This window comes from Oncorhynchus tshawytscha, linkage group LG05 (genome assembly GCF_018296145.1).
Source record: "Oncorhynchus tshawytscha isolate Ot180627B linkage group LG05, Otsh_v2.0, whole genome shotgun sequence".
Taxonomy (NCBI): Eukaryota; Metazoa; Chordata; class Actinopteri; order Salmoniformes; family Salmonidae; genus Oncorhynchus; species Oncorhynchus tshawytscha.
The window spans coordinates 15,726,936-15,871,114 of NC_056433.1; the positions used below are offsets into that span (position 1 = coordinate 15,726,936).

A 144,179-nucleotide genomic window follows, 5' to 3' on the forward strand; every position below is an offset into this window, starting at 1 on the left:
TTTAAGTTCCTCGGCATACACATCACAGACAAACTGAATTGGTCCACTCACACAGACAGCATCGTGAAGAAGGCGCAGCAGCGCCTCTTCAACCTCAGGAGGCTGAAGAAATTTGGCTTGTCACCAAAAGCACTCACAAACTTCTACAGATGCACAATCGAGAGCATCCTGGCGGGCTGTATCACCGCCTGGTATGGCAACTGCACCGCCCTCAACCGTAAGCCTCTCCAGAGGGTAGTGAGGTCTGCACAACGCATCACCGGGGGCAAACTACTTGCCCTCCAGGACACCTACACCACCCGATGCTACAGGAAGGCCATAAAGATCATCAAGGACATCAACCACCCGAGCCACTGCCTGTTCACCCTGCTGTCATCCAGAAGGCGAGGTCAGTACAGGTGCATCAAAGCTGGGACCGAGAGACTGAAAAACAGCTTCTATCTCAAGGCCATCAGACTGTTAAACAGCCACCACTAACATTGAGTGGCTACTGCCAACACACTGTCAATGACACTGACTCTACTCCAGCCACTTTAATAATGGGAATTGATGGGAAATGATGTAAATATATCACTAGCCACTTTAAACAATGCTACCTTATATAATGTTACTTACCCTACATTATTCATCTCATATGCATACGTAGATACTGTACTCTATATCATCGACTGCATCCTTATGTAATACATGTATCACTAGCCACTTTAACTATGCCACTTGGTTTACATACTCATCTCATATGTATATACTGTACTCGATATCATCTACTGTATCTTGCCTATGCTGCTCTGTACCATCACTCATTCATATATCCTTATGTACATATTCTTTATCCCCTTACACTGTGTATAAGACAGTAGTTTTTTTTTTGAATTGTTAGTTAGATTACTTGTTCGTTATTACTGCATTGTCGGAACTAGAAGCACAAGCATTTCGCTACACTCGCATTAACATCTGCTAACCATGTGTATGTGACAAATAAAATTTGATTTGATTTGATTTTACATCTGTTACAGTCTATGATAGTGGTCCTAGTCCTGTTAAAGGCTATAGTAGTGGTAATAGAGCTGCTACAGTCTATAGTAGAGGTATTAAACCGGCTACAATCTAAAGTAGTGACACTAGACATGTTACAGTCTATAGTAGTGGTGCCAGACCTGTTACTGTCTATAGTGGTGGCATTAGTCCTGCTACAGCCTAAATTAGTGGTTCTAGACCTGCTACAGTCTACAGTAGTGGTTCTATACATGCTACAGTCTGTAGTAGCGGTACTAGACCTGCTACAGTGTATAGTAGTGGTTCTAGCCCTGCTACAGTCTATGGTGGTGACCCTAGACCTGCTACTGTCTACAGTAGTGGTTCTAGACCTGCTACCATCTGTAGTAGCGTTACTAGACCTGCTCAATCTGTAGTAGCGGTACTAGACCTGTTACAGTCTACAGTAGTGGTACTAGACCTGCTACATTCTATAGTAGTCCACATTTGAGAAAAATATCAAATATATTTTGATTTGCTTAACCCTTTTTTGGTTACTACATGATTCCATATGTGTTATTTCATAGTGCTGATGTCTTCACTATTAAAGATTCTTAAAAGTAGCCACCCTTTGCCTTGATGACAGCTTTGTACACTCTTGGCATTCTCACAACCAGCTTCACCTTCAATGCTTTTCCAACGGTCTTGAAGGAGTTCCCATATATGCTTAGCACATGTTGGCTGCTTATCCTTCACTCTGTGGTCCAACTCATCTCCAACCATCTCAATTTTGTGAAGGCCAGATAATCTGATGCAGCACTCCATCACTCTCCTTCTTGGTCAAATATCTTTACACAGCCTGGAGGTGTGTTGGGTCATTGTCCTGTTGAAAAACAAATGATAGTCCCACTAAGCACAAACCAGATGGGATGGCGTATCGCTGCAGAATGCTGTGGTAGCCATGCTGGTTAAGTGTGCCTTGAGTTCTAAATAAATCACTGACAGTGTCACCAGCAAAGCACCCCCACACCGTCACACCTCCTCTTCCATGCTTCACTGTGGGAACCACACATGCAGAGATTATCCGTTCACTTACTCCGCATCTCACAAAGACACGGCGATTGGAACCAGAAATCTAAAATTTGGACTCAACGACCAAAGCGGTCTAATGTCCATTGCTCGTGTTTTTTGGCCAAAGCAAGTCTCTTCTTCTTATTGGTGTCCTTTAGTAGTAGTGTCTTTGCAGCAATTTGACCATGAAGGTCTGATTCACACTGTCTCCTCTGAACAGCTGATGTTGAGATGAGTCTGTTACTTGAACTCTGTAAAGCATTTGTTTGGGCTGCAATTTCTGAGGCTGGTAACTCTAATGGACGTATCCTCCGCAGCAGAGGTAACTCTGGGTCTTTCTTTCCTGTGGCGGGCCTCATGAGAGCCAGTTTCATCAGAGTGCTTGAGGGTTTTTGTGACTGCACTTGAAGAAACTTTCAAAGTTTTTGACATTTTCCTTTTTTCTTTGACATTTCCATTTCCATTTTCCTTTTTCTTTGCTTATTTGAGATGTTATTGCCATAATGTGGAGTTGGTCTTTTACTAAATAGGGCTATCTTCTGTATACCACCCCTACCTTGTCACAACACAGCTGATTGGCTCAAACACATTAAGAAGGAAAGAAATTGCACAAATTAACTTTAACAAGGCACACCTTTTAATTGAAATGCATTCCAGGTGACTACCTCGTGAAGCTGGTTGAGAGAATGCCAAATGCAAAGAGTGTGCAAAGCTGTCATCAAGGCAAAGGGTAGCTACTTTGAAGAATCTCAAATACAAAATATATTTTGATTTGTTTAACACTTCTTTGGTTACTACATGATTCCTTATATTGTTATTTCATAGTTTTGATGTCTTCACTAGTATTCTACAATGTAGAAAATAGTTTAAAAAATAAAGAAAAACCCTTGAATGAGTAGGTGTGTCCAAACTTTTGACTGGTACTGTATATGTATTACAGTTTTTTACAATCACTTTGGCACTCATTTCAGAACCTTAATGTCATTTTTTGAAACTCTAGATGCAAAACTCACAACCAATGATCAAAATGCACATTTTTGAAAACTCTTTCTAATTGCTTGGATACAATTCACATAAAGCTAAGATAATTTGTTCGTTGAACTAAAATCACCTGTTCAAAATGACACAAGTTAATATCAAAGTATTACCTTTTCAAAATGCAATTTACACATTCAATCTGAGATGACAGTCTATTCAAATCAAATCAAATCAAATCAAATCAAATCAAATTTATTTATATAGCCCTTCGTACATCAGCTGATATCTCAAAGTGCTGTACAGAAACCCAGCCTAAAACCCCAAACAGCAAGCAATGCAGGTGTAGAAGCACGGTGGCTAGGAAAAACTCCCTAGAAAGGCCAAAACCTAGGAAGAAACCTAGAGAGGAACCAGGCTATGTGGGGTGGCCAGTCCTCTTCTGGCTGTGCCGGGTGGAGATTATAACAGAACATGGCCAAGATGTTCAAATGTTCATAAATGACCAGCATGGTCGAATAATAATAAACTGGCAGAACAGTTGGAAACTGGAGCAGCAGCATGGCCAGGTGGACTGGGGACAGCAAGGAGTCATCATGTCAGGTAGTCCTGGGGCATGGTCCTAGGGCTCAGGTCAGTTGAAACTGGAACAGCAGCATGGCCAGGTGGACTGGGGACAGCAAGGAGTCATCATGTCAGGTAGTCCTGGGGCATGGTCCTAGGGCTCAGGTCCTCCGAGAGAGAGAAAGAAAGAGAGAAGGAGAGAATTAGAGAACGCACACTTAGATTCACACAGGACACCGAATAGGACAGGAGAAGTACTCCAGATATAACAAACTGACCCCAGCCCCCCGACACATAAACTACTGCAGCATAAATACTGGAGGCTGAGACAGGAGGGGTCAGGAGACACTGTGGCCCCATCCGAGGACACCCCCGGACAGGGCCAAACAGGAAGGATATAACCCCACCCACTTTGCCAAAGCACAGCCCCCACACCACTAGAGGGATATCTTCAACCACCAACTTACCATCCTGAGACAAGGCTGAGTATAGCCCACAAAGATCTCGATGGATCTCGACAGGATGACCACAACAGTGAATCAACCCACTCAGGTGACGCACCCCCTCCAGGGACGGCATGAGAGAGCCCCAGCAAGCCAGTGACTCAGCCCCTGTAATAGGGTTAGAGGCAGAGAATCCCAGTGGAAAGAGGGGAACCGGCCAGGCAGAGACAGCAAGGGCGGTTCGTTGCGTTCTATTCATTTCATTACAATGATCTAACTATCAATTAATACAACTGCTCAAAATGATAAGTAACTGTTGCATTACTCTTAATGCAGAGTTTTATGGACACTGACAAACAATATTCCATGTTTAGATCATGAAAGTTTCAGTATAACGAGATCCATTGACACCAATTACCATGGAACATGAACCAATGGATGTAATATTTCATCATCATTCTTTATCAGACACTGTTTCTACGGTCCCATGTACCAGTTTTCCAGACCATGTTTTCAGATTTTACATTACTGTACACTCACCGGTCACTTTATTAGGTACACATATCTAGTACTGGGTAGGACTCCCTTTTGCCTCCACAACAGCCTGAATCATTCACGGTGTTGCACGTTAAGAGATGCCCTTCTGCACACCACTGTTTTAAACAGCTGTTATTTGAGCATTTGTGGCCTTTCTGTTAGCTTGAATGAGTCTGGACATTCTCCTCTGACCTCTCTCATTAACAAGGTGTTTTGCCCACAGAACTGCCGCTCACTGAATGTGTTTTGTTTATCGCACCATTCTCTGTAAACTCTAGAGACTGTAGTGCATAAAAATCCCAGGAGGGCAGCTGTTTCTGACATGCTAGAACCACCATGTGTGACACCAACAAACAAGTTGCTTAGATTACGCATCTTGCCCGTTCTAATGTTTGGTCGAACAACAACTTAAGCTCTCTACTCTATATACTCCATATATTGAGTTGTAGGCAGCCACATGAGTCGCTGTTCGAAGGAGCAGGATATTTGCGTTTACACGCAGGTGTACCTAATAAAGTGACCGGCGAGTGCAATTGCTTTTCCAATACTGCCAACTCGTTACTGATGATTGATTTCACATTGTGGTACGAGTATATAGTGAAATGAGTGGTATCCACCTACAACAACATAGTGATAACATGGAGCCGGCAGGTGATCCAAGGAGGAGGAGGAGGAGGAGGAAGGAGGAAGACAAGGAAGACGTGGTACTCAACGGAATAGCAGGGGACAAGCACCCCTTCTGAGAGGTGGTCGTGGGCCTTGTTTGAGAGGTGTGGGAGAACGAGGTAGAGGACAAGGCCACGGACCAAGACAGCGGCAGCAACAGCAAAGAGTGTCCAATGAAATCAGAGCAATATTTGTAGACCATGTCGTAGATCATGGCAAGACCATGACTGAGGCAGCTACAATGATTCAACCAATCCTCTGAAGATCAACCATGCCCTCAATCATCAGAACTTTCCGCAATGAGAACCGGTAAGTCTTCAGCATATACTAAACATTAGGCTACTCTCAACTGTCAAATGACTGTATACTGCATGCCAATGTGTACCACAGAGTAGGTGATGTGACTAAATGTGTTCTTACTGTAATTTTCCCTGCAGAATTGAGATTGGCCAAATAGGAGAGGCAGAGGAAAAATTCTGACAGACCAACAAGAGCGAGCTGTGGTCAATTTGGTTCAGGACAGAAATGATATTCGCCTTACAGACATTCAACAGCACATCTTGGACAATGACGACATGTTGAACAATGTGGAAGCCATAAGTTAGCCGACTATTGCCTGCATGCTGAAAAGGCACCAGGTGTCTTTAAAACAGCTATAACGTGTGCCTTTTGAAATAATTGCAGACAGAGGGAAGTAACTGAGAACTGAGTATGTTCAGGTATGTTCAGTTTCAAGATGCCTGTTGTGAAAATGTTCCCAAAAATTCTACATCATTGTAATCAGTAATTCTCATTACAAAATATCTTTTAGAGGGTGATGGAGCTGGTTGTTGACGAAAACCATCACAAAGTCCTCTTTTTGGATGAGGCCGGCTTCAACTTGGCCAAGACATGGAGGAGAGGTCGGAATTTCATTGGCCAGTGGGCAACCATCCAAGTACCTGGACGTGGGAAAAACATCAGCATGTGTGCGGCTATATCGGAAGATGGTGTGGTGGGACACAGACCTCGTATTGGATCCTATAATTCAGCTCTCCTTGTAACCTAACCTTGATGAGCTAAATCAGGTCTGTAGAGCTGATGGCGTGACCTATGCCATTATGTGGGATAATGTCAGGTTCCACCGTGCTCAAATGTTGAAAGCATGGTTTCAGGCCCGTCCACAATTTACCACCCTGTACTTACTCCCATACTCTACTTTCCTTAACCCAATTGAGGAATTTTTCTCCACATGGAGGTGGAAGGTATATGATAGGCGCCCTCACGAACAAGCCACCCTTCTCCAGGCCATGGATGACGCATGCAATGACATCACGGCAGACCAGTGTCGGGCCTGGATTCGCCATGCCCGAAGATTCATCCCAAGATGGTTGGCTAATGAAAACATCAATTGTGATGTGGATGAGAACCTGTGGCCAAATCCACAAGACAGGGTTGAAGGAAATATAGAAGTACAGTAATCAATCCTTTGTTTAGCTTTTTACAGTAAGCCAGGTGAGGAACACTGCTGTTTACGTTTTCCTGTAGTTTTTTTCTTTTTTGTAGCTAATTATTTTTGCTTTGGTTCAAAGAAATCTATGTTGTGATTTTATTGTATTTGATCAATAAATTTCAGATTTTGTTCAATGATTCCACTGTGTCTGTAGTATTCTCTCTACTAGTCCTTTTACAGTGATGTATTTACGTGTAGTACCATAATGAAACATGCATCACATATTTTGTACTACAATATTTAATTATTGAACGAACAACTACACAGTGACCCTATCGGTATATTGCGTGTGGGTGATCTAAATGAATGTTCCTATGGTATTTCATGATAAATTAGTTATTTGAACAGATAATTCTGCAAGTGCAAGGTTTCTTTAAAGATATGAATGCACAATGCAATGTTTTGAACATTGGACAGCCTGTGTTACAAGTGATGACCGTTTTGAGTTTTGTGTCTAGAGTTTTGAAAAATTACCACAAGGTTCTGAAATTAGTGCCAAAGAGATTGTAAAAAAATGTAGTTCTGGGAAGATCTCCCTCTTATCACGTCATGCACTTTCTCTATAGGCAGCAAGGCAACTTTAGTAGCTGTGTTTCCTATCGTGCACTTTGACTGACTGATCATCGTCCGTCTGTTTTAGGGGTTATTTTTAGGGGTTAACAACCTGTTAGAACTTCATAGAGACAGACATAACAAAAGCCTCAGCGACACTACAGACACTGTTGTTGTTTGGGATACATTAGCGCTCCATCCCCTTGTCACATATTTTCAAAATACTGTATGGCTCGTCTGTGCTCCGGGACTGACCTTGTGACCCCACTTCCTCTGAGGAGAGTTTAAAAGTGAGTAAGACAGAATCACAGTGGTGAAGACATTCTGGCTTTGGTGTGTGTGTGTGTGTGTGTGTGTGTGTGTGTGTGTGTGTGTGTGTGTGTGTGTGTGTGTGTGAAAGTAAGATCTTTAGCATAACATCTGCTAACTTCCTGCTCAACGTGCTTATTGTGAGGTGAATTTTTATTCTCTCATCTTTTTAACCAACTAAACTGTCTTATATTGCGCAACTTCATAACAGCAAATTAATGGAGGGCTTGGAAAGAGAAGTGGAAAACTACTCCTTTATGTTTTCATCCAGCCACCCTCGCCTGCTTCCTAACCTCCTTTTGTAGCATGCTACCTTTTCACACTCACAATGCTATCTCATCTGGTGCTTCCCACTGTACCACCCAAGTGGGATGGCTCAGAAATGAAAACATCCTAATCCTCTCCCTACATCTTAAATGGACCCTCATTCAGATAAGTCCTTCTTTTCCCCAGTCTTCACACAATGTCCATTCAGTTCTGGTGATCTGGGAGAAAACAGTGCATCCCTAGCCATCCGAACACTGTGGCTACACATCTCTGTAGATAGATAGATAGATAGATAGATAGATAGATAGATAGATAGATAGATAGATAGATAGATAGATAGATAGATAGATAGATAGATAGATAGATAGATAGATAGATAGATAGATAGATAGATAGATAGATAGATAGATAGATAGATAGATAGATAGATAGATAGATAGATAGATAGATAGATAGATAGATAGATAGATAGATAGATAGATAGATAGATAGATAGATAGATAGATAGATAGATAGATAGATAGATGGCATCAGGTTTGAAAAAACAACATGCATGGCATCAGGTTTGAAAAAACAACAAAGATCTGTATCCTCACCAGATTGTCTGTTACAAAGCTGTAATGAAGCTCTCCAACTGAAGAGGAATGTTAACAGAGTAGATTCAACCTGTCATTAATGGTCATGTTTGGCTATGGGATTGGTCAGTCTTCAACCCTGACCTCTGTCCAATAGGACCACCAGATCATTGTCCCAGGCTGTTAATCTTTAGGATCGACTGGAGAAGCTGGGCTTTGTGGCATCAAGAGAAACTCACTAAATATTTGTTTTGGGGATTAGGGGTGCAAAGCTTTTAAAATAGTTCTGCTGAGGATGAGGAGAGGGATGGTTGGCTCTTCCGGCCACATGAAGCTCTCAGATTTCCTGACACAGGTAATGTAAAGCCCCTGTTTGCGTCCCAAATGGCACCCTATTTCCTATAAAGTGCACTACTTTTGTCCAGAGCTGTATGGGTATATGGAATAGGGTGCCATTTGGGGCGCAGCCCCTCTCTCCTGAGACCTGTAGGTGCCACGCTGCTTACATGCTGTAAAGTCACATGCCCTGGGAGCCCCTCTATGACACAGAAAGAGGCAGACAAATGTTGTTTTTCAGTATAGTATGTATATTGTTGCAGGCACATTTAAATGATCTACTCACCTTTTTAAATGCCCCTCTCTTTGAATGAAAATGGCTCTATTACAAAACATGTTTTAATGATTTGTGCTTGAATAACCGAGTCACACAACAATACTGTAGTTCATACATTTCTATTTGGCATGGGTCTCCAGATCCTCAAAAAGTTCTACAGTTGCACCATTGAGTGCATCCTGACTGGTTGCATCACCGCCTGGTATAGCAACTGCTTGACATCCGACCATGAGGCACAACAGAGGGTAGTGCATATGGCCCAGTACATCACTGGGGCCAAGCTTCCTGCCATCCAGGACCTATATACTAGGCGTTGTCAGAGGAAGGCCCAACAAATTGTCAAAGACTCCAGTCACCCAAGTCATAGACTGTTCTCTCTGCTACAACACAGCAAGCAGTACCGTAGCGCCAAGTCTAGGTCCAAAAGGCTCCTTAACAGCTTTTACCCCCAAGCCATTAGACTGCTGAACAATTAATAAAGGGCCACCCGGACTATTTGCATTGACACCCCCCCACTCTCTGTTCATTTTCTATGCATATTCACTTTACCCCAACCTACAAGTACAAATTATCTCGACTAACCTGTACCCCCTCACATTGACTTGGTACCGGTACCCCCTGTAAATGGCCTCGTTATTGTTATATCATTGTGTTCATTTTTTTGGTAAATATTTTCTTAACTCTATTTTCTTAAAACTGCATTGTTGGTTAAGGGCTTTATAAGTAAGCATTTCACGGTAAGGAATACACCTGTTGTATTTGGCGCATGTGACAAATCAAATTTCATTTGATTTGATTGCATTTCACTTTGGCTGACGTTGTGGACATGTTTGGGGCCAATCCCTCCATCTCCCCCGCTGTCCGATAACTCAGCCACCTCCAGTGAAGCACTCCTTACAGGCCAAACAAAGCATATCATTCTTATCGGGCATATAGCTACTGGTCACGCTGTCATACGCCATGAAAAGATCTGCCTCCAAAACGGCACCCTATTCCCGATGTAGTGCATTACTTTTGACCTGGTTCCATGTGGACACTATGCACTATGTAGGGAATAGGATGCCATTTGGGAACCAGACAAGATCTGCCTATGATGTTCACTAATCACTGCGGTTATCATTCTCCCTCTCTTTCTCTCTCTCGCTCTCTCTTCTGTGATTGGCCAAGTCCTTATACTCGCAGTCAGAATAGCTCAGTTTCTAGAACTAGCACTTCAAGCATCATCCAGGAGGCTGCTGGATGCGAGGTTAGAACATGTATGTAGATGTCTGTGAAGACATATTGTGCTAGCTACGATACTACTGTACCTGTAAACACCCCTGTTTTACTCTGCTTGGTGATTAGGATTACAGACATATTGCTGACTCCGGCTCCAGTTCTCTTCCAGTATTGGGCTAATTGTTCCCAGTCTTTGGCTCCAGTCAGTGATAATGTCCTCTTGGGAGTGTGTTAAATGATCTACACACTGTTGAGTTGGGATGCATCCCAAATGGCACCCTAAATACAGGAGGCCAGGGTTATTCAACGCTTAGCCTACGAGTTCCGGAGCCTGCTGGTTTTCTGTTCTACCTGATGTGTAATTGCACCCACCTGGTCTAAATCAGTCCCTGATTAGAGGGCGCACAATTAAAACAACACAGTGGAACTGTCTTTGAGATCCAGAGTTGAGTTTGAGGTCAATAGGCTATTCCCTATATATTGCACTGGTCAAAAGTAAGGCACTACAAAGGGAAAGGGTGCCATTTGGGACGCAGGCTTAGAAACATAACGCGTGTGTCAGCGTTGTACCAGGGTTAGACTGGCAATGGCGATCTGATTTAGCCATTGGGGGCAAGCCACTCACACGGCACTATCTCCAACTTCCATCGGCATGGCAACAAAGAGGTGCTGATAGGAGAAAATAAGGATGACGTTGGCAGGCGAATCCTGGGTGGTGGCTCCTGGGTGGTGGCTCCTGGGTGGTGGCTCCTGGCTCAGACTCATTTGGGGAGTTTTGAGGTCAATTATAGGGGCACTGGCAGGGCGTGTGGCAATGTGAAAGACATCCAGATAGTTCTGATGGAATTTGTGATTGTCCTGAAAAACGTGAACTCTTTCCTCTCTCTCTCGTGCGATGGCTATCAGTCAGTAGCCTTGTGTACATTAAAGATGTTATCAGACAGTAGAGGCATTCCAGAAGGTTTTCAAGGCCAGTAACCAAGGCGAGATCAATGGACACCATCTCTGATCTAACGTTGCCCTTTGCTAAGCTGTTGTGTTTGCACACAAAAAGGGATACTTCAGTTGAGCTACCGAACCCTGCTACGTATTTGTGATTTTAACAGTCTGAAAAACAAGTTGGGCTTGGTTTGCAATATGCTTTTGCGAACATACTTTTAACATCAGGATAAACTTTGACCATTTCTCATAATTTAGTGATTTTCTTATTTTATGTCTTGTTGAGAAATCGGATTCAACCACAGTGTTGGTACAAAAGTTGGTACAAAAAATATCTGTATTCATTACTTATTTTTCTTGTAACCTCATGATGTATGAGATTTCGATTAGCTTCTTTTGAAAATATTAATACTGTGATCAAATTAAACTTTGGTTTGGGTTTAGGGTGGGTTTAGAGGGTGTGTGTCCAGGCCTAAACGTTTTGAATCTGTATTTGACCTAAACATGTGTTTTATTACAATTTTTTAAAGCGTCTTAGTATTTTCCTAAAAATATTTAAAAGTTCAAAAATGAGATCATGAACTGTAAGATAAGTATTTAACCTATTTAATTGATGTAGTTTCATTATTTCACAGTTTGTTGTGCATTCACTGTTGTTTCAATAAATTGCTTGCTTCCTTAATATAGTTCACATAGAGTCATTTTCAGAAGTTTGGCTTGTTATGTTCATTAAATAAGGAAAAGCCCTGGCAGCGCAGTGCCAACCCTGGTGCATCTTTTACTGGACGTTGTTGGCATCTGAACAAGAGATCAGAGAACTCTCTGAGTGTGCTGAGAGGAAATGATGTCATACATGGAACCCAGAAGTGGGGCCAGTCATTGGAGGGAGGGAGGGAGGGAGGTGTAGTGTGTATAGTGTAGTGTAGCGTGGTGCTGGACTGGGTTTTCGACTAGACTAAATCTCAGATGTGAAAACGCTGAGAGAATTATTAGAACTCTCTCTCAGAGCCTCACAGAGACATAGTCCCTGCTGTCTCAGAACCGAGACTCCAACTCTTTCTTGCATACATTACTGTATCACAGGACTACAAACAAATTTAAACGAGATTGGAGATCTTGTTGCTACCTTTTGGGGACTTCTATTATTTGTAAATCCCTGAAGGTAGGTGAATATTTCTGAGATTATATAATGGTATTGTAGCCAGGCAATGTGGTATATTTCAAAAACTAAGATGGCGTCATCTGTGGGGAATAAAAGGGTGAGAGTTGTCTTTAGTCTGACAGGTTAATCTGTCATAATTGATAGCTGATGCTCCGTAGTTGCAACACAAAATGGTGTTGCTGTTTCAGAGTAATTAGTTGGAGAGGTGTTTGGTGGTGGGTACGTAACTCTGGGATAGATGCATCTCTTGAGTTGTATTCTAGTTCTGACTGAGAAGCAACCATGCATTCAGACGGAACGACATAACATTTAGTCACGCACCTATCATTCACTACAAGCCAGTTCATCATCCCCCTAGACAAACAAGCACAAAAGTCTATATACAGTACAGCCAAATTGAGCAATTCTGCTGGTGGTGGTAGTGAGGTAGGAGTGACACACAAGCACACACTCACAAATGTACACACACACACAGTCGCACGCGCACGGGCACACACACACACGCACGCACGCACGCACACACACACACACACACACACACACACACACACACACACACACACACACACACACACACACACACACACACACACACACACACACACACACACACACACACACACACACACACACACACACGGTTGAATCGTCCAGATTTCCCATAAACTTTTCTCATTTATTGGCTCATGCTAATGTTAGGATAATCAAGATGGGGATAATTTATGAGAAGACAGGAGGAGTGGGATAACATTGTATCTCAAGCAGCAGCCGAAACGCTGACCCCTGGTTTTGGGATGTCTGTCTGGTAGACTCACCTGCGTTTATTTGCTCTCTCCTCAAATTTCCACAGGAAAGGATGAAAAGAGGGTCAGAGCTGACTTTGAACGTCAGACATCTTCTGGAAAGGACTCAGGATGAGGTGGACAGCAGCACTTCCTCAGCTCTCCTGACACATACCTTTTGTTGAGGGCCCGAGAATGAACCCGGTAACCCGAGACGAGGCACGGTCACTTGAGAAGATGGTGGCTGACCGGCAGTATACTGCTAGCATTCCCCATGAAGAAGATCTTTTAGCATTGGATTGTGTTTGCTTTAAAGGTCTTGACCATCAGATAGATATTGCTTTAGGTTTGCCGCTTTTTAGCGTAAAAGACACCATCGTATATGTAAATATTTTGTGTGCAAATGAAGAATATACACCTTTTTTTGTCAGTATTCTGAAATGAATTCAATTTGAATTTATTTGCATTTATTTAAATTATATTACTTTTGACCTTTTACTAATATCTCAAATCTGAGCTGTGTGTGCAGACTGAGAGCAGCGTGTACATCTCTAGCGGGGGGCAGAAGGTGGCTTGTGGTTTCATGCTCTGCCGCCTGTCTTAGTCCTGGCGCCTTGATTCTTTGCTGCTGAGATGGAGACATTTAGACAGTGTATCTTGGAATGGAGGTGTGCCCTGTACTATAATACCGTTTGACACAGCAGAGATTAATGTGGCCCTGCCTCAGGGCGTGGAGAAAAACTGTTTGTTTGCGAATTCATATGCTTCCTTACGACCCTACATAAAGGTACATCGTAATTGATATGACGACAAGAGAAACATATGCTGTTAGATGTACTTACAGGATACATTATTTTAGTCTGTGTGTACAATACAAACGTGTGTGTGTGTGTGTGTGTGTGTGTGTGTGTGTGTGTGTGTGTGCATGCGTGCGTGCGTGTGTGTGTATTGATGTTGTCCTCAGAATAACCGCCAGTGATGATATGCTCAGTTGTGTGGGCAGTCAGTCAGTCAGTCAATCAAAGTCATAGGCTGTCAAACTGAAAGCTGCTGACTCACCTTACAGCACACAGAGTAGGCAATGGGGATGTTCCAGGGAGGGAGAGAGGGGCATTATCAACATCCTCAATGACTCGAGCCCCTCTCAGCCACTATTGTAAACAATGGAGCAGTGCTTCGTCTCAGGCCCAGTGTTTCTGTCAGACGTGTGCTCAGTAAGGCTCAGACTTGTCCCAGTAATGACATACCTCCATTCAGCAGTAACTGTTTGCTGGAGGATCACCTTACATTGCTCATTACCTGTCTACAGGAGGCTACTGGACTCGCCTCAGCAAAAAAACATCAATGTAGACTTTGAATGGTGAGAAAATGTTGAATATATAGGTACAACATCCAAACCTTTTCTCCTGCATTAGAGGCTGGGAGCTCACAGAGTGCTACATCCACACACACACTTGATGTAATAATGCTATTACAAATGGGGCTAATCATTGAGTAAATATGTGTTGAATTTTTGCAGAATTACTACTAGTCAGACAAACATTATGAGCAGGAAATGATCATGTTAGATAATTCTATTTAATTTCATCTCATCTGTACGACATGTACTTGCCTCAACACTGTAGACGACAGTTTTACTTTTCTAATTTGGCATAGCAGCCGATTGAACACTAAGAAGGAGATTGAGAATAGTCCCTCAGGTTAAGAGACTTGCATACATTCTGAGAGGATAGGCCTACTACACAGTCAGATCATTTGCCTAATGAATGAAAGCACGTGTACATTTACAGGACATATAGCTTGACTCACACCATAACACCTCACAGAAATATCCATAAGGACACACATACCCAGGTCCATACATTGAAATAGTATACGGGTCTGCAAACACCATACATTTTCTCCTCCACCTGTCTCAACAGTCCTATAGGACAGGCATCGTTTTCTACTTTGGGGTGGTGAGGTGGTGTTGATTGCAGAGGAGACACACTGGGCTGTGATGGATGAAGCTACATGCTGCAGCTCCCCTTCCTTTGTGTTGATGTCCATCACCAGGTGTCCATGGTAACCCTACCACACACGTCTCTCTCTACATGCCCCTGCTGCTAACGACTTCCTGTCTGTCATTCTGACTATTGTCCAAACAGTCAACCTGCTCACCCTGAGTACAGCATCCTACAAAACCTTTTGTTAAAGCTAGTTTCTTATCCAGTACATGACATAATCTAACAACTACCTCAATCCAATATCGAAACTTTGAAGCGCATTTCACCAACATGTTCATTTCGATGATAAAAACCACATTTGACAAAATATGGATGTAAGGATAAACAAACTCAAACAACAAAGCTGAAATACCGGCACCTGGATTGTGTTATGTATATTTCTGTTCAGAATGTCCCACATGTTCTCATCCTGGAGAAGTCTGTGGCTTGGCTTTGGACTGGGTTATAGCCACCGCACAGACAAACTGCAGACTAGGGATTGTTAAAAGTAAGCGCTTAGCAAAACTATGTTTTCCACTTCCACTAACTCTATTTTCAAAAGGTTTTCTAGGTTAGTATTTTAAGTCCTATATGCATATATAAAAATTCCTAAATTGCTCTCTGTTTATGCCTCAAAAGCTCAACTAGGCCTCTGTGTTCATCCTGGAAATTTTGTCAACTCTATGACCTTAAACAAGTATTATTTTTAAAGACATAGGTCTATCTAGTTAAATAAAGGCTAAATAAAATTAAAAATCTTACATAACCAGGCGAGAAGTTAATATATCTTTAGTCTTGTACAAGAACGTCCTATAATATTATAATTATAATAACAATAATAATTATAATTCACATGAATGTGTTGGATGACATATTATCATATTAAAACATAAATGTTATACAAATAAATACATGAATGTTCATGTACATATTACTCACAATAATACGTCCTTGTAGTGATAATGAATTTCAGTAGCCTTGTAGTATTTCGAGAAGGGTTTGAGTTGGATTAATTTCAATATGCGACGTTATATCAAGTAGGACTACCACTCACACTCCTAACGTGATATAGAATAGAATAAAGTAGATAGGTTAGGCCTAAGTGATAATAATATAGGATAATCTTTTCGATTTCGATTAAGCATTTAGTCTACACTTTCTAGCTATACACTTTCTAGCTATTTGGCCTATAGCTCCCACCGATTGAATTGGTGAATACACTTTTGATATAAATTCAGTTGAACAGATGCACACTGTAAACTGGAATAAACAAATATTAAAAAACAAATGTGCATATGGAAAACGTTGCTGTGATGGGGCTAGTCTGCATGGTTTCATCGGTTGGTGATAGTTTGCTCACAGTCAACAACTTCTCAAATCCAGGCTCCAATATTTTCTGAAGATTAAAGACAACACAGTATGCTGTCCCAAATTGAGCAACATTTACAAATATCAATTTTAAGCGTCATAAATGCTACTCTCGGCGTAGCATTATTAGCTTTAGATGTTTGCACCTGCAAACGGTGCGTAACCGCAGTTGCGCACGCATGACTTGCATTCCTACCTGATGTTTCGATTGATCAGATGCTTCAGACGTTTGTGTAGTGCCAGTTCTGATACTACTGTGTGTTGATTCTTGGATTATCGGGTGTTTCGTGTTTGTCTTGGAATAGGCTATACAATAGAGGTGCCACTCTATGATTTTTGTCATGGTCTGGTGCCACAAATAAGAAGTGCGTTTAGGTCTTTATTTTAGACTAATTGTTTGGTAACTATATTGCGGTCAGCGTCCGTACCCAGATAGAGTGAGAGATAAATCAAATCTGTCCGGGTGGTAGCATCTGGTCAAAGGTATGCAGAGTGAGACCTCAGGAGAAAAGTTGTTATACTAAACCATTCAAGTTATTATACCAATCACAATTTCATCATTTTAATTTGACCAGTAGCCAACAATAGGCGCAAAGCTGCATGAATTAGGGAAATCCAAATATGTCGAAATAGGCATTTCCCGTTTAGCATGCCTTTATTAAGCACAGTTATAAAAAATATACATAATACAGTTTTTGCGGATGTCATTTACAAAATTACAAATACATGATATTGTTCACATTTTGAACTTTCCTTTTCAGTCCATAATAACAAATGTTTGTTTGAACACACACAGCATGCACGCCTATTAGCCATATCCGTCGTGGAAACAATGTGACCTCAGGGAAGTTACATAATTAGTTTTACGCAATTTCGATTTGGGATGAGTTTTGGATGAGTGAAATGCAAAATATATAATAATGAAGTCCTAACCAACACCACTGCGTTAATGCAGGTGAACAAGACTATAACAACATTCATGTCTACATTCGATGATTTTACAATTGTATTGAACTGCAATGCAATTACACTGAATGACGTTTGAAATGTATGTTCCTCACTTACTGGTGGAATTATTGAAAATTCGCCCATAATTTTATGCATTTTCTGTACATTGCCTATTGAAGAGAGCTTGACGGTCCGTTGGGTTCGTTGGGTCATTAAGCTGAGGTCGGGAGGGAGAGTCCGTGTACGTTCAACGCCTCGTGCTGGTGCTTGATCAAGGGACTGTGCGGTTTTCTGTCTCCTGTGAAAAACAAACAACAGATACAGTATGTTTCTGGAACAAATAAGTCGTAATTCAGAACAGTGAGCACACAAAATCATGTCAATTATAGGTCAGGTCTCAATGCCCTAGCAAGATTAGATACCTAGACTTGTTTCTCATCTGATAGAGATCAAGGTTATTGGACTGTCATACCTAGGTGTATAAAACGGGGATGGAATTATATGAATGTGTCCATTGCACTGGACAAATTTGAGGCCTACCACATGTAGCAATGTTTTATTCTTCACACAAATATTATCTTCACAAAAGTATAAACAGGCATGTAACTGATATCAAAATTATTGCCCTACGATAAACAGCAGGGTATGGATAATGTAGGTTACTCAAATATTTCATTTAGAATTATACTGATTGGTTTAGCATTAATAGGCTTATCTTTTAATAGGCTTTTTGTTCAAATGAAGTCGAATGTGGTTGGAAATGACACCGCTAATTGCATGGCAGTGGTCATTTATATCAAATTACCTCAATTAGATTTTTATCCGTAAAAAAGGTTATGATATTGTGGAAATCATGTAGGCCTATCAATGCAAAACAAAATCTTCCCTACAGGACTACTCGTCGTTGAAAATCAAACGCACGCACAAACCTTGAAAATAGGAATATATAACGTTGCCTAAAAAGTATTCGCAAATTAAATAGACATAATTTGAACATCATAGCTAGCTAATTGTAACATTATTTAATGAATATGTAAACGTTTGGAAAAATGTGGTCTATATCGTTAGGCTAATAGCTATCATATAATTAAACTATTATTAATAGGTTCTTCAAGACCACCTACACCAAAGGCCTACAGTCATCACCTGAGGGTATGAAATGCTATTGCTGTAGGCCTACTCTGTACATTTACACTGGCTTGATACCATAATGACTTGCACAGTAAATAAAGTAACCATCTCTCAAAGAACTCAATGGTTTCCCAACAGTCAGTCGCCCAACACAGCCTGCTCTGTTGTTTGTGCCCGAAGCTTCCGTTGTATGTAGCATTTAGGCCTATGCCCTATATAAAATACAAAATGATCTAAATGCCAACCGTTGTCATCCTCGATCACCTATTTAAACCCATCCTGTTAGGTCGTCGGGTTTCGACCCACGGGGCCTAATCTTTTTTTTGACGAGTTGCATTTAAAAATAGCTGTTTTTTTATTGACAGCTGCATATATCTGTGCCATTGTGCTTAATTAAAATATCCGCTGGAAGATTTGAAACCTAAAAAACCGACTTGCTTAGTTACCTTCTCGCGATGAGTGTTTGAAAGACATTGCCGTGTGGAAGTCTCCACCTTGCATGGTTGCTCCGCTGTTGGGGTGGGCCAGGCTTGCGTTCTGAGACTGCCAGTGGTGTCCTGTTGTCATGTAGTTAGCTGCTGGCCCACCATACACCCCGTATTGGTTTGGGGGAGAGTAGGCACACGCAGGTACATAACTAGATAGGTTTGAAGAAGACTGAAAAAAAACGGAAGAAAAAAAAACGTTTAAGCACAGCGAAGCAAAACGCCCCAAAACGTTTATATGTATGCATATATTTACAGTGGACATCTTGTGGAAACGGATTTCTGATCAAACTATGAATATATTCGTTGTTTGTGTATTTGTTTCATAATTGTACCTGATGATACTTAATGTCTGCCTCTAGGGATGATTTCTCTATTCCGTTGACGCCATGGGCAGAGGAAAAAGTCGCTCTGTTAACGCTCGCCCACTCCTCCATTTTTGATTGGTACCCCTCTGCTCCAGCAATGGCTGTGGAAAATGTTTCAGTGTAGAATATAACATTATTAGGCTAACAAACCAATGTACGTTTTTTTTTCGATATGATGCCAACTCAGTTGAGCATTTGAAATAATGTATTTTGGGATCTAGCTCTTGTGTTAAGAACATTCCTTTTGCAAAAAATACAGGATGGTAGTGAACATTTTATGATAAACAGATGTTTTTTATTAAATTCTTGGGGAAATGATCTGATAAACACACACTTCAACCAATCTTTATTTTAGTAAAATCAGATCAAATGTTTTTGGCCACAACGTTTTGAATGCCATGTTTTTTGTAAATTCTTGAGATTTTAGAACAACATATTATATTACATTACTGCTGATGTAAATCCTATAGGTTTGTAGTTTGGCCTGTTGGACCTGTTGGTCTCATGCGATTATAATGCTATACTTTGAAGAGAAACAACAAGATATCTGACATAAAATAAGACGTTTAGCCTAATTAACGTTCATAATGGACAACGAGGACGTTGTAGAAATATGAATAGGCCAAACCACAAAGTAGGACTCACACTGATAGGCCTATACGTAGGCTATTTCCCCATCGACACAGGTCAAGATGATTTTGCATTTATAGTTTATAGCAGATGCGCCATTTGGCTCCTTTATCAATATTATTTAAACGTTCGTCCATTCCAAAATGATACATTAGGCCTATTCAGCCCATATGAACTTCTCACTATTTACTATCCCTGATGTTGACTATACGTTTGTTGTTTTAAATAGTTTCTCATTCATGTCAAATCATCTGAAATATCTGTGTGATTAACAAGCCACACTGACTGATGCATAAATGTACCAATGTTATTCATTTGAGCGCTCAATGCACAATGCTGCTGCCTATGAGAAAACAACTCAGCTTCAAGAGTAACATACATGCACAATATTTGATTTTGTCACCTACCTGAGGGGTCCATGAAGGCTCGAATGCCCAAAATGTTGCTGACTGTGTGCACCGAAGGCCATCCATGACGGGAGAGGCTGACATGGCCCGCTGTGATCGGTACACCGTGACCGCTGCCAATTTTAGTCCCAGTGGGTGACATTGCACTGGGGTATGAGTATGGGTACATGTGGTTGTAGGATAGCTGAGGATGGGTTGGCTTGCTGTTCTCATATTGGCCCGGCTGAGAAAGATTTCCTATTTTGTTGCGTAAAATGCGGCTTATGGAGCTGACGGAGGGAACGTTATATTTATCACAAACTGCATCTGCAAGAAGCCTGTCCCTGATCTCCCAAGCAAAAATTCCAGGGTCTCCTTGTTTGTAATCCCTTATGCTTTTCACCACGTTGGGTGTTGTGACCCGGGGTTTACTTCCTCCTATGGCACCGGGCAATATCGAACCCGTCTCGTTATATCTCGCTAGTATCTTGCTCACGCAGCCATGAGATACTCGAAGCTGTCTACTGATGTCACAGGGTCGTATTCCAAGTTGAGCTAATTCCACGATTCTGATCCGAATCGAATTTGGAAGAGGTCGCCCGTTGACAAATACCCCGCCAAGCTGGTTTACTTCTCCATATGTTTGATCTGCAAGAAACAAATAAGGAATTGCATTGAGGTGCATAGACTCGACATAGCAACATGACGGAGTTTTAAACAATAGCCTGTTTAGCCTAGCCTAGCATAATGCACACTCAAGTTCCCGAAAAGTAATTCCCTCTCCTTGATTTAATCTATATCACTCAGACTGTTATAGCTCTCAACTACAATGTTCTCTAACCTATTATGCTCTCAAACATCGTCAAGCAGTTCACTCCAAATGTGTCTGAAAAATAAAATAGCCTATGAAAATGGAGACATGGACACTGACACTGGAATGATAGAAGGACGCACGATTTGAGGACAAGCTAGTAGGCTACAAAATAAATCTAAAACCTAATGCATTCACATCTCTATTTATGCAAACATTATCTCCTGACGAGTCAAAGATCCATGCAAAATGAATAATGAGTTTACCCATTGCTTTTGGTTTGAGATGTTTTCCTCTACCAGTTGCCAATGGTCGAAAAGTGCTGTCTTCACCCTTCTGCACATGAGATGAGGAAAATGTTTTTTCTGTGCGTTTTTCCTTCAGTTCTGCTCTTGCATTTCTGGTAAGATGATCTAAAACGGCGAGTTTGGGCAAAGGGACTGAAGTGATCTTTGTCCCATAAGGGGAAATGTGTCCATCCCGAAGGCTCAAGTGTGCGCAGATTAATTTGACGCATCCATTACGTCAATCTTGTTGGCTGTGCTCAAGGCTCTTTCCCCATTTCATTGGTCTCCTCCTCCGTGTGTATTCTAGCCTAGCTACTCCACCGAATCTTTTCCGGTTTTTAGAATTTAGGCTACACTCTTGGAACTCGGAGAAAACATGTGCTTGGAAATTAAAATCCAAACAAAAAGCTGTTCTCCACGACAAGGATAAATATACTCTGTTTAAAGATAGGCCTATTTGATTATTACAATGGATAGAATTAACATGTAATTATGGGCCATTATTTTTAATGCATTTACTGATTGATCATATGCTATGACATTTTTTGTCCGTGATACAAGCTTGCATTATACATTTCATTTGCAAGGGTATTAGCATTTTTATCCATCCGAAAAGTTACCACAATTAATGAAACGTGGACTGGAAGTCATGACCCAATAAAGATTTGTGCTAAACACACATGAAAAATCTGCACTTTAGTTTGAAAAAAGCAATATTTACCTACCCCTTAATTGCAATTAATTGAATCTGCGCACAATGGTCATATGGAAACAACACTCAATTCATACAGTTCTATGCAATTTCTGGTTTAGTACAGACCTATTCGAACATCGATATTTGATAGATCTTTGAGGTGCTTGATTGAGTGAGTGATGATTAGGCCACTATGGTTACTCATGGCTAAGGCTATGTGATACATTGGGCACATGGCAGATGGATTAGCCTATTATGATGTGGCGCATACAGTATGTGAGGCCTACATCTTTCTGTCGTAGGCTACTTAAGACTATTGCTTTTATGCGTCGTGAAGTTGGAACCTTTTATTTTCCAATAAATCGTATGGCTATTGAAACGCAAATTGATTTAAATTGATTGATTATGATTGGTCTTTCAAACACATGTATAGCCTACTCTTCACACCAACAAAATAAGCAAAATGTTTAGAAGTTTTTGAATGCCCAGAGGGTCTGTGACAAACGTCTGTTTTAATTTATTTTTACGGTAAATATATTTTTAAGGATACATTGCTGTTCCTCCGAGCATTCTAATTACAGTGGTTGCATGATAAATATTTGGCATGTACTGTATTTTGGTCTTTGCCACTCTTTTCCTCTGAAGAACTATGTAAATCGTTTATTGGTCCACACGATTTCTTGTTTGCCTATAAACAAATGCAACAGTTTTTTTTCGTTATATGCCTATTTTCAGCAAGAAGGCGTGGGTGTTGTTTTCTTTACGACATGTATATTGTTTTACATATATTCATTAAAATTGATATAACTATTGATCTTCCCTGATATATGTGCATTGGAATATAGGATACAGGTAGGCCTATTTAACATTTAAAAGATAAAAGTGTTTTGTTTTGTGAGATAGTCCTATATGGGCATACTGCGAGGTTATTTTCTATTTAAACGACAAGGCCTGCCCCTGAAAGTAGGCATATACCCATTAAACTGGTATGGTTTCAATTGTCTTTATTTATTTAATTATTTTATTGAGAAAATCTCTGTGCCTCCTTTTTTAAATTGAATGTTTATGGGGATGGTGATCTCATAGTTAAGTCAGACGACTTGATCAAGACAAGGGGCGTGCATGGCAAGACATCACCGCAAATATGTACTGGGCAGTAGCCACACCTGCAAACATAGCCAGGTGCTTATCAACTGATCTTTTGCTAAGAATTTGATAAAGTTTACCAGTAGTATGCATTGCACATAGTTCAAAGAAAGACACTCCTTGTTTTGTCATTTGATTGTAGTTCTCAATAGATCGATATGTTCATCTATGATCTTGGTTTGATGTGATGTGGGTTTGGAGCTGAGGTGTGATGCATTCAGAAAATGTAGGTTCTGTTCATTTTTCAAGCCTTTAATTTTCTCAAGAAAATAAGAAAACAGTTCTACATAAATATAATTCCATTCAATTAGCATGCAGTCTACAAAATTAAAGACAGTCCAATGTTTCTTTTTTGGATACTCTGTAGTTAGAGATGAGATCCATCTCATGTTTTCCCTGTTGCATTAGCCTGTCTGCGGGGTCACTGACTGGGTCCTCCTACAGCCAGGACTTGGCTGTGCAGTTCTCTGCTTCCCCCAGATGAGGCTGTGCTCATCATAGAATTGGACACATTGGACACATTGCCCTGGGATGAGCTACTTCTGTACTCCTTACCACAGTTGCCAAATATCAGAACTCAACATCGAACAGATCATGCAAAATGCTTTTGAGTGATTTTGGACCATTTTCAATGATGTTGACTACTTTAAACATCTTCTCCAGAACCGCTGGACCGATTGGCACCAAATTTGGTATATAGCATCTATGTACCCATGTCTTCAAATATTTTCCTGGCCTCTAGCTCAAACATTATGGCTGCTATGAGCCAATGAGCTTGCATGAATGGTTTTGACTGTCCAGCACCGCCAGCATGCGACTAAACTGAACCATACTTTACAGGTTAGCTAGACTCAAATCCCAGAGGATGTGTGCCAAATTGAATCACTCTGAGTCAAACAGATCAAGAGATATAAACACGTGCCTTTTACAGCACCACCGTGTGCTCCATCTGAATGTGCTTGCATATGTTGAGTCTTAACAGTGTTTGGAATATGTGTACCAAGTTTTGTGACAATACGAATATCTTTGCCTAATTTATATGCATTTGTGTGCAAGACCACACCCATAGGAATGTTGTTTGATATGCTAGTTTGGAAAATGTTGCGTCAATAGATGCTAAATATAACTGTAAACTGGTCCTCCCTGTATACCCGTCGCAAGACCCACTGGTTGATGCTTATTTATAAAACCCTCTTAGGCCTCACTCCCCCCTGTCTGAGATACATACTGCGGCCCTCATCCTCCACATACAACACCCGTTCTGCCAGTCACATTCTGATAAAGGTCCCCAAAGCACACACATCCCTGGGTCGCTCCTCTTTTCAGTTCGCTGCAGCTAGCGACTGGAATGAGCTGCAACAAACACTAAAACTGGACAATTTTATCTCAATGTCTTTATTCAAAGACTCAATCATGGACTCTCTTACTGACAGTTGTGGCTGCTTTGTGTGATGTATTGTTGTCTCTACCTTCTTGACCTTTGTGCTGTTGACTGTGCCCAATAATGCTTGTACCATGTTTTGTGTTGCTACCATGTTGTTGTTATGTTGTGTTGCTATCATGCTGTGTTGTCATGTTGTGTTGCTGTCATGCTGTGTTGTCATGTGTTGCTGCCTAGGTCTGTCTTTATATAGTGTTGTGTTGTCTCTCTTGCTGTGATGTGTGTTTTGTCCTATATTTATATTGTATTTGTTATTTATATTTGAATCCCAGGCCCCCGTCCCCGCAGGAGGCCGTTTGCCTTTTGGTAGGCCTTCATTGTAAATAAGAATTTGTCCTTAACTGACTTGTATAGTTAAATAAAGGTTAAATAAATAAAATAAAATAAAAAAAATAGCAAGTTTCATCTGAATCTGGTGGTTCTGGAGGAGATGTCATTTAAGCAGGGTTGGATTACCAAACGAGTATGCAGGGCACCAAATGTGGTAGTCCGGCCCCACATTTAAGTGATATTTCACCAAATGTGGTAGTCCGGCCCCGCATTTAAGTGATATTTCACCAAATGTAAAATGGTGGAAATCCATCATGGCGGACTTTGCGAGAAGAGAGAGACCTATGCATCACATATCAGGATTCTAGGTCACACTGGGTGAGGGGTGTGAGCTTTCAAAGTTATCATTTTCAATTGTGTGTTATAGCGCCACCATGTGGCATTGGTATACTGTAATAATAATAATGACAAAGAAATACATAGCTTCACCAGCTTTGTTGCTTCAACCCCTAATTACTTTTCACAATGCAAATGGTTAATATTAATAATAATATGCTTTTAATTTGTTACATTTACTGCCAAATTGTCCAAATTTGACTTTCAATATAATTTATGTTTAAAAAAAATCCATCATTCAGCTACTGGTGGTCCCCAAGAGCTTTTGACAGTGATTTGGTGGTCCCCGGAATGAAAAGGTTGGGAACTCCTAGACGCTAGGGGCCAGTTTCCCTGACACATATTAAGCCCAGTCCTGGACTAACAATGAGGAGCATTTTTTATTGAGATTCTTAATTGAGAATGTTTTTTAGTCCAAGACTAGGCATAATCTTTGTCAGGGAAGCTGGTCCTATATGAACATGTTAACTTAACTTAAATGCAGGATATGTGTAAATTATAGCTGCCCAGATATTTCAGCCTTTTTAATCTCACAATTTGTTATGTTCTCTATTCTAGATGCCAGTTATACCCATATGTACAATAAGACGACCTAAGCGTTAAGATTATTCATATTTGAGACAATTCAAGTCATAATCTTCAAAGTTGTCACGAAAGAATAGTTCTTACACTGATACGAATAACATACTGTACATTGTAAAGTGCATAATTACACTGTAATGCAAGAAAAAGGAGGACATTTAACTCTTGTCATTACAGAATTATTTTGTATACTGATGGGTTATCACTTAGCTACACACTCCTTATAAACCAGTGTAGGTGGCAATTTAGACGACCTATTTCCTGTGACTGTAATTATTCTATCAGTATGATGTTCTTAGCTACTCTCTGTGACCTGTCATGTACAGTTCAAAAGCACATGTTTTTGGGGTGGAACTGTGTAACCACAGAAGAGGTCATTTGAGAGTAAAACATTTTAAAATGGTGGACTGACTTTTGCTACATGGCTTTTGGTAACGTTCCCTCACAGAAAAAATTAAAGTTATTCTATTTGGTTCTATTCTATTCTATGCTATTCTATTAGGTTCTATTCTATTCTATGCTATTCTATTAGGTTCTATTCTATTATAATTTATTAAATTCTAATATATTCTCAAGAGGGACAGCATTGCAGTCTCCCAAGTTCTGTAAAGCTGCATAGTGGTCGTTGTGCATTTTGTCCGCACCTACTGTCAGAAACAGCTGGTTAGCTGCTATATAGTATAGCCTTAACCTACAGACTACATGGCAGAGACAGCTGGTTAGTGGTGATATAGTATAGCCTTAACCTACAGAACACAGGGCAGAAACAGCTGGTTAGTGGTGATATAGTATAGCCTTAACCTACAGACTACAGGGCAGAGACAGCTGGTTAGTGGTGATATAGTATAGCCTTAACCTACAGACTACAGGGCAGAGACAGCTGGTTAGTGGTGATATAGTATAGCCTTAACCTACAGACTACAGGGCAGAGACAGCTGGTTAGTGGTGATATAGTATAGCCTTAACCTTAACCTACAGACCACAGGGCAGAGACAGCTGGTTAGTGGTGATATAGTATAGCCTTAACCTACAGACCACAGGGCAGAGACAGCTGGTTAGTGGTGATATAGTATAGCCTTAACCTACAGACCACAGGGCAGAGACAGCTGGTTAGTGGTGATATAGTATAGCCTTAACCTACAGACCACAGGGCAGAGACAGCTGGTTAGTGGTGATATAGTATAGCCTTAACCTACAGACTACAGGGCAGAGACAGCTGGTTAGTGGTGATATAGCATAGCCTTAACCTACAGACTACAGGGCAGAGACAGCTGGTTAGTGGTGATATAGTATAGCCTTAACCTACAGACTACAGGGCAGAGACAGCTGGTTAGTGGTGATATAGTATAGCCTTAACCTACAGACCACAGGGCAGAGACAGCTGGTTAGCTGCTATATAGTATAGCCTTAACCTACAGACCACAGGGCAGAGACAGCTGGTTAGTGGTGATATAGTATAGCCTGACCACAGGGCAGAAACAGCTGGTTAGTGATATATAGTATAGCCTTAACCTACAGACCACAGGGCAGAGACAGCTGGTTAGTGGTGATATAGTATAGCCTTAACCTACAGACTACAGGGCAGAGACAGCTGGTTAGTGGTGATATAGTATAGCCTTAACCTACAGACTACAGGGCAGAGACAGCTGGTTAGTGATGATATAGTATAGCCTTAACCTACAGACCACAGGGCAGAGACAGCTGGTTAGCTGCTATATACTATAGCCTTAACCAACAGACTACAGGCAGAAACAGCTGGTTAGCAGCTTAAAACAAAAATATCAACAACAACTTTCTATCGCTGGATTTGAACTTGCAACCTTTGGAATCCGAGGCAGATGCTTACCGAAATCTACTTGAAGGTAATAGCGCATAATAGTGCCCCTAGTGGCGGGTTCCCACGTCATCTTCCAACGTCCTCAGACAGGGATGGATATGGAATAATGACTTGTATCATGGATGACCTGGCTGTACAGAAAAACATGAACTGTATGGGAACAGCAGAGATAAATCATTTCCGTTTAAAATACCTATTTGTTCAGATCAAATTCACAATCGCCTTCCCAAAACGTATTTGTTCCTTTTCCCCCCTGTACGTGTGCTCTCTTCATTCATGGTGGTGAGAACCTGAGGGGCGCCTCAGAGTCTGAGAGGAGCCTCAGATCAGGTAGATAAGGAAGAGTAAATTGATAACATTGTTGCCATGGATGCAGGATGTTTAGGACATGTTCTCTACAAGAGGTTAAACAGGCTGCTCTCTCTGTCTGGTATGAACCTATCCTGAGGCCAAAGCTGTCAGACTTGCTGTCAGAATGGCGTCATCCAATAATCTATATTTGTTGTTCTACATTATTGCAGGGATATTTCACATACTGAACGTGTGAATTGAACATGTTTTTCACAATCTGAAGGAAATGTACTTGTCTTTCTCTTCAGACCTTTGACTGCTCTGCAGTCATCTTGACAGCAAACCGTTTTCTTATGGAGAGTGTCACTTGCCATTCTCAAAACCCATGGGATGGGGAAGAAAAAGGGATCTGAGGAGAGAGGATGTGATGAACATGTATGCAATTGAGATTCTCCCTTACTGTTGTAGGACTGCCTGCTGTCAGTGTATTATTGATACAAAGGCTCCACCATCTGGAAAAACATGCTAATTACAGTTCTTATCCAAATGCATGACCTAGTCTTTTTCGGACAGTGGATTTAAACATGCTATTGGAGCCTATTTTGCATACCTCTATGCTTCACAGATGTAGAGGGTTGAATTACACAGGTGGTGCAGTGCTAGTATTTCAACTGTGATTTTTGTATTTATTATGCCTCACACATCTCCTGTTGAAACCCCTATGGTTTAACCCACTGCACTCTATACACTTTTCATTTTCTTTCATCATTGAATGAATGATTGACATGTCGACACGCAGACCATGCCACCTGCTAACTTGAATTGAGAAGAGTTTTATGGGGAATACTACTACTGGTGGATGTAGGCCAGTGTCAGTGTGAGCCAGTAGGTGGCCCTCTTCACCTAACATTGACAAGGAAGTATTTCTAAAGGCAACGATAGGATTGGTTTAGGACAGAGGCTTTCACGTTTGAAGTTGTGTTGTACAGTGGAATACCTTTCTTGCAAGCTCTTTTCCAACAATGTAGTAATCAATATCAGAATTAGAAAAATATTATACTATAACATTAAGTAAAGTAGAACAAAAACACACAATGAATGGAAAATAAGAAGAACATGAGAAAGTAACAAGATTTATACAGGGTCAGTTCCAGTACCATATTTACAATGTGCAGGGATATTGGAGTGGTAGGGGTAGATATATATAGGGGTAAGGTGACTAGGCATCAGGGTATATGCTTGTGTGTGTGTGTGTGTGTGTGTGTGTGTGTGTGTGTGTGTGTGTGTGTGTGTGTGCGTGTGCGTGTGCGTGTGTGTGTGTGCGTGTGTGTGTGTGTGTGTGTGTGTGTGTGTGTGTGTGTGTGTGTGTGTGTGTGCGTGTGTGTTTATTTGCCTGTGCTTACCAGGCAGGCAGTTGGTTCCTCCTCCCTCTTGCAGCCAGTAATGGTAACAGTTTGACAGGTCTGCCTAGGAGCTCTGCCCCCTGACACCACTTCACACTGGTTTTCTTCTCTCAATATTCTGTCTGGGTTGATTTGATTATAAAACAGGGATCTGCCAGCATACAGAATAAGGCTGGCAGGGCCCTCATGCTATATGATGATACATAGGTCACGATTACATACATTTACATACATATTGTGATTATATGCCTCACAATTCTTTGTGTAGGCCATTGCAATTCAGTTCCGCAATAGGATGGAACTAATTGTTGTTGTAATGCATTACATTTGGAATACTATGGTACTAAGGTCTTTTAAATATAAAAACCTTTTGCCTGATAAATCTGCTAACAAATCCTCAACGTCAGAATATATCTGATAACATGTCATTTAATTGTTGAATCGATACAGTATTGCATTAGTTATCACAATACTGTTTTCCCCCTGGCATTAAGAAGGATGTTTATTGTTGTGTCCAATGTCCTTGGCTTGTTTTGACCCTAAAGGTTAGAATATAACATCACCTTTAACTAAGAACCTGCTGGGAATGTTTGTTTGCTCCTTTGAGAACACAGAGAAGCTTCTGCTTGGCCATGATATGCTAGCTTGCTACCGATGGCCTGGCTAGCTGTCTAAATCGCCGTGACCCCCAACCAACCTCTCCACTCACTGGACCCTTTTGATCACTCGACTAAGCATGCCTCTCCTTAATGTCAATATGTCTTGTCCATTGCTGTTCTGGTTAGTGTTTATTGGCTTATTTCACTGTAGAGCCTCTAGTCCTGCTCACTATACCTTATCCAACCTATTAGTTCCACCACCCACACATGCAATGACATCTCCTGGTTTCAATGATGTTTCTAGAGACAATATCTCTCTCTTCATCACTCAATACCTAGGTTTACCTCCACTGTATTCACATACTACCATACCTTTGTCTGTACATTATACCTTGATGCTATTTTACCGCCCCCAGAAACCTCCTTTTACTCCATGTTCCAGACGTTCTAGACGACCAATTCTCATAGCTTTTAGCCGTACCCTTATTCTACTCCTCCTATGTTCCTCTGGCGATGTAGAGGTGAATCCAGGCCCTGCAGTGCCTGGCTCCACTCCTATTCCCCAGGCGCTCTCTTTTGACGACTTCTGTAACCGTAATAGCCTTGGTTTCATGCATGTTAACATTAGAAGCCTCCTCCCTAAGTTTGTTCTATTCACTGCTTTAGCACACTCTGCCAACCCGTATGTTCTAGCTGTGTCTGAATACTGGCTTAGGAAGACCACCAAAAATTCAGAAATTTTAATTCCAAACTACAACATTTTCAGACCAGATAGAACTGCCAAAGGGGGCGGTGTTGCAATCTACTGCAAAGATAGCCTGCAGAGTTCTGTCCTACTATCCAGGTCTGTACCCAAACAATTTGAACTTCTACTTTTAAAAATCCACCTCTCTAAAAACAAGTCTCTCACCGTTGCCTCCTGCTATAGACCACCCTCTGCCCCCAGCTGTGCTCTGGACACCATATGTGAACTGATTGCCCCCCATCTATCTTCAGAGTTCGTGCTGCTAGGCGACCTAAACTGGAACATGCTTAACACCCCAGCCATCCTACAATCTAAACTTGATGCCCTCAATCTCACATAAATTATCAATGAACCTACCAGGTACCTCCCCAAAGCCTTAAACACGGGCACCCTCATAGATATCATCCCTCATCAACTTCCCCTCTAAATACACCTCTGCTGTCTTCAACCAAGATCTCAGCGATCACTGCCTCATTGCCTGCATCTGTAATGGGTCAGCGGTCAAACGACCTCCACTCATCACTGTAAAACGCTCCCTCAAACACTTCTGCGAGCAGGCCTTTCTAATCGACCTGGCAGGGGTATCCTGGAAGGATATTGATCTCATCCCGTCAGTAGAGGATGCCTGGATATTTTTTTTAAATGCCTTCCTAACCATCTTAAATAAACATGCCCCATTCAAGAAATTTAGAACCAGGAACAGATATAGCCCTTGGTTCTCCCCAGACCTGACTGCCCTTAACCAACACAAAAACATCCTATGGCGTTCTGCATTAGCATCGAACAGCCCCCGTGATATGCAGCTGTTCAGGGAAGCTAGAAACCATTATACACAGGCAGTTAGAAAAGCCAAGGCTAGCTTTTTCAAGCAGAAATTTGCTTCCTGCAACACTAACTCAAAAAGTTCTGGGACACTGTAAAGTCCATGGAGAATAAGAACACCTCCTCCCAGCTGCCCACTGCACTGAAGATAGGAAACACTGTCACCACTGATAAATCCACCATAATTGAGAATTTCAATAAGCATTTTTCTACGGCTGGCCATGCTTTCCACCTGGCTACTCCTACCCCGGTCAACAGCACTGCACCCCCAACAGCAACTCGCCCAAGCCTTCCCCATTTCTCCTTCTCCCAAATCCATTCAGCTGATGTTCTGAAAGAGCTGCAAAATCTGGACCCCTACAAATCAGCTGGGCTAGACAATCTGGACCCTTTCTTTCTAAAATTATCTGCCGAAATTGTTGCCACCCCTATTACTAGCCTGTTCAACCTCTCTTTCGTGTCGTCTGAGATTCCCAAAGATTGGAAAGCAGCTGCGGTCATCCCCCTCTTCAAAGGGGGACACTCTTGACCCAAACTGCTACAGACCTATATCTATCCTACCGTGCCTTTCTAAGGTCTTCGAAAGCCAAGTCAACAAACAGATTACCGACCATTTCGAATCTCACCATACCTTCTCTGCTATGCAATCTGGTTTCAGAGCTGGTCATGGGTGCACCTCAGCCACGCTCAAGGTCCTAAACGATATCTTAACCGCCATTGATAAGAAACATTACTGTGCAGCCGTATTCATTGATCTGGCCAAGGCTTTCGACTCTGTCAATCACCACATCCTCATCGGCAGACTCGACAGCCTTGGTTTCTCAAATGATTGCCTCGCCTGGTTCACCAACTACTTCTCTGATAGAGTTCAGTGTGTCAAATCGGAGGGTCTGCTGTCCGGACCTCTGGCAGTCTCTATGGGGGTGCCACAGGGTTCAATTCTTGGACCGACTCTCTTCTCTGTATACATCAATGAGGTCGCTCTTGCTGCTAGTGAGTCTCTGATCCACCTCTACGCAGACGACACCATTCTGTATACTTCCGGCCCTTCTTTGGACACTGTGTTAACAACCCTCCAGGCAAGCTTCAATGCCATACAACTCTCCTTCCGTGGCCTCCAATTGCTCTTAAATACAAGTAAAACTAAATGCATGCTCTTCAACCGATCGCTACATGCACCTACCCGCCTGTCCAACATCACTACTCTGGACGGCTCTGACTTAGAATACGTGGACAACTACAAATACTTAGGTGTCTGGTTAGACTGTAAACTCTCCTTCCAGACCCATATCAAACATCTCCAATCCAAAGTTAAATCTAGAATTGGCTTCCTATTTCGCAACAAAGCATCCTTCACTCATGCTGCCAAACATACCCTTGTAAAACTGACCATCCTACCAATCCTCGACTTTGGCGATGTCATTTACAAAATAGCCTCCAATACCCTACTCAACAAATTGGATGCAGTCTATCACAGTGCAATCCATTTTGTCACCAAAGCCCCATATACTACCCACCATTGCGACCTGTACGCTCTCGTTGGCTGGCCCTCGCTTCATACTCGTCGCCAAACCCACTGGCTCCATGTCATCTACAAGACCCTGCTAGGTAAAGTCCCCCCTTATCTCAGCTCGCTGGTCACCATAGCATCTCCCACCTGTAGCACACACAATAATAACAAATAAGGTTTACAATCTGGCAAACATTGACCCCTAACTTGACAAACATCCATTTGGGCTACAAACATTCACCAAAGATCATAAATATGTGTACTTTAATAAACCATTGATCATCCTATATCAATTACAGAAAGGTTGTATTTGTCCTGGAATAAAGTTGTGTAAATTGTAAGGGGAGACCCTTCAGAAAGTGATCTGGTATCTCAGGAAGCAGGCGAGCAGAACGTGCATGGGCTCAGTGAGAGTTGTTTACCCTCTTTAGGACCTATAGGCACTAGTGTGTACCATGCAGATTGTTTTTCCCATGGTGTGTACACTGTGAGTGAGAGAGTAAACATGTAAATATCAGTGAAGTAGTCTTGTAAGCGATAGCCTCTCAGTCAGTCTAAATTAGTTTAAGAAACCTGTTACTGGTCAAACAAATACACAAGCCGTGCCATAGTTATAACACAACAATAATAATAATAACGTGTGTGTGTGTGTGTGTGTGTGTGTGTGTGTGTGTGTGTGTGTGTGTGTGTGTGTGTGTGTGTGTGTGTGTGTGTGTGTGTGTGTGTGTGTGTGTGTGTGTGTGTGTGTGTGTGTGTGTGTGTGTGTGTGAGGTAGCGAGGCTGGGCGGTCAAAGATGAATGAAGAGATAGTCCATTGAAAGCAGTTGAATACCATGACAACTAGGGGCAACCTCGGATTTATTCCAAACAGTTACGGCACATTGTAAGGGGGCGTCAATCATCTATTATCTTGCAACCGAAATAAATGCAAAATCTTAGCCTACACAAAAACTTCCAAAAGGAGCCGGACATTTGTCTACATTTTCCCCATTGTCCGCAGCTTAGCAATCGGTTTGTACGTGTGTTTGCTTAGCCTGACCACCCAGGACTCCCGGAGGATTCGCTGAGAACGAGAATCATTGTCACCCACATCACATAGCCTACTAGATGAGGGCAGCGGAGCATAGAAAAGGGGAGAGACATCAGAATAAAAAGATCTAAAACTTAATCATATGAACACGATATTCTGCTTGTTATATTGACTCAACGGCTTCTCATTCGATTTCCCGTGAATTTAAAATAAATTGCTGCAATAAAATTAGTGTTATTATTATGAAGAAATGTTGACTAACATTCCAAAGGGAAATAGCCTACTTGTATGACATTGTGTAGCTATTGATAGTCTAGCCAATGCATGGATGGATGCATGCTGTAGTTAGCTATTTATGACAGAAACAAATAATTATAGTGATAAGAATAAAGATATAATATGGCAATAATATGGTAATAACGATGATAGTAATAAAGGAGAAAATGACAAACATGAATAATTTCAGCCTACTGCAAGTTCCGTATGTAAGACTCAATAAACGGAATGTATTATTCTCCTCTTAGAACGTATTTATCCAAATGTAGTTAGCCTATTTACAATAAACGCCTTGTAGAGATGTCAAACAACATTCTGAGCCAGGCTATGTTTCATTCATGATAGGCCCTAGGATACTTGACTTAAGCCTGCACCAAAATATTGACCTAAAAGGTCTTCATGAGTTATCCATATTAAACACCCACAGTTCAAACTTCGATACGTAGACTAATAACATACATCTTTAAAGGGTGTTTTTGCTCCTAAATAGATATGTATTTGCTTTGAAGCGATACATTATAATGGTTTGAAGCAATGCAGTATAGTGGTTTGTGTAAATGACATGCACAAACGCCCCTCCCCATCTCGGTAATTATCTGTCCCATAATACCAGTCATCACATTTCCGAAGCACCAATGACAGAGATTTGGATGTCCCCAAACCCTAGCATTTCACACCCACAAATATTCTTCATCCACTTGACTCCAAGGACCTCCTACACGCGTTCTGTCTTTCACTGGCTTATTCCGATTCATTTTCCATTGCAGGTTCAGTGTTTTAACTAACCTTATATAGACCAATACGACTGGCGATGGCTTCCTTTATGCAAGTGCTTCTAGTCGTGCAGCATCCATGAGATTCTCCTCTCCATAAACTCCTGCGCTCCTCCATGACCAACACATTGGAGCACTCTCGACGAGCCAGCGGTGAACAACTAGCATACTGCATGCCAGGATTCATTCTTCGTTTGGCTTGAATTAACCCAAACGACACGGCCTGAATATCATCTTAACCTCATTTTGAAATAGTGTCCTCTTGTTCAGTTTTACTGGTTCAGCATAGCAGCAGGGATAAAAACGAACTCCTGTTTACAGCGCGCACCACAGACTTTCTCACACCATGTCGTTCAACAACACAAAGATGGGCTTCTCTGTAAAGGACCTTCTGGATCTTCCTGACACCAATGGAGGTTCTGGAAAGGAGGAGACCGAGGATGAGAACGAGGAGGAAACTAGTGAAATTATGACGCAAAATCCATCTTTAGAAAACGCTGGAAATGTGCCCTATAAGAGCCTTTTGTGTGATGGTGGTGGTAATTCCTACTCAAAATGGCTTGCCTCCTCCAACAGCATCCAATATTCACGTGAGTAGCTCTTTAAAAAAGTTTAATAATCATCTAGGTATATAATAGATTTGTCCAATTCCTAGTCATATCATCCTTTCAATTAGTTATCAAATAAGTCATTAATGAAAACAAAAACCTTTGCATTAACGTTTTCACTATTTCATATTTTAGTTAGGCATATATCTTATGGGTTTAACTTATTAGTCTACTCTTAAAGTAGTTTATTCATGCATAATCAGAATGTGTAATATTATACGTGCTTAATGCAAGTCTCCTTGTGTAATTATCCACGCGTAATCGTCATAGTTTAGCCCTTGTCACCAATAGGCCATTGTTTAAGATTATATAGGTAATCTCTTCAATATTTTCCATTCTTTGCTCAGATTAACTATGGGCTATGATGGAATATTAACTATATTTTCACTGTATTTATTGTCCATCTTTTATAATAATCAAACCGACGTTTTTCTTTTTAAACAGGTTTGTCAGTTGATTCTCGAAACGAACCCAAATCTCCAGAGCTCTCCGCTGACGAATCCCAAGATATCGACAGAGACACCGCAGTTGACAGCAGCGACTCTGGAAAGAAGAGGAAAAGGAGGGTGCTGTTTTCCAAAGCGCAAACATATGAACTAGAGCGACGATTTCGACAACAGAGATATCTCTCTGCGCCTGAGAGGGAGCACCTTGCCAACGCACTACGACTGACACAGACCCAGGTGAAGATCTGGTTCCAGAATCACCGGTATAAAATGAAGAGAGCACGCGCTGAGAAGTGTATGGAAATGGTTCATCTCGTGTCCCCAAGACGGGTGGCAATTCCGGTTTTGATTCGGGATGGAAAACCGTGTGACACTAGCAAAACTCAGGAACTTGAGGCCTCGTTCAGGGCTGGAATACCTCTCTCGGCGTATAGCGCCTATTCTCTCCATCACATGCATATGCGCTCTCACTACAGCCCCGACGCATTGTCACAACTGCCCAGTCTGCATCACTTGGCGCAAATGTACCAATGGACTTGGTAGAAGATGGATAGGCCTACTTCAAATAACTTTGATTCGAAAAATATAAATACAACTTTTCCTGATTTGGATTGAAATTATTCTCTCTATTTTATTCACATCAAAGTTGATTATGGGGTGGCCCATGAGGTCTGGACGATGTTACGCCTCGTGAGATTCCGTTAGTTTTATAATGTTTGCTAAATGAATGTTATAAATAAATGTTGTCTGTTGTAAAGTGCTCATATTATGAATTAATTTATGTTTTTTGGTGTACTGTTTTATTTAACTTATATATTTATGGTCGTGAATAAACCTTTGTCAGTTTGATGTGGTTATTATTCATTTATTAAACTACATTCAATTACTTTTATACAGGTCCAATAAGGGGAATCGAATAGACACTTAATTTAGGGTAACTTGTTTATTATTTGTTAAAATTGTTATATGCGTATAGATGCAGTTACGCACAAAACTAGATGAATACGAGTTCCCTTTTTTAAAGTAGCAGATCGTGCAAAACATGTTTTATGTTTTCCTGTATCTAATTCCGGGCAGATTTGCTATTGAATCACAGAGGAAAAATAGAAACAACCCTGAAGTGAATCTCTATTGCAAACAGTCTTTTCAGAAGTAAAAACGCCCTATGCACGTGCCTACAACAAATAGGACTATTTTGCTATATTTTCCTTGCGTTTCCAGATTGAAAAAGGATGTATGGCCAGGGTGTAATCCGTTACATGTAAGGGATTACAAATTTGTTACATTACAAGAACATATATTGTAATCAACCCTGTGGCGGCAGGGTAGCCTAGTGGTTAGAGCGTTGGACTACTAACCAGAAGGTTGCAAGTTCAAATCACCGAGCTGACAAGGTACAAATGTGTCGTTCTACCCCGGCAGTGTTCCTTGGCTGTCATTGAAAATAAGATGTTTTTCGTAAGTGACTTGCCTAGTTAAATAAAGGTTAAATAAATAAATATATATATATATACTGGAAGTAATCATCAAGTATTCTAGTTTTTCAGAAGTATCTGTAATCTGATTAAAATATATATATATTAAAATATATTAAAATTAAAATATATATATATTTTAATCAGATTACAGATACTTCTGAAAAACTAGAATACTTGATGATTACTTCCAGTATTACTTTTAAATTCAGAAAGGATGTTTGCGAAAAAAATCTTTGACACTTCTCTGTTTTCTCAATGACATTTAAATCAGCATTGAAAAAAGATACAAGTTTAAGTTTGTTCCACCTGAGCGAGTGTGACCAGAGGTCAGAGACCCCTATGACAACACACCAAATGTGTTTGATGGATCGCGGGAAAAGAGCAGGAATGGACTTTTGTAGGCTACAGTCCAAGCTGTGTCTTCCAATGGTGCTATCCGAATTTGAATAAACGCTCGGAGATAAGGATGACCGCAGTGGTGTAGTCTACGGCGATAGAGAGATCACTTATTGTTGATATCTACATAGTGCATTGATGTAAATCACACTGCTGCTCTCTCATTTAGCTATTTGCGCTTAACGGATTGTGGTTGTTGTGGATGGCTGTTCACATCTAAATGCATATTTGAACCCAATAATGGTTGAATTCAAGAAGTTTAACCTGCCTATCAATCATTGTTTTTGAAACCATTGGACAGCCAGTGAAAATGCGCTCTTGCAGCAGCTGCATAGCCTGTGGAAAAAAAGTCTGGCTTCTATTACTCAGTCTAATTCATGCTGGAAAGAAATACATCCATAGGCCTAATGGACACATGCTCAAACTCGCACTCTTTTGATATACTTCAAATCTGTAGTTGCTACAGTTTTTGGACTTGTAAATTATATATATTAATGTAACGATATAATTTAATATTATGTAGTAGAAATGTATGTATGTAGTAGAAAGCTATGGTTTAGAAGAAGCCTATATAACCAATCCATAAAGTAAAATGTAACATCCATGTACAGCCAGCAATGTAAACTTTTACATTTTATCCTGCAATAGAAGTCGTTCAATTGGTAACATACACGTTTGTCTTCTTCTAATGCCTCTTAAGGGGAAAGTAATCTAATAGTAACTGAATGTAATCAGATTACGTTACTGAGTTTCAGTAATCCAAAAATTATGTTACTGATTACAATTTTGGACAGGTAACTAGTAACTGTAACAGATTACATTTAGAAGGTAACCTACCCAACCCTGTGTATGGCTTATAGGATTGTATATGTATGGATATTAATACATTCTGAAGTTAGACAATACGAAACAACCTCTGTTGTAATTATATAAAATACCCATTTGACATTCTCTATTCCTATGAATAATGTTTCCTGTTGCAACAGATTCATTATAGTCAATATAAACACAATTGAAACTACATTATTTCTCACTCAGTTTCTCACAGAACTGCATTGCTTATCAATTCACAAAGAAACCCCCAATTATAGAATAGAGTGCAGCTGTGAATGTTTAGCTACACAGCATGGAAAAGAGAGGGGATGTTGTGGCAGTGGTGGATGGAGAGCTGTGGTGGTTTTTGTTCCTGTTTCAGCTGTGAATGTTTAGCTGCACAGCATGGAAAAGAGAGGGGATGTTGTGGCAGTGGTGGATGGAGAGCTGTGGAGGTTTTTGTTCCTGTTTCAGCTGTGAATGTTTAGCTGCACAGCATGGAAAAGAGAGGGAATGTTGTGGCAGTGGTGGATGGAGAGCTGTGGTGGTTTTTGTTCCTGTTTCAGCTGTGAATGTTTAGCTGCACAGCATGGAAAAGAGAGGGAATGTTGTGGCAGTGGTGGATGGAGAGCTGTGGTGGTTTTTGTTCCTGTTTCAGCTGTGAATGTTTAGCTGCACAGCATGGAAAAGAGAGGGAATGTTGTGGCAGTGGTGGATGGAGAGCTGTGGTGGTTTTGTTCCTGTTTCAGCTGTGAATGTTTAGCTGCACAGCATGGAAAAGAGAGGGGATGTTGTGGCAGTGGTGGATGGAGAGCTGTGGAGGTTTAGCTGCACAGCATGGAAAAGAGAGGGGATGTTGTGGCAGTGGTGAATGGAGAGCTGTGGAGGTTTTTGTTCCTGTTTCAGCTGTGGAGGTTTGGTCAGCTCATCTCTCAGTAAGGATAAGGAATAAGTATCTGAGGTTTTGTAAAGGCTGTCACTTGGCTCTTTTGTGACCCTTGTTGGACACGTTGTATTCCGTGTGGGCAGCTGGCCTCGTGGAGGGGATGGGGAGGGACCCCTAATAAAACCCAACTTGTGTCTGCTTTCAAACATCCCATTGTTACCTCCCAAGGGGGAAAATAATTACAAATTCATGCAGCATCTTTTCAGGGAGGGGGTCCTTATCCTAAGGTTCCTCTGTGCAACCCCACTCTTTCCATCTCTCCCTCTCTCTCTTACTCTCTCTCTCTAAATATTTGTAACCAGTTTTTCAGATACTTTGCACATAAAATATCTGTACTCACTCTAGTTTTCTAAAACACATGTTGTAGTCAGTGGATAACTGTACACTCATCATGCACTTCAAGCACAACTTTGAAGTGATAAATAATACATAATAGGTTTATAAGTTATAATGTTACTTGCATTCCTTAAAGAGTACCACAGTATGAGTCATAATACCCATAAAACCCAGGGGTCAAACAGGGAAATGGTTCCAATTGTTTTTCCACCATACATTTTTCCCATAGGGGATTTTAGAAACACTTCAAATAAGGGCTGTGTTTAGTGTAGGCTTACCCTGGCGTGAAGTTTTGATAACTGTGTAAATCTCATTAGGACAAGGTGACTTTTATCAATATATTCACCTGTATTTACCCCCAAAAATGAAATGTTAATTAGCTGCTAATGTGAGTCTCATAAAGAATTACAAATGCCATGATCGGGACGAGACTGATGAATTGAGGCAAAGGTAAGAATCTCTGGATTAACCATCTAATGTTAGCTAAATGTAGTAATTAATAATTTGGCAATATTTCTTTAAATGAACAAATGACACCTCCAATGTGGGGCTCTAATAAGTCAACCAGCAGCTGAGCATCAAACAACTACGTAGTATTATTCGCCACAAGATGGCAGTATATGCCTTAATGAAAAAGGATAAAGATGCCTACAGTCTTCACAGGGGATTTGTATTATAACGACTGGCTATACTGGATATCCCTTACCTGCTCCCAGAACCAATATTACACCGACTTTGTCATTTGAGCAGTTAATAATTGTAATCTAATTTATTTGCACTGAGCATTTTAGACAAATGTTTTTTTCCCCTCAGTTGTTGTTACAGGAAGGTGTAGGTCTTTAATTAATGAGATATTTTTTTCAAAATGTATTTTGATCATATCTATTTAAATCTAATCATGTTTAGAGATTAAGAGTCTGAATATCCATTGACTAGTTTAACAGACAAAACAGTTAAATGAGAGTGTCTGTAAAAATCTCGTTTCACCTCATTCAGTTTAGAACAGGCAGCAGGGGCACATGGGAGAGCTGTTAGGGTAGTGGTTTGTCCACAGAGGGGAGCAGTTGGGCAAAGTACCTTGGATGAATACACAAGAATGTTCTCATTTACTAGTGATATTTGAACCTACATGCATGAATTACTGGAGGTGGAATGGTGTGTGTGTGTGTGTGTGTGTGTGGGGGGTCAAGTCTTGCCATAGATTCTCAAGACGATTTAAGTCAAAACTGTAACTAGGTCACTCAGGAAAATTAAATGTCATCTTGGTAAGCAACTCAAGTGTATTGGCCTTGTGCTTAGGTTATTGTTCTGCTAAAAGGTGAATTTGTCTCCCAGTGTCTGTTGGAAAGCAGACTGAACCAGATTATTTTCCTCTAGGATTTTGCCTGTGCTTAGCTCTATTCCATTTATTTTTATCCTAAAAAACTTCCCAGTCCTTGGTGATGACAAGCATACCCATAACATGATGCAGCGCTCTTTATGATAAAAAAATATGTAGAGTTGTACTCAGTGATGTGTTGTGTTGGATTTGCCCCAAACATAACGCTTTGTGTTCAGGACATAACGATCATTTCTTTGCCATATTTATGCAGTTTTACTTTAGTACCTTATTACAAACAGGATGCATGTTTTGGAATATTTGTATTCTGTACAGGCTTCCTTCTTTTCACTGTCATTTAGGTTAGTAATTGTGGAATAACTACAATGTTGTTGATCGATCCTCAGTTTTCTCCTATCACAGTCATTAAACTGGAACTGTTTTAAAGTCACCATTGGCCTCATGGTGAAATTCCTTAGTGGGTTCCATCCTCTCCTTCAACTTAGTTAGGAAGGACACCTGTATCTTTGTTGTGACTGGGTGTATTGATACACCATCCAAAGTGTAATTAATAACTTCACCATGCTCAAAGGGATATTCAATGTCTGCTTTTTAAAATCCATACACCAATAGGTGCCCTTCTTTGCAAAGCATTGGAAACCTTCCTGGTCTTTGTGGTTGAAATTCTTTGCTCGACTGAGGGACCTTACAGATAATTGTATGTGTGGGCTACAGAGATGAGGTTAAACAATATCATGTTGAACACGATTATTGCACATATAGTGAGTCCATGCAACTTAGCATGTGCATTTTTACTTCTGAACTTTTATTTTACCAATTGGTAGTTATAGTCTTGTCCATTGCTGCAACTCCCGTACGGACTCAGGAGAAGCAAAGATGGAGAGCAAGCCGTACTGCTTCTTGACACACTGCTCGCTTATCCCAGAAGCTAGGAAACACCATACAGCTGGCAACTGATGTCAGCTTGCAGGCACTCGCCCTCCACAAGGAGTCGCTAGAGCACAATAGGACAAGGAAATCCCGTCCGGCCAAACCCTTCCCTAACCCGGACGACGCTGGGCCAATTGTGCACCGCCTCATATGTCTCCCGGTCACAGCCAACTGTGACACAGCCTGGGATCAAACTCAGGGCTCTAGTGACGCCTCTAGCACTGTGATGCAGTGCCTTAGACAGCTGCGCCACTTGGGAAGCCACCTTCTGAATTTATTTAAGCTTAACATAACAAAAGAGTTGAATACTTATCGACTCAAGACATTTTAGCGTTTCATTTTTTATTAATTTGTAAACATTTTTTCAAACATAATTCCACTTTGACATTATGGGTTATTGTGTGTAGGCCAGGGATACATCTCTGTAACACATTTTTGGAGGAAAACGTCAAGGGATGTGAATACCTTCTGAAGGCACTGTACCTCCTGACAAAAATACAGATGTAGGATATTAATTTAATCTGTCTTCTGTTGCTGAGAACTTGTAGTGTATTCAAGGTTTAAAAATACTTTTAAAGACTTTGTCATTTCAGACTTGATTTGCCCTCACGAAAAATGTATCAACCCCTACAAAACTAATTCCATTAATTATAATCCACATAATAATTCCCATTTCCTGCCGATTCAGGATTATTTTCCTGCTGTAGCAAACTGTCTCAATTTAAGATCCTACATCTGTAGGAACTCCAGTCCTGACTGTAACTCTTCCACATATTCAGCATTCTTTACTTATTGATTTAAACCATAACCATTTCAAGTGTGGTTTACCCTTCTTTATCAAAGACAAAGCGCATGTTTTTGTGTTCATTTTTTCCCCCTACACAGTGGGGGGATGAAGAAGTAACCTTCGGTGAAGAAGTGAAACACCTACCATACCTCTGATATATGATCCGGAATGATGACCACACTGAAACCATACTATGTCCTTTGGGTTATGCTCATCGTTCGCAGGAAGAATAAATAACATATACGCTAGATAATGACTTTCCTCATAAGGATAATAGTGCTGCCTTATCCTATAGAATTGTTATACAGTGATATACAATGGTTGATTTGACAACCCTGAGCTGAAGGACCATTGTATCCCAGTAAAAGAATGCTGCCTGCAGACTCCAGTAGCCTCCTTCAACCTCAGATCCTCAGGAAGGAGCATTGTGAACCGTCATCCATCCTCCCCTGGACAATGGCTAGTATCCCTTGTTTCCTCAGTGCACTCTCCACCTCTTTCATACCCACAGACAGACATGCTCTGTGAGCCTGGAGCAGCACATGGTGTGCATCCCAAATGGCACCCTATTCCCTACATTAGTGCACTACTTTTGACCAAGCACTACTTTTGACCAGAGCCCTATGGCCCCTTGTCAAAAGTAGTGCACTATATAGGGAATAAGGTGCCATTTGGGCCGTACAAGAGTTTCATTCCCTGCAGCCAGTGGCACAGATGTTAATCCCATGGCACAGTGGCACTCTGGAAATCTTGTCTACTCGTCTAAGCGTGGCCTTGCCTGGCTGCCTGGCTGCTGGTCGTCCACTCCCTCTCAAGAGCTCTTCACGAGGAATCTGACCGACGCCACAGTCTATACAGGCAAACGGACATGTCCCGAATGGCACCCTATTCCCTACATAGTGCACTACTTTTGACAAGAGCCCTATTGGCCCTGGTCAAAAGTCGAGCACACTAAATAGGGAATAGGGTACCATTTGGGATGTAACCTGGATAGAACGCATGTCTCACAACAAAACACGACACAACAAAACACAACACGACACAACACTCAGGGGCTACTGAGTGATGCAGCGGTCTAAGGCACTGCATCTCAGTGCAAGAAGCATCACTGCAGTCCCTGGTTCAAATCCAGGCTGCCTCACATCCGGCTGTGATTGGGAGTCCCATAGGGTTGTGCACAATTGGCACAGCGTCTTCCGGGTTAGGCTGTCATTGTAAATAAGAATGTGTTCTTAACTGATTTACCTAGTTAAATAAAAGTTTCAGTAAATTTTAAAAAACACAACAGCCCCAGGCTTTTATTTTGGACTGAATATACCTAGGTGGCGATGTAGGAGAATTTTCGCCTCTTGTTCATCATAAAGATGTCAGTGCTGTAACTTGCATGTAAGGTGAACTATTTAAATCACTAACTGAACAATTCCTATAAAATGTTTGAAACCCTATCACTCAAAATAGTATCCCAAATAAGCACTTCTCTTTTCTTTTTGCACTGACTTTACTGATAACAGCTTTATTGAGGAAAAATGTACTTACTATGACGGTGATATGTGGTTGTTTCACCTAGCTATCTTAAGGTGAATGCACTAACTGTCAGTCACTGTGGATAAGAGCATCTTCTAAATGTATTTTGTCCATAGATTAGTGGGTAAGAGGTCAACGATTACCCTCCCCCTCCCCCCTCTTCCTCTGGCTGGGAGTTGGTTGCTGGGCTGGCCAGGGCAGGAGCCAGGTGGTCTGGATCCCTCCTGTGAGTGGCTTGAGTGGCTGCCTTTCCAAGAGCCCCGGAACACAGCTGCTTGTCCCATTGCTCTTCACAAGAGCAGGGGATTAAATGGAGAAGAGAGAGAATGAGGGACAGAGACAGAGTAATAGGTAGAAATTGAAAAATGGGAAATGGAAAAAAGGGAGGGTAAATCGAGATCTTTCTAGCAAACATAGTAGGCCTATGTCATACTGCATACAGACATGAACCAGGGTTGTGAGAATAGAGGGTTTCACAAAACAGCATCTTCAATTCAAGGTGTTCTTGTCAAAATCAGAATTTTGAACTACATTCCCTGTGTATACGTGGCATGCGGCTCTCCCACCTTCTGTCAAGGTTCATGAAAGGTTAGTTTAGCGCGAGGAAGTTAACCTCAAAAACCTGGACAAAATGGAAGTAAGAAATTATATTTTTCCTACAGCTTTATTTCTAGAAACTCTAATGGTATTACGTGGGGAGTCACACAAGGTAGGTAGGGATAACACAGAGAATGGCCCTGACGAGAAGATCTCCGGATGCAATTAACAAAATAGAAGTCAGAGTTTATTCAGCAAGGGTGCATGTCAGGAGACCACTCCCCCGTATAAGACCGACACAAAATCACTAAAGCTTACATCGGGAGTGTTCATGATCATTCTCTAACACGAGGGATAAACTGTGGGTGATGTTCTGCCAGATGGGTGTAAATCCACGTTAACTCTTTTTTCACATCATAATGACTGTGTAGTGTTCTCCTTAACACAAAAGAGAACACAACATGATTAGTCTTGTAATATCCCAACATCAATACGTCGTTTCAAATATTGCATTTTTCCTGATCCGCAGAGGGCAATCTTCTTCAGTTAGCTGGGACAGAGATGTGGGTGATTTCGATGAAAATGCAATCACTCTCCTGAGTGTTTATGTGGTTTGCTAAATGAATTGTGACGTGCGCTGCAAAGAATAGGCGGGAGAAAATCAATTTAATTGCGATACCTAAACTGCAAAGTGCCACTTATCTTTATACTCGCTGTTGGGCTCTTTGTGGCTGTGCTTTTCATTACGGTGTACTAGACAGTAGCATAAAATCATATTACACGTGAATAACCTGATTGAAATAGTGATAATGTCTATCACATTACACAGTCATATACAAAATAGCAGAACTTTTTCACATCCTCAGCATATTGTACTAAGGCCATAAAGTACATTCTTCAAGAATCAATGGGTATAGCCTACATTTCATTACAATAGAACAGTAGTCAATCTTACAATCTATTCCTGTAATGCTCCTTACACAGTATGCTATTGCCCAGCTGTGTGAGGCTGAAGTGAACGGCCGTCATATTACACATGGCATCTGCAAACTAAATTGGCTAGCATGATACAATGGCTCACATCAAAGGAACCATCACAGTTAATTTCAAGTGCATGCACAATACACCAGGCCAAGGATCAGGCATGTCCAGCGAAGTAGTCTTCTTCACAGAATATAACATCTTCCTTGTTCTTGGTGGATGTCTTTGCATATTCATCTATTTTCAAGTGACCCTTTAATTATAGACAGCAGATTCATATTCCTTGGATCTTTGTTTTGTACGGATGTTTTCATGCCAATAATTGATAACAAATATTTCATGACTATATCTCACAATTAATTTTAGCAATAGGGGACAGAATCACAATAGGACATGGTTATATATACATATATAAACATTTACATTCATATAAATAATAATTTAAGCCATTCAATGGCTCAATAAAGACATTGAAGAAGGTGATATGGAAATGATGTAAAGTCCCCATTCCCTATCATATCAGTCTTGATGCTTTGCCTCATGATGTAAAAAAAGACTAAACATAGGCTATAAAAAGAGCTGTTGTGCTGTGATATATTGCTCCCCAAATTCGGGACACCATACATGTAGAAATACCATGGAACTGGAAATAGATCTTTATCTCCTTTTGGAGTTACCATGCTAGCCTGCCAATAGAATACCATAAAATTGATGTGTGTGCCCTTGAGATGATTGGACCTGATATTGTTAGGTGTGTCATAGAAACACCTTAGAAAGATGACCTTGAGATAGGCTAGCTACATACAGTATAGGGGTATACTAGGCTATAGGCCTATAATCATTATTATCCTCATCATTGGTATGTCTACTAGTCTAACAGCTTACTATGGCATTTGACCAATTTCGCTTCGAAATTGATTATTTTGCTTAATTTGCTATAAAATGCGCTATAAAAATAGAACCTGAAAGTTTCAGATGTGTCAATAATGCACGTATTTCTTGGTGTAGGTGTATCAATTTCTATTCCTGCTACTACTAGCCTACAGAAACACCATTCAATTCTAAATTATTATATACGATAATTTATTTGATATCGGCTGCTGATATCCTTTGATTGCACTTTAATCAATACAGTTGTCCACACTTGAACAATATATCCTACTGCAGTGTCCAAAGCTAAAGCCACAGTCCCCAACGTATTAGCATTTCCTTCCCTAAGAAACATGAATTGAAAGACAAAGAATACTGGAGCAGATGACAGGGTCTTGAGTAGGCTCACACTTTTATCACTTGGAAATGTGTACAATGCAGACGCACGTACCTAGACGACTGCATGCGAAAAATGTAACAGTTTGGTGCACTAATCTGCCAAAACAATCCGCAGTTAATAAAAGGGTCAATCCATAAAATACACATTGGGAAAATCAAAATACAGTAAAGCAATAAATTAAAGCCCTCCATGAGCAGAAAGCTTGAGAATAAGCTGCTATTATACTTATACTAATATGTCCATATTTCGCTTTAAATTCGCTTTAAAGTAGTACGTATATGCTACATTTAGATGCCGCTTGAATTTCCGGATAGCACATAGTAATCGATTATGTCTAGAATACAACTTTTTCTTAAAATGATCTTTTACACGATACCCAAGTGCTTCCATTAAATCAATAAAACATATTACAAAATATTTGTGTGGTATCTTATTAAATAGCCTGTTATCATGTTAAAACAATACTCTATTATACATAACTAAATTGAATATCAATTATAGGTCTATCTTCTTGTGATTTTGGTGCACTGCTGTAAGTAATTCTAACTTGTTTTCTCAGGTAAAGAGGTGGTCTTTGGCGACAGGTCAGGTTACATTTGATTGCAAAGCATAAATGACTAGGCCTGACATCTCATCGTGCCATGATATTTCTCCTGAATGTCAAAATTAAGATTAGTTCAGTAGACTTGACTAATTTCACGACTGTATCAAGTCAATTCCTTTTCCAATTGTTGATTTATGCATTTAGGCTACTATGCTCTTTAGACCACCAACGAGATTTTGCTCGTGCATGCCCCCAAAAGCAATTTTTATAGGGCATAGACTACCTACCTACAAGAGAAGCCACCATGTGCATGCAGTGGAACCTAATATTTAAATCTGACCTCTCCTCTTGTGAAACATATTGTCATTATTTACAAAATTGTCAGACAGTGTAGTCGGCAAACATTGCCCTAGGCCCTCCGTTGAGCAAATACCCAGGGGGTTTGGTGTAATTCAAATGAACTAATCGTTCATAAGGGATTGACTAAACAAAGAGAGCAGACGTACAGGTTCGTCTCGTGCACAAGGAATGACGTCCCAACACGATTCGATAAGATTAGTAGTTTGTAGCACAGCTGTATAACTTAATATAGCTGCCCTTTGTCCTGCAAACAGGACTTCCATTTCTGTAAATGTCTCTTCTGCAGGAAAACGAATAGGCGCCAACTGTCCAGCAACATTCTGAAACCGTCGAACCGTGTAGGTTACAAAATATACTTCGGTAAATCATTTATATCCATCTTGTTTATTTCTTGTTGACCTCGACGTGACATGAAAGTTGAGATCATAGCTTTTCGTTTAGTTGAATTGGGTTAGCTAACAAGCACGGACTCCGCACAAGCTCATTTGCTTCACTTACATCTCCGGTGTATTAGCAGGAACGGTTCAGGACCCGGCCTTCACTCTAAGCGCACAAACCCTTTACTGACCTCTCCAAATCTCTCATGTTATTGAGCCAGTGATGCCGAAATGCATCAAGTGCCCCATTGATGGCAAATATGCCATCCCTCTACTGCAAGACATAGGGGTATTTTCAAATATAACCTCAAACGAATTGCATGCGTTTTTTGTTTATGATCCTAAAATATTTGATATGCATGTATAACCCCATAAATGTGTAGGGTGTACTTTTATGGGGGATAGGTGATGCACAATTATTATATAGAGGTAATATATAGCATAACAATATTTGAACACAATTCAAATATCATTTAGAATTCACAATAATTCGCAATTTGGTCCATTTCTGTCACCCCAAAATAATCTGTCATTGTCGGGAAGCAGAAATTATGTAAAAAAATAAAGGCCTATGATTCTCTTTTTTGGGGGGGGGGCATTGTTCTGCTTAGTGCTAGAGTGTCTCTTACTTTCTTTCCCAATCAAAATGTCTGTGGTATTTTGTGCTATATTAGTTATGATGAAACAGACTATTTACATCCAGTGTCGCTGCATCTAATCAAAAGTGAAATTGAGTTGACTGTTTTGGCCTATAACTAGTATTTACACAATTACCTAAAACAGTTTTTGGATTGTTTAATCATTTGAAATGTCTAGGAAAGTAATAGGCCTATATCGGCCATAGGTAGTCTATGGGCTATATTGTTGTAAACGATTATGTAATAATACCTTTCCTATACAATTTTGACCTATTTTGGGTTTAAGCGTTTTGCTTCATAGGACGCTATTACATTATGTCAATAATATAGCCAATTTGCTACACCATAATCAGCTCAATGTTCTATCGGTGTCTATTAATAATTGCTACACAAACGATTAGGTTACGGAACACCAATCTATCATAATAATTGCAGTCTAATTTGACCGGCTTCATTCATATTAATCAGGTATTCATGATAAAAAAGTTACCAGTCAATAGAAACATGATTAAGACAAAAACAATTTACCTGCAATGCAATGGACCCGAGCTGAAAATATCATTTTTCACCTGCTGTAAGCCAGCACATGCGATAGTCTATTCGAATAATATTGTGTGAACAGGCATATGTATTGATAGCTATCAATGCACGTTTTAATGTAAATACCGAAGTCATTCGTTTTTTTCGTTGTCTATGTAGCCATGATAATAGGAGCGCGTACGTTGGAATGAAAGTAGTGAGCAAAATTAGTAGTGCGGTGGTCCCTAGCCATACCCTCTGCCTGAAAGGTCCACGAGGTTGAGAGGTTTGGTTATTTGCATACAGAAACACACTGCACGGTGATGAGTATCTGCGGTAATAAGGCTACTTCTGGTAGCCATCACAGCACAATTGGTTTATTATTAACTATGATACAACGGGTGCATGGCCTACACATGAAAAGTAGAAGAATTTATCCAATCTGTACATTTTAATGAAATGTATGCTACAATTGTGCGAGGCAAACCTTGACGCAGGCCTGAGCAAAATTAGGAACAATGTTATCGAAATTAAATACTCTGGGCTTATAGCCAAACAAGGGAACAAGAATAGAACAATATGCTATACAGAATAGGTCTGCATTCGACAAGACAGAGAAGAGGACATTAAAAAACGTATTTTTTAATTGGAAAATTAACAAAACTGAAACCATGAGTAAAGAGTAAACAAGAGAATGTTTCAATAGGCCAGTCAGTATCTAGCAAACGTGACTGTTCTTCAGCACTTAACCAGTCTACGGCCTTGCAATCTCTTTCTGCTACAGGGACTTCACCGCTATGTGCACAGAATTTAGAAATGATCTATGAAGTTTTACTTCACTTTTATAAAGATTGACAAAAGAGAACATTAGGCGAAGATAACAGACGTTGTATTTAACTGAACTAAATTAACCTGTTATTAAGTCAATAGCCTGCACCAAAGACATTCCTGGTAAAAAAAAAGAATTAGGCAGTTTTAGTGAGTGACTTGAAAGTCACAAAATCACCATTACATTTGACCCTTTTCAAATGTTCAGATTAGCCTTACTCGCATAGCCTACCTCTGAAGCATTCGATGAGTTAAAGCAGGTGAACTCGAAATCGTCTACCTGAGATAAAATTACCATTATAGATCAAAGTCTAAATGACAATGAGTTATTAACAACATTAGCATGCTACTGGTGATCCATCATTTTTGTTTTAGAAAATATAAGGCCTTAATACGCATTTAATTGTCTTAGATGAATCTTGCTCACATCAAGACTGGATTGGCATTGAATCGCTGGCATTTTTTGCGTTCTATGAGGATATTGTGCTATAAATTCTATCCGTGAGCTGTCCAAAATTAAATGCAGGCTAATTGCAAAATATAAAAGTACAAGGATGACTGGAATACAAGTCAACAAGTGGAATTCGTCCGTCTTCCAATGAGTGACTCGTTAACCGCAGTGAACACAATGTCACAGGAAAACATAGGTAGGGTGTTTTTATTTCTTCACATCTACATATTTAAACGTATTAATCCACTGTATTGTCTGAATGAAATGTAGTAAAGAATAAGCAAAAATACATAACAGCTCATAAAAACGATATGGTCTAATTTGTCAACATGAGAAATCACACACATAAAAATGCTAAATGATCAGAACGTGGCAGGTTGGATGATGAACTAAAGTGTCTTCATTTTTGTGCCCGATTCTCCGTCTCGTGTCTGCTCCAAGAGCTCTCGAGTTAATAAAAAGGTTGCCATTTCATTAGGCTATGGCAACAGTTTTACCTAACTTCAACAACACTATAGCTTGAGACCAAATAAACTTTTAAAATACGTTTCAAATCAAGTCCATATCGAGGTATTTGTTAAGTTGACGTGTAAAGTTCAAACCATCTAGACGGCATCTTGCTGATCTGAACTAAAAAGTAGCATTTTCCTCAATTACCCCGGTAAAATGTCAATGGCCATTGTTGGATCGTTTGGCTCGTTGCTCCGCCCCTTGTGTTTGTCGTAAACCTGGCGCCTGGCTAGAGTAAACACAAGATAAGAGCGTCCAAGGCTCCCCTCCTTCTCCAAGGCTATCAATTGGATATCTCAGACGGACCCACAAGTACTCTATTACGTAGGTGTCCTGTGAGCAGTGAGGGGACAACAGCACCACAGTCGGGCTTGTTCCGCGTTCAGCCATATTCACCTGCGGGCTAAACCATGTCCTTGAGCCCAAAGCACTCAACTCCTTTCTCAGTGACAGATATTTTAAGCCCGATCGAGGAGACCTACAGAAAGTTTGGAGGAATGGACTGTACAGGGAGCCTCGCGTCTCCGCTGGGAGCATATCGACAGACTTCGGTGTCTCAACCGGGACTGCAGCAACACTCCATGGGCCATAACACCGGGGTGGCGAGCGCTTATCACATGCCACACAGCGTCTCCCAATTTTCCAGCGCCATGGGTGGATACTGCAACGGCAGCATCGGTAATATGGGAGACCTCCCGTCGTACCAAGACACCATGAGGAACGGCGCAGCAGCAACTGCATGGTATAGCGCAAACCCCGAACCCCGCTATCCAACAAGTAAGTTGAAAAAGCTCAGCCTTGTTTCTTTTCAAATAAATGCCAAAGACAATTCGTTTTCAATAACAATACAAATTAATGGAAACTACATTGTAATGGTGCATGATGCACAGCACCTAATTTAGACTGCATCTAATATGAATTTATTTAACAGCCTATATCTGTGCGCTATTACAGTTTCTAGATTCATGGGGGCTTCCAATGGGATGAACATGACCGGGATGGGAACGCTTGCTGGGATGGACGCCACCAAGTCCATGGTGACCCTACACTCAGCGCCCAGGAGAAAACGAAGGGTGCTCTTCTCACAGGCCCAGGTGTACGAGCTGGAGAGGCGGTTTAAGCAGCAGAAATACCTGTCAGCACCCGAGAGGGAACACCTAGCGAGCATGATCCACCTGTCACCGACACAGGTCAAGATTTGGTTCCAGAACCACCGGTACAAAATGAAACGCCAGGCGAAGGACAAAGCCACACTGCAGATTCAACAGGAGAATGGCAATGTGTGCCCACAGCAGTCACCTAGGCGTGTTGCAGTCCCGGTTCTCGTGAAGGATGGCAAGCCCAGTCAGAACGGATCCAGCACACCGACGTCTGGGCATCAGCAGGTGCAGCAGCAGAACGTCTCTAGTGGAGCGATGACAGCTTCGGGCAGTGCGGTGGTCAATCACCATCAGAATCAGCTGGTGCATCATCCATTATCCACTGCTGAAGAACTGGAGGAAATGTCCCCCAGTCCCCCTATTTTACACAGCCAGATTAACATGGCTCAGACAGAAGCGGCTCTCCTCGAGTACACCAATAACATGGTCAGTTCAAACCTGCTTTATGGCAGAACTTGGTAGAAGGAAGAAATGTACATTTGAATTCGGGAGACAATAACGTCAAGTGGATTTTAAGCCGGAAAGACATTGGTCGTTGATGACATTGAGGACAACAGAAGCACCAGAATTTCTTGACATTTTAGAGGTGCATGGTGCACCTATTATCAATTAAAAGTCGGCCGTGTGTGTATACTTTTGATCAAGAGTATTTGATAAAAATGAGACTCCCAAGCACTCCGTAACGGTATTATTCGGGTGTAAAAGGGAGTGGAGTTATTTGTTGCGATTCAATTCTTTAAGGACACGAGGGTATCAGTCCGAAGTATTGTAATATTTCGATGAATGAACCTTAACTGTATATAGCTAACAAAAATATTTCATGTGACTATGATTTTTGTTTTTAAACGAAATATTTGTTTAAAAATTGTTTTGGTAAATTACAAAATGTGATTGCTGCTGCATAGCGTAAATATATACAAATCACATTCCTGTTAAACTTTAACAATATATCGCTTAGCATGTAAGCATTACTGCTTATTTATGTTGATAGAATAATTATGAGGCACATTGACTGGAATGCATCGAATTTCACAGGTATAGCCCAATGATTTCAAACAGATCTAATGTAATTTAATTATTCAAATGATATTGTACTTTACATTATAGCAATGTTACAATTTGTGTTGTTTATTTCTTATTACCACCACACAATTATTGAAAGAAAACAGATTCAATAAATGTAAATTCCAATATTTTCTGCCATGACAAGCCATCATGGTTAAGTGGAGATAAACATTTAAGCACCTAGTCTATACAGCATGATAAAGTCCTAAAACGCAAGACTACTTGCAGGAGATTAAATTGGACCTGTTAGGCTACTGTTTGGGCGAAAAAGGTATATTATCAGGTGATGAAAGGTTAGAATTTCCAAGCAACTGTAACTACACTCAATTGTTTCAGATTGTCATTTCCAATAAATATTCTTTTTTTTGTTATTCCTGGGTTCTTTGTGACTTTGAAATACAGGCTAGCAAAAATGCTAATTAATGTGAGGCTAAATTAGCCTAGTTGATTATATGACCCAAATTAAATAAAGGAATGGGCACATAATTGAGACAAATTATTATAATAATTTTGGTGGGTGCTTAAATTTGTCCTATTTCACACATGTACAAGTGTATATTATTGCATGTGTGAATTGCATATCCGAACTCCCCCTGAGACATCTTCACAGTGGGGTGAAGGCCAGGGTTTGCCATTATCAACGGCGACCCAGGAGTGATTAGGATTAAGTGCCTTGCTCAACGGCTAATAACAGATTTTTTCACCTTGTTAGCTTGGGGATTCAAACAAGCGACCTTTTCGGTTACTGGCCCAATGCTCTAACCACTAGACTACATGCTGCCCTGTACTGCATGATCCCAGCTTCAGCACCCAAGACGCCAGCAAGCCGAAAAAGTACATTGTGCTACCTGCCCGCTAAAATACCATTCAGCCATTCATCTACCTATGAAAATGGACCGTGACGATTTAATGAAACACGACAGGATATAAAATAGGATGCTATTTGTTAATGACATTATTTCGCCTCAAAAACAAAGGCCTGATGCAACTGCCGTCGAGTTCGCCGATCTAAATGAATGACTAAAGAATTAAGTTGATAAAAAACCTAAATAAACCCATTATCTACAGTGTTTAACTCCTTAATGATTTAGGTATTTTAAGTTTACAAACAAATTAGAATGATTTTTTCTACGAATGCTTGACAAAAAAAAGCTAGAGGTTGACAGAAATCAGCAGAAATGTGATTCTAAAAACCAAAGATGTGATGCAAAAAGTTGAATTTGGTTTTATTTCAGTAAATAGAGTAACTTGTACACTGAAATATGGAGCTAATCTTTCCAAATAAACTGACAATGACAATTGTCTTGACTGACTTGTATTTCACAAGTTTTACAGGTATTCTTAAAAATGCATTACATAAAAGAACATTTTAGGTAGAATTAAAAACAAAAACATCTTACAAGTCAACAGCCTGAAAAAGACGTGTATTGCGAAAAAATAAAAAAATTAAAATCGCGTTCAGCACTACTAGGTCTGAATTTAACTCCAATTGTATTTTCCTTCTGGGGGTGGCAAGTGGTAATTCCGTCCAGAGTGGTATCCCTGTAAAACACAGAAAACAAGGGCCAAATCAGTCAGAAATTTGAGTATGAAGATCAAAGAGGTCAGCCATTTCAACAGTTTGCTTCATACTAGTCTTCTTCTAATGTATATTTTGAGAGGCTGAATTAGTAGTTACCCTCTGTCTCCCTGCCATATACAGTGCCTTGCAAAAGTATTCACCCCCCTTGGCATTTTTCCTATTTTGTTACATTACAACCTGTAATTTAAATTGATTTTTATTTGGATTTAATTTAATGGACATACACAAAATACTTCCAAATTGGTGAAGTGAAAAAAATAACTTGTTTAAAAAAAAATATTGTAAAAAAAAAAAACAGAAAAAGAAAAGTAGTTTGTGCATATGTATTCACCCCCTTCACTAGGAAGCCCCTAAATAATATCTGGTGCAAACAATTACCTTCAGAAGTCACATAATTTGTTAAAGTCCACCTCCAAACAGGTAAGGGACAAAGTTGTAGAGAAGTACAGATCGGGGTTGGGTTATAAAAAAACCATTCAGAGACTTTGAACATCACACAGAGCACCATTAAATCCATTATTAAAAAATGGAAAGAATATGGCACCACAACAAACCTGCCAAGAGAGGGCCACCCACCAAAACTCACAGACCAGGCAAGGAGGGCATTAATCAGAGAGGCAACAAAGAGACCAAAGATAACCCTGAAGGAGCTGCAAAGCTCCACAGCGGAGATTGGAGTATCTGTCCATAGGACCACTAAGTCGTACACTCCACAGAGCTGGGCTTTACAGAAGAGTGGGCCAGAAAAAAGCCATCGCTTAAAGAAAAAAAAATAAGCAAACACGTTTGGTGTTTGCCAAAAGGCATGTGGGAGACTCCCCAAACATATGGAAGGCACTCTGGTCAAATGAGACTAAAATTAAGCCTTTAGGCCATCAAGGAAAACGCTATGTCTGGCACAAAACAAACACATCATCATGAGAACGCCATCCCCACAGTGAAGCATGGTGGTGGCAGCATCATGCTGTGGGGATGTTTTTCTACCGACAGGGACTGGGTAACTGGTCAGAATTGAAAGAATGACGATGGCACTAAATACAGAGAAATTATTGAGGGAAACCTGTTTCTGTCTTCCAGAGATTTGAGACTGGGACAGAGGTTCACCTTCCAGCAGGACAATGACCCTAAGCATACTGCTAAAGCAACACTTGAGTGTTTTAACGGGAAACATTAAATGTATTGGAATGGCCTAGTCAAAGCCTAGACCTCAATCCAATTGAGAATCTGTGTTATGACCTAAAGATTGCTGTACACCAGCGGAACCCATCCAACTTGAAGGAGCTGGAGCAGTTCTGCCTTGAAGAGTAGGTAAACATCCCAGTGGCTAGATGTGCCAAGCTTATAGAGACATACCCCAAGAGACTTGCAGCTGTTATTGCTGCAAAAGGTGGCTCTACAAAGTATTTTAATTCCAGGTTTTAAGGCAATAAAATAGGAAAAATTCCAAGGAGGGGTGAATACTTTCGCAAGCCACTATCATACGCATGCAAAATAACTGATCACTATCCACATAAACAATGTTCTGACTTAAAGCCATAAACAAACATCAGTAAACAAACATGTGCATAGTATAGGTAAGTGCTCCTAATGCCCTGGAGGCATGCTCCTAATGCTCTGGAGGCGTGCTCCTTGTAAGGTGGACATTGTTGGCGTCAATAATAGTTACTATCCAGGAAAAAGTTCCAAAAGGCCTAATTCATGGTAAACAGGAGTAAGTGTACTCAAACAGGCAAAAGTCACTTCGTGCAGGCTTTATTCCATGATCAAATGAACACAGGTAGGCATTGGGCGATATGGCCAAAATCTCATATCCCGAAATAGGTCATTTCATATCCAGATAACGATACATTTCACGATATACACATTTCCTGTAAATTCAATGAATAAATAGTATATATAAAATTACCACATGTAAAGGCCTATTTCTTATTACATTTGGAATTATACTCAACAAATAAAAGGTATTTGCATTTGGTACCTTGGGTCGAGTGTTAGTATCAACTCATGAAACCCCCGTTTCTCAACCATGTAAATTGGGGCCATGTCTTTGCAGATGTAAGTTGTAACGGCAGCTGTTATCTCCTTCCATCTTCGTGATTCTTTGCCATATGGTGTGCCGCGGGCAAAAGCCTCTTAAAGTCTTGAGTCGGGGGTTTGTTTTGAGCACTTGACTGTACTTTTCTGGGTCTCATCCATAGACACTCCGTACTGTTTCACATGATTCTTGCGTAGGTGGAAAAAGATGTTAGTGGCGTTCGAGTTTGTTGTCCGGACCGGCCTGCGGCATATTTTGCGGAGGTTGGTTTTCTGGTCCGTGTCAGACTTTTGATACCCAAACCACGTCTATGCGACCGAAGTTACCCCCCTTTTAGGTACGAGCTCCCTGTCTCCGTGCCACGTCCACTATCCTCCATGTTTGTTTGTGGTGCAAATGTCCTTCCACACGACATGTGTGGAAGAACGCAAAGTGTCGTCCAATTGACAAAAAATATTGCCGTAAAGAGTGTGATTTACGACACAACGAAATAAACGATAGAGCATAATCGGAAACGATAGATTTTTTTCTATCGTCACAAGATATAAATCGTCATATCGCCCAGCCCTAAACACAGGTATATTGACATTGAGGTCACGTCTTCCTCATTATTGATGTCCTAAATAAAGTCAGCTGAATAATGTAGTTACCGGTTGTCCTCCACGGTCTCCTCTGCGGTCGTCCTGACCACGCTGCTGATGGTAGCCGCCCTGGCCCTGCCCCCCTCCGTGGCCTCCTCTCTGAGTCGACCGGTCCCAGCCATGCCCACCACCACCATACTGCTGCCTGTGTGGGTACAAACATTGTTGTTTTGGACTTTAATGACTTTTAATGAATTTGTTCATTTCTGGACTGTAGGGTCTACATCACAAATCAACTCTTAACTGCCATGTCATAGAAGATGACTAAACGAAATCACCGCTAACTTGCAATAATTTAGATGTTATCAGAAAGTAAATTAGACAAACCAGAAAATAAATCAGCTAGCCAATGAACCGTTCAAGTCATCATAACAGAATATAATACAACAAAAAATAGTTTCATAGTTTGCTGTATTGTACATTGCTCTTCTTAGATGTATTTTTAAAATTGGCATTAGCACAGTTTACATTTATTCTGAGGGATTTACAGGAGCAATTAGGGTTAAGTGCCTTGCTAAAGGGCACAGCTTTTTCACCTAGTTGGCTCAGGATTCGAACCAGCAACCTTTCACCAGCAAACCGAATAAGTAGATTGTGCCGATTCATATCTAAATTCTGACATCTGTATGTGCCTTAGCCTTTCAGTACGTTTACATGCACAGTAATAACTCAATATTAAAATAGATGGCAGCAGGTTGAGTATGGCAGTCATGTTAACACCTTAATCTGCTTATTTTAAATCTGCGCATGGTCATATTCGAAGTAAGCAAATGCCAATTAAAACACCTGGTTTCTGAGTAATCTTTCAAATTAGGAGTTCTAGTGGTGGTGTATTTGATCTGCGCATGTGACATCACCGGTAGTGCAAGCTTCCCTCTTATGCATGAGTCAAGTGAGATCGGAAAACTGAAAGCATGCACTTAGTTTTCATATAAACTTCATATGTCCGAATATGCTTCACAAAACGAATTGTTTGCGATTTTTTGCATTTATCATAGTCCCCTCGCAGCCTGATTTCAGATGTGTCCTTGTGAGCAATATTAGGGAAATTGCAAAGCATGTAAACGTTTAAGTCAAACTATTATATTAATCTGACTATCCGCAATTGTTTTGTGTGCATGTTAGCATCTCATAGAATGCTACAAACACATTAGCCATGCTGGGCAATTTAGGCCCTCCCTGCTCCAGTCCTACCCATTATTCAGTCTAAATATGTCAAAGCGCCTAATCAGGAGCAAAAAACCCCCCAAACCTTTTCCAGTTCTATTGATGCAGCTTTCAATTGACCATGGTGACCTAGCAACATCCCTGCTAATTAGTATCGACCTGGAGATTTAATTCAGAAGAAAAAAATGGCCACCCATTTCACATGAATAAAAATATAAGAATATTAAATGTATGCCAAAGTATCTAATAAACCAGACATTTACACGTGACTTGAATCGTGAATTGCACTCATCCCTTTAAATTGCGGACGCCACATTGCATGTGTATGACGCCCACACCACCAGTCCAAGACTAATGCCTCAGCAATGTGTCCATCCATAAGCCAAGCCACCATATTAAGTCTCATATTATTCACTACAATGGTCGAAGGAAGAAGGAACCGTCCTAGAAGGGCCCATCCCTCATTATTGAACCATGTCACATTCACCCCCAATGCCAGACTTAGCCGTGCACTGGAATCCGTAATCCCTCCTACAGGTTCCTTATGCATGTAATTTCAGTCCAGCTGGTATAAGTAGTTATAGAAACAGTTTTCAGTTCACCACTAATAACTAGTGACCTAAGGTGACAGAGAGCCACAATGGACCTGGAAGGCCTGAAAAGTTGAACCAAAGAAGCTGATTAGTCCTTCAAGAGGTCTGGAGAAAGAATCAATGACGGGTCTGTGCGGACACTGTGGCGCCGAAATGATACTGCCAGAGCAGTATTAGTGATGCCTCATTAAGTTGGCCAAACCTCCTCAAGAGAAATTTGTTTAGCGCTCCCAAATTCTTAATTCATCTCTAAGCCCCCCCATGGTGAAGACCAGTGGCCTCAACTAATAAAGCAAGATGTTTCATCTACCTTTACATTTAGTGGGACTCAGTGGTCCCCCACTAAAGCATTGGAACAGTTTGTACTAACCACATATTACACTAAACCTCATGTGTAGTAAAAAAACAAATTTGTATCAAGGTTAACTTAATATGCTGCAGCGAGCACCCTTAAAAAAAATTTTTTCTTTAAGTACTACATCGGTTTATAAAGTTTATATAAAATTCTACTGCATCAGTCATGAACTTAGTAGGCCCAGGATGAGGGAATACCGTGTAAATACATGCCTATGTATAAAAAGCAGACAAAGCCGTAGACTCACCTTGGATATTGCTGCGGAGGGTTGTATGGGGGAGGTGTCCCTAGAAGACCCTGCTGCCTAGAATCTGTGGGCGACAAGAGACTTTCAAAAAAGGGCGCCAACACACTACTGAGTGAACATAACGAGCGCAACTCTTAAAGAGCAATACTTTATTTATCTAAGAATTTTGTTCTGATGAGTTGCCATCAGTGTAATTTCTACACACCCACCAACCCACATATTGCATAGATAAAATCAGCTATGAGATTTGTCTCAGTAGAGTGTAAATGTTAGATTGACAAAATGGGACACCACTTAATTTAAAAAATAATAATAAGACAATTCCTTTGAGTGAAAGTTAAAAGTCCTGCACGAAATGTTTGCCAATCAATATGGAAACTCAGATTTGGTATACAACACTGCAACAGCATGTCAAAATGTACAAGTTAATTAACCCAATTAATTTCAGCTTTAACCTCAATATCAAACCCATAAATTTCAATCTTAAAACTGATCCAAGAGATAAAACAATCCCAAAGATAAAATGAAGCCCATTGAAGCACTAAATCACAATAAGATTTGAGGTGGGTGGAAAAGAGAAAAAATGCTTCATTTGCATTCCTTCCTTCAGGAAAATGAAATAAGCATTCAGTGGGCAGCATTGTGGATGGCTCAAGTACCCCTGGTTCTAGCGCAGCGAGCCCCTTTGAGAGCCGCTTCTTCTAGATCCGCTGTTGCCAAGGCAATGACCAGCTGCAAGCCTGGGACTTGTTTGTTTATAGGGGCAGGCCTGGTGAGTGGGTGAGACAGGAGGAGAGGGGGCGGGGTGAAGGGTGTGATGAAAAGAACTTCAGCAAAGAAAAGCCAGTCATTTACAAACCTGGATTGGAGGCTGGTGTTAAAAGAAATTTGATAAGAGGCGATGGGATCCCTGGGAAATAAACACGTTTGGCCTGGTGGTACAATACCTAGTGCTCAATGTTATGACATGTAGAGAGTTTAACATGGTCTGAGATGACCAAGAGAGAAGATAGACTGGTTGGTCAGTCTGACTTACGGTGGAGTAAAGTAGACCACAAGCCAACATAACTGAGCAAACTAAGGTTTTCAGATGTATAATTTTCAGCCACTTGAGAAACAGTTATTTTTTCTATGTATAACCGAAACATACCAACAATGCATAACTGTTTGTCCAGACGAAGTGATTAGGTTGGATCTGTAGATGAGTAAATCTTGACAGTTAATAATCTCTTGGACCAACACAACCTTATTGAGGACCACCCACTCTGGCCTGTGTCTTCTGTCCTACTCTGATGACCAGCAGGCAGTCACTCAATGGCGGACATTACAATTACACACCTGTCAATCTCCTTAATTAACAATGATCTAAAACTATAGAGCCCTGGGCCATGTGATACAAAAGACAATGAAGGATTACACCTAAAATCCCCCGGTACAATATACAGTCACTGTATTAACCCAAGGGATTACAACTAGCTCAAACCAACTCACATGTCCCTCAATACACATGTTCTTCCATTACTATAGTAAAAGAGTTGGTGAAGTTATAGGTCTAGAACTTATACGTTTGGAAATAGAATTCCATGGGATAAGACCGTTAAACTGCAACTTTTAAACGGTGCGACAAAAACACAATGTGACTGGACGTCAGAAGACTAATGGCGACCAGCGGTGTCTCCCCGGTGGGTCATTACACAGCAGCCATTTTGAATAGGCACAACAAAACCCCACAGCATGTTTCAGAGACAGCGCGTTGACACATCACCACATGGGGGTAGAGGTGCAGTCAAAGGGGAAGTTAACTTTGGTTTCAACCCTCCCTAGTCTACCACACATCCAATCAAATGGGATCCTCCCAGAAGGCTTTTATCAGAAGGGCCAGTGTGTCCAGAAGCACTTGACAATCTCATTACCACCCCCAGTCTCCCAGAGCAGCTAGCACCACTAATCAGCAAACGGGGACACCGGGAGGGACACAGGAGCCCCCCCAACACAACACAAAGGACCCAGCCGGACCAGGGTGATTACTGACAACCTAGTGGATCCTCTCAGAGAGAGACAGTTAACAGCAACAAAAGCATGTCTTTGAACTCCGAGCACACTACCGTCCTAGAGTTGTTTTCTAGTCTGGTCTCAATAACTAGTCAGGCTAATTGTGCTGTTGGGACTGATAATGCCAAGTCTGCATGTATACAGTGCCTATAGAAAGTCTACACCGCACTTGAATTTCTACACATTTTGTGTTACAAAGTGGGATTAAAATGGATTTAATTGTACATTTTGTCAATGATCTACACAACATACTCTGTCAAAGTGGAAGAACAATTCTACTATATCTGAAAGACTAATGAAAAATAACACTAATATATCTTCATTAGATAAGAATTCACCCCAGAGTCAATACATGTTAGAAACACCTTAGGCAGAGTCTTCTTGGGAAAGTCTCACCTGTATTGTGCTATTCAATTTACAATTATTCACGCTCTGTTAAGATGTTGGTGATCATGGCTAGACAGCAATTTTAAAGTCTTGCCATAGATTTAAACATATTTAAGTCAAAACCGTAACTTGGCCACTCAGGAACATTTACTGTCTTCTTGGTAGGCAACTCAAGCGTAGATTTTGCTTTGTGTTGTATGTTATTGTCCTGCTGAAAAGTGAATTCCTCTCCCAGTGTCTGGTGTAAGACAGACTGAAGCAGGTTTTACTTTAGGATTTTGACTGCGCTTAGCTCCATTTCTTTTCATCCTGAAAAACTCACTAGTCTTTGCCGATGTCAAGCATACCCATAATATGATGCAGCCACCACCATACTTGAAAATGAGGCAGTTAAGTTACTCAGTGATGTCTTTGAACCCACCCACCCCAACATGAGGTTTGCATTTATGCCCAAAAGTGTATTACTTAGCTATGTTTTTTTGCAGTATTACTTTAGTGGCTGGCTGTATATTTTTATTCTATAGATTTGCACTCTTCTTTTCACTCTCATTGAAGTCATTACTGTGGAGTCACTACACTCTCATTGAAGTCATTACTGTGGAGTCACTGCAATGTTGTTAATCCAGCCTCAGTTTTCTACCATCACAGTCAATGAACTCTGTAGCTGTTTTTATAAAATCCCTAATGGTCTCATGGTGACATCCCGAAGCAATTTCCTTCCTGTCCTGCAGCTCAGTTCAGATGGACGGCTGCATCTTTGATTTGTCTGGGTGGTTTAATACATCAGCATCATTTCCATGCTTAAAGACATATTCAATATCTGATTTATTGTTACCCATCTACCAATCACAGCAGTTTCTTTATGAGGCTTTTGAAAAGCTCCCTGGTCTTTGTAGACAAATCTGTGCTTGAAATTCAATACTTGACTGGGGAACCTTACAGATGTATGGGGAAAGAGGAAGGGGGTAGTCATTAAAAATAATGTCAACCCCCATTATTTCACACAGAGTGAATTCATAACTTGTGATTTGTTAAGCCAGATTTTACTTCTGAACTATCTTAGTTTTGCCTAAACAAAAGGGGGTGAATACTAACAATTTTTTTATAAATAAAAATATATATATTTTCACTTGACATGTGTATTTTGTGTAGATCAATGACCTCAAAAAATTACAATTACATCTATTTAAATCCCACTTTGTAACACAACAAAATGTGAAAAGTTCAAGGGGGTGTAGACTTTCCATAGGGAATGTGGTTATTAATCTCATTAAATATAACAATTCATAATCATGAAACCTGTACATAAATGAGTTGACCAAAATGGCTAGATTCTCTTATTACGGATAGGCATGGGAATAAATACTACAATTATTTCTACAATTATTTCATGTAAATTGCTCTTACTGACTTAATGTGTAGGCCATCTGGTTATTCAAGGAAAGTGTCAAAGGTACAGTAGTTGGTGAAATTAAGCAGTTACAATTCACATCAACTAAATGTTAATATCAAGCCGCCAGAAGTGTAGGAATAATTACATCTCTTCAGGAGGACTAGAAGAACATGAATAAAAAAATCCCACCGTCACGTAAAGTGACAATTTGAAGAGAAACAGGCCCACAATCAGATGGGCCAGAGTATTAACCCTGATTGCCTTAATCAAAATAACGCTCATATAGAAAAAGAGAGGATGAAGTTCGGTCCTATGCTGCTAATTGGCAAGTTTACCATCAGGAATAAACAGCATAGGCCAGGGGAGGCACTGGCTGCCACAATCCGAAGGAGCCAAGGCTTATTTGCATCAAGTGCCACCATAATAGTCTCGACTCCCCCACAAGCTATCAGCAGACAGATGAGATTATTCATCCATTTGCAAATTGGCACATCAAAGTCAAATTGGAGAACCGAGTCTGCTTCCCAAATGACAAACTATTCCCTATATAGTGCACTACTTTTGACTGGAGCTCTACGGGCACGATATAGGTCAAAAGTAGTGCACTATGTAGGGAATAGGGTGCTATTTGTAACACACACCTGCTGTCAGAGGAGCATGAGGCAAGGGCCCAACCAGGAGCCTCTGATTAGGGGCAGGGAAACAGAGAGAGAGAGAATGTCCCCCCTCCATATGTAGGTTATACCATTCGAACTTCCCAGTGTTGAACAAAGGGCCATTTAATTGTATAATATAGTTATTTGTCTTTTCAGAAGAGGTATGATATCTCAGCCAAGGAGAAAGGAAGCGAAATGTTCCCGCAAGTAAGGAATTATGAAACAAAAGGCCTTATCGGAACGGAGATTACTGGCCGTCTGACAGCCTTTCTATTGCCCATTTTCGATGGAGAGAGAGTTACTACTTGACACAATGTAAAGGCTATATTTTAGTTGATCAGAAATGCAGTAAACGTGTGTTTGTCTGAGGCCTGCCCTGCCTGTGTGGGTGTAGGTCTTACGTTGGAAGGGTGGGAGGTGACCACCACTGCCGCTGTGGGGGGGCCTGTTGTAGTTCCCCTGGTGGTAGTTGCCAGGGGGCGGAGCGTTGCTGTACTGCCCACCTCCCTGCTGCTGTCTGTTCATGCTGTGACTGAAAACAACAGAACACGCAGAGTGAGTCACAGACGTTAAACATCAGTTAACGGCTGTTCCATATACACTTCTATAAGCACCAGCTGCCAGCCAAATAGCTGACTACTAACCCTTGTGGCCGGGTACTTAATTGAGGAAGACATTTGGGTCCGGATGCCACGCCAAGCGCACCCAATACAGAGGCTACTTTAGATTCAGGAACACACCAAGTCTGAGGCATTAAACATCAGCTAACGGCAGAAATCCTACACATACAGAACACATTTCATAAACCATTCCTACTGAGATGCAGTATATTATAGACATGACTGCTAATACTAACCATTTCCTGTCACAGCTACACAGACTGACGAGTTTCAGAAGAAAGTTCTTTGTTTCTAGCCATTTTGAGCCTGTAATCGAACCCACAAATGCTGATGCTCCAGATACTCAACTTGTCTAATGAAGGCCAGTTTATTGCTTCTTTCATCAGCACGACAGTTTTCAGCTGTGCTAACAATTTCAAAAGGGTTTTCTAATTATCAATTAACCCTTTAAAATGATAAACTTGGATTAGCTAACACGACATGCCATTGGAACACAGGTGTGAAGGTTGCTGATAATGGGCCTCTGTACTTCTATGTAGATATTCCACGAAAAAAATCAGCCGTTTCCAGCTACAATAGTCCATTACAACATTAACAATGTATACACTGTATTTCTGATCAATTTGATGTTATTTCAAAAACAAGGACATTTCTAAGTGACCTAATACTTTTGAACGGTATGTGTGTATGTGCGTGCACACACAAGTTCAGAATCAGCCAGATGTTCAATTGCCCAGCTTCCTTAAAGGGGCAATCCGGGACAGGTACATTCATTTTTAGACTTCATGAACTTTGAACTTGGTTTAACTATTTACTTTGTTAATGTAACCGTGAACACGGTATAGTTTAAAACATCCCTCAGCTGTTCATCAAAAAACGCATGGTGGGGGTGAGCATTGTTTGAATTAGACTGCAGATTTAAATGATAATTCAGCCTTCTGAGAACATCTGCCTAAGTAAAATAAAAGAGCTTAGATGGCATAAATCAAAAGGTGGGTATTTAATGGCGACTGTTGAAGGGACATCATAAAGGTCGGTCAATGCTATCTAGTTTGAAGTGGTGTACACGTACCCCAGGGCCCTGAAGGCTGACTGGTCAAGGTGGACCTGCTGCCTGTTGGAGTTGAAACCCAGTTGGGGCCTCCAGTTACCCCTGCCACGGTTACCTCTCTCCCAGTCCCCAGGCTTCAGAACCTTCTCAGGCATCCTGAGGAAAGATTGTGGTAAGTACAATTTTTAGATTTTTCAAACAAATGAACAGTAACAAACAATCAACACCATACAATGTCAGAGCTCCATGATCAAACAAAAAAATAAAAAGACAACACACATTTTAGACCCCACATGGGAAAATACAGGGCATTCGGAAAGTATTCAGACCCCTTCCCCCTTTCTACAAGTTGTTACGTTGCAGCCTTATTCTAAAAAGTATTAAATTAATTTCCCCCCTCAATCTACACACAATACCCCATAATGACAAAGTGAAAATAATGTGCTAACATTTATAAACCTAACTTAAAATAAAAAACAGAAATAACTTATTACATAAGTATTCAGACCCTTTGCTACGAGACAAAACAAAAAAAATCAGCTTGGTTGCATCCTGTTTCCATTGATCATCCTTGAGAAGTTTCTACAACTTGGGGTTCACCTGTGGTAAATTAAATTGACTGGACATGATTTGGAAAGGCACACACCTGTCTATATAAGGCCCCATAGTAGACAGTGCATGTCAGAGCAAAAACCAAGCCATGAGGTCGAAGGATTTGTCTATAGAGCTCCGAGACAGGATTGTGTCGAGGCACAGATCTGGGGAAGGGTACTAAAACATTTCTGCAGCATTGAAGGTCCCCAAGAACACGGTGGCCTCCATCATTCTTGAATGGAAGAAACTTCTAACCACCAAGACTCTTCCTCAAGCTGGCTGCCCGGCAAAACTGTGCAATCGGGGGAGAAGTGCCTTGGTCAGGGAGGTGATCAAGAACCTGATGGTCAATCTGACAGAGCTCCAGAATTCCTCTGTGGAGATGGGAGAACCTTCCAGAAGGACAACCATCACTGCAGCATTCCACCAATCAGGTATTTTATGGTAGAGTGGCCAGATGGAAGCCACTCCTCTGAAAAAGGCACATGACAGCACACTAGGAGTTTGCCAAAAGGCACCTAAAGGACTCTGACCATGACAAACAAGATTCCCTGGTCTGATAAAACAAAGATTAAACTCTTTGGCCTGAAAGCCAAGCGTCTCATCTTGAGGAAACCAGGCATCAGCTGGCCAATACAATGACGCATGGTGGTAGCATCATGCTGTGGGGACGTTTTTCAGCATCAGGGACTGGGAGGCTAGTCAGGATGGAGGGAAAGATTAATGGAGCAAAGTACAGAGAGATCCTTGATGAAATCCTCCAGAGCGCTCAGGACCTCAGACTGGGGTGAAGGTTCACCTAACAGGACAGCGACCTTAAGCACACAGCCAAGACAACGCAGGAGTGGCGTCGGGACAAGTCTCTGAATGGTCCTTGAGTGGCCCCAGCCAGAGCCCGAAATTGAACCCGATCAAACATCTCTGGAGAGACCTGAAAATACCTGTGCAGCGATGCACCCCATCCAACCTGACAGAGCTTGAGAGGATCTGCAGAGAAGAACGGGAGAAACTCCCCAAATACAGGTGTGCCAAGCTTGTAGCGTCATACCCAAGAAGACTTGAGGCTGTAATCGCTGCTAAAGGTGCTTCAAAGTAGTACTGGAGTAAATGGTCTGAATTCTTACAGTTATGTGATGTTTTAGATTTTCAATACATTTGCAAATATGTCTAAAAATGTGTTGTTGCCTTGTCATTATGGGGTATTGTGTGTAGATTGATGAGCAAATAAAACAATTTAATACATTTTAGAATAAGGCTGTAATGTAACAAAATGTGGAAAAATTGAAGGTGATCTGAATACTTTCCAAATGCGCTGTATGTCCATGGTATCACATCAGGACAAGTAAAGATTGTTTTTATTTGAAGTCCATCAGGCCTTGCCAGACAGTGACGTTAAAGTGAGTGACTCGTCAGTAGCCTACCAAATTGCATCGGTAAGAGAGCCATTCACTTAGCTCCCTAATATGCTTACTGGTAGACTTTTTGGAGATTATCTACAAATAAATTATGAAAACATTCAATGAATATGGTGAATCATTCTCACCGCAAGAACAATAGGTAGGCTAGTGGAGAGATATCATATTTTGCACCAGAGTGAGGCTAAAAGAAAACAGCTTGAATTGTTTTAAGCCAATGATACTTATATGGAATATTCAACGACATTGACATATGTCTAGTGATTTAATCAAAGTGTTCACAACGGACTAGTCAACTGCTGCTTTCTGTGTAGCAAAGCCCTGTCAAACGCCTGCTTCATTCATGCCTGTATTGCAGATGGCTGAGAAAATGCCTCAAAAGGAAGCTTGAAGCCTGTGGAAGTCAGTAGACTGCTACAGGATTCTTTAAAGGCCCAACGCAGTCAAAATATTATTTTTTTCTTGTGTTTTATATCATATTGTACAACAGCTGATGAAACACTTTTGAACCCCTTGGGCGGTGGAGATCTTCAGGGTAGTAAGTTGGTCTGTTGATATTCCTCTGGTGGTGTAGGGGCTGTGCTTGGACAAAGTGGGTGGGCTAATATCCTGCCAGGTTGGCCCTGTCCGGGGGTATTGTCGGACGGGGCCACAGAGTCCACCGACCCAACCAGTCTCAACTATCTATGCTGTAATAGTCTATGTGCCGGGGGGCTAGGGTCAGTCTGTTATATCTCGTGTAATTCTCCTGTGTGAATTTAATTATATATATACTCTCTCTCTCTCTCCCCTCCCGGAGGACCTGAGCCCTAGGATCATGCCTCAGGACTACCTGGCCTGATGACTCCTTGCTGTCCCCAGTCCAACTGGTCGTGCTGCTGCTCCAGTTCTGCCTGCGGCTAAGGAACCCTGAACTGTTCATCGGACGTGCTACCTTGTCCCAGACCTGCTGTTTTGCACTCTCTCTCCCTACCACACCTGCTGTCTCGACCTTTGAACGATCGGCTATGAAAAGTAAACTGAAATTTACTCATGATGTACTGACCTGTTGTACCCTCTAAAACCACTGTGATTATTATTATTATTTGGTCATCTATGAACGTTTGAACATCTTGAAGAACAATCTGTCCTTAAATGACCACGTACTCTCAATCTCCACCCGGCACAGCCAGAAGTGGACTGGCCATCCCTCAGAGCCTGGTTCCTCTCTAGGTTTCTTCCCAGGTTCCTGCCTTGCTAGGGAGTTTTTCCTAGCCACTGTGTTTCCACATTTGCGTTGCTTGCTGATTGAGGTTTTAGGCTGGGTTTCTATATAGCACTTTGTGCCCTCTGCTGATCTAAAAAGGGCTTTATAAATACATTTGATTGATTAAAAGTTTTTTTTATTTATAAATCATATTTTTTCCCCTGGCTGAAAACACAATCTAGCAGTAGAATGTACTAGACGGCCACCAAAATAGAATAGAGCTTGTTTGGCAAAAATGTCAACCTGGGGGGGGGAGACTGGCTGGCTACATGTGTTTGTTGAAAACACTGAGAATATACACCAGGTATTATACACACAGTAAGATTATATACAACACCGATGCAATGGGAACATGTTAATTATAAAAACTAAGTATTAAAATAGCTATATTTATATATATAAAATAAACGATTAACTTACTTAGCTCCAGGAAGAATGACAGCCTTGAACACAAAGGTCTCTCCGTACTGTGGGTCCTTATATTTCACTCTGCCAAGATAAAAAGGAACAATTTACACATTTATAAAACATAATTTTTGCTACAATTGATTTTATGAATTATTAATGTGTTAGTTTATATTGGAACTTAACCTGTATTTAGCCTAAGTGAAAACAGAAAAATTATTTCCAAGAACATGGATCCCCTAAGAGTACAGGCAAAGCTGACCCCAAACCTTGCATTGGCAATATATTCAATAACCATCCTGCCCCAAGGAGAAATGCAGTGATCCCTGGTATTATCATCCTTCGATACTCCAGCGCTGGTCATAGAAAACGGTATCAATTCAAGTTTGGCATGAGTCTTGTTCCAGCTCAGTGTGAATGAGGGACACGTCTTCAAAATGGCTGGTCAAAAGTAATGAACTATATAGGGAGCCATTTGGGACGCAGGCCCGGTGTGAATGAAAGAGTCTCAGCTTCTCTTAGACCTGACCCCGCAGAGGGCCCAGCAGGTCATTTCATCTAAGGACCCAGTGACAGTTGCAGTCCTCTTGTGGTACATATGACAGTCTGAATTCGACCATTGTAGCAACAAAAAAAATAATTTAGTTTCACACAGAAGTTGACCTTCGACATCGCCTCCGGTTCGAGATCAATCACGAAGTTAGGCAGGAATGTGAATTTACGACTTACCACTAAGGATTGTCAACTTGCCCTTCTGGTGAAAATTCTTACGGAATTCAGTCTGTGTACAGCCAGATATGGTAAAACATTCAAGTATGAATAAATTGTAGCTTCTATCAAATTTAATTGTTGCAGATAAAAGGCTCTGCCTGATGACATAGGGCACATTAAAAAAAAATCACTTTTGTGGTTATAGTCCCATGTACCGAATACAAAATACAAGTTAAATGGGTTTTCATCACATTTTCAACTCTACTGATGGTTCTCACAAAAAAAGGCTTGCGTTGTATAGTGAGTGTACCCACTCTGGTATTGGCATGTGCGCTCGAGCCAACAGCATGCAGGGCAGATGCAGTACTCTATCTATGCCGCTGTTGGCTACAGCATATGTATAGCCTACATGAGATTATTATGGACAAAAGAGCAAGATTATTTTTGTCAAAAACGGCAGCCAAGCATTGATGAACATGTCAGCAGAATAAGACCCTCAATATTTATTGAAAAAGAGCATCAAGCTCATCACCTTGCACTTTCTCGACCCTGTGAAGTTCATAATTTATTTAATTTGTAGCCTAATAAACTGCATACTTTCCCTAGTGGGAGGACCACACATCACGTGACTCCAAATGTACTTTGTCGACATTTGGAAAATGTACATAAAAACGTTCTGTTTCCATCAAGCCTGTCATGACATTTTTTTATCCTACATGTACGTAACTCACATAAAAAGGTTGGATGGAAACCTGGTTAATGGGACTATGGAAGAACAAATATTGGGCAGGAGACCAGACAACACCATTTTGGTTACGTATACCCCCTGGGAACCAGAGGTTGTGAGGGTCAAATATGAATCCTTACCCAATGGCGGTGTTCTGTGCAATGTCCCGCAGCATGGGGATGGGAGACTGCACTGGCCTAACAAATGATGTTTCACAGTCATAGGTTAGCCGGGATTCTCTCCACAGAAGGATAGATAAATGGTAACTTCTAAAATGTATGATAATAAAATAGATATTCCTTACTTATCTGGTAGGATAGGGTCTTCGTCAAGATTTAATGTACCTTGAATTCCATGGCATAGTTCTGCTGGCATCTCAGTGCCCTGAGGAAAACACACACAGCAATGTTAATATCATACTATATTTAAGCAATAATCCCAAGGAGGTGTGGTATATGGCCAATATACCACGGCTAAGGGCTGTTTTTAAGCACGACGCAATGCAGAGTGCCTAGACACAGCCCTTAGTCGTGGTATATTGGCCATATATCACAAACCAAGGTTTATTGCTATTATAAACTGGTTAACAATGTAATTAGAGCAGTAAAAATAAAATGTTTTGTCATACCCATGGTATACAGTCTGATATTCCACGGCTGTCAGCCAATCAGCATTCAGGACTCTAACCACCCAGTTTACAATACACTATACAATAAACTATTAGTTGATCAGGCTGCAGGGACATAGCTTTACATACCTCATGAGATTCTCCATGGTACAGTTCCTGGATGAAGTCACAGCAAGGATGAGACTTCCCAACAAACAGCATATCACTGCCAAGGCTGTTCCTCTTGTCTGAAAGAAAGAGAGAAAACAACAGCTGGAGTGACTGACAGTCAATATTCTAAACAATTTCTAAAAGGGAGTTCTTTACACAATAAACCTATTGATTAGCACTAACACCACGGTCATTCAAGATACACATGGCTATGCGAGTTCAAGTAGTAATTTCACAGGTGGAGTACTTCAGTGATAAAGTAATGTTATACAGGTCATTCAGAAAGTATTTGACCTTTTCTATACATTTTGTTCAGTTAGAGCCTTATTCTCAGATGGATTAATAAAATATCTACACACAATAACACACAATGACAAAGAAAAAACAGGTTTTTAGAAAGTAGGAAAATTAAAAAGAACAGAAATACCTTATTTACATAAGCATTCAGACCCTTTGCTATGAGACTCGAAATTGAGCTCAGGTGCATCCTTAAGATATTTCTACAACTTGATTGGAGTCCACCTGTGGTAAATTCAATTGATTGGACATGATTTGGAAAGGCACACGTCTGTCTATATAAGGCCCCACGGTTGACAGTGCATTTCAGTGCAAAAACAAGCCATGAGGTTAAAGGAATTTCCCATAGAGCTCCGAAACAGGATTGTGTCAAGGATCAGATCTGGGGAAGGGTACTGAAAAATTTCTGCAGCATTGAAGTTCCCCAAAACAGTGGCCCCCATCATTCTTAAATGGAAGAAGTTTGGAACCACCTAGACTCTTCCAAGAACTGTCTGCCTGACCAAACTGAGCAATTGGGGGGAGAAGGGCCTTCGTCAGGGGGGTGACCAAGAACCCGATGGAGCTCCAGAAGAAACATCTCTGCAGTACTCCCCCAAATCAGGCCTTTATGGTAGAGTGGCCAGACAGAAGCCACTCCTCAGTAAAAAGGCACATGACAGCCCGCTTGGAGTTTGCCAAAAGGCATCTAAAGGACTCTCAGACCATGACAAACAAGATTCTCTGGTCTGATCAAAAGATTGAACTGTTTTGCCTGAATGCCAAGTGTCACGTCTAGAGGAAACCTGGCACCATCCCTACAGTGAAGCATGGTGGTGGCAGCATGCTGTGGGGATATTTTTCAGCAGCTGGGACTGGGAGACTAGTCTGGATCGAGGGAAAGATTGTACTTAAAAAAATAAATAATAATTAACTAGGCAAGTCAGTTAAGAACAAATTCTTATTCACAATGATGACCTACACCAGCCAAACCCGGACAACACTAGGCCAATTGTGCACCGCCCTATGGCACTCCCAATTACGGCCGGTTGTGATACAGCCTGGATTCGAACCAGGGTGTCTGCAGTGACGCCTCTAGCACTGACCGCTGTGCCACTCGGGAGCCCCTTGATGAAAACCTGCTCCAGAGTGCTCAGGACCTCAGACTGGGACGAAAGTTCACTGAAAAGAACAACGACCCTAAGCACACAGCCAAGACAAAGCAGGAGTGGCTTCGATACAAGTTTCAATGTCCTTGAGCGGTCCAGCCAGAGCCCAGACTTGAACATCTCTGGAGAGACCTGAAAATTGCTGTGCAGCGATGCTCCCTATCCAACCTGAATCTGCAGAGAAGAATGGGAGAAACTCCCCAAATACAGGTGTGCCAAGCTTGTAGCGTCATACCCAAGAAGACTTGAGGCTGTAATCGCTGCCAAAGGTGCTTCAACAAAGTACTGAGTAAAAGGTCTGAATAGTTATGTAAATGTGATCATTTTATTTGTAATACATTAGCTCAAATTTAAAAAGCTGTTTTCGCTTTGACATTATGGGGTATTGTGTGTAGATTGATGAGGGATTATTACATTAATTATTACATTTTAGAATAAGGCTGTAACGTAACAAAATGTGGAAAAAGTCAAGGGGCCTGAATACTTTCCAAATGCATTGTACATTCATCTTCTATAGGTGTGTTCATCACACTTGAAATATTTAATTAATAAAGTACTGTAACTGTACTACTGTGATACATATTCCGAAGGAGTGGTTTACAATGGTGGATTGAAGTTGAAGAATCCCATTACTCACTTTCCTCTGGAGAAAGGTTTGGGTAGACTTCAGCCAGGGCTGCCCTCAGCCTGCGCTCATCCACGAAGGGAAGCAATGCAACACCTACACACAGAGGGGAAAACGCATTCAATCAAATGTATTATATAAAGCCCTTTTTAAAATCAGCAGTAATGCTTTACAGTTACCAGGCCTGGACCCCAAAGAGCAAGCAATGCAGTGAGTATATCATTCAGGACATACAAACTAACCACCTGCATTCACTGCCATGTCAAGGTGTCCGTTGAATAGTCCATTATTCTGTTGACTTACCCTGCCAAGCGTATTTCTTTCCATTCAAGTCAATGGCAAAGTCATCAGGGTAGAAGTCAATGATGGAGGATTCCTGTTGGAGATGAAGCGACAGGTTAGGAAAACATGGGTGACAAAGCAGTTAAATCAACTTCTATGATCATGACATTGGTCACACTTTATTTGGATGGTCCCCTACATAGAAAATCTATCAGTTCCACATCTATTGCCCCTTATAGATTAGCTACATATGCTCGGACAATGCTGAAATAGTTAACATTTTAAAATGAAGTGAAACTTACTGGGTTGCTCATGAGTGACCGCCATGTTTGGGGCAGGAAGTTTCCACTGGCGGCAGGGAAGACACCCATCAGCTGTTCCAGGGGCTTGAACTGAAACGCAGGAACATTAGACCACACAAAACAGACAGGCCTAACAATGGGAGAGAGAGAAGCCTGACGTCCTCCATTCTTACCGGCTTGGTCCCAAGCTCAAAGTCGGTGAACATGCCTTTGATGTCTTTGAAGTCCGAGGCAAATGGGGCGTAGTGGAACGGGAAGTACCACTTCCAGGACGCGCACCCCTGTCAATCAACAGACAGTTAATGAGAGGACCAGGAGAAATGATCCTCCAATAACAGAATTTCCACTAAGCGTGATTAAATTACTAGCTAGCTAGGGGTCCATTTACTCCAGATTTGACTTTACTTTTCATTTATTGACATAAATGACTGAATTCAACATCAGGAAAATAGTAAATCGTTACTTTGATTCATTTGCGTAAATAACTGACAATTCAACAGGAAAACATTTGAATACATAGTCTACTAAATAAGAACGCCCAGGGTTGAATAAATACCCCTGGACTAGGCCTACAGATGCGGTCAAATATATTGCACCCTTGCAATTTACAATGTAGTGCATTGAGGGCAAAGAAACACTTGACTCAAACCACATTCATTCAAATTTGGAATAATTGAGTTCAGGCCATTTATGAATTTGAAGTAAAAAAAAAAAAAAAACCTCAATATCAGTTTAGATGTTTTCTTCTTGGTCCTGTGCAGTTGTAAATCAAACAAATACACGTGTGAGCACCTCAATTCTCAATTTCAATTCATTTTGAGAGAAAATGGGGAGTTTATATGACCCTCTAATCTAGGTGACACTTGCCTGTGACTGACATTTAATTATCTTAAGATTGCATACTTGGAAAACTGGTAGGCGAAGTAGAGGTCGTTAAACCATAAAAGTTGAATCATTGGAAGGAATGGTGCAAATGGCTTGGAATTGGGGTTGGGAAGTCCACCAACTGGCAAACGTACATGTCCCAAAACACTTTCCAATACCAGAGTTGATCAGGCTGTTGAGTGTGTCTAGTTGTCCCACTCCTCTTCAATGGCTGTGCAAAGTTGCTAGATATTGGCGGAAACTGGAACACAGTGCCGTACACGTCAATACAGGGCATCCCACACATGCTCAATGGGTGACATGTCTGGTGAGTATGCAGGCCATGGAAGAACTGGGACATTTTCAGCTTCCAGGAATTGCTTACAGATCCTTGCAATATGGGGTTGTGCATTATCATTCTGAAACATCAGGTGATGGCGGTGGATGAATGGCATGACAATGGGTGTCTGGATCTCGTCACGCTCTCTCTGCATTCCAATTGCCATCGATAAAATGCAATTGTGTTCGTAACTTTTGTCTGCCCATACCATAACCCCACCACCACGGGGAATGTCAGAAAACCTCTTGCCACTCAACTTCATACACCCTGTCAGCCAGCTGCCCGGTACAATTGAAACTGGGATTCATTCGTGAAGAGCACACTTCTCTAGTGTGCCAGTGGCCATCAAAGGTGAGCATTTGCCCACTGAAGTCAGCTACGATGCCAAACTGCAGTCAAGTTAAGACCCTGGTGAGCAGGACGAGCATTCAGAAGCTTCTCTGAGACTTTCAGTTTGCACAGAAATTCTTCGGTTGTACAAACCCACAGTTTCATCATCTGTCTGGGTGGCTGGTATCAGACGATCCCACAGGTGAAGAAGCCGGATGTGGAGGTCCTGGGCTGGGGTGGTTAGATGTGGTCTGCAGTTGTGAGACCAGTTGGACGTACTGCCAAATTCTCTAAAACGAAGGTGGCTTATGGTAAAGAAATGTACATTAAATTCTCTGGCAACAACTCTGGTGGACATTCTGCCAGTCGGCATGCCAATTGCACACTCTCTCAAAACTTGATACATTTCTGGCATTATGTGACAAAACTGCACATTTAAGAGTGGCCTTTTGTCCCCAGCACAAGGTGTACATGTGTAGTGATCATGCTGTTTTATCAGCTTCTTGATATGCCACACCTGTCAGGTGGATGCTTATCTTGGCGAATTAGAAATGCTAACTAACAGGGATGTAGTGCTTTTCGTGGATCATTTATTTTAACCCATGAAACATGGGACTCACACTTTACATTTTGTTCAGTGTATATTCAAATTATATTTGTGCAAGGGCAGATTTTTTAGTTAAAAAAATTCAACCAAAGAATCCAGGCTTGAAACACTTAACCTTGGCTAGTGATTTGCAATTTCAAAGTCACACCAATGGTTGACTGTTGGCTGGATGGAATGCTCTTCTGCAGGGCTTTCATAACTCAATCTTATTGGTATATTAATACATTTACTGCATGATGATGTCACCATGGAAGGCCCAAACTCCATCCCACCAAAAAAGGATTAAACAACTCAAACAGCTCTTACACTAAAAGGAGCATTATCATAATTTTCACAATTTCACAGTATTATTCCAACCTCAGTGTGGGAATATTTATTTTTTACTGCACTGGGCCTTTAAAGGCAATTTTGTGGCGGCCATTATGCTAATTCTCCACTGTGCTCGGTAACTTTTTCAAATAAGACCTTGCAAGTAAGCATGTCATTTTACTGTGTACACTACATTGTATCCTGTGCATTTGAAAAACAAAAGTTTATTTGAATCAGTGTCATACCTGGTAGTAGTATCGAAGTACCCAGCAGAGACCCTCCACGTAGGACTTCACCACCTTTTTGCGGAAGTCATCGTCAGTCGCGTCAACATCAAACTTGGTTTTGTAGTATCTTTGCTTCCAGCCGTCCTCCCACAACCTAACACACATGGACAGTCATGTTCTATTGTAAGGTTGGGATGACAAAGCCATCTAAACAGCCAGCAAGGACAAAAGACTTGGGCCTCCTAATCAATAGAACTCTGTGAGAAGGCCATACTCAAGTCTTGCATGTCTATCACAATTCCGTGTAACATATACTACATGCAGTGCATTCTGAAAGTATTCAGACCGTGACTTTCTCCACTTAAGTTACGGCTTCATTAAAAAAATGTATCAATTGTTTCCCCTCCATCTACAAACAACAACCCACAACGAAAAAGCAAAAACAGGTTTAGAAATATTTGCAAATGTATGAAAAAAAGAAACTGAAATATCACATTTACATACAGTTGAAGTCTAAAGTTTACATACACTTAGGTTGGAGTCATTAAAACTCATTTTTCAACCACTCCACAAATTTCTTGTTAACAAACTATAGTTTTAGCAAGTCGGTTAGGACCTCTACTTTGTACATGACAAGTAATTTTTCCAACAATTGTTTACAGACTATTTTACTGTATCACAATTCCAGTGGGTCAGAAGTTTACATACACTAAGTTGACTGTGCCTTTAAACAGCTTGGAAAATTCCAGAAAATTATGGAATGGATTTAGAAGCTTCTGATAGGCTAATTGACATAATTTGAGTCAATTGGAGGTGTACCTACGGATGTATTTCAAGGCCTACCTTTAAACTCATTGCCTTTTTGCTTGACATCATGCGAAAATCAAAACAAATCAGCCAAGACCTCAGAAGAAAAATTGTAGACCTACACAAGTCTGGGTCATCCTTGGGAAAAATTTCTAAACACCTGAAGGTACCACGTTCATCTGTACAAACAATAGTATGCAAAAATAAACACCATGGAACCATGCAGCCGTCATACCGCTCAGCAAGGAGACGCGTTCTGTCTCCTAGAGATGAACGTACTTTGGTGAGAAAAGTGCAAATCAATCCCTGAACAACAGCCTTGTGAAGAAGCTGGAGGAAACAGGTACAAAAGTATCTATATCCACAGTAAAACTAGTCCGATATAGACATAACCTGAAAGGCCGCTCAGCAAGGAAGAAGCCACTGCTCCAAAACCGCCATAAAAAAAGCCAGACTACGGTTGCAACTGCACATGGGGACAAAGATCGTACTTTTTGGAGAAATGTCCTCTGGTCTGATGAAACAAAAATAGAACTGTTTGGACATAATGACCATCGTTATTTTTAGAGGGAAAAGGGGGGCCGCTTGCAAGCCGAAGAACACCATCCCAAACGTCATGCATCACGTTATGGGGGTGCTTTGCTGCAGGAAGGACTTTTGCACTTCACAAAATAGATGGCATCATGAGGTAGGAACATTATGTGGATAAATTGAAGCAACATCTCAAGACATCAGTCAAGAAGTTAAAGCTTGGTCGCAAATGGGTCTTCCAAATGGACAATGACCCCAAGCATACTTCCAAAGTTGTGGCAAAATGGCTTAAGGACAACAAAGCCAAGGTATTGGAGTGGCCATCACAAAGCCCTGAACTCAATCCCATAGAAAATTTGTGGGCAGAACTGAAAAAGCTTGTTTACAAACCTGACTCAGTTACACCAGCTCAGGGTTAAATGTCAGGAATTGTGAAAAACTGAGTTTAAATGTACTTGGCTAAGGTGTATGTAAACATCTGACTTCAACTGTAAGTATTTAGACCCTTTACTCAGTACTTTGTTGAAGCACCTTTGGCAGAAATTACAGCCTTGAGTATTCTTGGGTATAAACCATACAAGCTTTGCACACCTGTATTTAGAGTTCCTCCCATATTCTCTGCAGTTCCTCTCAAGCTGTCAAATTGGATGTGGCGTGTTGCTGCACAGCTATTTTCAGGTCACCCCAGAGATATTAGATCGGGTTCAAGTCCAGGCTCTGGCTGGGCCACTCAAGAACATTCAGAGACTTGTCCCGAAGCCACTCCTCCTACAGCCACTTGGCTGTATGCTTACGGTCATTGTCTTGTTGGAAGGTGAACCTTCACCCCAGTCTGAGGTTCTGAGTGCTCTGGAGCAGGTTTGCATCAAGGATCTCTCTGTACTTTTCTCCATTCATCTTTCCCTCAATCCAGAATAGTCTCCCAGTCCCTGCCGCTGATAAACATCTCCACAGCATGCTGCCACCACCATGCTTCACCGTAGGGATGGTGCCAGGTTTACGCCAGACATGACGCTTGGCATTCAGGCCAAAGATTTCAATCTCGGATTTCATCTGACCAGTGAATCTTGTTTCTCATGGTCCGAGAGTCCTTTAGGTGCCTTTTGGCACACTCCAAGTGTGCTGTCATGTGCCTTTTACTGAGGAGTGGCATCTGTCTGGCCACTGTACCGTAAAGGCTTGGTGTGGTGCTGCAGAGATGGTTGTCCTTCTGGAAGGTTCTCCCATCTCCACAGAGATACTCTGGAGGTCTGTCAGAGTAACCATCAGGTTCTTTGTCACCTCCCTGACCAAGGCCCTACTCCCCCAATTGCTCAGTTTGGCAGAGCGGCCAGCTCTAGGAAGTCTTGGTGGTTCCAAACTTCTTCCATTTAAGAATTATGGGAGGCCACTGTGCTCTTGGAGACCTTCAATGCTACAGAAATGTTTTGGTGCCCTTCCCCAGATATGTGCCTCGACACAATCCTGTCTCGACGCTCTACGGACAATTCCTTCGACCTCATGGCTTGGTTTTTGCTGTGACATGCACTGTCAACTGTGAGACCTTCACGTCTTTCCAAATCATGTCAATCAATTGAATTTACCAAAGGTGGACTCCATTTCAATTGTAGAAACATCTCCAAGATGATCAATGGAAACAGGATGCAGCCAAGCTCGATTTTGAGTCTCATAGTAGAGGGTCTGAATACTTATGTAAATACACTTTTTTAAATCTGTAATACATTCGCAAAAAAATCTAAAAACCTGTTTTCGGATTTGTAATTATAGGGTATTGTGTGTAGATAGATTACTTTTTTATTTAATACATTTTAGAACAAGGCTGTAATATAACAAAACATGGAAAAAGTCTAGGGTTCTGAATACTTAATAAAATCTCCATAGACAAACATTGGCTGTAAAATGGTCCATTCTGAATTAGTCTGGCACCGTCACAGGATGCCACCTTTCCAACAAGTCAGTTCTTCACATTTCTGCCCTGCTAGAGCAGCCCCAGTCAATTGGAAGTGCTTTTATTGTAAAGTGGAAATGTCTAGGAGCAACAACAGTGTAGCCACAAAGTGGTGGGCCACACAAGCTCACAGAATGGGACCGAAGAATGCTGAAGCGTGTAAACATAGTCTGCCCTCGGTTGCAACACTCACTAGAGTTCCAAACTGCCTCGGAAAGAAACGTCAGCACAATAACTGTTCGTCTGGAGCTTCATGAAATGGGTTTCCATGGCCGAGCAGCAGCACACAAGCATAAGATCTCCATACACAATGCCAAGTGTTGGCTGGAGTGGTGTAAAGCTCACCGACATTTGACTCTGGAGCAGTGGAAACACGTTCTCTGATGTGATGATTCACCATCTGGCAGTCCGACGGACACATCTGGGTTTGGTGGATGCCAGGAGAACGCTACTTGCCCCAATGCATAGCACCAACTGTAAAGTTTGTTGGAGGAGGAATAATGGTCTGGGGAAGTTTTTCATGGTTTGGGCTAGGCATACTTTCGGTCATATAGTGCATTATAGCCAGTAAGAGACCATTTCCTCATCTTCCATACAGGATTTGGGAATTACAATAGTCCATTGAAGAGTAAGTAGTTTACTGCTTTAGGAAGCAGCTGAAAGGTTTCACCATATTAGTGGATTGGCGATGCACTGCACACATAATGAAAGATGAGCAGCATCTGTCTAGCCAATCCTTCACACTGGCCCACAGGGAGAGCAGCCTTGTAACAGCAAAGCCTCCATGAATACCAATTTAGCCCAATGGATTCAACAGCCTTCGCGAGTACATCACAGAGGAATTTATGAGAATATGCCTCCTTTCCATATTAATAACTTGCAGGCAGGAGGAGCTCCCAACCACAGAGGAGCTCCTAAGGGAACCATGCTGAACTGGAGAGGCATAAATCAGACCATCACACCCTTGCTGAGAGGCCTGCCTGGTTGGTTGACTGACTGACTGGCTACTTGGATGAGACTGTCCTGGTTGGTTTACTCCCTAGTTGACTGACTGTAGCGTAGCCATTTACCTGACGTTATCCTCAGGCTCTGGCTCGCTGTCACTGTCCTCGGCTTTCCGCTTCACACCCCGGCCATCCTGCCCATCACTGCTTCCTGCCTGGACAAAACACACATCCTTACAAATAATTATACCTAAACCATCTGGCAGCAGATCGGTTTCTACCAATTGGGGACAGATTTTCATTCAAATATTCTAAAATCCACATAGAACAAATATGCACATGTCCCTCCAGAGGTGTTTCCATTAGACTATAGTGCATAAATTACTTTGGCGCTTAAGTAAATGTACTGAATAAAAACAGTTTAATGCATTTCCAGCTCTACGTATGTGTTTGTCAAAAACTTGCGATAAATTGCATACTTGCTCAATTATAAGAAAATAAAACATTCAGTTAATGTGTGCAGACCTTCACCTTTGCCACACTTCATTCATGTGCAAATATCTCAGGCTATTTGTCTCATACATTTAAGAAACAAAGGCAGATTGAATAGAGGCATTAAGAGCTTCAGAATATACATTAATAAAAAATATAAACTAGCCCAGACCAGCATCAAATAAACATGGAAATGTGTACTGCGCTCACACTTGAGGTACATATAAATGCTTGAACTTGGACAAAAGTCCTCCACCACATTTGATCAACAAAAGACTAGACCAGTTTACAAATCACTATAAAACAGAAGGTTCTCAGTGGAGGCATACCTGGCCACCATTCTTCATCATGGCTTTTAGGGATTGCGCAGCATCCTGAAATAAAAATACATCTTTAAATACCTATAAATTGTCCTATATCGCCCTAACACCTCAACATTCGTATAGATGTTCACTGTGCGGAGAGCTTGCGAGGAAGCATCTCATTGTACTAGGTACACTACACTGTATCCTGTGCATATGGCAAAGTTGGATTTTAGTGGATAATAGGTGTTTTTTTTCTTGCACCGTTGACCAGAAGCAATATCCCCCTGATAAGCCCCCCCATCATACCTTGTTGTGCTGGTCCCTGCCCTGCATCCTCATGTCGAAGGCTTGGTGTCGGGCGTTCTGGACAACCCCAGGTCTGCCTCTGCCGCCAAGGGCCTGGGGGGCGAACTGACCAGCGGTCATGTAGGCTGGGCCCTGCTGCTGAGCCTAGGAAACACACAACTTATCATTTAGTTTAACAATTTGGGATACCTAGTCAGTTGTACAACTGAAATGCGTCATTCGCATTTAACCCTGATTCAGAGAGGTGGGAGGGATGCCTTAATCGATATCCACGTCATTGGCGCAGTTGTTGTCCGGTATTAACTGCCTTTCCCAGAGGCAGAATGACAAGATTATTACCGTGTCGGTTCAGGGTCTTCATCGACCTTGCCAAGGCTTTCGACTCTGTCAATCACCATATTCTTATCGGCAGACTCAGTAGCCTCGGTTTTTCTGATGACTACCTTGCCTGGTTCACCAACTACTTTGCAGACAGAGTTCAGTGTGTCAAATCGGAGGCCATGCTGTCCTGTCCTCTGGCAGTCTCTATGGGGGTGCCACAGGGTTCAATTCTCGGGCCGACTCTTTTCTCTGTATATATCAATGATGTTGCTCTTGCTGCGGGCGATTCCCTGATCCACCTCTACGCAGACGACACCATTCTGTATACTTCCGGCCCGTCCTTGGACACTGCGCTATCTAACCTCCAAACAAGCTTCAATGTCATACAACACTCCTTCCGTGGCCTCCAACTGCTCTTAAACGCTAGTAAAACCAAATGCATGCTTTTCAACCGTTCGCTGCCTGCACCCGCACGCCCGACTAGCATCACCAGCCTGGATGGTTCCGACCTAGAATATGTGGACATCTATAAGTACCTAGGTGTCTGGCTAGACTGTAAACTCTCCTTCCAGACTCATATCAAACATCTCCAATCTAAAATCAAATCTAGAGTCGGCTTTCTATTCCGCAACAAAGCCTCCTTCACTCACGCCGCCAAACTTACCCTAGTAAATCTGACTATGCTACCGATCCTCGACTTCGGCGATGTCATCTACAAAATAGCTTCCAATACTCTACTCAGCAAACTGGATGCAGTTTATCACAGTGCCATCCGTTTTGTTACTAAAGCACCTTATACCACCCACCACTGCGACCTGTATGTTCTAGTCGGTTGGCCCTCGCTACATATTCGTCGCCAGACCCACTGGCTCCAGGTCATCTACAAGTCCATGGTAGGTAAAGCTCCGCCTTATCTCAGTTCACTGGTCACGATGGCAACACCCACCCGTAGCACGCGCTCCAGCAGGTGTATCTCACTGATCATCCCTAAAGCCAACACCTCATTTGGCCGCCTTTCGTTCCAGTTCTCTGCTGCCTGTGACTGGAACGAATTGCAAAAATCGCTGAAGTTGGAGACTCATCTCCCTCACCAACTTCAAACATCTGCTATCTGAGCAGCTGACCGATCGCTGCAGCTGTACATAGTCTAGCATAGCACCCTGATTTAAAACATCTATTAAGGGAAGGTTTCGAACAATACACAGCGCTACCACATTGACAATATAAATCAGAACAAATGAAAAATAGTTTAATTGCCCATTGAAATAAATGGCCTTGCATGCATACTCATAATTCTAAGAAAACATGAAGGTAAGGGGTTAAGTTCATCCAAAACATATTGTCAAGGAAATGAGAATGCATTCAACCACACAGTACAAAGTCAAGCTACAATAAAATAGCCCAATCCACTTCACTTACCTTCATTCTCTTCTTTTTGTCCTTATTCCTTCGCTTGAATCCCTCCTACAAGACAAACCTCATTTACACAAACAGTCAACTGGAAAAGTTACAGAACCGTGATTAACCGCAACTAAAATTGGCATCAGCTAAAATATCTTAAAATGACAGCTGAGTGTCTGACAAATACCCGCTCGAAAAGAGAATTTATGAAACACCCAAGTCATGATTCATGTAAAGCCTATGGAAAATCTCCCACCCCTCAGTTTAACAAAGGAAGAAAATGATCTATTGAAGAGGAATAATTCCCTGCTGAAAGCTACTGCTTCCAGCTTCCATCTTACATCGTCCTCTTTGCGCTTCTTGAAGATGTTGTCCTCAGCCACGCCGATGGCCTGCATGATCAACTCAACACTCTCCAATTTGACAAAACCATTCTCTGTGATGTAGCCCTGTGAGCAGAGAAAGACCACGTTAAGGCTATGAACAGATACCTGAGCAAGGAAGAAAGTCAGGACAGCTTTAAGGGCCAGTTTCCCAGACACAGTTTAAGCCTAGTCCTGGACTAAACAACTATTCCAATAGAGAAATTACACAGAACATGTATTTTCATCCAGGACTAGGCTTAATCTGTGTTTGGCAAACTGACCCAACGGCTTCTGGGGTGGGGGATTCTAAGTAACGTCTCCTAAGAAACCATGTGAGAGTCATAACCAAGCCTACACAGAGAACACTTACTCCAGTCTTGTGCACGACGTCTTTGTAGATGCCCACCAGTCGATCTATCGCACCCTCTCTGAAGGACACATGGAACATACCATCAACAATTGAAAAGTATAGAAACAGCAAGAATGTATTTTTGTCAAGGTGGTTTCAAGACGATAAGCTTCATCTCGGTTCCGTCAGGTTTACCTAATCTCTAAGGACGGTAAGTGAGGCAGGAAATCATTGCCAACAAAGAAGCACATGAAGACCCAGTCGTCGACAGTCCTCTCAAAGTCAAAGGGAAAGGGCAGACTGGCCATTGTCAGCTCTCTCTCCAGGTACTATAGGAAAAGGAAGCATGCGTTGATAAACTGAAAAAAAAACTAAAAAAAGAGATGTCTTATTTCGATCTGAAATGTAATGTTCATTTCTCTACCATAAGCCGCCTGTCAGTAATAAAGCCCTTTTGTGGAGAAAACTCATTCTGATTGGCTGGGCCTGGCTGCCAAGTGGGTGGGCCTATTGCTGCACCCCCTGCCCAGTCATTTGAAATCCATAAATTAGGGCCTGATGAATTCATGTCAATAGACTGTTTTCCTTATATGAACTGTAACTCAGCAAAATCTTTGAAATTGTTGCATTCATATTTTTGTTCAGTATAGTTATATGACCATAAATATAATTAATAGGCTTTTTGGAAATTCTAAGACGTCAGACAGAACGTACCTCGCGCAAAACGCACAGCCTGATGAATATGAACTCCTGTTCAGAAGCCGGCATAGTGTCTGCAAACTCATCATGCTGCAATAAGAACACATTATTCGTCATAATTGCTCATAAAATGGAGAGAAAATGTAATGTATACTTTTTGGGGGGCGGTTTACTGAGCACAGATTAAGCGTAAACTTGAACGGTAAACCAAACTCAATGGAGAATCTCCATTGAAAATGCTTTTTAGTTTAAAACCTTTTGTATCTAGGGGGCATTCTTTTCATTTTTGGATAAAAAACATTCCCGTTGTAAACGGGATATTTTGCCACGACAAGATGCTCGACTATGCATATAATTGACAGCTTTGGAAAGAAAACACTGATGTTTCCAAAACTGCAAAGATATTGTCTGTGAGTGCAACAGAACTGATGTTACAGGCGAAACCCAGATAAAAATCCAACCAGGAAGTGCCCCATGTTTTGAAAGCCCTGCATGCTAATGACTCCTTATATGGCTGTGAATGGGCTACGAATGAGCTTACGCTTTCTACGTATTCCCCAAGGTGTCTACAGCATTGTGACGTCTTTATGTTGAAGAATAGCCGTAAGGGACCACATTGAGCAAGTGGTCACATGATGGCTCCCGCAGAAAATCTTGCGTAAAGTACTGAGGTAGCCATTATTCCAATCGCTTCTAATGAGAAACCAATTGTCCCGACGGATATATAATCGAATAGATATGTGAAAAACACCTTGAGGATTGATTCTAAACTACGTTTGCCATGTTTCTGTCGATATTATGGAGCTAATTTTGAAAAAAGTTTGGCGCTTGTAGTGACCGCATTTCCGGTCGATTTCTCAGCCAAACGTGAAGAACAAACGGGAGCTATTTCGCCTACAAAAATAATATTTTTGGAAAAAAGGAACATTTGCTATCTAACTGAGGGTCTCCTGAGTGAAAACATCCGAAGTTCTTCAAAGGTAAATTATTTAATTTGATTGCTTTTCTTATTTTTGTGGAAATGTTGCCTGATGCTAGCAGAGCCTAGCATAGCATTATGCCAACTTACATAAATGCTTGTCTAGCGTTGGCTGTAAAGCATATTTTGAAAATCTGAGACGACAGTGTGATTAACAAAAGGCTAAGCTGTGTCTCAATATATTTCATTTGTGATTTTCATGAATAGGAACATTTTCTAGGGGTATTTATGTCCGCTGCGTTATGCTAATTAGTTTGAGGCTATGATTACGCTCCCGCATGCGGGTTGGGTAGTATCAAGAAGTTAAGACTAGGCTTAGTCTGCCTGTGAAAATGGCCCTTAGAAGGATAGTTTAGGATTTTATCTACTTCCTCAGTCAGATGAACTCATGATAATTCAATTTTTGTGTCCGTGTCCAGTATGAAGGAAGTTAGAGGTAGTTTAGCAAGCCAATGCTAAGTAGCATTAGCACAATGACTGGAAGTCTATGGGTATGTGGTAGATTCTCCATTGAGATGGGGTCAATTCCAAATTGAATTTGAAAATCCAATTAAATTCTTGATTTCCCCCATGAAGTGGAGAACTTAAGTGGAATTAAATGAGAATTTACAGAATGAAAAGTTACAGAATTGGAATGGACTTTTTATTTTATTTTTTAAAATCAGAATTATAAAAACACTTAATCTTTGGAATTTAAATAAAATATTTGTACATTTCCCAGTTAATGGTATGAATTCACATGGTATAAAACATTCACTGTAGGATTTGATTTGAATAATTTCAACCTGCATTCTTATATTTCCAGCATAGCTAGGCTGTCTCTAGAGTAACATGCTCAGACCGAAGGAAATGAATTCCAATTTGTGTAATTGTTAGGGATAATATTGAATTGAGAATGTAAATATTGGAATTTACCCAACATTGGAATTCAGAGGAATTGGATTCTCAGAATGCAAAGACTGACCTGGAATTTGAATTTAATAAAATTTACAGGGAGAGAGAATTGAATGAGGAATTGACCCCGACCTTAATGTCTATAAAGTAAACTTACCTCTCCCTGTTTCTCCCTGGCCACTCCCTGGCAGTCCTTGATCTCATGGCCTTTCTGTCCACACATAGCACAGGGCCTAGGCTGGTTGGGCTTGAACTCTTCTCTGATGATGGTGAAATTGGGCTCGTGAGTGGCAAGACCCAGCATGATCAGGTCAGCTAGGGAAATGAACAGAAGATGCCATCCAAATTTTAAAAAATACAATTGGAAGTAAAGAGGAAATTCAGTAACTCTGTTTGGACAGTGGTAGTTGATGAAAAAGCTTATTTGTTGTTCAAATGTAAAACCAACGATTTTCAGCCCTAGACCTTGATCAGGGTTTTTGTGGAAACAGAAAATCTTGAAATACAGTGGAAGGCAGAAAACAGCTCTGAAGTACTGCGTTTTATACATGTACTGTCATCAGGAACAATGAACTCAGGTTTCTAAGGCTTTATGTTAATTAAATTACCTAGTCCACATGAGCCACGCATGCATTATTATCTACATGTGTCATTAATATACACGTACAATAGCATGATTTATCCATTTGAGGGGAGTGAAGCTTCACCCAAAATGGCACCCTATTCCCAGCATAGTGCACTACTTTTGACCAGAGCCTTATGTGCCCTGGTCAAAAATAGTGCACTATATATAGGGAATAGGATGTCATTTGGGACAGGCTGAATGCATCAGGCTCCTCTTCAAGCTAATTACATGCAATATTTTCCCTCTTTTGTCTACCAAGGGCATCATGAACCATTGAATGACTGAAGCTTTTATCTATCATGTCCTGCATAATTTCACCCATTTAAAACTAACTGGCCATTAATATAGCAGGACAATAAGGCCGGCAGAAAACAGAGAAGCCCTATCCTCTAACAAAATCCAAGGTTGGAGAGTTGCAACTAATGTTGCCAAACTTTTAAACAAGTGTAAGAACATTTTTATATTCACTATATCGATAACCATTTAGCAAAGCATCGCCTGCAGTTATGGTGCATAACTAAATCCTTTGCTGTCGTTTTAGAAAAACAAACATACGTTATCACGGTCACCCACAGGTCTTTTGCCCATCTGGCTCAATAAGGTAACATTGTGTGCCCTACAATTATTAACAAACATTTATCAAATCCTGAATAGGTATCATTGTGCATTTAGAAGCCTTCTAGCTGGTTTGACAAGTCTTTCCTACAGTAAACGTGAGCTCTAATTTGCATCATGTCTGCATTTATCATGCACTCTCATAATTCATCAATACTATGAAGGATACACGAAGCACAGCTTTTTGGAAGAGTTCTTGCCATTAATGCTCAATTTTCTCCCATTGTGTTGGTTACTCATTACTACAGAGACCATTGTGGTGCAAAGCTTACCGTCAGCTCCACAAAGACAGTGGTGTGTGTTGGGGTCATGGTGGGGTTGAGCTGTATAAAATAATAATAATAATACAAATAAAAAAAAGATAAACGCATCATTACATACACACGATTGCAGAGCTTGTACTAAGATGGAAGGCCATTTGTGACTTTGTAATATGCCTGTGATTTCAGCCAAGTATGTCACAAATGACCTTCAAAATGGTCAACAATTTTATATTGAAAACTATCTTGACTCCTACCTCTCTGCCGTCTAATATAGTCCATGATCTTATGCTCTCCCTCACCAGGGACACTGGCATCAGACAAGATTACCTAGAATGAACAAAGAAAGCTGTCATTTGAGCAATATTGAATGCATATGACAGTGTCAGACATGACCTTTGTTTCATTTCCAAGAAAATATGTACTTCTTGACTGAGTAGAACAGACCAACACGTAAAAAAGCAAGCTTTGACATGGTAAAAATTAAAGAGCACCAATGCATTAGAAATTGTTGTGGTCTTTTTCCACAGATGCGATCACCTTTTCGGAATAACACCTACTGTAATGTTACGCCATCCAGGGTCATTACTGAGTCTGTCTGCAACGTAGTAACGGAGACACTTTGCAAGGTTGTCCATGAACTCTGTGCCCTAGAGATGATTTTCAAATGAACAATAATTAATTTTCAGACAGTATTCACAACTTTGCAGGTTCACAAAAAGAGCTGGTCCAAAAGTACCAGGGGCAAGTTCTTCTGCACTGTTAAAGTAACTGTCCAGTGTTTCCAGATTTCTAGAAAATACGACCTATAGCCAAATAATTCATATATATATACATATATATATATATATACATATATACATATATATATATACACACTGCTCAAAAAATAAAGGGAACACTTAAACAACAATGTAACTCCAAGTCAATCACACTTCTGTGAAATCAAACTGTCCACTTAGGAAGCAACACTGATTGACAATAAATTTCACATGCTGTTGTGCAAATGGTATAGACCACAGGTGGAAATTATAGGCAATTAGCAAGACACCCCCAATAAAGGAGTGGTTCTGCAGGTGGTGACCACAGACCACTTCTCAGTTCCTATGCTTCCTGGCTGATGTTTTGGTCACTTTTGAATGCTGGTGGTGCTTTCACTCTAGTGGTAGCATGAGACGGAGTCTACAACCCACATAAGTGGCTCAGGTAGTGCAGCTCATCCGGGATGGTACATCAATGCGAGCTGTGGCAAGAAGGTTTGCTGTGTCTGTCAGCGTAGTGTCCAGAGCATGGAGGCGCTACCAGGAGACAGGCCAGTACATCAGGAGATGTGGAGGAGGCCGTAGGAGGGCAACAACCCAGCAGCAGGACCGCTACCTCCGCCTTTGTGCGAGGAGCAGGAGGAGCACTGCCAGAGCCCTGTAAAATGACCTCCAGCAGGCCACAAATGTGCATGTGTCTGCTCAAACGGTCAGAAACAGACTCCATGAGGGTGGTATGAGGGCCCGACGTCCACAGGTGGAGGTTGTGCTTACAGCCCAACACCGTGCAGGACGTTTTTAATTTGCCAGAGAACACCAAGATTGGCAAATTCGCCGCTGGCGCCCTGTGCTCTTCACAGATGAAAGCAGGTTCACACTGAGCACGTGTGACAGACGTGACAGTCTGGAGACAGCGTGGAGAACGTTCTGCTGCCTGCAACATCCTCCAGCATGACCGGTTTGGCGGTGGGTCAGTCATGGTGTGGGATGGCATTTCTTTGGGGGGCCACACAGCCCTCCATGTGCTCGCCAGAGGTAGCCTGTCTGCCATTAGGCACCGAGATGAGATCCTCAGACCCCTTGTGAGACCATATGCTGGTGCGGTTGGCCCTGGGTTCCTCCTAATGCAAGACAATGCTAGACCTCATGTGGCTGGAGTGTGTCAGCAGTTCCTGCAAGAGGAAGGCATTGATGCTATGGACTGGCCCACCCGTTCCCCAGACCTGAATCCAATTGAGCACATCTGGGACATCATGTCTCGCTCCATCCACCAACGCCACGTTGCACCACAGACTGTCCAGGAGTTGGCGGATGCTTTAGTCCAGGTCTGGGAGGAGATCCCTCAGGAGACCATCCGCCACCTCATCAGGAGCATGCCCAGGCGTTGTAGGGAGGTCATACAGGCACGTGGAGGCCACACACACTACTGAGCCTCATTTTGACTTGTTTTAAGGACATTACATCAAAGTTGGATCAGCCTGTAGTGTGGTTTTCCACTTTAATTTTGAGTGTGACTCCAAATCCAGACCTCCATGGGTTGATAAATTTGATTTCCATTGATAATTTGTGTGTGATTTTGTTGTCAGCACATTCAACTATGTCAAGAAAAAAGTATTTAATAAGAATATTTCATTCATTCAGTTCTAGCATGTGTTATTTTAGTGTTCCCTTTATCTTTTTGAGCAGTGTGTGTATATATATATATATATAGATAGTAATTCATTAGCTAGCTAGATATATATATTTTACACACAGTACCTGTCAAAAGTTAGGACACACCTACTCATTCAAGGGTTTCTCTTACTTTTTACTATATCGTAGAATAATAGTGAAGACAAACTGTGAAATAACACATACAGAATCATGTAGTAACCAAATAAATGTTAAACAAATCTAAATATATTTTATATTTCAGATTCTTCAAAGTAGCCACCCTTTGCCTTGATGACGGCTTTGCACACTTGGCATTCTCTCAACCAGCTTCAAGAGGTAGTCAAATGGAATACATTTCAATTAACAGGTGTGCCTTGTTAAACATTCATTTGTGGAATTTCTTTCCTTCTTAATGCGTTTGAGCCAATCAGTTGTGTTGTGACAAGGTAGGGTGGTATACAGAAGATAGCCCTATTTGGGAGAAGACCAAGTCCATATTATGGTAAGAACAGTTCAAATAAGCAAAGAGAAACGACAGTCCATCATTACTTTAAGACATGGTCAGTCAATACAAAAAATTTCAAACTTTGAAAGTTTTTTCAAGTGCAGTCGCAGAAACGATCAAGCGCTATGATGAAACTGTCTCTCATGAGGCCCGCCACAGGAAAGGAAGACCCAGATACCTTTGCTGCAGAGGATAAGTTCATTAGAGTTACCAGCCTCAAATTGCAGTCCAAATAAATGCTTCACAGAGTTCATGTAACGACACATCAACTGTTCAGAGGAGACTGTGTGAATCAGGCCTTCATGGTCGAATTGCTGCAAAGAAACCACAACTAAAGGACACCAACAAGAAGAAGAGACTTGCATGGACCAAGAAACATGAGCAATGGATATTAGACCGGTGGAACTCTGTCCTTTGGTCTGATAAATCCAAATGTGAGAATTTTGGTTCCAACCGCTTTGTCTTCGTGAGATGCAGAGTAGGTGAACGGATGATCTTTGCATGTGTTTCCCACCGTGAAGCATGGAGGTGGCGGTGTGATGGTGCTTTGCTGGTGACACTGTGCAATTTATTTAGTATTTAAGGCACTCTTAAACAGAACGGCTATGACAGCATTCTTCAGCGATACGCCATCCCATCTCTGGTTTGCGCTTAATGGGACTATTATTTTTTCAACAGGACAATGACCCAACACACCTCCAGGCTGTGTAAGGGCTATTTGACCAAGAAGGAGAGTGATGCAGTGCTGAATCAGATGACCTGGCCTACACAATCACCCTACCTCTACCCAACTGAGACGGTTTGGGTTGAGTTGGACCGCAGAGTGAAGGAAACGCAGCAAACAAGTGCTCAGCATGTGTGGGAACTCCTTCAATGACTGTTGGAAAATCTTTCCAGGTGACTACCTCATGGAGCTGGTTGAGAAGGCCAAGCTGTCATGAAAGCAAAGGGTAGCTACTTTGAAGAATATCAAATATAAAACATATTTTGATTTGTTTAACACTTTTTAGTTTACTACATGATTCCATGTGTTATTTAAAAAAAATTTTTTCACTATTATTGTACAATGTAGAAAACAGTAAAAATAAAAACCCTATAATGAGTAAATGTGTCCAAAAATATATAGATACACATATACAGTGGGGCAAAAAAGTATTTAGTCAACCACCAATTGTGCAAGTTCTCCCACTTAAAAAGATGAGAGGCCTGTAATTTTCATCATAGGTACACTTCAACTATGACAGACAAAATTAGAAAAATCCAGAAAATCACATTGTAGGATTTTTAATGAATTTATTTGCAAATTATGGTGGAAAATAAGTATTTGGTCAATAACAAAAGTTTCTCAATACTTTGTTATATACCCTTTGTTGGCAATGACAGAGGTCAAACGTTTTCTGTAAGTCTTCACAAGGTTTTCACACACTGTTGCTGGTATTTTGGCCCATTCCTCCATGCAGATCTCCTCTAGAGCAGTGATGTTTTGGGGCTGTTGCTGGGCAACAGACTTTCAACTCCCTCCAAAGATTTTCTATGAGGTTGAGATCTGGAGACTGGCTAGGCCACTCCAGGACCTTGAAATGCTTCTTACGAAGCCACTCCTACGCTGCCCGGGCGGTGTGTTTGGGATCATTGTCATGCTGAAAGACCCAGCCCATGCCCTTGCTGATGAAAGGAGGTTTTCACTCAAAATCTCACGATACATGGCCCCATTCATTCTTTCCTTTACATGGATCAGTCGTCCTGGTCCCTTTGCAGAAAAACAGCCCCAAAGCATGATGTTTCCACCCCCATGCTTCACAGTAGGTATGGTGTTCTTTGGATGCAACTCAGCATTCTTTGTCCTCCAAACACAACGAGTTGAGTTTTTACCAAAAAGTTATATTTTGGTTTCATCTGACCATATGACATTCTCCCAATCTTCTTCTGGATCATCCAAATGCTCTCTAGCAAACTTCAGATAGGCTTGGACATGTGCTGGCTTAAGCAGGGGACACATCTGGCACTGCAGGATTTGAGTCCCTGGCGGCGTAGTGTGTTACTGATGGTAGGCTTTGTTACTTTGGTCCCAGCTCTCTGCAGGTCATTCCAGTGTGGTTCTGGGATTTTTGCTCACCGTTCTTGTGATCATTTTGACCCCACGGGGGTGAGATCTTGCATGGAGCCCCAGATCGAGGGAGATTATCAGTGGTCTTGTATGTCTTCCATTTCATAATAATTCCTCCCACAGTTGATTTCTTCAAACCAAGCTGCTTACCTATTGCAGATTCAGTCTTCCCAGCCTGGTGCAGGTCTACAATTTTGTTTCTGGTGTCCTTTGACAGCTCTTTGGTCTTGGCCATAGTGGAGTTTGGAGTGTGACTGTTTGAGGTTGTGGACAGGTGTCTTTTATACTGATAACAAGTTCAAACAGGTGCCATTAATACAGGTAACAAGTGGAGGACAGAGGAGCCTCTGAAAGAAGAAGTTACAGGTCTGTGAGAGCCAGAAATCTTGCTTGTTTGTTGGTGACCAAATACTTATTTTCCACCATAATTTGCTAATAAATTCATTAAAAATCCTACAATGTGATTTTCTGGATTTTTTCTCTCTCATTTTGTCTGTCATAGTTGAAGTGTACCTATGATGAAAATTACAGGCCTCTCATCTTTTTAAGTGGGAGAACTTGCACAATTGGTAGCTCACTAAATACTTTTTTGCCACACTGTATATGCAAAATAATTACGTTAAAAGCAACTTTTCTGCATTGGAATGGTCTGGACATGCTAGAGGTCGACCGATTAATCGGAATGACCGATTAATTAGGGCCCATTTCAAGTTTTCATAACAATTGGAAATCGGTATTTTTGGACACCGATTTGGCCATTAAAAAAAATATCTATATTTGTACACCTTTATTTAACTAGGCAAGTCAGTTAATTAAGAACACATTCTTATTTTCAATGACGGCCTAGGAACGGTGGGTTAACTGTCTTGTTCAGGGGCAGAACGACAGATTTTTACCTTGTCAGCTCCGGGATTCAATCTTGCAACCTTACGGTTAACTAGTCCAACGCTCTAACCACCTGCCTCACGAGGAGCCCGCCTGTTACGTGAATGCAGCAGAAGCCAAGGGAAGTTGCTAGCTAGCATTAAACTTACCTTATAAAAAAAAATCTATCAATCATAATAACTAGTTAACTACACATGGTTGATATTACTAGTTTATCTAGGGTGTCCTGTGTTGCATATAATCGATGCAACGCAAGGGGATGATTTAACAAAAGCACATTCGCGAAAAAAGCACAATCGTTGCACGACTGTACCTAACCATAAACACCAATACCTTTCTTAAAATCAATACACAGAAGTATATATTTAGCTAAAAGAAATCCAGGTTAGCAGGCAATATTAACCAGGTGAAATTGTCACTTCGCTTGCGTTCATTGCACGCAGAGTCAGGGTATATGCAACAGTTTGGGCAGCCTGGCTCATTGCGAACTAATTTTCCAGAATTTTACATAATTATGACATAACATTGAAGGTTGTACAATGTAACAGGAATATTTAGACTTTGGGATGCCACCCGTTAGATAAAATACCAAACGGTTCCGTATTTCACTGAAATAATAAATGTTTTGTTCTTGAAATGATAGTTTCCAGATTCGACCATATTAATGACCAAAGGCTCGTATTTCTGTGTGTTATTATGTTATAATGAAGTCTATGATTTGATAGAGCAGTCTGACTGAGCGATGGTAGGCAGCAGCAGGCTTGTAAGCATTCATTCAAACAGCACTTTCGTGCGTTTTGCCAGCAGCTCTTCGCAAGCACAGCGCTGTTTAGGACTTCAAGCCTATCAACTCCCGAGATTAGGCTGGTGTAACCGATGTGAAATGGCTAGCTAGTTAGCGGGTGCGCGCTAATAGCATTTCAAACGTCACTCGCTCTGAGACTTGGAGTGGTTGTTCCCCTTGCCCTATAAGGGCTGCGGCTTTTGTGGAGCGATGGGTAACGCTGCTTCGAGGGTGGCTGTTGTCGTTGTGTTCCTGGCTTGAGCCCAGGTAGGGGCGACGAGATGGATGGAAGCTATACTGTTACACTGTCAATACTAAAGTGCCTATGAGAACATCCAATAGTCAAAGGTATATGAAATACAAATGGTATAGAGAGAAATAGTCTTATAAATACTATATTAACTACAACCTAAAACCTCTTACCTTGGAATATTGATGTCTCATGTTAAAAGGAACCACCAACTTTCATATGTTCTCATGTTCTGAGCAAGGAACTTAAACGTTAGCTTTTTACATGGCACATATTGCACTTTACCTTCTCCAACACTTTGTTTTTGCATTATTTAAACCAAATTGAACATGTTTCATTATTTATTTGAGGCTAAATTGATTTTTATTGATGTATTATATTAAGTCAAAATAAGTCATAATTCAGTATTGTTGTAATTGTCATTATTGCTTTTTTTGGTCCTCCAACAATCGGTATCGATGTAGAAAAATTATAATCGGTTGACCTCTAGGGCATACCCCAACAGAATGGTGTGGGCGTGTACCGTATATTCGTGCAAGAAGACCACTGATTGGTCAGGTCATCCTCAGGAGGGTGACATCATCCTAATTATTTTTTTTTAACTAGGCAAGTCAGTTAAGAACAAATTCTTATTTTCAATGACGGCCTAGGAACAGTGGGTTCAGGGGCAGAACGACAGATTTGTACCATGTCAGCTCGGGGGTTTGAACTTGCAGCCTTCCGGTTCCTAGTCCAACGCTCTAACCACTAGTCTACCCTGCCGCCCCATGAGGAAAGCAAGCATTTAAAAAAAAAGTGTTTCTATAGTTTATGCTTTGGCCACAAATACGAGTGTATGATGACTCAACAACATTATCTGAGTAGGAGTTAATAGATTATTACATTTTTAAAAGTAAGACTTTCACTGAACAGTTACTTTAAGATATTGGTGACAGAAACACAGCCTTAAAAAAAAGCCTCATACTTACTGGGGTGATACAGTTGCTGTCAAATCTCTCCTTGACTTCAACCGGTGGAAGATACCCTCCTAAAATGTGAAGATGGGCAGAAAAAAAGTTGTATATATTTAGTATGCAATTCTGTTATGGAAAATATTTGTAATTAAATAAGTGTTTAACAAAGACTCCCATCTAAAGACTATTGGAAGGGTAAGAAAACCTCTGAAAATATATGCACCTCTCCCGAGGATCTCCTCTCGGATGCGGGATTTCTCCTCAACCAGTTCCACTCCTTCCTTAGAAGCACGGAATCGCCTGGAGCGCTGCTGGTTCATTTTGGCGCGAGGGGCCTGTTCAGAGATAAACAAGGTCATATGTATAACAAATTGATTTGTACAGAACTGTAGAAAATCTAAATAGGGATTCATAGAAAATGTTATTCTCTCATGAAAAGAAAGCAGCAGAATTTACCACTCCATCAATAGCCATGTAGAGAACCCTTCTGGGTCGCACAATATTGAAGAGCCGATCCATGTATTCAAAGATGGCAACCATCATTTCATCTTCATTTTTGGGTGCAGCCCTGTGAAAGTGAAGTAGAGTTTGAGGGTTTATACTACATTATCATCACAATTCATGGTAATGTACAAGAGTACCACCAATACCATGGGCCCTGGTCAAAAGTAATGCACTATAAAGGGCATAGGGTGTCATTTAGGACAAAGTCACATTCTATTTAATTATGTTAGTAAGACTAACTTGTCTTCAGGATGTGTACAGGGGTGAATGATCCCATTCATGTCCAAGTACAAATTGTCAAACTCCACTTCATTTGGATTCGGTTTGCTGGTATCAACAGGAATTCGTACCCCATTACATTCCTTGGACTAGGAGTAAAAGGGAAAAATAATTAAACATTATTCCTATTATCAAATGCATGTCTGTTTATGTACTGTTGCAATGACGCAACAAATATAAATAAGGTGGTTAGCGAGATTTAACGTTACTTGGTTATGCATTACATTCCGTAACACGCCAAGTCAAAACATTGGCGGGCTGTCTCGCTTCTGCTTGTTCGCAAACCAATGGAATACCAACTCGACACTTGCGCAACACAGGCAGCAAGGCTCTGCACACGAGTTTCTGTGTCAATCACTGCAAGTAGCATAGCTAACGTTAGCTATCTAACTGCGTGCATCCCATACATTGTTGTTCATTCAATCGACAAATGATATAATATGCTCTGCTCTAGCTATGTCGTTGAAAAGAGAAAATTATGAAAACTAACTATTTTAATATCTAAAGTGCAATAAGGTTAGTACATGCTAGATGTACTAAGAAATAAAGGGCACAATTATTACACGGTCTTAAATACGCAACACACTAGCTAACGTTAGCTGCCTACAAACACGTACCCTCTCCTCAGTACAATGGACAACAATTGTAGAGTATTTCCGACTCAACCAACGAAAAAATGCGGGGACTCCCATCTCCCGTAGTTTTACAATACGCTACACACAGCTATAAATTATTATATAGATTTAAAATTATTTAGTAAAAAAAAACGGCTGTAGAAATAGCCGTTTTGCTAGCTACGCGTTAACAAATAAGCTCATGTCAACGGTTGATTTCCGGGTAATGCTGTTTTCATCTTCCGGGAGCAATTGTGTACAGGACAGGAGTCGAGGAGTCGAACAGCGCCCCATCGCAAATTCAAACAACGAGAAGGCCGATGAGGTATTCAATTCTGAAACATTAAACTCATCTATCATGCTGGCTTCTGATGCTCGTGGGAAATGGGAAACTGGGAAGTGGTAAGTCCAACATGATGGTCAAGTACTTTTAAAGTCAGAACAATTATTCAACCAATAATATTTTAGTTAGCTTGATTATCCATAGTTTGGTTGTAATTGTCAAAAACGTATTTGTCAAATCAAAAACTTTTTTTGACCAATGGGTCAAATAATGCTAATTGTTTAAATAACCTCTAAGAAAACCAATATTCCAAACCTCATGCCTCTTATAATCCGTTCAAACGTTGTTTTTATCCTTGTAGGATGGCCAAAATTAGGGTGTTAAAATATATTTTTATTTCAATGGAGGCCAGAGAAAATAAGTGGTCAAAAATAATGAAAATTGTGCAGCATCCGGTCAGCTAAACTGCATGCTGTGTGAGAATGAAGGCTGCCTGACAGGCTCACTTTCCCATTGAACCCCTCGTCGAATCCGCTGGACAGAAAACAATATAGAGGTAAGATAGATATGGATTGAGACAAAACCTTTTACATTGAATTCAGTTCTTGTCATGCTAATTTTTCTTTTTGCAACCCACAGAAACAACTTCAAAGACGACCACCACAAAATGTAAAATTCTCAAAAGTTGTGGGTGAGAAAGCTGTAGCTCTCAGTCAACATTGCTCGGTGCTTATTATCGGATGTATTACATGCAGACCGGACACGTCGCGTATGCGAGCATCGCAAAATAAATGTAGAAATCCATGTTATTCAATTATTGCACCCATACTGCTCATGTGCGCCAACGAGCTTCTGCGTTGCCAAGGGCTAAAATTGAACTCTATTTCTGACGCAGATCGCACTGCAAGTCCTGCCTCTCCCATCTCCTCATTTGTTTATAGAAGCAGGTACCCACGTGCCATCTCCTCATTGGTTATACCCATGTGGGTGATTGAAAGATGAACTGTTGCCGGTATTCGTGGTAATACAATGAAAGTTTAGATGCGATCACCATATAAGTTAAACGATTAAAAAGCCTGGAAGGAGGAGAGATGACTAGAAACGATTCGGTTGGCCGTTTTATGTGTGGATTAATTGTCGGAGTAGAGGTCCTTGTGCATTTCAGGTAAAATAACAACTCAATGTTTATATCCCAGGACAAATTAGCAAGCAACAGCAAGTTAGCTAAATAGGACAAATTAACATTAGCTAGCAAGTGCAAGCTAACTAGCTAAATTGAAATACATGTTTAATGCTTTTCGACCTGTCCCCAAATTAATGTAATTGGTTCAGAGTTTCTTTTGATATTTTAACCTGCGTGTCGTGATCGCGTTTGGTGTGTGGGGGGGGGGCACGATTGCGCACGCGCGCAGCCGGTTTGGGTTCTGTGTTAGGTTACGAAATCTGACTTTTTGCATATACTCTTAATTAAATGTTAGCGAGAGGCCCCACTGAATGATTCAGAACCTGAATAATCATTTGTCTTGGTAAAATTGGGGAAAAGGAAATAGGAAACTGGGAAGTGGTAAGTCCGACATGATTGTGTTCAAGTACTTTTGAAGTAGATGGCGCCGGAGGGTAGGGCTGCCGTCTTATCGGCTCTTAACCAACCATACTATTTTTTTTGTTTTTTTTGCGTTGTTCTTAAATTGTTTTGTACATAATGTTGCTGCTACCGTCTCTTACAACCGAAAATATCTTCTGGACATCAGAACTGGGATAACTCACCTCAAATTGGACGAGGAGTTCTTCTTCAATGAGTCAGACGCGAGGGATATACTACGGACACCCGACCAGGCTCAGATCTGCTAGCTAACGTTCAATTGCTGAAAATAAATGGGACGACCTGAAAGCATGTATATCCTACCAATGGGACATTAAAAACTGGAATATCTTATGTTTCACCGAGTCATGGCTGAACGACGACATTAAGAACATACAGCTGGCGGGGTAAACACTCTTCTATCTGCAGGACAGGACAGCAGCCTCTGGTAAGACACGGGGCGGGGGCCTATGCATATTTGTAAACAATAGCTGGTGCATGATATCTAAGGAAGTCTCAGGGTTTTGCTCGCCTGATGTAGAGTGTCTCATGATAAGCTGCAGACCACATTATCTACTGAGAGTTTTCATCTGTATTTTTGTAGCTGTCTACATAACACCATAGACCGATCTGGCACTAAAACCGCACTCAATGAGCTGTATTCCGCCATAAGCAAACAGGAAAAGGCTCATCCAGAGACGGCGCTCCTAGTGGCCGGGGACTTTAATGCAGGGAAACTGAAATTTCAATCAGCATTTTAAATATGCAACCAGAGGGAAAAGAATGCTAGACCACATTTGCTCCACACACAGAGACACGTACAAAGCTCTCCCTTTCCCTCCATTTGGCAAATATGACCATAACTCTATGACCATAACTCTATCCTCCTGATTCCTGCTTACAAGCACAAATGAAACAGGAAGCACCAGTGACTCGATCTATAAAAAAGTGTTCAGATGAAGCAGATGCGAAGCTACAGGACTGTTTTGCTATCACAGACTGGAATATGTTCTGGGATTCTTCCGATGGCATTGAGGAGTACCACACATCAGTCACTGACTTTATCAATAAGTGCATTGAGGAAGTCGGATGTGCTTTGAAAGGATGGTCATGTCTCATATCATCACCATTATCCCAGAAACCCTAGACCCACTCCAATTTGCATACTGCACCAACAGATCCACAGATGATGCAATCTCTATTGCACTCCACACTGCCCTTTCCCACCTGGACATAAGGAACACCTATGTGAGAATGCTATTGATAGACTAGAGCTCAGCGTTCAACACCATAGTGCCCTCAAAGCTCATCACTAAGCTAAGGACCCTGGGACTAAACACCTCCCTCTGCAACTGGATCCTGGACTTCCTGACGGGCCACCCCCAGGTGTTAAGGTTAGGCAACAACAAATCCGCCACGCTGATCCTCAACACAGGGGCCCCTCAGGGGTGCGTGCTCAGTCCCCTCCTGTACTCCCTGTTCACTCATGACTGAACGGCCAGGCACGACTCCAACACCATCAATAAGTTTGCTGATGATACAACAGTGGTAGGCCTGATCACAGACAGCGATGAGACTGCCTATAGGGAGGAGGTCAGAGACCTGACCATGTGGTGCAAGGACAACAACCTCTCCCTCAACGTGATCTTGACAAAGGAGATGATTGTGGACTACAGGAAAAGGAGGACCGAGCACGTCCCCATTCTCATCGACAGGGCCGTTGTGGAGCAGGTTGAGAGCTTCCTTGGCGTCCACATCACCAACAAACTAACATGGTCTAAGCACACCAAGACAGTCATGAAGAGGGCACGACATAACCTATTCCCCGTCAGGAGACTGAAAAGATGTGGCATGGGTCCTCAGGTCCTCAAAAGGTCTTACAGCTCCACCATTGAGAGCACCCTGACGGCTTTTATCACCGCCTGGTATGGCAACTGCTCGGCCTCCGACCGCAAGTCACTACAGAGGGTAGTGCGTACAGCCCAGTACATCACCGGGGCCAAGCTTCCTGCCATCCAGGACCTCTATACCAGGCGGTGTCAGAAGAAGGCCTTAAAAATTGTCAAAGACTCCAGCCACCCTAGTCATAGACTGTTCTCTCTGCTACCGTACGGCAAGCGGTATCGGAGTGCCAAGTCTAGGTCCAAGAGGCTCCTAAACAGCTTCTACCCCCAAGCCATAAGACTCCTGAACAACTCCTTCTACCCCCCCTCACACACACACACACGCTGCTGCTACTCTCTGTTATTATCTATGCATAGCCACTTTAATAACTCTACCTACATGTACATAATTAACTCGGCCACCCGCACATTGAGACATTGACCCACATATAGACCAGACCGACCCACTATTGTTATTTACTGCTGCTCTTTTATTATTTGTTATTCTAATCTCTTACTTTTTGGGGGGGGGATTTTCTTAAAACTGCATTGCTGTTTAACCTTCCTGTTGTGTTTGTTTCATGTTTATTCATTCTGTGTTCCTGCTCCAAAATGACCGCCCCATTGTTGCTGATTATAAATCCATAATAATACATATATTTTCATCTAATGTTGTGTTAAATCTTTTTATCAACTGAAGTTATTGTGAACATTACAAGTTTTGAACTTCTATTTGCTATTCATGGCCTGTAGGCCTCACTGACCTGAGCTCATACAACTAGTTTTTTAGTACAAAAAGCATAATGTATGGATTATTTTGACTATAACAAATACTCAGATGAAACATATTGTGCTAATTATTACAGACTACTTTGTGTCAAAGTTTAACAAGGACTCTCTCCTCCTCATCAGTGTCATGATCAAAGATATGATCAAGATCCTCACATACACTATATAATTTGGTCATTGTGCTGCCACAGAAGGAATTGTGTGCAAGGCCTTAAAAAAGCTTCATATACCAGAGCTGTGAGAAAAGTTCTATATATTATTGAAACAATGTTGTGATTGTTTGTGAGAATGCCAACAGGTGTGGTTCCCACTGGGGTAAGATTATATTGGGGAAAGGTTCCAGGGGGGTTGCCATGGAAGCCATGAAGGGGAGTGAGGTGTGTGTGTGCTCAAACACACATGCATGTGGGGGTCTCGGAGAGGAAGTGTGTCCATCTGATGAATGGGCATGTGCCTGAACTCAATTTTATACACTCATTTTAGTCTCACCCATTAATTTCTAATGACCAGTCATTTTTGACCTGGAACACCACAGGTGTACAAAAGTTAAATAAAACACCCAAAATGTGATGAAAATCATCAATTTGTATTTTGTGTGTTCAAATGCCCCGTGTGGACTAAGTCGCGGAACCTTATGACAATCAGATTAAATTAACTACGTTTTTCAGAGAAATCTTGCAAATCGGTCCAATTCGACCATTGGACTCTTCACCATCTGGCAGTCTGACGGGCGAATCTGGGTTTGGCGGATGCCAGGAGAACGCTACCTGCCCGAATACATAGTGCCAATTGTAAACTTTGGTGGAGGAGGAATAATAATCCGAGGCTGTTTTTCATGGTTCGGGCTAGGCCCGTTAGTTCCAGTGAATGGAAATCTTAATGCTTCCGCATACTTGTGGTAACAGTTTGGGGAAGGCTCTTTCCTGTTTCAGCATGACAATGCCCCTGTGCACAAAGCAAGGTCCATACAGAAATGGTTTGTCGAGATCGGTGTGGAAGACCTTGACTGGCCTGCACAAAGCCCTGACCTCTACCCATCGAACACCTTTGGGATGAATTGGAACACCGACTGCCAGCCAGGCATAATCGCCCAATATTAGTGCCCTACCTCATTAATGCTCTTGTGAGGGGGGGTGTAGATATGACAATGAGTTATATGGAGAGGTGCATGAGTTGGGCCATATAGGGCCCCACAGTGGAGGTGTCATAATACCCATAAAGGCTAGCCGTCAAACAGGAAAATGGTTCCAATCGTATGTCCACCATCCTTTATTCCCACACGGAATTTTAGAAACACTTAAAATAAGGGCTGTGCTTCATGTAGGCTTACAAGTGTGGTTCCCATTGGGGAAAGATTATATTGGGGAAAGGTTCCCGTGACGTTTTGATAACCATTTAAATCGAGTTTTATAAATATAAAAGGAAAACGATTGAAACCGTTTCCATGTTTGATGACTAGGTTTTATGGATATTATGACTCATACTGTGGTACTCTTGCTGTCCTGCCTGAGCATTTCAAAATGTAATGAGTACTTTCGGATGTCATGGAAAATGTATGGGAGTAAAAAGTGCATATTGTCTTTAGGAATGTAGTGGAGTAAAAGTTGTCAAAAATATAAATAGTAAAGTAAGGTACTGATACCCCCAAAACAACTTAATATTTTTACTTAGTTACTTTACACCACTGCTATACCCTGTCTTAACCGGTTTTAACACAATTGCAGGCAACAGTACTTTTCCGTAACAACACGTTTGTGGCATCTTTTCTTCCGTTACACGCACTTGTTCGGAGACGCAGATAGCTAATTAGCACAGGTAGTTGCCTCTATCTTCTGTCTGTCTTCTATCAACAAGCGCTGTAACATGGTAATATGGCATTGTGGAAACCGTAACCCTTTAAAAGGTGTGTAGTAATTTAGCCTATTGTTTTTATTGAAATTGTATTATGACTGATATGAAAGTCAAGTTCCATAATGTTTCCAAAAACTATCGCTTGCCGGGAGTTTGCGTTTAAAAATAGCAGTGCTCCCTTCGTGAATAGACCGTATGAATATACCGTCTATGAATGGATAGATATCCGTAGGACATCCACAATGTGAGGATTCCTTATTTTGTCTAGTAATTGAGCACCCACTCTCAACTTTGGTTTGTTGGCTAGGTCAGGCATTTTGCAATATTTCCTTTAATATTTGAATTGCTTTGGTCCCTTTTCATTCAGGTTTGAGAAACGTTGTCCTATATATTTTGAACATATTTAGCATTAATATTCTTCAGAGAACAAAAAAATAACGTATACCATGATTATAATAGTGCTTCTCATCTCTATTCTGAATGGTATTCTGAATGGAAATGCATCTGTGGGTTATAATAATAACGTGTTGCACCAGGATAATAGCCGCAATAGCAACACATTTTAAATAGAAAATGGGGGCTCCTCTATTCTGCATGGCCTCCTTCAGAAGAAAAAGTCCATCAGCTGTTCTACTTCAGACAGCACCGGGCTGATTTCAAGACAGTGCTATTACCACAAAGAGCTACTGATGGAAAACACTTGCCTACTCCAATTTCCCATTTCCATAAACATTCATTTTGTAGGGAATTTGATTGAGTAAGATTTAGCCAATGATCTGAGTGTCTGAGACGGACACACTGAGAGGAATGGGGGAATGTGATGCAAATCACTGCAGGCATTTCAGACTCCGTGTTCTCTAACAGGTCATGTATATTTCATCGGGCCAGGCTTGGTTGGTCCAGCTTTTTAGATGTTCAAACTAACATGGATAACTTAATCTGTTAGTGACCGATAGTATTAGGTTGTGTTTACACAAGTAGCCCAATTCTGATATTATTTTACTAATTGGTCTTTTGACCAATCAGATCAACTATTTTGCCAATAATTGGGCAAAAGACCAGAATTGGGATACCTGTGTAAACACAGCCTTAGGGGGCAACAGAGGTTTTCTCACATATATGCTCAAAAAAAAAAGAAATGTGATAATGGGGAATAGTAGATTAAAAAAGTATATATATATATATATATATATATACACATACATACACACACATACATGTGTGTGTGTATATATATATATATACATACATATACAATGGGGCAAAAAAGTATTTAGTCAGCCACCAATTGTGCAAGTTCTCCCACTTAAAAAGATGAGAGAGGCCTGTAATTTTCATCATAGGTACACTTCAACTATGACAGACAAAATGAGAGAAAAAAAATCCAGAAAATCACATTGTAGGATTTTTAATGAATTTATTTGCAAATTATGGTGGAAAATAAGTATTTGGTCAATAACAAAAGTTTCTCAATACTTTGTTATATACCATTTGTTGGCAATGACAGAGGTCAAACGTTTTCTGTAAGTCTTCACAAGGTTTTCACACACTGTTGCTGGTATTTTGGCCCATTCCTCCATGCAGATCTCCTCTAGAGCAGTGATGTTTTGGGGCTGTTGCTGGGCAACAGACTTTCAACTCCCTCCAAAGATTTTCTATGGGGTTGAGATCTGGAGACTGGCTAGGCCACTCCAGGACCTTGAAATGCTTCTTACGAAGCCACTCCTACGTTGCCCGGGCGGTGTGTTTGGGATCATTGTCATGCTGAAAGACCCAGCCCATGCCCTTGCTGATGAAAGGAGGTTTTCACTCAAAATCTCACGATACATGGCCCCATTCATTCTTTCCTTTACATGGATCAGTCGTCCTGGTCCCTTTGCAGAAAAACAGCCCCAAAGCATGATGTTTCCACCCCCATGCTTCACAGTAGGTATGGTGTTCTTTGGATGCAACTCAGCATTCTTTGTCCTCCAAACACGACGAGTTGAGTTTTTACCAAAAAGTTATATTTTGGTTTCATCTGACCATATGACATTCTCCCAATCTTCTTCTGGATCATCCAAATGCTCTCTAGCAAACTTCAGACGGGCCTGGACATGTACTGGCTTAAGCAGGGGGACACATCTGGCACTGCAGGATTTGAGTCCCTGGCGGCGTAGTGTGTTACTGATGGTAGGCTTTGTTACTTTGGTCCCAGCTCTCTGCAGGTCATTCACTAGGTCCCCCAGTGTGGTTCTGGGATTTTTGCTCACCGTTCTTGTGATCATTTTGACCCCATGGGGGTGAGATCTTGCATGGAGCCCCAGATCGAGGGAGATTATCAGTGGTCTTGTATGTCTTCCATTTCCTAATAATTCCTCCCACAGTTGATTTCTTCAAACCAAGCTGCTTACCTATTGCAGATTCAGTCTTCCCAGCCTGGTGCAGGTCTACAATTTTGTTTCTGGTGTCCTTTGACAGCTCTTTGGTCTTGGCCATAGTGGAGTTTGGAGTGTGACTGTTTGAGGTTGTGGACAGGTGTCTTTTATACTGATAACAAGTTCAAACAGGTGCCATTAATACAGGTAACAAGTGGAGGACAGAGGAGCCTCTGAAAGAAGAAGTTACAGGTCTGTGAGAGCCAGAAATCTTGCTTGTTTGTAGGTGACCAAATACTTATTTTCCACCACAATTTGCTAATAAATTCATTAAAAATCCTACAATGTGATTTTCTGGATTTTCTTTCTCATTTTGTCTGTCATAGTTGAAGTGTACCTATGATGAAAATTACAGGCCTCTCATCTTTTTAAGTGGGAGAACTTGCACAATTGGTGGCTGACTAAATACTTTTTTGCCCCACTTTTATATATATAAAAATAGATAGATTTTAAAATACACATTTCTTCCCTGGGATAAAACAAAGTCTGGGACCAAAATGCTCTTGAACAGCTTCTACCCCCAAGCATAAGACTTGACCAGTTAATCAAATGGCTACTTGGACAATTTGTATTGTGTCCCTTTTTTTGTTTTTGCACTGACTCTCTTGCACTGTTTCTATGCACATCCACTGCACTCTACCCACACACTCACAAATACTACATTCACACATACAGTCGTGGCCAAAAGTTTTGAGAATGATACAAATATTAATTTTCACAAAGTTTGCTGTCTCAGTTTGTATGATGGCAATTTACATATACTCCAGAATGTTATGAAGAGTGATCAGATGAATTGCAAATAATTGCAAAGACCCTCTAAGCCATGCAAATGAACTGAATCCCCCCAAAAACCTTTCCACTGCATTTCAGCCCTGCCACAAAAGGACCAGCTGACATCATGTCAGTGATTCTCTTGCTAACACAGGTATGAGTGTTGACGAGGACAAGGCTGGAGATCACTCTGTCATGCTGATTGAGTTCTAATAACAGAGGGGAAGCTTCAAAAGGAGGGTGGTGCTTGGAATCATTGTTCTTCCTCTGTCAATCATGGTTAACTACAAGGAAACACGTGCCGTCATCATTGCTTTGCACAAAAAGGGCTTGACAGGCAAGGATATTGCTGCCAGTAAGATTGCACCTAAATCAACTATCGGATCATCAAGAACTTCAAGGAGAGCGGTTCAATTGTTGTGAAGAAGGCTTCAGGGCGCCCAAGAAAGTCCAACAAGCGCCAGGACCGTCTCCTAAAGTTCATTCAGTTGCGGGATCGGGGCACCACCAGGTACAGGGATTGGACTGCTGAGGACTGGGGTAAAGTCATTTTCTCTGATGAATCCCCTTTTTGATTGTTTTGGGCATCCGGAAAAAAGCTTGTCCAGAGAAGACGAGGTGAGTGCTACCATCAATCCTGTGTCATGCCAACAGTAAAGCATCATGAGACCATTAATGTGTGGGGTTGCTTCTCAGCCAAGGAAGTGGACTCACTCACAATTTTGCCTAAGAACACAGCCATGAATAAATAATGGTAAAAAAACATCCTCTTAGAGCAACTTCTCCTAACCATCCAGGAACAGTTTGGTGATGAACAATGCCTTTTCCAGCATGTTGGAGCACCTTGCCATAAGGCAAAAGTGATAACTAAGTGGCTCGGGGAACAAAACATCAACATTTTGGGTCCATGGCCAGGAAACTCCCCAGACCTTAATCCCATTGGGAACTTGTGGTCAATCCTCAAGAGGCAGGTGGACAAACAAAAACCTACAAACTCCAAGCATTGATTATGCAAGAATGGGCTGCAATCAGTCAGGATGTGGCCCAGAAGTTAATTGACAGCATGCCAGGGTGGATTGCAGAGGTCTTGAAAAAGAAGGGTCAACAAAGCAAATATTGACTCTGCATCAACTTCATGTAATTGTCAATAAAAGCCATTGACACTTATGAAATGCTTTTAATTATACTTCAGTATTCCATACTAACATCTGACAAAAATATCTAAAGACACTGAAGCAGCAAACTTTGTGAAAATTAATTTTTGTGTTGTTCTCAAAACTTTTGGCCACGACTGTACACACGCTCGCACACACAAAACACACACGCACACATGCATATTGGTACCACACACACACTCACACATAGACACATTTTCAAACTCTTCACATACACTGCTTTATTCTGTTTATTATCTATCCTGATTTCCTAGTCACTTTTACCCCTACCTAAATGTACATATTACCTCAACTACCTCGTACCCCTGCACATTGAATCGGTACTGGTACTCTGTGTATATAGCCTCGTTACTGTTATTTTATTGTGTTATTATGTTCTTTTTTTATTCATCAAATCTGTCATACTTTTTAACTCTAAATTGTTGGGAAAGGGCTCGTAAGTAAGCACTTCACAGTAAAGTCTACACCTGTTGTATTCGGTGCATGTGACAAATACAATTTCATTTGTGGTGATCAATTTATATCAACAATTTGTTAAAGGCAGTTGTTGCAAGAGAATCATAAAGATGTTTGTACTTTCAACAAAACACTTGATAATGCACTTTACAGAGGGCAGAGATACTTGTACTTCACAGATTACCTTATTATGAGCAAAATATCACACAGTCAAAATACAAAGGCAAAAAGTAACATGTCCATGACGAAGTTCTAGAGAAATGTGATAATTTCCATTAGATAATAACACAGTGGTGTTGCTCTCAGTGACCCAACTGGTTTGGATTGCCATGGAGACCGTTTCCAAACTGATGTCAGACAGAGGGAGAGGGCCCTCCTCTGGTTCTTCTCAGTCATTGTAACCAGTGGAATGTCAATCCTATAGTTTAGAACCATGTCCACCTTCGCCTCCTCTGTCATTTGGCCTTTCCCTTCTAATTTCTAGAGACCCAAAACACTTGGAGGAGAGAGGTCCAGGCAGAAATGACTGCGAGCGGCTTTAACTGGTAAGACCTGGAAAAACTTGCCCTCGAACTGAGTGAGATGGAGGACATTTATCAATGGCCTACGCTCCTTGTAGGAGCTAAGGGCTTAAAGGGCGACTGCACTTTCTGATCTGGCCTCATTTTTAAGATTGCCCATTAAGAAATCATAGTGGCCTTGACTGAAGCCAAACCAGAGTTGTTTTGGAGGTGTGGTTTTTTGCATAGAAATAGAAAGACTAGAATGGGCATCCCCATTCAATTCAATGATGGCATAATGGTTGTACAGGCGACCATTGCGAGTGTACCCATAGGAGCAAAGCAGGAAGTAAAACCAGGCAGTTTACTCATCAATCTTGAGCTTAAAAATGTAAATATTTTTTCAAACTGTACACCAGTGTTATTAAAAGTCGGTACAGTGTGGTCAGCAACAAAAAAAATAAAAATTGGGGGGGGGCGGGGACAACATAAAGAGTACAGATTATTATATGGGACAGTATAAACACATTTGTTTTAAAGGTAATTAGAAAAATACAATTTTATTGAGTAAATGTATTTATTGGTTTGTTTTAATTTTGACTTGAGATGAAAATGCAATGAATTGAAGGTTGTTTGTTGATGTAAACATTTTGGGGTGGGATTGCATTAAATACTTGGGGTAAAAATGGGGTCCCCAGACATTCTGGCAGAAAAAAATGGTTCCCCGCTGAAAATGTTTGAGTACAACTGTGTAAAGTACACAAATGTAAAGAGAACTAGATAAACAATTATTCCTCAAATTGTACAAAACAACAATAGCAATACACTTTTAACTAAATCAACACAAACTATTTTTATGTCTCTGTGTCCAGAATGAAGGAATTTAGATTTAGTTTCGTAAGCCAATAGTATTAGGGCAATGACTGGAAGTCTATGGGTATCTGCATAGTAGAAACAAAAAAATGCTATCCACGAGTTCCTCTGACTTTGGGGAAGTAGATCATCCTTAAGTATCCCTTTAGTCATAAATGAAAGATGAAGATTCAGTTCTCACCATACTATGAGTTATAGGAAAATGAGCACATATAAATATTTTGAATCCACAAAGCATGTAACACTAGATTCAATGAAATGCAATGCAGTGCCCATGCCTGGAATCAGTCGAGTGCAGTGTTTTGCCAATAAGGCTTCACTTTGCCCTCTGAACTCATTCTATATTCATAACAAGAGACATTTGGACAATACACCTCTCAAAGGCTGCTGAATAGGTTTAATACTCATGTAAACAACTCGAAACCAATTACTTAATGAATCGGACCCTCCCAGAGTGAGCAGCCTCACAAAGAACGGTACATGCATTGTATTTGGCATTGAGTCCTCAAATTTAGGCCATGATCTCACAGTTTCAGTCGTGGTAAAAACAACAACAAATAATAATATCCCTGATTCTTAACACGTTGGCAACACAAATACACAGGACTGGCATTTTCAAGCATCTCTCAACATGACTTTTGATAACCCATGAACTTGCTAATAGTATACCGAAGTGATCACACACACACATTATACCTTTTTCTTATACAGTACTTGTTATTCAACACAGAACACACAAACCAAGTCAACGCATAACCAAAGTAGCAAGGACAATTCAGTGAACCTTTGTATAATCTGTACTTTAAGTGTGGGAAATACAATACAGTCTATTCTATGTTATTCCAAGCTGTTTTTCATCCAACTATTAATCTCTTCTTTTGATTAACAGATCTGCGAGCCGGGATGCCTGCCCTTGAAAAGGTCCGTGTGAATTCAGATATTATAATAGATCAGTTTATGTGTCCAAGGTTCCGATGGGGCCTTGAGCCCTGAGCTCCTTTGAGGGTGTCTACACACATCTGTTTCTGCTCATTGTTCCGCCTAGATAAAGAGAACCATAGGCAATGTTTCATTGTGACACACACCAGAACCATGTTTCATTGTGACACGTACCAGAACCGTGTTTCATGGTGACACACCAGAACCATGATTCATTGTGACACACCAGAACCGTGTTTCATGGTGACACACCAGAACCATGATTCATTGTGACACACCAGAACCGTGTTTCATGGTGACACACCAGAACCATGATTCATTGTGACACACACCAGAACCATGTTTCATTGTGACACACACCAGAACCATGTTTCGTTGTGACACACACCAGAACCATGTTTCGTTGTGACACACACCAGAACCATGTTTCATTGTGAACACACACCAGAACCATGTTTCATTGTGAACACACACCAGAACCATGTTTCATTGTGACACACACCAGAACCATGTTTCATTGTGACACACACCAGAACCATGTTTCGTTGTGACACACACCAGAACCATGTTTCGTTGTGACACACACCAGAACCATGTTTCATTGTGACACACACAGAACCATGTTTCATTGTGACACACACCAGAACCATGTTTCGTTGTGACACACACCAGAACCATGTTTCATTGTGACACACACCAGAACCATGTTTCGTTGTGACACACACCAGAACCATGTTTCATTGTGACACACCAGAACCATGTTTCATTGTGACACACACCAGAACCATGTTTCATTGTGACACACACCAGAACCATGTTTCGTTGTGACACACACCTGAACCATGTTTCATTGTGACACACACCAGAACCATGTTTCATTGTGACACACACCAGAACCATGTTTCGTTGTGACACACACCAGAACCATGTTTCATTGTGACACACACCAGAACCATGTTTCATTGTGACACACACCAGAACCATGTTTCGTTGTGACACACACCAGAACCATGTTTCATTGTGACACACACCAGAACCATGTTTCATTGTGACACACACCAGAACCATGTTTCGTTGTGACACACACCAGAACCATGTTTCATTGTGACACACACCAGAACCATGTTTCATTGTGACACACACCAGAACCATGTTTCATTGTGACACACACCACAGTTGTAGTCTGCTAACACAAAACAACTTTTTAAAATGTTTTCTGTTTCAAGGAACTGGTGAAAGTTAACTTTGATCATCGTCTGTACCTGCACAGTCTTTTTAATACATCACATTCTACATTTCATTACCATTGCAACAAGATATACAGTACTGTACGGGTTAGACATGCTAAACTGTTGCATATGACATTCTGAAATACAGTGCTTGGATTCCAACATTTCTTGACGTTATCACGTGGAGGGATCAGAAGAAGATCCATAAAAAGAAAGTATGTGTTAATAGAAGAAATTATGGTCTTTTCACAAATGACCCATTCTAGCCACAGTTACCTGTACTATAGGTCTGTAGGAGGAGAGGACGGTGTAGGTCTGTAGGAGGAAAGGACGGTGTAGGTCTGTAGGAGGAGAGGACGGTGTAGGTCTGTAGGTGGAGAGGACGGTGTAGGTCTGTAGGAGGAGAGGACGGTGTAGGTCTGTAGGAGGAGAGGACGGTGTAGGTCTGTAGGAGGAGAGGACGGTATGGGTCTGCAGGAGGAGAGGATGGTGTAGGTCTGTAGGAGGAGAGGACGGTGTAGGTCTGTAGGAGGAGAGGACGGTGTAGGTCTGTAGCAGGAGAGGATGGTGTAGGTCTGTAGGAGGAGAGGATGGTGTAGGTCTGTAGGAGGAGAGGACGGTATGGGTCTGCAGGAGGAGAGGATGGTGTAGGTCTGTAGGAGGAGAGGACGGTGTAGGTCTGCAGGAGGAGCATTTCCGATTCTGAAGAAAATAACATCATTGCAACGGTCTACTTGGAGTTGAACGACTGACTTTTAAAACAGCCAGAGAGGGACTGTAGCAAATTAGCCCCTTGGTCTCAACGTGTAGCAGTTTTGAAGGTGTAGCCAGAGTCTATTATGAAAGAAATTGTGGCATGTCAAGGAAGCCAAAGCTAGCATGCCAGGGTTAAGTTTTAAGTTGATGCAGTAAGTGAAAGGTCATAGCCTTTTGTGCAGGTGGTATTAAAAAGTAATTGTGTTTGGTCAATTCACCTTGTGCTGCAATACAATCTTTAAATCACAGCTAGCCTTGCCCCTCAGTTCTGTTTTCCATTTTCAGCTTTTGATGGAGACTGCAGTTTAACCAAACACAGGATTCCATCCACGAGTTGTTTTGATTGTATATACGGAGTTGTCCAACGTGTATGTTGCATCTGAATCATATCAATGCTGTTGTCAAATGGCAGTTCTACTTACCAGTGTGACTATGAAGGTTAAAGTGTAGCAACCGTGTGAATGGAATTTACAGTACATAATGTGATTTGTGATGCCATTGTCATTCACCGCTGTCTCTTCAACAGGAAACACTCAAGGTGTTACTGTTCACGAATCATGTTTATTTTTCATCTATTTATTTGAAGGTTGGGAAGATGTCTATAACAGGAATACAATTTCTGGGCTGGCAAAGCCCTGATGGAAATGAGTGCTTTTGAGTGGCTCCATGGGTTACTGCTGCTGAACCATAACAATTATTTGCTAGAAAATTGCTGCAAATTCCTCTTTTAATATCGGAATAAAAACGTAAAAAATGTCTCAATACCTTGTCAACTGTACATGATATATTCCCCCATCAATCATCTCTGTCACAACAAAAGGAAGCCCAACTAAGTGAAATAATTATCTGCTTTCAATGCTGAGCAGTACAGTTGTGAAAAGGCTCAAGGTTTCTTGTGTTGGTACATTGATTGTACTCCAAAGTGTTGTTTGCTTTTTTTTAGTCAGTTAAAAGGTATTAAATATCTTAAATTGTTTGTTTCATATCCACCACTATCCTGATGATATTAACATGAAGTGACTGGTGGAATTATGGCACTTGTGCTGTATTAAAAGATGCCCATATCTGGTCAAAGTCAATACTACTCCCAAATGCAAAAGTGAAGATTTCCAGTGAGCCACACTTACTCTGCATAGCAGATCAGGCTCTATCTCAAATTTGCACAGAACTCAATCTGTACATTTTTCTGCATCCACCCAGCCAGCTCTGTTATGCTGGTCCTCTATGGAGACCAGTGAGCAAAGACAAATACTGATTTGACAGAGCAACATCTGTCACAAACATATAGAGAACTCTTTTCAGAGGCACCAAGAGGCAGCTGCTTGTACATAGTATGAGGGGTTACATTCAAGTGAGACTAAATAACTGTTACATTCAACATGTAGTGAGACTAGTAAATTAAGAGTCCTTAAATAACGGTTTCATTGTTGTGCAGAACGAGATCCTCAAGCACATGCACCAAACAGCATATATTTCAGTATATTCACGGCATAAATTAGTTACCACTCTAGCTAGCTTTATGAATTCACAATGGACTATTAGGATGGTTATCGACCAAGAGACCCATGATGCGACCCAAAGATGATGACCTCAGGTACTGATAACAAAATGGGAGTTAACAGAGATATCAAAGGGCACCCAGGACATCCATGGTATATATTCTTAAAACATGAAAAAATGGGATCTGTCATGGATATTTTCATCATGCCTAATTGAAAAGGATGGTTTGTAATGTCGCTCTAAAACACTCTGTGGGATGTAAAGCAGTTTAATTGGGCTAAATTGATCTGAATTGAAAGCACTCTGTTAAAAGGAAGGGATGCCACTGGCAGTGGGCCTAGTGTGGCCAGTAATCCGAGAGCGCTAGGGCCCTTACCTGCCCATTAGCATGGAAATGCAGAGGATGAGCTTTGAGGATAAAGTGTTTTAATAACAAACATGTTCCCCCGGTTAGCCTTTAACTGGAGTGTGATTCAATTATTTTCAAAGGAGAGTTTGGCATGCATTTGCAGTGCACATCGGTCCTCAGCATATATATGAGTGTACAAAACATTAGGAACACCTGCTCTTTCCATGACATAGACTGACCATGTGAATCCAGGTGAAAGCTATGATCCCTTATTGATGTCACCACTTCAATCAGTGTTAATGAAGGGGAGGAGACAGGTTAAAGAAAGATGTTTAAGCCTTAACACAATTGAGCCCTGGATTGTGTATGTGTGCCATTCACAGAGGATGAATGGGCAAGACAAGATATTTAAGTGCCTTTGGACGGGGTATGGTAGAAGGTGTCAAGGCACACTAGTTTGAGTGTGTCAACAACTGCAACGTTGCTGGGTTTTTTACGCTCAACAGTTTCCCGTGTGTATCAAGAATGTTCCACCACCCAAAGGACATCCAGCCAACTTGACACAATTGTGGGAAGCATTTGAGTTAACATGGGCCAGCATCCCTGTGGAACGCTTTCTACACCTTGAAGAGTCCATGCCCTGACGATATATATATATATATATATATATATATATATATATATATATATATATATATATATTGAAGGGAAACCTGGGGCTTGTGGTACATAGCCAATATACCACTCCGCGCTGCATCGTGCGTAAGAACATCCCTTAGCCGTGGTATATTGGCCATATACCACAACTCCTTTTGGCATTATTGCTTAAATACCACACTAGAGCCGAGTGTTCTCACTGTGACCTTGAGCCTTGTGACAGTTAGAGGAGAGCAAATCCCATGAATGCCATTTATATTTGTGCCTATACAGTGAGAAGTGAAACAAGATTGAGTTCCAACAGTAAGGAATGATGTCATTTAGAGAGGGTGGTGTGTGGGAAATAAACAGCCACTGACAAGGTTGGGGTTTCCGGGAACAAAAGCAGGGACTTCGCTGCTCACATCTTTGTTTACTCTGACCTTCTACCAGACTAGCCTACTGTTATTGTCAATGTAAGCATATAAGCTATATGCTAAGTATCTGGAAAGTTGCTAAATAATGACAAACACACATTATTTCCAACCACTGTGTTATAACTTTGAAGAACATATGTATAAACCAGTGGCGGCTGCTGAGGGGAGGACGGCTCATAATAATGGCTGGAATGGAGTAAATGGAATGCTATCAAAAACATGGAAACCACGTGTTTGATGCCATTCCATTGACTCCATTCCAGCCATTATTATGAGCCGTCCTCCCCTCAGCAGCCGCCACTGGTAAAAAACTATTTGTAAACTAATGGGCAGTTAGCACATTAATTATCATAAATTCCTTGTATAATATTTAGTACAGCTTAATGTAATGTGTTATCACCATACTATCATCTTTGCTTTCTGGCTGCTGCTTCCAGAGCACTTTCCCGACCAGTTCCTAACCTTGGTCAAGACTGCCCCCACCTGGTAGAGTGTTGAACCAGCAGAGGCTTGTCACATGCTCTCTGAGCTGAGGGCAGGCAGATTTGATTTGTCAAAGGTCATGAATTTAAATCCCCTATGTGAAGGAGGTGGATATAGTGTTGATGACTTGTTAAAACAGCATCATAATGAATCAGTCAGTATACGGCATTGAGTCAACAGGTCTGGGGCTGACCAGCTGTCCTCTCTCAGTCCTTTCTATGAAGTGTTTGTGGATGAGCTTAGGGCCCAAACTGTGAAATCACATAGAAGTGGATTAAAAGCAACAACCCCACTCGATTGGGGCCACACTCCTAAATTGATAAGAGTCCTCCGGTTCCTGCCTTAGGAATCCACATCAGAAATAGAAAATGCATTGTATTCCCCCATACTACGTATGAAGTATTGTATGAATGAAACAGAATAGACACAGGGTTACTATGATAAAAATAGTAAGCCCTAGTGATCACGATACATGGAGAGAGTCCTTGTGTGTGATCTGCTTGAGCATGTATGTCCTACTTTCTGTCTCATTGTGTGTGTATCTCTTTCCACCGGTCTCTGTGTAGTGGCGAGATGATCTTTATTCATTACATGCAAGGTTTCCCTTTTGTGTGCATAGCTGTCTTTCTTACAGCGGTCAGCGGGATCCATTCAGCCCTCAGATAACACAGCTCTCTCTGTAACAATAAGTCCCTTTTCTGCCCTGTCTGTATGTCCTGGATCTTCAGCCCTCAGATAACACAGCTCTCTCTGTAACAATAACGTCCCTTTTCTGCCCTGTCTGTATGTCCTGGATCTTCAGCCCTCAGATAACACAGCTCTCTCTGTAACAATAACGTCCCTTTTCTGCCCTGTCTGTATGTCCTGGATCTTCAGCCCTCAGATAACACAGCTCTCTCTGTAACAATAACGTCCCTTTTCTGCCCTGTCTGTATGTCCTGGATCTTCAGCCCTCAGATAACACAGCTCTCTCTGTAACAATAACGTCCCTTTTCTGCCCTGTCTGTATGTCCTGGATCTTCAGCCCTCAGATCAGCCCTCAGATAACACAGCTCTCTGTAACAATAACGTCCTTTTCTGCCCTGTCTGTATGTCCTGGATCTTCAGCCCTCAGATAACACAGCTCTCTCTGTAACAATAAGTCCCTTTTCTGCCCTGTCTGTATGTCCTGGATCTTCAGCCCTCAGATAACACAGCTCTCTCTGTAACAATAACGTCCCTTTTCTGCCCTGTCTGTATGTCCTGGATCTTCAGCCCTCAGATAACACAGCTCTCTCTGTAACAATAACGTCCCTTTTCTGCCCTGTCTGTATGTCCTGGATCTTCAGCCCTCAGATAACACAGCTCTCTCTGTAACAATAAGTCCCTTTTCTGCCCTGTCTGTATGTCCTGGATCTTCAGCCCTCAGATAACACAGCTCTCTCTGTAACAATAACGTCCCTTTTCTGCCCTGTCTGTATGTCCTGGATCTTCAGCCCTCAGATAACACAGCTCTCTCTGTAACAATAACGTCCCTTTTCTGCCCTGTCTATATGTCCTGGATCTTCAGCCCCTGCTTCAGTTGGGTGGACTTGGTCCAGTCGACTCGGTGCCTTATGTTCTATATGTGTCCATTCTGTATATGTCTGGGTGTCTTCTATGTTGAAAGTCAACTAACAACGTGCAGGAGGTGTAACATGGCTTAACATGTAGCTCCGGAGACGGGGTATACAGGGTGCTCTTTGAAAAGGGTCTCTTATTCTCTTTTACAGGCATTGAGCTGTGCGGTCTGTGAATGGCACATTTGAACCCGTACTGTGTTCATGGACATATGCTTGAAAGCCTTCCACAAAGACAGCTCAGTATTCCTCTTATCTCCCTATTTTAGCATTGACATTTGAGTGCCTGCTGAATGCATGCTTTAACAAACAGCCCTTATCACCATGACATCTGGGTAAGCACACAATTCCCCAAATAGCCAAACTTCTTTACTTTGGCTTCTTTCTAGGAGTCAGGGGTGCTTCCCAGATGACACCCTGTTCCCTAGTGCACTACATTTGACCAGAGTCCTATGAGCCCTGCTCAAAAGTAGTACACTCTATAGGGGATCGAGTCACATTTGGGACGCAAAAAGGCAGATGCACCATAACTATTTATGTACCTAATAACTGATTTGTGAACTAGGTTATTCAGCTGAGGCCAAAGCCCCATGCTGTGGCATTCAACAGATCTCCCCATCATTAGGTTCAGAAACTTTGGCTTTGACATGAAAGCTTCATAACGACAGTAGAGCAACAGTTCTGCCAATCAGTGTCGGCACCCCAGCGGGTGGCCATATTGCCCGCTTAGGGGACTTGTATTGGTACTGCATGGTGGGCATGTTTTGACTGTTGTTCTCTCAGTTAACAACTACATCAGAGACTGCTAAGCAGACGTGGGATAATGACATGGGTTTAGCTGTGTTTATGGGCCCCCTGGCAGGGTGGCAGGGCAGCGAGTGCAGCCAAAGCTACTGACCCTGCTTATGTGGAGCGTCTCATTACGCCGCTAATATGGCTCACAAACAAAGGCTTTAAAAGGGAAAAGTCACTAATGAGAAAACCCCTGCTAAATGGGAGTTCTCTGAACTGCCCTGGCTGCTTTCTGTTACACACACACAAAATAAACATTATGCTGACCAACACACAAACACACAACGCAGAATATTTCACTAAGGCCGTCAGTGTTTTCTAAATGCAGCTTTATCTATCCTTTGTAGATAGTATTGTCTAATGATGAGAAATAACAAACAAAAAGCCCTCAGTTATTGAAGAAAGGGTGATGGTGAAATAACAGTAGGCTGCAGAGAAACCAGGACTCCCACCATCCATCTATCTTCTTTGCTTTATCACAAAATCATGGCCTTCTTTGGGGAATTATACATCTAGGCCTACTGTACAATTAAATATTAACAAGAAACCAGGATAGTTGTTGCCTATTTCAAATTCTGAGGGAGGCCAACAAATGCTGTAAACTAAAATGTCAGTCAGAGATAGATTTAGCAGAGCAGAGGCTTCTGTTATGCCTCCTCCTAGCTGCCAAATGATTCCAGTCCCCTTCACTCACTCCAAGCCCTCAATCCTAATCATCTGCCCACACTACTATGACTGCCAGCCACCGCTGCCTCTCTATACACATGGAACAGGAAAGGAGGATTATTGCACAGATGGCTGTGAATGAATGAGAGATCCTTCAGATGTAATGATGCTACAATTGTGTATTCAGGAGGGAAAATTCTCCCTTTTTTAAGGAAATCTGTCCAGACATAAACCAGGACACAGTAAAGGGGGCATTTCGTTTCTGGTAGACGGGGTATTGAGCGATAGGAACCAATAAACACTGTCCAGTTAATGATGGTGTCAGTGGGGATAATTTATGAGAGAGCAACACAAAAGAATATTGTTCACAAATAACTATTGCTTTCTCCATCCTCATTAAGAGAGACTGAGGGCTACTGTTTAGTGCCTGCAGCAGCAGCAAAGCTATTCTCTGTCTCTTGGATAGAGGCCATTGTGTGTGTGTATGGAAACTACAGATGACTGTGTCACGATTCCGGAAGCTATAAAACGGATGGAGGATGATAAGCCTACATCAATCATTAATGAGTATGGAGAGATTGATTCCTTTGGATTTCATAGCACAAAACTGTACTATATTGACCTCAGGGCTAATTTGCTAACTGTTTGCTTATTGTATGCACAGTTTATTTTCAAGTGGATAGAATGTAAAATAACCTTTTTGGTAGAACAAAAAGTAAATGATGAAAATATCATACTTTTTCCCCCTCCATATATATTGCATTTTACTCTTTTATAACCATAACAGAGGTAAATATAGAGCTTCATAAATCAAACATGTAGAGTACACACCTTCCTCTTTCATTATCAAGCTTTGTGCCATTTTATGTGCACATTAAACACCATTGCATTTTCATCTAATTATTTATTTTTCAAAATTGTCCTTGACCTCACCTGAAATGCATTTGTGAAATAGCTTTTAGTAATGGCATTCTTCCAATGGTTTGGCTTTTTTTAAGTGTTTTTTTTTCTCCAACAAAATTCCAGCATAAATATAGTCCCATGCAGTTTAATAGGAAATATGTAAATTATATAATAATTCGAACCAATTATCACTGGATAGAGCAGCCACATCGATTAAATTAATTTCCAATTATTTCAGTACACAAATGATATATTTAACAGGTGCAACGGGTCAATGTACATTTCATTAGAGCATTATATATTTGAAGCCAAATAATTTACTGCAGTCATTAAAAAGAACAGACTCTGCTTTTCAGTGGATTCTCAAAAGCATTTAGTTCAGTACTCTAGCCACCTCGTTGGCTGCCTCTCCGGTCCACTTCTATCTGCTCGTTGCTGTGGGGGAATAATAGCTAGCTGCCTCTGCAGATAGAGGCTGTCGTGTGTGTTAGACTCCAGATATTGTGCGACCTTGAGCACGATCACATCTATCAAGGCAGTGTATGCATCCCAAATGGCACCCTATTCCCAACAAATTGTACTACTTTTGACCAGGGCCCGTGCCCTATATAGGGAATAGGGTGCCATTTCAAATGCAGCCAGTATGATTCCAGTCTTGTCAAAATGTGCTAAAGCAATTTACAGAGGCACAATACCAGTGGATACTTCATTTTTGGAAAATTGGCTCCACTTCGAACCATATTCACAAATTGATAATAAAGGTTGCTGCATTACCCTGTGATACATGGTGGCATTTTACACAACAGCCTTTGGTTTGGTGTGAAATTGAAACTAAATGTGATAATCAGCAGATTTCTGACAAGCTTATGCAAACACTCTACTACCTTTAACTTACTAACCTACTGTCATCATTATAGAGCAGGAGAGAAATAGTTTGTCAAATCAAAATTTATTGGTCACTTACACATGGTTAGCAGATGTTAATGCGAGTGTAGCGAAATGCTTGTGCTTCTAGTTCGACCGTGCAGTAATATCTAACAAGTAATCTAACAATTTCACAACAACCACCTTATACACAGAAGTGTAAAGGAATGAATAAGAATTTGTACATATAAATATATGGACGAGCGATGGCCGTGCGGCATAGGCACGAAGCAGTAGATGGTATAGAGTACAGTATATACATATAAGATGAGTAATGTAGGGTATGTAAACATTATATAAAGTGGCATTGTTTAAAGTGACTAGTGATACATTTATTACATCCAATTTTTATTGTTAAAGTGGCTATAGATTTGAGTCAGTATGTTGGCAGCAGCCACTCAATGTTAGTGATGGCTGTTTAACAGTCTGATGGCCTTGAGATAGAATATGTTTTTCAGTCTCTCGGTTCCAGATTTGATGCACCTGTACTGACCTCGTCTTCTGGATGATAACGGGGTGAACAGGCAGTGGCTCGGGTGGTTCTTGTCCTTGATGATCTTTTTGGCCTTCCTGTGACATCGGGTGGTGTAGGTGTCCTGGAGGGCAGGTAATTTGCCTCCGGTGATGCGTTGTGCAGACCTCACTACCCTCTGGAGAGCCTTACGGTTGTGGGCGGAGCAGTTGCCGTACCAGGCGGTGATATAGCCCGACAGGATGCTCTCGTTTGTGCATCTGTAAAAGTTTGTGAGTGTTTTCAGTGACAAACCAAATTTCTTCAGCCTCCGGAGGTTGAAGAGGCGTTGTTCCTTCTTCACCACGCTGTCTGTGTGTGGACCATTTCAGTTTGTCCGTGATGTGTATGCCGAGGAACTTAAAACTTTCCACCTTCTCCCGCTACTGTCCCGTCGATGTGGATGGGGGTGTGCTCCCTCTGCTGTTTCCCGAAGTCCACAATCATCTCCTTTGTTTCGTTGACGTTGAGTGTGAGGTTATTTTCCTGATACCACACTCCGAGGGTCCTCACCTCCTCCCTGTCGGCCGTCTCGTCGTTGTTGGTAATCAAGCCTACCACTGTAGTGTTGTCTGCAAATTCGATGATTGAGTTGAAGACGTGCAAGGCCACGCATTCATGGGTGAACAGGGAGTACAGGAGAGGGCTGAGAACGCACCTTTGTGGAGCCTTAGTGTTGAGGATCAGCGGGGTGGAGATGTTGTTTCCTACCCTTTTTATTTTTATTTCACCTTTATTTAACCAGGTAAGCTAGTTGAGAGCAAGTTCTTATTTACAACTGCGACCCGGCCAAGATAAAGCAAAGCAGCACAAACAACAACACATGGAATAAACAAACATACAGTCAATAATACAATAAAGAAAGTCTATATACAGTGTGTGCAAATGAGGTAGGATAAGGGAGGGGTGAGGCAATAAATAGGCCATAGTGGCGAAATTGTTACAGTACAGCAAATTAAACACTGGGGTGATAGATGAGCAGAAGATGAGTGTGCAAGTAGCGATACTGGGGTGCAAAGGAGCAAAATAAATAACAATATGGTGATGAGGTAGTTGGATGGGCTATTTACAGATTGGCTATGTACAGGTGCAGTGATCTGTGAGCTGCTTTGACAGCTGGTGCTTAAAGCTAGTGAGCGAGATATGAGTCTCCAGCTTCAGTGATTTTTCCAGTTCGTTCCAGTCATTGGCAGCAGAGAACTGGAAGGAGAGGCGGCCGAAGGAGGAATTGGCTTTGGGGGTGACCAGTGTAATATACCTGCTGGAGCGTGTGCTGCGGGTGGGTGCTGCTATGGTGACCCGTGAGCTGAGATAAGGCGGGGCTTTACCTAGCAACGACTTATAGATGACCTGGAGCCAGTGGGTATGGTGACGGATATGGAGCGAGGGCCAGCCAACGAGAGCATACAGGTCGCAGTGGTGGGTAGTATGTGGGGGCTTTGGTGACAAAACGGATGGCACTGTGATAGACTGCATCCAATTTGTTGAGTAGAGTGTTGGAGGCTATTTTGTAAATGACATCGCCAAAGTCAAGGATCGGTAGGACAGTCAGTTTTACGAGGGGATGTTTGGCAGCATGAGTGAAGGATGCTTTGTTGCGAAATAGGAAGTCGATTCTAGATTTAATTTTGGATTGGAGATGCTTAATGTGAGTCTGGAAGGAGAGTTTCCAGTCTAACCAGACACCTAGGTATTTGTAGTTGTCCACATATTCTAAGTCAGAATTCAAAGTCAGTAGTGATGCTGGACTGGTGGGTAGGTGTGGGCAGTGATCGGTTGAAGAGCATGCATTTAGTTTTGCTTGCATTTAAGAGCAGTTGGAGGCCACAGAAGGAGAGTTGTATGGCATTGAAGCTCGTCTGGAGGTTTGCTAACACAGTGTCCAAAGAAGGGCCAGAAGTATACAGAATGGTGTCGTCTGCGTAGAGGTGGATCAGCGAATCACCAGCAGCAAGAGCGACATCATTGATGTTTACAGAGAAAAGAGTCGGCCCGAGAATTGAACCCTGTGGCACCCCTATAGAGAGTGCCAGAGGACCGGACAACATGCCCTCCGATTTGACACACTGAACTCTTGTCAGAGAAGTAGTTGGTGAACTAGGCAAGGCAGTCATTTGAGAAACCAAGGCTGTTGAGTCTGCTAATGAGAATGTGGTGATTGACAGAGTCGAAAGCCTTGGCCAGGTCGATGAATACATCGTTTAGGTCGTTTAGGACCTTTAGCGTGGCTGAGGTGCACCCATGACCAGCTTGAAGTGTTTTAGGGAGCGTTTGACAGTGATGAGGGGTGGTCGCTTGTCCGCAGACCCATTACCGACGCAGGCAATGAGGCAGTGATCACTGAGATCCTGGTTGAAGACAGCAGAGGTGTATTTGGATGGCAGGTTGGTTAGGATGATATCTACCCTCACCACCTGGGGGCGGCCCGTCAAAGTCCAGGACCCAGTTGCAGAGGGCGGGGCCGAGACCCAGGGTCTCGAGCTTAATGACGAGTTTGGAGGGTACTATGGTGTTAAATGCTGAGCTGTATTTGATGAACAGCATTCTTACATAGGTATTCTTCTTGTCCATATGGGTTAGTGCAGTGTGATTGCGATTGCGTCGTTTGTGGACCTATTGGGGCGGTAAGCAAATTGGAGTGGGTCTAGTGTGTCAGGTAAGGTGGAGGTGATATGATCCTTGACTAGTCTCTCAAAGCACTTCAAGATGACAGAAGTGAGTGCTACGGGGCGATAGTCGTTTAGCTCAGTTACCTTAGCTTTCTTGGGAACAGGAAATAATGGTGGCCCTCTTGAAGCATGTGGGAACAGCAGACTGGGATAGGGATTGATTGAATATGTCTGTAACACACCAGCCAACTGGTCTGCGCATGCTCTGAGGACGCGGCTAGGGATGCCGTTTGGGCCGGCAGCCTTGCGAGGGTTAACACATTTAAAGGTTTTACTCATGTTGGCTGCGGTGAAGGAGAGCCCGCAGGTTTTGGTAGCGGGCCGTATCAGTGGCACTGTATTGTCCTCAAATGTCACGTTCGTTGAAATTAATATCAGACCAAGGCGCAGCGTATGTTGAAATCCACATAATTTTAAAAAACAAAGAGAAACTTAGCAATGACAAAGACAAACAATAAACTAACAACGAACCGTGACTACAGAGATGTTATGTGCACTAACTCAAAACACATACATTCAAACAATATCCCATAACCCACAGGTGGAAAAATGTAACTTAAGTATGATCCCCAATTAGAGACAATGATTACAACTAGCTGCCTCTAATTTGGAATCATACACAAATACCAACATAGAAAATTAAACCTAGAACCCCACATAGAAATAATAAACTAGACTAAAAAACCCTAGTCACGCTCTGACCTACTCTACCATAGAAAATACAGGCTTTCTATGGTCAGGACGTGACATCAAAGCGAGCAAAGAGGTTGTTTAATTTGTCTGGGAGCAAGACGTCGGGGGGGCTGGTTTTCTTTTTGTAATCCGTGTCTGAGCCGTTGAATTGCAACTTTACTTTGTCTCTATACTGACGCTTAGCTTTTCTGATTGCCTTGCGGAGGGAATAGCTACACTGTTTGTATTCAGTCATGTTTCCGGTCGCCTTGCCATGATTAAAAGCAGTTTTGTGCGAATGCTGCCATCAATCCACAGTTTCTGGTTGGGTAAGGTTTTCATAATCACCGTAGCTACAACATCACCGATGCACTTGCTAATAAACTCGCTCACAGAATCAGCGTATACATCAATGTTGTTGTCTGAGGCTATCCGGAACATATCCCAGTCCATGATCGACGCAATCTTGAAGCGTAGAATCAGATTGGTCGGACCAGCGTTGAACAGACCTGAGCACAGGCGTTTCCTGTTTTAGTTTCTGTCTATAGGCTGGGAGCAACAAAATGGAGTCGTGGTCAGATTTGCCGAAAAGAGGGCGAGGGAGGGCTTTGTATGCGTCGCGGAAGTTAGAGTAGCAATGATCCAGAATGCTGCCAGCCCGGGTCGCGCATTCGATATTCTGATAAAAGTTAGGGAGCCTTGTTTTCAGAATAGCTTTGTTAAAATCCCCATTTACAATAAATGCATCCTCAGGATATGTGGTTTCCAGTTTACATAGAGACCAATTAAGTTCTTTCAGGGCCTTCGAGGTGTCTGCTTGGCTGGGGAATATACACGGCTGTGATTTTAATCGAAGAGAATCCTCTTGGTAGATAATGCGGTCGGTTTGGTTGTAAGAATTCTAGGTCAGGTGAACAAAAGGACTTGAGTTCCTGTATGTTGTTATGATCACACTATGACTCGTTAATCATAAGGCATACACCCCTGCCCTTCTTCTTTCCAGAGCGATGTTTGTTTCTGTCGGCGTGATGCGTGAAGAAACCAGGTGGCTGTACCGACTCTGATAATGTATCCCGAGTGAGCCATGTTTCCGTGAAACAGAGAATGAGAATGATATCTCTCTGGAAGGCAACCCTTGCTCGAATTTCGTCTACCTTGTTGTCAAGAGACTTGACATTGGCAAGTAGTATACTCAGAAGCGGTGAGCGATGTGCCCGTCTATGGAGCCTGACCAGAAGACCGCTCCGTCTGCCACTTCTGCGGCGCCGTTGTTTTGGGTCGCCTCCTGGAATCCGATCCATTGTCCTGGGTGGTGGTCCAAACAGAGGATCCGCTTCGGGAAAGTCGTATTCCTGGTCGTAATGTTGGTAAGTTGACGTTACTCATATATCCAATAGTTCTTCCTGGCTGTATGTAATAAGACTTAAGATTTCCTGGGGTAAACAGTGTAAGCAATAATACATAAAAAACTAAATACTGCATAGTTTCCTAAGAACGCGAAGCGAGGCGAACATCTCTGTCGGTGCCATGTTTTCTCATCAAAGCTGGGTTGTCAGGTCATTCACTTAGCTTATGTCACAGTCTGATGTATAGTTTGGGCACACAAGTGGCGCAGCGGTCTAAGTCATTGCATCTCAATGCTAGAGACGTCACTACAGACCCTGGTTCGATTCCAGGGCTGTATCACAACCGGCCATGATTGTTAGTCCCGTAGGGCGGCGCATAATTGGCCCAGCGTTGCCCGGGTTAGGGTTTGGATGGGGTAGGCCATCATTGTAAATAAGAATTTGTTCTTAACTGACTTGCCTCATTAAATAAAGGTTAAATAAAAAAAGATTAGCTGGGCATAGACATGAGTATCTCCAGCCATCAGGGCTACAGCAGAATAGAGCAGTAGTCATATATGGGGTTATTTAGGAGTGAGTGAGTGAGTGAGTGAGTGAGTGAGTGAGTGAGTGAGTGAGTGAGTGAGTGAGTGAGTGAGTGAGTGAGTGAGTGAGTGAGTGAGTGAGTGAGTGAGTGAGATAGATAGATAGATAGATATTTGGGACACAGACAGTGGACTGAGTGTGTTCATGAGTGAGGGTGACAGTAAAAACTGCTAGTGACTAGTTTGTTTGGATGACACTTGTGAAATGTCAGCATAATGTACTGTTCAGCTAAGCCCTGCTAATGGAGGTTAACAACAGAGCAGAGAGAGCTCCATCTATGACCACCCCCAATCACAGCATTTGCTTAATAACAGTTAAACACAGTAGAGAGGGTCAAAACTACAAACACATGATCTCTTTCACTCTCTTTCTGGTCACACTTTATTTAGATAGTCCATCTGTAAATGCTCTACAGATGGTGACACTATCGACAAACCATCTGTTGATAAGCAACTGCTTACTAAGGTTATGGTTAGGGGTAGGTTTAGAATAAGGATTAGGTTAGGATAAGGGTTAGGTTAGGATAGGGTTAAGGTTAGGGCTAGGGTTACTAGGGTTAGTAGAAAGTTAGTTGAAATGTTACTGATAGTCTGTAGATGGACTATCGAGACAGACTATCCAGATAAAGTGTCAATCTTTTCTTTCTTTCTTTCTTTCTTTCTTTCTTTCTTTCTTTCTTTCTTTCTTTCTTTCTTTCTTTCTTTCTTTCTTTCTTTCTTTCTTTCTTTCTTTCTTTCTTTCTTTCTTTCTTTCTTTCTGTCTGTCTGTCTGTCTGTCTGTCTGTCTGTCTGTCTGTCTGTCTGTCTGTCTGTCTGTCTGTCTGTCTGTCTGTCTGTCTGTCTGTCTGTCTGTCTGTCTGTCTGTCTGTCTGTCTGTCTGTCTGTCTGTCTGTCTGTCTGTCTGTCTGTCTGTCTGTCTGTCTGTCTGTCTGTCTGTCTGTCTGTCTGTCTGTCTGTCTGTCTGTCTGCTTCTTTCTTTCACAATCACTGAGAGAGATCATGATGGACTGGGAGAGCATATCTACAGCCAGATCAATAGACTGAAAACATGCAGAGAACTGTGGATCAAACGGTATCTCTTTCAAATCCTGAAGCTTCCGTTTGGAGTCTGTGTGCTTGCCTGATCATTTTTCACAAAAGAGGACTGTGAGCTGCTTAGCAGTTTGTGTAGTTAAAACAGTCCCAGGGGGTACGGCGCCAGACCACCAACACATTCTGCCACCATGCTGTTTAAACAGATCAAAACAAAAGCACAATGATGCTTGCCGCGGGAGCTCTTTAGTTCCCTCAACCCAGTGGCGGTTCTAGCTTGTATGGCTCCCTGGGCGAACTCCGCCTGTAATTTTTATTCAGAACTTTGGAACAACACAAATAAATAATCATAACATTTAAAACTATATAAATATAAAAATGTTTTCAAAAATAAGACTCATAGATATCAAAAAGAAGTAACAACAAAAAATAGAGACAAATTGTAGTTATAAATACAAATAAAAAATATAATATAATTATTACATTATAACCCTATAGCTAACAAAAAACAAACAAATACATCTAAATTGCACAAATCCTATATCATACAAATACACAACTAGAATAACACACTTATAAAGAAGAGAACCTGATTATTACACTATTGCACTTCAAACAAGAAACACACAAACTAAATTGCACAACTGCCATCTAAACCCTGACCTTTCTTGCCTTCCTTGATGCAAAGTCATCAATTACAGTGGGGCAAAAAAGTATTTAGTCAGCCACCAATTGTGCATGTTCTCCCACTTAAAAAGATGAGAGAGGCCTGTAATTTTCATCATAGGTACACTACAACTATGACAGACAAAATGAGAAGAAAAAAATCCAGAAAATCACATTGTAGGATTTTTTATGAATATATTTGCAAATTATGGTGGAAAATAAGTATTTGGTCAATAACAAAAGTTTATCTCAATACTTTGTTATATACCCTTTGACAATCAAAAACTTTTCCTGTAAGTCTTCACAAGGTTTTCACACACTGTTGCTGGTATTTTGGCCCATTGCTCCGTGCAGATCTCCTCTAGAGCAGTGGTGTTTTGGGGCTGTTGCTGGGCAACACAGACTTTCAACTCCCTCCAAAGATTTTCTATGGGGTTGAGATCTGGAGACTGGCTAGGCCACTCCAGGACCTTGAAATGCTTCTTACGAAGCCACTCTTTTGTTGCCCTGGCGGTGTGTTTGGGATCATTGTCATGCTGAAAGACCCAGCCACGTTTCATCTTCAATGCCCTTGCTGATGGAAGGAGGTTTTCACTCAAAATCTCACGATACATGGCCCCATTCATTATTTCCTTGACACGGATCAGTCGTACTGGTCCCTTTGCAGAAAAACAGCCCCAAAGCATGATGTTTCCACCCCCATGCTTCACAGTAGGTATGGTGTTCTTTGGATGCAACTCAGCATTCTTTGTCCTCCAAACACGACGAGTTGAGTTTTTACCAAAAAGTTATATTTTGGTTTCATCTGACCATATGACATTATCCCAATCTTCTTCTGGATCAAATGCTCTCTAGCAAACTTCAGATGGGCCTGGACATGTAGGGGGACTGGCACTGCAGGATTTGAGTCCCTGGCGGCGTAGTGTGTTACTGATGGTAGGCTTTGTTACTTTGGTCCAAGCTCTCTGCAGGTCATTCACTAGGTCCCCCCGTGTGGTTCTGTGATTTTTGCTCACCGTTCTTGTGATCATTTTGACCCCACGGGGTGAGATCTTGCGTGGAGCCCCAGATCGAGGGAGATTATCAGTGGTCTTGTATGTCTTCCATTTCCTAATAATTGCTCCCACAGTTGATTTCTTCAAACCAAGCTGCTTACCTATTGCAGATTCAGTCTTCCCAGCCTGGTGCAGGTCTACAATTTTGTTTCTGGTGTCCTTTGACAGCTCTTTGGTCTTGGCCATAGTGGAGTTTGGAGTGTGACTGTTTGAGGTTGTGGACAGGTGTCTTTTATACTGACAACAAGTTCAAACAGGTGCCATTAATACAGGTAACGAGTGGAGGACAGAGGAGCCTCTTAAAGAAGAAGTTACAGGTCTGTAAGAGCCAGAAATCTTGCTTGTTTGTAGGTGACCAAATACTTATTTTCCACCATAATTTGCAAATAAATTCATTAAAAATCCTACAATGTGATTTTCTGGATTTTTTTTCTCTCATTTTGTCTGTCATAGTTGAAGCGTACCTATGATGAAAATTACAGGCCTCTCATCTTTTTAAGTGGGAGAACTTGCACAATTGGTGGCTGACTAAATACTTTTTTTGCCCCACTGTACACCATCATAAGAAATCTGCCCAGCAATTGCATGGTTAATACTGATGACAGCAAGACCACTAAGGCGTTCCTGTGACATGGTGGACCTCAGGTAGGATTTGATGAGCTTCAGCTTTGAAAAGCTCCTCTCTGCTTCAGCTACGGTCACTGGAAGAGTAAGACACATTCCGAGGCCCACAAATTTGGATACATTTCTGAGAGCTCCCTTTCATGTATAAATATCAGCAGCTCAAGCAGGGTCCTGGTCTTCGATGGCAAGTCAGGCAAGTTCTTCAGTTCCTGTGCAAGATCTCTGCCATCCAAGTCTGAGTATTCTATATAGTGCAGTGTCACACTAAGGGCCTCACATTGTTCTGTCAGCTCCTCATTTGAGAGACATTGGAAGGTTGCCAGCACTCCAAACTTCTCTCCCACATTTTCCATTGTGGAAAATCTTTCCTGAAGGGCTGAGGTTGCAGCATCAACAACGACATTGAAAAATGTCACCTCCAGCTTCTTCAGGACATCACTCAAAGGCTCACCAAGTCATTCGTATGAAAAGTGCCACTTTGTGACTGGATCAAATTGTGCCATCAGTTCAACCTCTTTGAGGAAATTTCCATTTGATGGAGAGCACAGTGTTTCTGTGTGTTGTCTTAGTGCCAGATTTCTAATTGCCAGAGACTACACAATAGCAGCCAGACATGTCAACACCTCTTTCCATCTTGTCCTCTCAGCCTCCATAAGTGCCATCTCATGCTTATCAATTGATTCCCCTTTTTTGATCCTCATTGCCAGTTCTTTCCATGTTTTCATGCAGTTTTGGTGTTCTCGACTGCTGTCGTATGAAGTCAGCAAAGAACTTGCATGTTTCCTGTCTGTCAGTCCTGAGTTTGCTAAATTCATTTTCTTTTTCGAAAATAGTTTTCAGCAGAAGAAGAAGAGGCTGTTGTTTCTTTCAGAATACACCAACCAACTTCTAGGGATTTCTTCACCACTCACCAAGGTCTTCTTGAAATACTGGTGGTGATAACTTCTTCCATCACTCTCATTCCCTGGGGAATCAAAGTTAGGTGGTACCTCACTTGGTCCTCTGCAAACTAGTTGTGTCCGAATTCTGTCAGTCAGAACTGAAGGCCAGCCAGCAGGGTCTGTAGACACTGGTTCATCCTCAGCAGCAGGGTCTGTAGACACTGGTTCATCCTCAGCAGCAGGGTCTGTAGACACTGGTTCATCCTCAGCAGCAGGGTCTGTAGACAGTGGTTCATCCTCAGCAGCAGGATTTGGTAGGGATGCTGCTACAGACATTTCTAATGGAGAGCACATGGGCATTAGTTTACACATGTTATTCACAGCATTTATAGTGGTGGAACATCCCACATACATACCCAGTAATAATAAAATCATCATTGTTACCTACAATATGGAAACTTAAAACTTTGCATAAATGGAAATGATTTATTTTGTTTATGTTATGCAGGGATGCACACATAAACACACCATACAACCTCCTTGGCTAATTATAGGCATAAGACAAGGCATAACTCAATATATCACAAAATATACTAAATAATAGCATAATATAGACGTCTTTTAAGTTAGCCTACAGCATTGGAAATTCCCCTTACTGAGCTCAGAACCTAGTCAATACAAACACAGAAAACCTTTATGATGTCACCTCAATGAAAGTTAACCAAATCAATAATGTGCTCTTTAGGTTGTAATCGTTTTGCTGCAGGCTACACACATTATCATGATGAAACTGTGTGAAATGATATCCAATGTTATGTACGCTAGTTGGACAGAAAACAGAATATTGTCGCCCTATGTGTAATACTGTCAACCAAGAGTCAAGACTAAACCAATTGGTTTTATATTATTCTTAATGATTTCACATAAACCAGAAAAAAATGAAACAATATGTCTGCGAAACTATATATTCACAGTATTATGAATGAATTATGGTTTATTTGGTAGCATTTTGTTGTGTGAATGATTTTACTAATTGCATTAGTACTGTACAAAGTTAAAGGTACGCTATTTGATAGATTCTCCCGCTCCCCCTACTTTGGGCTTCCAATGGGGAGACCTGAGGTAAACCTACCCCCGCCCCCCTCCCCATCTCATACTTCTGAGTTGGAGACTTTCCCAGGTAGTAGCCTGCCTAGCTCACGAACTAGAATCAGGGAGCCCACTCCGACAAGGTTAATTTACCCATAATCCCACACGGTGACATGATATGATGGAGGTGACGTGCAAATGAGCGATAGAAAACCTATTGCTCAAATGTCACCATTACAAAAACAATTGTGCGGGCGCCCTATGCCGCCCCAGGCAAGATGCTGCCCTCCTTGGCTAATTATGTCACCCATACTTAAAAGATGCTGCCCATGTCACCCATTCCTAAATCCGCTGCTGCCTCAACCTCTGACTTGATGTTCTGCTACCCTGCTGGCATCGAGCTGTGTCCCGTTGGTCTGGAACCACCACAGTTATAGTAACCGTCACTATGCTAAATGCCCTTTTTGGTGAAAATATTCCAGTAGTTTGTGCCGACTCCCAATGGAAGCATAAGTACTAGTTTTACTGACCTTGGATCAGTCTTCTGCATATTGCAGTGAAATATTCCTTAACACTAACATTGTGTTATTCCTGTAAAACTATACAAGAGTGTGAGTTATTTACCTATTAATAAAGAAAATAAACTACTTCATGTGAGAATGTCTCTTGGTGTGGAGGGTAATCCATACCAAATACATGAGTGATGAACCAATGGCACATCTGGTCTGGTGTAAAAATGTGATATTTAGTGACAGGATTAGCATTCCACCCCAGAGTGGTGGTTGCTGGGGAGAAGGGTGCATGACCACTTTATCATGCCCCCTCAGAGCTGAAAGCACTGGGAGGCCTGTGGTAAGTGATGCTCCGTCTCGTTTCAATGGGCACTTAGAGGCTCAGCCTCTCTTACATATACTGGGAAAATGTATCTGTAGTGCTGCCCTGTGACTGAGTGTGTATCTGTGTGTGTCCTCCCCGTCAATGTCAAAAAGCTGTACCTACTGTTGTGTGTTAAGGCATTCTCCTGTCTGTCCTGCACACTTGTAGTTCATTTGGAATATTAACTATGGGTACATACAAAACACACCTTTCTCAGCATAGCATTGTGTAAACTTTGAGTTGTGCAGTTTATTGTACACTGCCTGTCATGCTTTACTGCTCAAAAGCCCATTTTATGAATTGGTTATTTAGAGTATGTTGAGCTGCTTGCTTATTCCACTTCTACGGCTCTATCCCTCTGACTGTAAGCCAAAACACTTTCACCTGTCTCTCCCTAGAATCAGGTTACGTCCCAAATGGCACCCTATTCACTACATAGTCTCTAGTCAAACGTAGTGCACTATCTACCCTGGTCAAAAGTAGTGCACTATATAAGGAATATTGTGCCATTGGGGAAGCATGCTGAGACGATCTTCCTCCGCCAGCCTACCAAGGCTATGCTGTGACTCACGAGCCTTAGAGACCCACACAAAGGCTATACAGTATAATCCACAGCATTGTTCCTAGCCCAATTCCCTGTTGTATTCCTTATTAACTTCGATGTGGGACCTATTACGATAAATCAGTCAATCAAATCAATCAATCAATCACATTTATTTATAAAGCCCTTCTTACATCAGCTGATGTCACAAAGTGCTGTACAGAAACCCAGCCTAAAACCCCAAACAGCAAGCAATGCAGGTGTAGAAGCACGGTGGCTAGGAAAAACTCCCTAGAAAGGCCAGAACCTAGGAAGAAACCTAGAAAGGAACCAGGCTATGAGGGGTGGCCAGCCCTCTTCTGGCTGTGCCGGGTGGAGATTATAACAGAACATGGTCAAGATGTTCATAGATGACCAGCAGGGTCAAATAATAATAATCACAGTGGTTGTCGAGGGTGCAACAGGTCAGCACCTCAGGAGTAAATGTCAGTTGGCTTTTCATAGCTGATCATTCAGAGTATCTCTACCGCTCCTGCCGTCTCTAGAGGGTTGAAAACAGCAGGTTTGGGACAGGCAGCACGTCCGGTGAGCAGGTCAGGATTCCATAGCCGCAGGCAGAATCAAATCAAAGTGTATTTGTCATGTGCGCGAATACAACAGGTGTTGACCTTACAGTGAAATGCTTACTAACAGGCTCTAAACAATAGTGCAAATAAGGTGTTAAAGGTGAATAATAGGTAAGTAAAGAAATAAAACAACAGTAAAAATACAGGCTATATACAGTAGCGAGGCTATAAAAGTAGCGAGTCTACATACAGACACCGGTTAGTCAGGCTAATTGAGCTACTATGTACTTGTAGATATGGTTAAATTGACTATGCATATATGATGAACAGAGAGTAGCAGTAGCGTAAAAGAGGGGTTGGCGGGTGGTGGGTGGCGGGACACAATGCAGATAGCCCGGTTAGCCAATGTGCGGGAGCAATGGTTGGTCGGCCCAATTGAGGTAGTATGTATATGACTGTATAGTTAAAGTGACTATGCATATATGATAAACAGAGAGTAACAGCACCGTAAAAAGAGGGTTTGGGGGCACACAATGCAAATCGTCCGGGTAGCCATTTGATTACCTGTTCAGGAGTCTTATGGCTTGGGGGTAAAAACTGTTGAGAAGCCTTTTTGTCCTAGACTTGGCACTCTGGTACCGCTTGCCGTGCGGTAGTAGAGAAAACAGTCTATGACTTGGGTGGCTGGGGTCTTTTACAATTTTTAGGGCCTTCCTCTGACACACCCTGGTGTAGAGGTCCTGGATGGCAGGCAGCTTAGCCCCCGTGATGTATTGGGCCGTACGCACTACCCTCTGTAGTGCCTTGCAGTCAGAGGCCGAGCAATTGCCGTACCAGGTAGTGATGCAACCAGTCAGGATGCTCTCGATGTTGCAGCTGTAGAAACTTTTGAGGATCTCAGGACCAATGCCAAATATTTTAGTTTCCTGAGGGGGAATAGGCTTTGTCTTGCCCTCTCCCTGACTGTCTTGGTGTGTTTGGACCATTCTAGTTTGTTGTTGATGTGGACACCGAGGAACTTGAAGCTCTCAACCTGCTCCACTACAGCCCCGTTGATGAGAATGGGGGCATGCTCGGTCCTCCTTTTCCTGTAGTCCACAATCATCTCCTTAGTCTTGGCTACGTTGAGGGATAGGTTGTTATTCTGGCACCACACGGCCAGGTCTCTGACCCACTCCCTATAGGCTGTCTCGTCGTTGTCTGTGATCACTGTTGTGTCGTCTGCAAACTTAATGATGGTGTTGGAGTCGTGCCTGGCCATGCAGTCGTGGGTGAACAGGGAGTACAGGAGGGGACTGAGCACGCACCCCTGTGGAGCTCCGGTGTTGAGGATCAGCGTGGCAGATGTGTTGCTACCGACCCTCACCACCTGGGGTTGGCCTGTCAGGAAGTCCAGGATCCAGTTGCAGAGGGAGGTGTTTAGTCCCAAGATCCTTAGCTTAGTGATGAGCTTTGAGGGTACTATGGCGTTGAATGCTGAGCTGTAGTCAATGAATAGCACTCTCACATAAGTGTTCCTTTTGTCCAGGTGGGAAAGGGCAGTGTGGAGTGCAATAGAGATTGCATCATCTGTGGATCTGTTGGTGCGGTATGCAAATTGGAATGGGTCTAGGGTTTCTGGGATAATGGTGTTGATGTGAGCCATTACCAACGTTTCAAAGCACTTCATGGCTACGGACGTGAGTGCTCGGGTCTGTAGTCATTTAAGCAGGTTGCCTTCGTGTTCTTGGGCACAGGGACTATGGTGGTCTGCTTGAAACATGTTGGTATTACAGACTCAATCAGGGACATGTTGAAAATGTCAGTGAAGACACCTGCCAGTTGGTCAGCACATGCCCGAAGCACACGTCCTGGTAATCCGTCTGGCTCCGCAGCTTTGTGTATGTTAACCTGTTTAAAGGTCTTACTCACGTCGGCTACGGAGAGCGTGATCACACAGTCGTCCGTAACAGCTGATGCTCTCATGCATGCCTCAGTGTTGCTTGCCTCGAAGCGAGCATAGTAGTGATTTAGCTCGTCTGGTAGGCTCGTGTCACTGGGCAGCTCGCAGCTGTGCTTCCCTTTGTAGTCTGTAATAGTTTACAAGCCCTGCCATATAAGACGAGCGTCGGAGCCGGAGTAGTATGATTCAATCTTAGCCCTGTATTGACGCTTTGCCTGTTTGATGGTTTGTCGCAGGGCATAGCAGGATTTCTTGTAAGCTTCCGGGTTAGAGTCCCTCTCCTTGAAAGTGGCAGCTCTACCCTTTAGCTCAGTGCGAATGTTGCCTGTAATCCATGGCTACTGGTTGGGGTATGTACGTACAGTCACTGTGGGGACAACGTCCTCGATGCACTTATTGATAAAGCCAGCGACTGATGTGGTGTACTCCTCAATGCCATCGGAAGAGTCCCGGAATATGTTCCAGTCTGTGATAGCAAAACAGTCCTGTAGTTTAGCATCTGCTTCATCTGACCACTTTTTTAAAGACCGAGTCACTTGTGCTTCCTGCTTTAATTTGTGCTTGTAAGCAGGAATCATGAGGATAGAGTTGTGGTCCCCTCGTCTTACCGGAGTGTGCTGTTCTATCTTGCCGGTGCAGCGTAGATCCCGCTAGCTGAATATCCATGTCGTCATTCAGCCACGATTCCGTGAAACATAGGATATTACAGTTTTTGATGTCCCATTGGTAGCATATTCGTGAACGTACCTCGTCTAATGATTGCACGTTGGCGAGTAGTATTGACGGTATCGGCAGCTTTCCCAGTCGCCTTCGTCGGGTCCTGACCAGGCATCCGGCTGTTTGTCCTCTGTACCTGAGTTGCTTCCTCTTGAAAATAACGGGGATGTCGGTCCTGTGGGGTGTTTGGAGAATGTCTTGTATGTCTTTGTTGTGGAAAAAATCTTTGTCTAATCCGAGAGTGATCGCTGTCCTGATATCCAGAAGCTCTTTTTTTGCCATAAGATACGGTTGCAGAAACATTATGTACAAAATAAGTTACAAAATAACGTGAAAAACCCCCACATAGTAGCACAATTGTTTGGGCGCCCGTAAAACTGCTACCATTTCCTCCAGTGCCATTTTAGTTGAAACTGGAGCAGCAGCACGGAGTCATGAGAGAGAGAGAGATATACAGACTGACCCTAGATATACAGACTGACCCTAGCCCCACAACACATAAACTACTGCATATACTGGAAACTGAAACAGAAGGGGTCGGGAGACACTGTGGCCCCGTCTGACGATACGCCCGGACAGGCCAAACAGACAGGATATAACCCCACCCACTTTGCCAAAGCACAGCCCCCACACCACTAGACGGATATCTTCAACCACCAATTTACCATCCTGAGACAAGGCCGAGAATAGCCCACAAAGATCTCCGCCACGGCACAACCCAAGGAGGGGCGCCAACCCAGACAGGAGGATCACGTCAGTGACTCAACCCACTCAAGTGACGCACCCCTCCTAGGGACGGCATGGAAGAGCACCAGTAAGCCAGTGACTCAGCCCCTGTAATAGGGTTAGAGGCAGAGAATCCCAGTGGAAAGAGGGGAACCGGCCAGGCAGAGACAGCAAGGGCGGTTCGTTGCTCCAGAGCCTTTCCGTTCACCTTCACACTCCTGGGCCGGACTACACTCAATCATAGGACCTACTGAAGAGATGAGTCTTCAATAAAAAATGTAAGATTGAGACCAAGTCTGCGCCTCTCACATGGATCGGCAGACCATTCCATAAAAATTGAGCTCTATAGGAGAAAGCCCTGCCTCCAGCTGTTTGCTTAGAAATTCTAGGGAGAGTAAGGAGAACTGCGTCTTGTGACCGTAGCGTTCGTGTAGGTATGTACGGCAGTACCAAATTGGAAAGATAGGTAGGAGCAATCCCATGTAATGCTTTGTAGGTTAGCAGTAACACCTTGAAATCAGCCCTTGCCTTAACAGGAAGCCAGTGTAGAGAGGCTAGCACTGGAGTAATATGATCAAATATTTTGGTTCTAGTCAAGATTCTAGCAGCTGTGTTTAGCACTAACTGAAGCTTATTTAGTGCTTTATCCAGGTAGCCGGAAAGTAGAGCATTGTAGTAGTCTAACCTATAAGTGACAAAAGCCTGGGTTAATTTTTCTGCATAAGTTTTGGACATAAAGTTTCTGATTTTTTTACGTAGATACGTAAAGCTGTTCTTGAAACAGTCTTGATATGTTTGTCAAAAGAGAGATCAGGGTCCAGAGTAACACCGAGGTCCTTCACAGTTTTATTTGAGACGACTGTACAACCATCAAGATTAATTGTAAGATTCAACAGAAGATCTCTGTGTTTCTTGGGACCTAGAATAAGCATCTCTGTTTTGTGCGAGTTTAAAAGTAGAAGATTTGCCACCATTCACTTCCTTATGTCTGAAACACAGGCAAACAATAGTGGTGCTTTGCCTGTGGCTATTTGCTATAGTGGTTGAAAACAATAGTGGTGCTAAAACGGAGCCTTGAGGAACACCGAAATTTACAGTTGATTTGTCAGAGGACAAACCATCCACAGAGACAAACTGATATCTTTCCGACAGATAAGATCTAAACCAGGCCAGAACTTGTCCATGTAGACCAATTTGGGTTTCCAATCTTTCCAAAAGAATGTGGTGATCGATGGTATCAAAAGCAGCACTAAGGCTTCCGGTGACGCAACTTAGGAAATGGCTGCCTAGTTTTTCGTACTGCACATCGGTTGGGTATTTCCCCCCCTAAATTCAAGTATTTACTCTGAGCATTATAATAACTTATGGTAAAGGGGAAAATAGGACAAGGTCGCGGAGCTACAACAACAGCCCGTAACAAGACAGCAGAAGATATAATCGTTGATGAACCCGAAATGGCTAATGCTAGTGCAAATAAGATAGCAGCAGCAAAAGAACCCTCATTTTGTGAGGTGATGAAGGAGGAATTGCGCGAGGTGCTCACAGGCTTACGAGAGGAACTTCGAGAAGATGTAAGAAAATAACTAAATGAGTTCAAGAAGGACATTAACCAGAAACTGGAAGAAAACAAATTAGAACTTCACAGCATATCTACAAGAATGGGGGACTCAAAACAGTGCATTGGGGAAACGGACACATGGAACTTCACAGTCAAGGAAATACTTGAACAGTCACTGAAAAGCCAACACGCGCTACAGGCAAAAGTGACAGAACTCGAAGGTTTCTCATGTCGAAACAACATTAGACTTTATAACGTGGTAGAGGAATAGGAAAATAGGAAAATGAGCCTAGTTGCCAAAAAGATCAATAGGATACTGCAGGATCTAGGACTGCTCGATGTATGGCGTGACACCCACAAGACGATAAGGGATATACTTTTTACTCAGTCCGCCACACTGAATACTCCAGGTTAGACTACTTTTTTATGTACAGTGCAGATAGACACGGGCTTAAGGATTGTAGGATCGGGCAGAGCGACTTATCAGGTAATAATGGAGTTTACCTAACTCAACTCCTTGATAGCAAACCAAGAAATACTATATGGAGACTTAATACAAGCATGCTGAATTATCCAGCATTAAAGGAATCAATAAAGACAGAATTTAACATCTATCTGGAGAATAATGATAACGGGGAAGTATCTCCTACATTGTGGGATGCAGCTAAGGCGGTTATTAGAGGGAAGATCATAGACACATCATCTCTCAAGAAAAAGATTAAAGCACAAAAACTGCTGAAATTACAGGAAACCCTAAGAAACTTAGAACGATCTCATAGTCAATACAAAGACCCTCTTATATTACGAGATTCAAAAGGTAAAACAGGAAATTGACCAGATTAACAGAGAAGAAGTAGAGAAAAAGCTTAGGTTCCTGAAACAATGATATTATGAAGCAGGCTCAAAGGCAACTAAATTACTAGCATGGAGACTCAGGAAAAGCACAGAACACCATTTTCAAAATAAAACCTTGTTGTGTTGCATTTAGGGCTTTTGCGGTGACCATACTACCTTCATGCCTGTGGTCACGTGGTTGTATGCCTGTGGTTCACATCTGGTATCCATTCCCCTCATTTAGTGTTGTGTATTTAATTCTCTGTTCCCCCCCCCATGTCCTTGTGTGGAATTGTTTGTTTGTAAGTGCTTGTGCACTATGTTACTGGTGCACATCGGGTTTTGTACCCATGTAGGTTATTTTTTTATTACCGTTGTTTTTGAAATTAAACTGCTCCGGCTATTACCTATTACTGCTCTCCTGTGTCTGACTTCACTGCCACCAGTTCCGCAATCCTTACACCTAGCAGGACAAATTCAGACTTAGTGTAAGGGACCAGGAGAGAGATTAGGGCAGGTAGGGTACAGGTCGGTGCTGAGACGATAACACCCAGCAACAGTCAACAAAAAGGTATTTGAAAGTTTAAAGCTTAAAACCAGGAAATCATATTGTTTGGGGACAGACTTGGTGGAGACAACCAAGCACTGAAGGTGTTCCTTGGTAAAGATTGCCATTTCTGGGTGTTTGGAGTCTTACCTTGTGGGATTGGTAATAATCTGAGAAAGATTTAGAGAGTCCCATTGCTTTAATTTAGTCAGGTGGTTTAAGCATGTCCCAGTTTAGGTCACCTAGTGTCACGAATTCCACCGAAGTCGTTTCCTCTCCTTGTTTGGGCGGTATTCGGCGGTCGGCGTCACCGGTCTACTAGCCATTGTCGAACCACTTTTCATTTTCCATTTGTTTTGTCTCGTTTTCCTTCACATCTGGTATCCATTCCCCTCATTTAGTGTTGTGTATTTAATTCTCTGTTCCCCCCCCCATGTCCTTGTGTGGAATTGTTTGTTTGTAAGTGCTTGTGCACTATGTTACTGGTGCACATCGGGTTTTGTACCCATGTAGGTTATTTTTTTATTACCGTTGTTTTTGAAATTAAACTGCTCCGGCTATTACCTATTACTGCTCTCCTGTGTCTGACTTCACTGCCACCAGTTCCGCAATCCTTACACCTAGCAGGACAAATTCAGTGTAAGGGACCAGGAGAGAGATTAGGGCAGGTAGGGTACAGGTCGGTGCTGAGACGATAACACCCAGCAACAGTCAACAAAAAGGTATTTGAAAGTTTAAAGCTTAAAACCAGGAAATCATATTGTTTGGGGACAGACTTGGTGGAGACAACCAAGCACTGAAGGTGTTCCTTGGTAAAGATTGCCATTTCACCACCTTTGGAAGATCTGTCTTGCCGAAAAAGGTTACAACCAGAAAGGTTAACATCAGTGTTCAAAACACTCTTTCTTAACCACGTCTCAGTAATGACCAACACATCTGGATTGGAGCTGTGAACCCACACTTTCAATTGATACATTTTTAGTAATAAGCTTCTAGTGTTAACATGCAGAAAACCTAAGCTTTTACGAGAGCAGAAACCAGTGGAACAGATATCAGAGCACAAGTCAGAATTGGAGCTAGTAACAGATGGGCCAGGGTGTACATGCACATTTCCAGATATCATCAGCAATAATACAATCAGGCCACAGCAGAGGACAGGGAGAGCTCTGCAATGTTGATTTTTTAATGACATTTGAATGTGCATCAGATGGCAACAAGATCATATTGTTCAGCATTTTCATCAGGTAACATGAATACAAAGCCAGCGAGAGGTGGTTAGAATAGGATGGGAGGCCAAGAGTCCATGTAACCAATAGCGATTCAGAGTCCCAAGTGTGGGAACAAGCATAGTCTGTCCCACGGTTGGGTAAACAAACAAGTTCATAGTCAACACAGCATGCATCAAGTCATGAGGCAAATAGCATAAAGCACAAGAAAAATATATAACTTGGGGCTAGCCATTGTCCAAAGAGTCACTTGACGCAACAAGATAACTTGAGCGAGTGCTCTCTATGATTCCAGTAGGCTATAAAAGTCTGAGATAAAATAAATAAATAGTAGGCCTATACTAATTAATTAAAGCATTTCTGTGTAAGCTCACATAATAAGTCCAAAGTCTGTGGTTTGTGTGTA

At 41.6% G+C, this 144,179-nt stretch overlaps 4 protein-coding genes across 5 annotated transcripts; 2 read left to right on the forward strand and 2 right to left on the reverse strand.

Annotated features, from left to right (window-relative positions):
* Positions 1-17,115: 17,115 nt before the first annotated feature.
* LOC112250004 (paired box protein Pax-1) lies at positions 17,116-21,780 on the reverse strand. The gene is made up of 5 exons (XM_024419791.2): positions 21,519-21,780; positions 20,463-21,089; positions 19,393-19,526; positions 19,019-19,229; positions 17,116-17,739 (listed from the first exon to the last, which is right to left on the reverse strand). Exons 1-5 carry the CDS (start codon positions 21,520-21,522, stop codon positions 17,654-17,656), a joined length of 1,062 nt encoding a protein of 353 aa, XP_024275559.1. The 5' UTR covers positions 21,523-21,780; the 3' UTR covers positions 17,116-17,653.
* A 13,920-nt stretch (positions 21,781-35,700) lies between these two features.
* Positions 35,701-37,191, forward strand: LOC112249845 (homeobox protein Nkx-2.2a-like). The gene is made up of 2 exons (XM_024419566.1): positions 35,701-35,815; positions 36,407-37,191. Exons 1-2 carry the CDS (start codon positions 35,701-35,703, stop codon positions 36,949-36,951), a joined length of 660 nt encoding a protein of 219 aa, XP_024275334.1. The 3' UTR covers positions 36,952-37,191.
* A 14,638-nt stretch (positions 37,192-51,829) lies between these two features.
* LOC112250006 (homeobox protein Nkx-2.4-like) lies at positions 51,830-54,568 on the forward strand. Its single transcript, XM_024419794.2, has 2 exons — positions 51,830-52,749; positions 52,927-54,568. The coding sequence occupies exons 1-2, from the start codon at positions 52,383-52,385 to the stop codon at positions 53,592-53,594; spliced, it is 1,035 nt and encodes a 344-aa protein (XP_024275562.1). The 5' UTR covers positions 51,830-52,382; the 3' UTR covers positions 53,595-54,568.
* Positions 54,569-55,397: 829 nt separating this feature from the next.
* LOC112250005 (5'-3' exoribonuclease 2) lies at positions 55,398-99,555 on the reverse strand. Of its 2 annotated transcripts, XM_024419792.2 has the most exons (31): positions 99,323-99,555; positions 98,667-98,794; positions 98,379-98,490; positions 98,146-98,257; positions 97,938-97,996; positions 90,585-90,674; positions 90,282-90,354; positions 90,037-90,087; positions 88,682-88,839; positions 86,667-86,741; positions 86,148-86,281; positions 85,974-86,031; positions 85,580-85,687; positions 85,257-85,301; positions 83,517-83,660; positions 83,235-83,279; positions 82,540-82,628; positions 78,202-78,337; positions 75,680-75,787; positions 75,507-75,596; positions 75,226-75,298; positions 74,935-75,018; positions 72,832-72,929; positions 72,379-72,458; positions 72,215-72,271; positions 70,652-70,720; positions 66,998-67,132; positions 65,707-65,837; positions 60,818-60,881; positions 58,465-58,600; positions 55,398-55,739 (listed from the first exon to the last, which is right to left on the reverse strand). In XM_024419792.2, the coding sequence occupies exons 1-31, from the start codon at positions 99,395-99,397 to the stop codon at positions 55,677-55,679; spliced, it is 2,880 nt and encodes a 959-aa protein (XP_024275560.1). In that variant the 5' UTR covers positions 99,398-99,555; the 3' UTR covers positions 55,398-55,676. The 2 variants fall into 2 exon arrangements, with proteins under 2 accessions (XP_024275560.1, XP_024275561.1); XM_024419793.2 differs by lacking the exon at positions 83,235-83,279.
* Positions 99,556-144,179: the final 44,624 nt, after the last annotated feature.

Bases quoted from the DNA above. Each gene is read 5' to 3' on its own strand.
- LOC112250005 (XM_024419792.2), bottom strand. From the start codon at position 99,397: ATGGGAGTCCCCGCATTTTTTCGTTGGTTGAGTCGGAAATACTCTACA. The intron at 98,795-99,322 runs GTACGTGTTTGT...TTTTACTCCTAG, and splicing joins TCCATTGTACTGAGGAGAGG to TCCAAGGAATGTAATGGGGT. The intron at 85,302-85,579 runs GTAAGATGGAAG...TTTGTCTTGTAG, and splicing joins AGAAGCGCAAAGAGGACGAT to GAGGGATTCAAGCGAAGGAA.
- LOC112250006 (XM_024419794.2), top strand. From the start codon at position 52,383: ATGTCCTTGAGCCCAAAGCACTCAACTCCTTTCTCAGTGACAGATATT. The intron at 52,750-52,926 runs GTAAGTTGAAAA...GCGCTATTACAG, and splicing joins CGAACCCCGCTATCCAACAA to TTTCTAGATTCATGGGGGCT.
- LOC112249845 (XM_024419566.1), top strand. From the start codon at position 35,701: ATGTCGTTCAACAACACAAAGATGGGCTTCTCTGTAAAGGACCTTCTG. The intron at 35,816-36,406 runs GTGAAATTATGA...CTTTTTAAACAG, and splicing joins TGAGAACGAGGAGGAAACTA to GTTTGTCAGTTGATTCTCGA.
- LOC112250004 (XM_024419791.2), bottom strand. The intron at 19,527-20,462 runs GTAGGTGACAAA...CATTTTCCACAG, and splicing joins AGCCTTCATGGACCCCTCAG to CCATTGCTGGAGCAGAGGGG. The intron at 17,740-19,018 runs GTAACTAAGCAA...TGTTTTTCACAG, and splicing joins CAAACACTCATCGCGAGAAG to GAGACAGAAAACCGCACAGT.